General features: G+C 34.9%; 1 long non-coding RNA gene across 2 annotated transcripts; it reads left to right on the plus strand.

Moving 5' to 3' along the window:
• Positions 1–16,808: 16,808 nt before the first annotated feature.
• On the plus strand, positions 16,809–120,389 carry LOC116659330. 2 transcript variants are annotated; one of them, XR_004314651.1, is made up of 6 exons: positions 16,818–16,906; positions 17,192–17,378; positions 29,283–29,343; positions 104,394–104,463; positions 119,515–119,604; positions 120,239–120,389. It is a non-coding gene; the product is annotated as an uncharacterized LOC116659330 (long non-coding RNA). The 2 variants fall into 2 exon arrangements; XR_004314650.1 differs by lacking the exon at positions 17,192–17,378 and having other exon boundaries at positions 16,809–16,906.
• The last annotated feature ends 23,790 nt before the right edge of the window (positions 120,390–144,179 follow it).

A 144,179-nucleotide genomic window follows, 5' to 3' on the forward strand; every position in this document is an offset into this window, starting at 1 on the left:
TAACTTTATGTCGATCACCATTATCCTATTAATGTGGTTCCTTGTTATTGTGGTAATAAATGGCTCCAAATTAGTGTTAAAACAAATTTCTGTGTTAAAACAACACAAATTAATTTTCTTACATTGCTGGAGATTAGAAGTCTGAAATGGATTTCATTTGCCTAAAATCAAAGTGTTGGCAGGACTCTGTTTCTGCTGGAGGCTCTTGTGGTGAATTTTATTTCTTTGTGTTTTCCATCTTCTAAGGACTCCTTTCATGAGCTTGGCTCACAGCCCCCTCCTCCATCTTCAAAGCCTAGAACAAACTGCTGCATCCTTCTTATACTGCATGATCCTGGTACTCCTATTCCGTGATTAAATCTCCCTCTACCTGTCTCTTCTAAGGACTCTTAAAAGACTCTTATCCTGGATAATTCAGGATAATCTTCCATCTCACGATATTTAACAATATTTGCAAAGTCCCTTTGACCATGTAAGTTAACATATTCATAGGTTCCAGGAATTCAGACACTGACATTTTGGTGGGCAATTATTCAGGCTATCACATATGGTTACATAGTTGAGTTTTTGTTTATTTTTTTGTCATATGATAAACCAACCTTGCACTCTTGGGAAAACACCACTTGGTGGTGATGTAGTATGCTTCTTGCGTATTACTGAATTTGAAATGCTATAAAACCAAATTAAGCACATTTGCATCTATGTTCATGAAGGATATTAGTCTATAGATTCTTTTATTTTAATGACTCTGGCTTTATTATCGGGATAATGCTCTCCTTGTCAAACGAGGCAGGAAAGTACTCTATCCTCTTCTAATTTCTGGAATAATTTATGTAGAGTAGGTTTTATTTCTTTATATATGTATGTATATTTGAGAGCATTCAGCCCTATATAAAAAGTATAATACAACAATGACCAAGTATAATTGGAATGCAGAATTCATTAAATATTCAAAATTAAGTCTATCAATGAAATTCCCTTTATTAGACAGAAAAAAATCTTTATCTCCATAGAGGCACTAAAATGACTTGGAAAATTCATAATAAAACACCAAATCTTAATAATAATAAAAAAAACAACAAATTAGAAATGAAAAGAAGCATTTTCAACAGGTGAGGAGGTAAACATATTGTTATATAGCACACAATGGAATAAATCTACTGCTTCTCACAACACTGATTATCCTCAGAATCATTATATTGAGAGTAAATAGACTGACATACGAAGAATATATGCTGCATAATTCTATTTATGTGGAGTTATTGTGTAAGCAAGATCTGATAGAAATAATAACAGCTTTTGCCTCTGGATTATAGAGACTAACTTGAAGGCAGTCGGAGGAAACTCTCTGAGGGACGGGACACGTTCCATGCCTTGGTTTTATTTTTGGTAGCAGCTTTGTGGAAACATGTCAAAACATCAAATTTTACACTTACAGTCTTTTCCTTTCACTGTACATAATTTACCTGAATAAAAACTGTAAGTACATAAACAAGAGTTAACAAATAAAAAAAACACCAACTATCTGTGAGAAATGGTCTCCAGTTTATCAGCATGTTGGGAAGTAAATGTGATTAAATTTTGAACTTTTTTTTTTTTTAGCATGAGTTAATATTTCTTATGTGTACACATTTATTGCACAAGCATTTATATGTGAAATGCTTGAATGTAATTACAAAATGAAATACATCATTTTTCTATAGATCACTAATAGCTCTTTTTATTTAGAACTATTAAGGAAGGAGAAGAGATCTAGTAAGAACATCTTGTTCCCATTTTCCCAAACTTTACAGCTTTTCTATAAATAGGTTTCAGGCAGAAACACCTACTGCTTATCAAAGTTTGAGCCAAGAAAATCAGAAACGATACTTAAAAAAAAAATCCAACTGAAAGTTTGTGATAGAAAGCTTTTCTTTCATCATTTTTTCAATACTTTTAATTTACCCAATTCCTCTAACTCTTTACCAAAGGTCTCTGTATTTTGGGAAAAATCCCTAGTGTTCAGTTCCCTCACACTTTACTTTTTATTCTCTTGACTTTATACCTCAACTAAATCTTTAAAAAAAAAATTTAACTGTAGTGTCAATTAACCTTGCAGTATATTACAATGAACGTACTGTAGCCCTTAATTAAATTGTACTAAAAGTGTACTTTCTATACTTAGATGTTTCCCTGTTTCTATTCAACTATTTTTCTATAGTTGTTAATTTGTTGAAGTAGAACATAGTTGTGCTTATGATTCACCTTACCTAGGTGTTAGTTTTTTATTCATGAGATTTCATATGGGTTAATGACAAATGATTGTGCATGTTCTACCTAATAATGTAAAATGGAATAAATATTACAGAAGATGCAAGCTCATTATTGTCCACACAATTTTACCAATTAGGAACTTGAAAATAGCATAAGCATCTTTCTCTCCAGTCCCTGAATCCACTCATCCAGAAAGATTGCTTAATTCTATGTCTTAAATCTTTCTGATGTTTATCATATCATTTAAATACACTTCAAATCCAATTATCTATTTCTTTGTACTTACTTCCTTCTGATGAAACCCCCAGTTTTTATATCTCCTCTCATAGCCTTCCACTATACAATAAATATCACTATATCCTTAAAATCTTCAGTGATTGTTTCTTATTTCTCTTTTCTTAGCTTAATCACTTTCCTACTAAGTTGTTGAAATGATAATTAGGAACTTATAATCTTGTAGAGCTAGAACAGACTGCAACATGATTTATTGTTATAATAACAGCAAGTATGGAAATAGTTTGCTGGTAATTAACAGATGTTGGTAACATATATGAAGGTCTAACAAGTCAGGTTCTTGTAGGCAAAATTGTTTGTTACTGCAAAAGTGTCAGACTGATAACCTGTTAATTTAAGAAAGGAAATGAATTCCACGTGATTTGTGTGCCACGCGAAAAGTTTAAAAATACAATTTACATATGGCTGGCTTTGTCTGAAAAACTTCAAACACAGAACTTAAAACTATATGTGTATATAATTGATAGTGCTCAAGGTCTTTTATTTATAAATTAATAGACTACTGTGTCATATTGCTCTATACATCTATACAACTATACGTTTATAGAACTCTTATTTTTGTTACTTTATATTTAATAACAAATAATATTTTTAAATTGCAATCAAGTAATTGCCATTGCTCATTCTATAGATACAATGTTGTGTGGTCATTTATTAATTTGTTTCACAAATAGTAAAATACAAAATAGGCTTTTATAAACTATTTTTATGAATATAATGCAACTGTACAAAGCATCAGAAAAGAGTGACGGGGAGAGAAAGAGAAAAAACTCACCAAATGCGTGCTTTCAGAGAAGAAATAAAAACAGCGCACGTACCTATTCAAGCACACCCCCAGTCTCCAGTCTCCAATCCCTGGTCTTCTTGTTTGGTTCTTGCTCTGTGGGAGATAGTAGGAGTCAGTCAAAACAGCATCCGAAAAAGGAGTGGACTCCATCCGTCTCCAGCTGGGAGTTCTACCTTCTTCGCCTAAGCCAGCAGTTCTCAAGCCAAGCCACCCCTTGAAGTTGCCTAGTAAGTTCTAAAAAATATGAATGTCCATCCCAGGTCCCGAAGAATTCAATCACCAGTGTCACTGGTTATCTTACGTTGATAATTTAAAAACTTCCAAATTATTCTACTGAGCATCCGGGATAAGAACACTGGTCTCAGACATCCTTCCTTCTTCCTCTGTGACAACATCTAACGATGTGTCCCTCTTCACTAATGCTGATACGTCTCAAACTGGCTTACATCAAACACACCGATCTTTTTTCTTCAAAGGCCTATTCATTGGACTGGAAGTTAAATGATTCATAGCTCCATTACTACATCAGTATTATGTAGGCAGAGTTTGGTAACTGTGAGCAAACAAACATTCTTTTAGCCAAGACATGCTGGCCTGTAGGAAACTGTTCTCGATGTGTTGTATATGTTAAAACAATGCGTGCACACAGTTTAATAGTCCACACGGTACCGCTTTCTTTTCCCAGCCCTGAAGGGAAGGAAATCCTGTTAATACAGCCTGCCAAAACTCCTTTTGATTAGACTGATAATGACGCTAACTTTTCCTCATCTGATGAAATAATCACAAACAAATCACTAAGAAGTTTACACAAAATCACTTCTCATTTAGAACAGGAACATATTAATCATACTCAATCATGTAGTGTAATGTGTAGTAGTAAGCCATATTAATTTCTGGAATATTTTAGAATATTTCTTTTACGTGAAACAGCCTCAAATTGTTAACATTGTCTGTTAAAATAATGTATCTGATATCTTTATCAAGTACCAAATGCACTCATGTGGTTATCTTAACAATTGTTATAAAACTTGTTTCTCCTGATTATTTTTATAGCTACTTTCCTTAGAAGTTTTTCTTCATAATTCTAATTATTTTCTCTATGTTCTTTCAGCTGTTACAGAAAAATAATTGACAGCCTCCTCTATGCCAGACCCTGCAGTGATAACAGTATTTTTCTCTTGAGGAGAGCTGCCAGCTGCTAGAATCAGCTGTGTATGGTAAAATATTTTATAATTTGGTAAGTGTATTAAAAGAGAAACAGTGTGTTATGACAAGATGGGGGTGAGAGTTCTCAGGAAGACTCAGGATGTTGGAAAAGATGATTGCTGAGCTGACCCTGAGCCAACTTTTAAACAGTAAGTAGGCATTCAGGCATTCAGACTATAAAGTGTACTATTTTTTACAATCTGGGAAAGCAACTATTACTGAAAAAATCAATTAGAATTATGGCAAAAATAAAAGTCTAAAGGCTAAAAAGTTTCATATATGATTAATAAAATATTTTTTTAAAGCCTACACTAAAATGTTTTAGCTGAGTTTAGTATAACAAACTTTTCATGAGTATCATGCATGTATCAGGCATTGTAATTAAAAGTTGGGGATTCAAAACCGTGGGCTTGGGAGATCAAAAATCAAAAAAGATAGAAAGTAGCGTTTTTGAGTTCTTACTACATACCATACACTTCAAATATAACAACTCCTTTTAATGTTAAAAACAAATTTCTAATGTGAATTATTAAATCTATATTAGAAATGTGGAAGCAGAGTATACGTGAAGTTAAACAAATTGCCGGTTATCGCAGGGTATGTGTGAAGGCCTGATTTACACCAGAGTCTTTCTATTCCAAAGCAGATTTTGTTTGTCTGCTTGTTTCCCTCCTTAATTCTAAATTCACTAGAGGTGCTGAGAGCAGCGGACACACTTTCCCAGAGCTTACAACGGTCCGTGGAGAACACCTATTCTACATACTTTACACTTTTAAACCGTACTTATTAGAGAAAAGGATAGATGCCGTGTTGCCTGTAGAATTTCATCTTCACTTTTGTCCAGGCTGAAAGAAGACAGAGTAGGGTCTAATTGCAAGAACGACAGAGAAGAGGCAGTGAAAAATGTGATTAGTATAATTTCATCAAGAGATTGTAAGTGGTCAAATATTTTGACAATTATCATAGCAATTTCCAAAGTAGCCCAAAGTGCCCTTTTATGAAAACATGTTTGAACCACAACTTAGAGAGGATATTTAATTCATATCTGAGGAAATTGCATTAGGAGATAACTTCTAGGTGGAAATACGCTGAAATAAGCCTCAATCTGAAGTTGTCTTTCTCAAAGTCTGTTATTACAAAAAATTTGCACATATGCCAACTGAAAGAAAAAAAAAAGACTGTGGCTTTTTAGGATTCACTATCTTTGGTAAAATTGAAGAGTTCCTAAGGGCTAATGGATACCTCTGCAGAAGTGATCCTTCTAATGAAAAATATCTTCTCACATGGGTAGAAAAATAACGCAAGAAAATTTATTGAAATGCTAAATGTAGGCAACTCTGGTAGAATGACAGGTGATTTAATTTCTTCTTTAGATTCTTCTGTACTAATCAAAATCTTCTCTGTTCACTTTTTAAAAATACAATTCACAACCATAACAACAGCTGCACAGAAGTTTCAGGCTGCGCACGCCTCAGGACGGAACATGCCAGAGCAGACCACGTGGATAGTCTAGTAGGGACATTTCATTTTCACATGAACTTGATCATGTTTTCCTTTCTCTCTAGGAACCTGCTTTTCTCCATTAACCTAACTGCTCTTTGTCCATCAAAACACGCTTACGGAGAATTTGCGCTTTCCCAGAAAGGTTTCTCCCAAGTCCTGCACCACTAAACTTGTCCCTTCTTAAGTGCATCACGGTAGCTCTGATGTTGGAACTTCCCACTTTGTCTGGAATCCTCTGACATCCCTCACTTATCAGTGAGATAAGCCATCTCAACCATACTGCTCAACGTAGATATTCCTCTCCCTGACTCAGCACTTCTCTGTGAGTAGCTTCTGCCTCGTATCCTTACGTCATACTGCCTTTCTCTGATCAGAGCACTTACGATATTTTGATAAAAGTGATTTAAAAAAAAAAAAGCGTCTCCCCTACTAGATTTGAATTACATGATAAATTTTAAATAAGCAACTTAATGAATTACCAGAAAACTTGCATTGGTATCATAAAGATGGAAAGAGAACTGTGACTTGGAGGGAAATGGAAGATTGCTGTGCAGTTTCTGATGGGTGAAGACCATGAGTTTATAGTGTCTCCACTCTTTATGGTGAGTCAACATTTCCAACACCTGCAATACAGATTTCTGGGAAGGGAAACTGCACAAAGGAGTTAAAGTTAATTAATTTAAAGTGAATATATGAGTAATGGGAATGGACTATAAAGGGCATTGGGAAGAAACTGCATTGATAGTAACCATCAGAAAGCAAATCAAATAATTAAGGAACTGGAAAGCCTCATGGGCTCAATATAGATAAAGTAAAATATTTACCAGATCAATAACATAAATATTGACCAATTCAATCAATTAGTCTTCTAATGACTCCTTTGCTTCACTGACATTCTTTCAGACTCTGAATTAACCAACACTCTTCTCCATTTCCGTTCCTAGAATTTAGTAAACTTCTACTGTATAATTACATATTCATGTACTTTATACAATTATTTTTGAGTTCCGATCTCAATTGATATCACAAGATGCACAGTTACCTTCTATATGTTTCTAGTCTTTCCAAAGCTTTCTGGAAATAGTCGAAAGATTTTACCAGCCCAACTCTCATTTTATGGCCAGCAAATGGCAGTTTTACTCAGAGGAAAATATAAATCAGCAAACTGTCTCAAGAAAATTTTTTTTAGTATACTTACAAAGAAATGAACCTCCCTTACTTAGCTTCCTCCCACACTCTTTCAAAGACCTGGGGTTCTTCCTTCCATCCCAGGATAATCCACACGTGCTCAGAATCATACTTCTTCACTTCTCCCTTGAGGCTAACTACTATCGAGTAGGTTACTCTCTCTCCCACTTCCTAATCTTCTCATTTTCTTCTGTTTATTTCTTAATGAGCATTGAATCTCGTATCTTCAATCTGAACATTACAATTCTCAAAACAAACACCCTCTTTTGGCTTTATCGTTATTAAACAATGTTATATATTCAAATAACTTGTCTATTCACTAATGTGAGTCAGGGAACTTCATCATGGGAATAGGATTTAGTGCCAAATCCTTGCAACTTGATAAGTTGAAGATACTGAGACACAAAGTTATTCATTGTCTTCTCTGAGATTGCATGGCAAATCCAAAGCTCATTAGATTGCATTTAAATAATTATGTAATCACAGAAAAATTAATCATTTTAATTTACTCAAATGCCATTGTAAAATATTTTGGTTAGAGTTTAGTGGTCAAAAAAGTTTAATTTTTAAAAATGTACTTTGTTGAGGAACGTTGTTAGAGTGATGGCAACAAGTGATGCCCTCTGGAGTGATTAAAAAAGATAACTCTGCCCAGGGAGTTATTATAATTTTTAAGGACATTGATAAATAAAATGCCTTTCAATTATTGTACAGTGCTTCCCAACAGATTTCAAATTACATTCATGTCCTATTCCAGATGATAGAAATTAGAATTAATATGAAAGGGTATATGTGACACGTTGTAATGTTTTCTTCTAAAGATTGAAGTAACTTACTCTTTTATGTTCATCATCTGAATCAAATGCAATAGAGAGCATTCAGCCAAGATGTCCTTTTGTCAGTTTAATTTTCATTATCCTGAAGGCATGTCTTAATAAAGACAAAACACTCTTTCTGTCTTATTTCTGGTGATATCTTTCAATTTTCTAATTAGTTTTCTGATGTTACAGAAAATAGCAGAAAATTTATGTAAGACAAACATTTGGTACTATTGTTTAGAAGCAAATAATCTTTATTATATCATTTTAAGCCCATAAAGATGTATATTGCCTACAACTTTGACAGTTCTGAATTATTCTTAACATTATAACATATCAAATGCTTCTGACAGAAGAATAGTTATATTTGCATTTATACATATTTTATATATATATATATATATATACATGTATATTTCTCTATATTGCTTGTTTCAAGGAGATTTTTAAAAAATTTTGTCCATAATTATTTGATTGCTATCTTTTAGGTTTGTTTCTCCATACATTGTTTTGATGTTTTTAACTTCCTGTTTTTAAAGTGTGTAGAAATTTAAATAGTGTTAACCTCATTTATAGGTGGTTTAATATTTGTAAGGATTAAAGACATATCAAGTCACCTCTACACATCAAATCTGAGCTAATTTTTTGGTTTGTTTTTGCTTATTTATTTATTTACTATTATTATTATTTTTGAGTTATTTTTTGAGTTGAAAATATTTGGCACTTAATTGAAGTGGCAAGAATATACAAAATACGCCTGTGGGTTTTTTTTCTTTTTCATTGATATTAAGCTTAAAGAACTAAAGGGCTAATTTGAATATGTGGGTCTGTCTTTCTGAAGCTCTCAACAGGGCTTTTTGTCTGCTCCTCAGTTTGATTTCCTTTCATACTCATATGTTCAACAAGCATTGTGTGTTTATTATCACAAGAATGCCTGCCATTTTTCAAGCTCCTTCCCATGTGTTAACATTTCAAATTCTCATTGAAAAAGTGTGAGATTAATAAAGCAGATATTTGTAAGTAGGAAAACAAGGAAGCCAAACAAGGACACAGGATACTAGCACATATCAGACTCCTTATGATCAAGTAGTTTTTAATTTAAAATATTAAGAACAATAGCAGTTACATCTACCTTTTGTGATGCTCTCATAGTGTGCAAGGCACTTTAAAGACATGATCTGAAAGCATCCCCATCAGCAATGGAAGTTACTCTTGTTCTATGTTACTTTTTTGGCTTCAAGAGGCCAAGTTCCTTGTCAAAGATCACATATCCTATAGGTATCAGATTCAGGCAAATATTTCCCTATCACATAACAAACCAAAGCTATATTTTTCCCATGGTACCATGCTAAACCTCATTGAATCATTTTAATTGAATTATTAAATTGGCATTCTTTGGCCAATAAGGAAAAAAATGTATCAAGTTTAAATTAAATATCAGCTTATATCAGTTGAAGTTCGAATTCAAATAAAATTTTCTGATATCAACACATAGAGCCTTTCTACCTAAATGATACAGTGCAGGTGCTCTCCGGGAACAGATGGAGAGGATCACCTCCACTAGATATTTTTTACCAGGCAATGGGCAGCCATTAATGAACCTAAAATGTATGAGGCAAATGGAGGAAAAATGATAGTGATATACAATATATATAATATGTTTTGAAAAAAAATTAGCTTAACCTAACTTCCTGTTTCTGTAGCTCGTTACTAGTGCTGTACAATCTGCGGAACTGTGATCACACTTTGCGTATCACATAAGTCTCTCCAGGCGCCATGTGCGGAGTACTCTGAATCCCACATACCCAGAGTTACTGTTCCTGCCGTCTCTCTCTTCTTTCCCATAGCTTCCTGAAGCTTAGGTCTTCACGTGGACCAGGCTACACCATTTTCTAGTCTTGTTTGACATTTTGTCTTTGGGAGAGGAACTTGTCTTCTCAGAGTCCAAATACCTGGTATTGTCACATTTGATGTTGCGCTCAAAAATTCACTTGAGGACTTTAGGTATTGATAGAACATGTGAAGTTATGAGTGGGTCAGGTTTTCAAAAGCTCATGAAAGGCTAAAAGAAATGTTCTAGATCAATATTTAAGTTATAAAGAAAAAAAGGAGCAAATGTAAAAACCTAGGGGAAGAATACTATGATTGGCAGCTAGACCTCATAGATATTTACTACATTAAAATATAGTTTGGTGATTGGCAAGAATACTACTAACCTTGCTTGAGGCAGTGAGTTTAAATGAACACGGGTGTAAAACTGCCCTGAGTATCAGAAATTGCAAGCAGCTGTGTTTCCCTGGACCATAATTTTCAAGAGAATGCATAGGGTCACACCACTATCAGCAGCTGTATAACCCTGTGAGAACATACACATGTGCACACACACACGCATGAAAGTATGTTTGTGCTGTTCAAATACTGAAGGATAAACACAGATGTATAACGCTTCTCAGAAATTCTTCAAAGGATGTAACAGAGGCCAATGAGTTTAAATCAGAAAATCGTAAAAGCAAAATAGGAAAACTCGTTAGTAAGTATAACTGCGGAAAAAAATAATATTCACGGCTAATGTTGATTTTAAAATATGATAGGTAAACAATCAAAAAAGGTAAAATGAAGTATATTAAAATATTGAGAGATATTGTGGATTATTTCACTAGATGATTTCTAAATTTCCCAATTATTTATCTGCATATTTAGAAAGAAAGCAATATAACACCTGGAATCAATTATACATGTAACGATCAGTCTACTATCCTGAATTTTTAAAAGGTCTTTAGCATTTTTCTTCAATATTCCAGTGGATAAGATTTCTCAGAATTGCAAGACTTTGCGGTTTCAAAGTCCAGCTATAATTCCTTGCTTATTAGAGGGAAAAAACAATCTTTTGAAATGTTTTCAAACTTAGTCTATGAAAACTGTCAGGATAAAGAAATTACTATGGAGGCAAAGTATTAAAAAAGCAATTAGAAAGTGACATGTTATAAATACAAAAGCAAGCTTTTATGAGAGTGTCAAATTTAATATTCATATTATATGCCAGTTTTGAAAGATGTTGCCAAAATGTGATACCCAGTTCCTTTCTCCTTGATAAAGCTCAATCTCGTAAGTTACTCGAGATGATGGGCATAGATATTTTTATACTATTTGTACATACATTTTTTTTTACCTTTAATTCCTGTCCCTAAATTAGAGGCCATAGTGTTTATTCCATACATGTCCAAACGGTGGGCTTTCCCTCTATTACATTCCAGTACTACACATTGCATTGTAGAGTTTAGGGCAATCGAATCTTTAAAACATATTACATAAATTTCTAAAATTACGGTTTAGACGTTATATGCTTTAATTTCAGGGTCTGAAATAATGTAAAACTCACTTAAAGGTGATTTTAGTCTGCATTTTCTATGATACATTTTTATGCTAGAGAGAACACACATCTTTGATTTAAGTAAAGATAATCCAATACAAAGCTGTCTGAGCATGATACCGTGCTCAGACGACTTTTATTTTGGCCGATAAGGCTATTTAATATACATAGGCTGCTCGTGGTCACTAGGCATTAGTAAAAATTCATTATATTTTTACTTACAATTTCCAAACCACTTCCCAATCTTTTGCAAATCAACTGAGTTACCAGTACTTTTCTGGAGCCCAGTGATTTTGAGAGTTCCTTTTACATCTATCTATTACAAGACTGAGGTTTTCTGTAGACCCAAGGGGGCTTCTGGCTGCCCTGAAATCTGTGTGACTCTTTCAAGGTGTAGCAGTTATAATTTGCGATTAGACTCAAGAGCAAAATGATCCTAAAAGATTCAATGTTTATAAGCTTAATAATTTAATTCATTTACTTACATATGCAACCAGTGTTTGTTGTCTGACTATTTTTGTCAATTCCTGAGCTCTGGACTGACATAAGCACAGATGTATCAGTAGCCCTGCTCCCCAGACACAGTGGCCTAATATTATTTGTTTATTGGCAGTCTAAGTGTATATTTTTATAAGATCTATTTTGAAACTATGTATTTTATGTAAGAATTAGCAAATTAATTAGTTACATATATTTAAAAATTTACTTTATCTCTAATTAGATGAAATAAGTATTTTCTTAAAAGTGTTTTGTATTTTTCTTCTTAAAGTATAAACATGGCTTATAAGCGGCATTTGTGCTCAGCATCCTGAACTTCAAAGAAAATGCTGATCTGTAGCAAAACTTCTAGCTAACCTTTGTTTTTGCTCTAGGGTCACTTCGGTTCCAATGATTAAAACTGCTCAAGGATGCACTTCATATTAATCTTGGGAGGAGCATAGATTGACTGACCTCTGCTGAAATTAAATATAATTCAGAACACTGCACCATGCTTAAAAGCAGCTTCATTAAAAATGTTCGTCCTCAAATATTTTCATCTCATTACTTTTATATGTATTTCTTGTTTCTATGTAATACATTATGTCCTACAAAAAAAGCATTGATAAATGTATTTGAACTGAAAATGGTTCCGTAACAGTAACAAGAAAAACTAATAGCCTCAATCCATACAGTTCCTTGTCTACGATTTGAAACATGCCTTGACGATCATTTTTCTAATCTGCAAAATATCCCTGAAAACACTCATTATTCTGCTGATGAGGTTATTACACCAAGGTCACAGAGCAAGAAGGAGCATGGTTTTATTTTAATATATTCTCACACATACATTTCCTCCCAAGTTCTGCTTTCTTCAGTAAAGTCAGAATCTAGTAAAAACCTGTCTTGAGTATGTATCTGAAAAGAAATATATTCTATTGACCTTTGCTAGCAATTAACTACAGTGCAATGAAGCTAAAGCTAGGCTCCTGAATGTTCTAAAATAGCTAAGAAAGAATGGAAGGAAGGAAGGAAGGAAGGAAATAAACTGTGATCAGGTAGGAGAAATGTCTGCCAACTTAGACAAATAGCTGGTTTCCAGACCTTCTTGGAAGCATTAATATAAAGTGATTTCTCCTGCTCCTTCATTCATGTACTTTATTAAGCTCTGCAGAGAGAACATGATCCTAACACTGTAACACAACGGTGCTTTGAATGCTGCCGTCTCTAATGTCTGCCTCTGGAAGGCGTTGGAAAACTGGTACTGAAATCTTCTCATATTTTACTTTGACAAAAATAGAGATGACCTCGTGTTATTTTGTTTGTTGGTTTCTTTTCAGGGCCTTATTGAACATTTTTGCTTACACGTTTCTTGTGGGAAATTTTTTATAAGAAAGTCTGTGAGATACCTGAGTTCAGACCAAGACATGTTCTGTGAACTATTAACCAGCTATGTTTGATGAAAAATTTCACTGAATATCTGCTCCAGTGGAACTGTCAATGAGATTATGGCTCTTGATAGGATTGAAAGGACTTGTGAAGCCACGCACTGTTTGTTTTAGGAAAGACTCAGCATGATCTGGGACATCTTTATGCAGCTGTTGGATGCCTTTCTGCATCTCTGTTTCTTCATTTATGAATTAGGTATAAAAATATGAAACTTATTGTTTTAATTTATTATATGAATTACATAAACTTATGACTATCAAATACTAAAAATAAAATGATCTCTCAAGGAACATAATTTATTTTCTTCTCACTCATGCTGCATTTCCTTTTCAGACAGTGCTGCGTGTATCATATTTATCAAAGCAAAAGAGCGATACCTGATTAATTCGTTTATATTTAGAGAGAATGATTAGGAATTTTTGATGTTTCAACACCTGTGCAAGTAATTCCCTGCCAGGAAACCAAGAGATTTGGGGAACCCAGAAACCGTAAGTCCTTTAGACCATTTTGAAGACACTGAACATCAACTCAATAAAGTGATGTCTGACACTCAGCTAGCATTGCTGCTGATTCAGAGAACGTCTTACATGCTGTATAGTTTCATTATCAAAAAAGATAAGCTAAAACCTTATGCTTTTTAGTGCCTACATAGATTCCATTATTAATATGTATCTGTATTTCTACTAGCAAAATGAGCAATGAAAACAAGACCACATATCTTTTTAATGTGTATTCTATCAATTATGATGAGCAAAATTTCCCATAATTGGGAATAGTCCACAAATCAGATACATATGGTAGATAAACTGTTATTTCATGGTTGAGAAGCAGTGCTGTGAAACATATTGCACAAATTATTGATACTTATCTGACTCTCAGTCTCTAACTGTATTTCTGCACTGGGTATACATAAGTAATCCATAAAATAAGCTTTTATTGAGATTAATTGTTTTGCATTATCCCCATCTGAGTATGCGAGGGCCAGTTATGGAGTGGAACATTTTTTCCCCCAAAAGAAATGAAAAATATCCTCTTTACTACATTTGAAATCCAGTTATATTTTTACAGTGAAAAGGTACATCATAGATTGGTTACCTGAGATAGGAGTTAACATTCAGGAATGCCTTTGTGGTCGTGATCTATCGAAGGGAAGAGAGAACATCACTGTTGGGTGGAAGAAGAAGTGTTGGTGAGATGCAGCCACAATGGAGGACACCCCACCATTCGATGGAGATTTCTGAGGCTGGGATGGCAGTGTAGAGAGACTGCCCCTACTTGGGGTATGGGGGTGAGGTCTTCATACTTTTATCCTCATCAGTCATTGGATATGGGGAACTCTGGAAAAAAGGTGTGACATTGGGTAAGGCAGATTTGGTGTACACATAGCTAACAGCTGAGAGTTCTCTTTTGGGATAACTCCTAGCATCTAGGGGAGGAAAATATTTCTGAAAGAACATCCAGGTAGAACATAAAGGCATTCACAATAATTCACCCATTGTGTTACCTGGATTCATTTTTCCATATAAATTCTGAAAGCTCCTCCATGAGTTCAATGAACATTTCTTTCTGGGGGGAACTTACAAGAAGATTAGTAAAACAAACTACAGCATCCACCTCTGTTGCTGGTCTTGGGACCACAACTGATGCTTGTTGTCCCTCTCTCCTGCTGTCTACTCTCCCCTCCCCTGGCACTCAGCTAGCATCACTGCCGGTTTCAATTTTCTACATAATGCTGTAACCATATCCTCATTACTGAGATGTCTGAACTCCTGGTCCTCATGACTCTCTCAAGCCATTGTGCTGTACTTGTCCATTTATTATCAAAATTAGGTAAGATAATACAAAGAAGCACTCAAGTAGATGGGTCATTTAGCGAACGTTTTGCCACACATATTGCCCCATTGTTTAAGAAATCCCTTATCTCCCCCTAGAGACTGAGGTGATGACTTTTTCCAAGATGGCAGCTCCTCTTCTTGCCTGTTCTTCTTGTGGGACACGCAGTCTAAAATGCCCAGGAAGGCTCTTTAGCCAATACTTCAATAGGGAGTTTTCGTATCTTTCACAGTGTAATTCTTTCACTGGAAATGAGAATCTCTAAACTCATAGAGTCCAAAGGTGTAGGTTCAAGGCAAAAGCTCCCCAAGTGGATCCCTGGGAATGATGGTAGGCAAGACCACTGCTGCTATTTCATTTTGGTTGCCTAATCCGTGTATTTTTTTTATCTATTTGGGGATACAATACCTTACAAAGACACTGAGACAAGTCAGGGAATAAAGGAAATCCCATACCAGGAAAATGTATCTAATCCTGTCAGATAAATAAATCACTGTCCCTAATATGCCTACGTCTGGATGTTGTGACTTAACCTTAGTTGTCAGCTGAGTTGTAAGTATTAGTCATTGACTTAGATTTTGCAAGGAGAGGCCTCTGCATCCTCTTCAGATATGGGTGAATGTGAAGGAGTAGGCAATTTCTGCAGGCTCGGGCGGTCCAGTGAATGTCGACAACTTAGAATTCTTGAGCATCGCAATCCTGACGTACTCATTCAATAGATCAGAATGCTATTTTCCCCAACCAGGCTCTGGTTTGGAATAGGAGTCCTGCCTTAGGCAGAGGTTTAAATATTCTTCCATTTAAACCGTGGGAGTGGTTCCCTGGGCCTTAGCTTTCTCTGGCCTCTAAGGCAGGAAATATGTGCCCCCAAGAAGTCCTGGTTCTCACAATTAGTCTTTATTTTCAGTTAATCGAGTTTAGGTTTTAATAATCTTTTCCCGAGTTTAAGCAAACTATGCATTAGGCACCTAGTTCCATGTAATATATAGCTAATATTTCCCCCTTCTTTCTCAGATGTGTGACATACCACTCTGCCAATGCAGGTTAACTACCATCACAGTCCACCAACTACGAAAAGTTAAAAAACTGCATTGCTACCTATGGCCAGATGCTCTTCGTGCTCCTACCGTCAGTCACAGGTCGCAGGGTCTTTTCTGCCAGCTGCAAAATCCCACTCCAGACTCTGTGTATGAAAGCCCCTCCTGGAACTCGCTGCCTGCAGACGTGGTTCCCAGGAAAGCCAACTCTGAGACTGAGATAAGCGTGCGGGAGATTTATTAGCGAGTGCGTTGAAATTAACGCCTGCGGGAGGAAGGGGAAAGGGATCGGGCAGAAGTAGAGCTGCAACACAGACTCAACAGAGGCCTCACGAAGTTCCAAAGTTCGGGGGAGACTCTGCACAATTGTCCCAAAGTTGGGCGTAAGGCTGAACGTCTGTAACCCATGGGTCAGTGGATTTGGTGGATCATTGGGAAAAGGCATTACCCTCGTCTTCCCTGTCGGCAGGTTTGCATCCGCAGATTCAACAAACTGTCGGCTCCGCGGTCTGTTGAATCTGTGGATGTGGAGTCGGTGGATACGAAGGGCCGCCGTAAAGCGCTGTTTTACTTAAGGGGTTTGAGCGTCCGTAGGCGCTGGACGCCGGGCCGGGCCGGGGTTCCTGGGCCAATCCCCTGCGGGGCCGGAGGGACGACTATGCTTTGAGCAGGGCCCTGGGAGGAGGAGAAGGTAGGTCGTAAATCTTCATTTTGGTGAGGAGCCTGTGTGCTCTCATAGCATCCTCTGCAGGGGCCTCAGAAGCCACGAAAAGAACCTCCCGGGTGACGTGGTCCACAATTTTTCAATAATTCGGAAGTGTCTTGCAGTCTTACGAAATCTGGCTACACTCACATTTTCACTCGCAGTCTGGTATACTATGCACAGTGAAATTCAGAACTTTGAACGTTGGAACTTTGCCAACTGAAAAGTGAGTGTCTGACATCTGTGCCACTTCATTTGTGGCTTTTTTTGCAGAACCCTCTGGAGGATACAGTTGTTTTATAGCCTACTGATCAATATTGAGAGGATAAAGTTAATAAAGGAGCGAAAGCTGTGAGGGCCTAATTCCAGAATGGCGTTTCGGTGAAGTGCGTTGACTTCCTGCAGATTCACCCGGTGCGTGAGCGCGGGCGCGCATTTCCTGCAGTTGTTACCCCAACAGGTAAAGACCCCGGTTCTTGTCATACCCGGAAGACAAGGTCGCAGTTGGGAGGTGGTGCGTTGTGTAGCATAAGATTTCAAAGATTTATTTAAAAGGAAAGGAAAAGTACGTCCCCAAGAATGGGAGGTGGTCTGATCCAAGAGAGGAAAAAGCGGTGGTCTTTGTCTCCCCTTTGTCTTAGACCCTCGCTTAGAGGGGGTCTCTTGGTTAATTGAGGGCTCTTGTCCCCGGAGTGCTTAGTCATGTTTGGCCCCTTTGCGCATGTCCTTACCCATGGTGCACACAGAAAAAGCCATTGCGTGGGTCTAACTGCGATGTTTCTTGTTATATAGTGAAGATTGGTCATGTCTGGTTAAGTCCCTTTCGGGACCGGGCAGTCGTGGCTATAGGGTTTAACGGTGTTTTTTTTTGTTTGTTTGTTTATTTGTTTTTGTTTTTTTTGCTGGCACTCATTTAGAAGTAAAGTCCCTTTATGCTGGAGGTGGGCACAGCACCATCTTCCAGACCCTACTCCCTCTCCTCCACCCGTCTGCCCGGTGCCCCGCTTATCGAATTACTGAACATAATGACTTGTTTTTTGATAATATACCTTTGCTGCACTTATAATTTTTGCACAAATAAATGATACTGGCTGTAGTCATTTTTCTTTAATTGTATTCATCAAATTTGGGTATATAAGACAGCATCACAAGTGAGTTGTGGAGGGTTCATGGTTCTTGTACCTAGAATAGTTTTATATATCTTTAGATATTAGACAGAATTAGCCTGTGGAATCATCAGTTCTGTTAACTTTTTAAAAATGGCTCCAGTCTTTTCTAAGGAAATTGTTCTATTTAAATGAAATCTGTCTTCTGGTGTTATTTTTAAATTATAATTTTAAATCATGCATTTCCTTTAACATTCCAAATGTATTACATGTAGAATTATCATTTTCATCTTTTATCTGTCTATGACTGTGTGTCTTTTGCATTCTTGATTTTCTTCATTTTAATAAATGTTTTGCTTTAACAATCTCATGAGATTAGCTTCTGTGTATTCTCAAATAATCTGCTTTATATTTATCTATTCAGTGCTCTATTCTTTATGTATCTTTCATTTTATTAATTTCTGTCATTTCGTTTAATTTATTCCTGTATACTACATAAACTTATGCTGTTTTTTCCATGTTTTTTATATATAGTAAACACCTTCATATTAAATATGTCTTATGTAATAATGAACACAGAGAAAATGATAAAGGATTATTCTTTTTGCTTAGCACAAAGTCAGTATTTGTGTTCCATTTTGGGGAAAATCTTAAAACTTTCTCTAGTTACAAGTATAAAAGAAGCTTCATCCAGCCTCATTCCTTCACACTCACACAGAGAAACACAAACACATACACAAGTATCCATCCTGTTTTACAAAAGGTAGCTTTATCTTTGTGTTGCCTTATTTTTCTGTGCTATGACTAGTTACAGAACAAATATGTCAATATGTGCTGCTTTTACAGTATGTGAGGCTAGGAGAAACTTTTTCTAGTGACATTCGCCCAGTTCTCTGTCCTTAATTTGGTATTTGGGTTCCTGAGTCCTGTAAGAATGTTGCTCCAAGTGGCCGCATTGCTCGTTTGGCCATTCATTTCATTTCATGTTTTTTCTTGGCAAGTGCATCCTCTGGTTATTTTAATGAAATAAGATGGTTCCACAAAGTAGTTCTAGCTCTTGGCCATCAGAGAGGAATCCTTCTATGTGAATGTAGGGGTATTAAATTTTAAACAGCCATTTCTTTATTGTTTCTCTTGCATTTCTAAACTGTTTAAACGCCAGTATTTTTGTTTCATAGTATTTTGTATATATTTATGCCCATGTTTTTTCTCTTTTCATTTTCTGATATTAATGTTAGAAAAAATATAGTACTGCTATGTTTATTTGTGTTTTCCTGATAACTTTTTTGTACCCCTTCATCTCTCTCTCGTCTCTCAATTTTTACTCTTTAAAAGTATGTTTCTATACCCAATTTTGTTTAGCATATACAATGTCTTTGTTGTAATTGGACATTGTTGTTAACATTTGTAATGGACACTTGAATATACTTTCATGACCTAACTTTCGAATTATTTATTTTACTTTATGGTTTTCCCTTGATGTATTTATTTATTTTTATTTTCCTTATATGTTAGTTTAATCATGATGACATTTATTCCCCTATTTCTCTTGTTCATCTGTTAATTCTGTTACTGTTTTCCAGGTCTTTAGTTATAACTTTTATCTTTCCTGAGGCTCAAAATTAAACATATTTCTCTATAGTTATATGAATGAGTGATAAAAAATTCCCCCCATCTAGATAGACAGTTAAAAAAAATCCTCTTCATTTCTCTCTCCAATAAAATGGCACTTCTGGGAGAGCTTTATTTTCCTATTTTCTTTTCAACTCTCAAACTTCTCTCTCAGCCAGTACAGTCCTTAGATTTGGCTGGGAGAGGATAGTATATTTAATTCTGGATCTGTTTTAGATTCTGCATGTAAATGGTTCTTATTAAAAATATTTAAAGTGTAAGATACACGTCCAGAGAGTTTATGATTATATTTTTTGATTCAATTCTGTGTTATAGATTTAGAGTAGAAACGTAAGTATACTTGTGAATAATTTCAAGATTCATTTTTCATAGCGTTTTTCCTTCCTTTCTTTTCCTATGATGAAATTTTCAGTTCTGACTAGCAGGTGTTAGGTTAGGTTTTTCCTGATACTTCTCAGATAAGATATGTAGGTGATATATTCTCTGAATCCTTGAATCTTATAATAATCTTTCTTACAAACTATAAACTGTCAGTGGGATGTGAGCTTAGCTGAGCATCCTTGAGTTTCAGGACTAACCTCCTTGTAGATGATCTTCCCTGTGTTGCAGTCACATTGTTTTTCCTTGTGAATAAACCGTTCTTTCTCTTTTTAGGCTTAGAAGATTATGTATAAAGTTCTGATGTTTTTCTTTTTGAATTTTTAAAATTTATATATTACAATACCTGTATGTATCTCTCAAGGTTTTTTTAAAAAAAAAAATTCATCATGATTTCCTTCTTCACAATTTTGGTTCCGTATTTTTAGCTATTTCTTCTGTTTATCTAAGCCTCTGCTTAGTATCTTAACAGTGACTATTCTCTCAATTAATCTGAAGAGTTTTTTTTATATTAAATTTCATCATATTGTTTAGATACTTTGAATGCATCTCCCTGAGGGCTTTTATAATTTCTTTGATGTTGTCATTTTTCTCATCCACCACCTCTATTGTATAAGCATATGTTCTGTTCTTCCCTCTAGCTTCTTCCTCCCCTTAATTATGTGTTTATATGTATTTGACGTCACTGTGGTTCCCTTCCGACTTGTTGGTTCCTTTAAATGGTGGCAAACCAGTGCAGGATGGTTACCACTCTTAGGGGTAATGGTGAGGTCTGATTTTCCAACCCCTTTTCATTTATTCATCCATGATTCTGATGTAAAAAGGCTATGAACCATATTATATCACACATACACTGGAGGCTATATATGTCCATCTGAATGTTAAAATCACTGGAATGTGTGTGTGTGTGTGTGTGTGTGTGTGTGTGTGTGTGTGTCTATATGGAGAGAAAGAGAAAGTGAGAAGGGACTTGGATACATATTTTAGCCAAAACTTTTTGTGTTTTTTTCTTAGAATATTTTCTAATCATTATAACATTATAATTTAGAAACATTTATAAAGATAAAACATTATCTTCTCATCCATTGTCCTAGGTGCAACTTTATCCATTTTTATTTCTTACCTCCTAACCCAGAAGTAACTCCTTTGTATGCACCAAAACATAAAAATACAAAAAAAAAAAAAGAAAATAACAAAATGTCATAAAGCATACTTTTAAGTAACTTGCTTTATATAAGAAAATATAGGTATTTTGTTGGTGTTTCACTGTGAACAGGTCATTAAGTTTCACAATAATAACCTTGTTGTGAACAGTAGAGGAAATGGACATGTGAGAACCAAAATTTTTCTTCCCCAATCATAATAAGATTCTTTGCATCAGTGCATCTTGGGTCATGTAAGTGTTAAAAACTCATTTCTTGAAGTAGCCTGTTGTAATCGTTCATAATAAAAGGAGTGTCATTTTGGCACGCTGAGCTAAAGGGAAAACGCAGGACTTGAAAACTGGTACACCTGATAACTGGATTTTCCTCCCACTGCTATTACTGTGAGGTAAACAGGCTAGTTTAATGTCTTGAAGCTGTTGATGATGTTTTTTTCCGAGTACTTGAACACTAAATATCTGGTAATCCCCCAAGGAATATTTTTAAATGCAGTGACCTCTTAAAAGATCATCATAAAAATCATTCTTAATTAGGCTTAGGAAATCAACTTAAGTATCTATGTAAATCAAATTTGATGTAATGCTATGTCGAATGCATGGCCAGATAAGTCTCAGGAAATAATATCTGTGTGTTATGTTCCTCAGGAGCATCTAGAACCACTAAGAATTACAACTGATTTTTATAAAAAGGAGGATATTTATTTTAAGTGTCTCAGGATTTAAGTTGCACTCAAATAATTATGAGTGACAGCTGTATAATCTGACATCATTGCAGATGGCAAGGGCATTATTATTTTAAAACGATGGGCAATAAAGGAGAAAACCCTTTAGGAAGGGCCTAGAATTACAATATTGCATCATATAAACATGATACTTCAATACTGTAATCCTGTTACTCGGGAGCTTACTATGTTCCCCAGGAGCTCCCTCCATTACCAAGGTATTTCAGAGAACCAATGCCTCAGAGACCCTCAGCAGCTTTTGTTGACTTTAGGATGTTTGGTTTGACAATGAGGATGTTCAAAAATGTTCGGAGAGCAGTGCGGCTATTTCCCAGTCCCCTTCAAGTTCCACATGTGTGGGAAGTGTTACCGGGAAAGACACAGTAATCAGGAGTGTAGCTTTTCCTCCTGAATGGGACATGCTTGCTAGTTACCTGAATTATTTGTTGTCTTTTTGTGGGCTGTTACTACTTGATAACTTCAATCACTGTGATAATACTACATATTGATAAATATGTGTATGTGGACATGTGTGTACACCCCAGAGTCATCCTACGAAGTTGTTGTTATTGTCACTGTACTTTTTGGGAAGAAACTGATAGTGAGAGAGATTTACAAATTGCGATTTTACTGGTACACTTTAATTTCATTTGTTACTATCCCTCTGACCCACAAAAATCTCAGCAACAAAAAAGCTGAAGTCTCCTGTTACTTCCTTATTTTACATTCTACTTATTTCCTTGCTCTTTATCCCTTTTATTTAGAATTGCCTTTTTATCTAACTTGTCATTATCTTTAAACCTATTTTACAGAAGGGCCAGAAGGATGGCTTCTTCAGATGTATGGACAATGGCAAATTTTACTTTGTGTGGGTAGGTGTGGCAACATGTGGCTTTGCCTTTATATTCATCTGTGTGTCTATAAATCATTCTTCCTGTCGATATAGGCAAAATCCCTAATTTGAGAGTGTAAAATTGCTTTCTAAATAAGTTCAGGCTCCTCCAAAAGTGTTCAAATGCTCCCAAAATGAAACATGCCTCAACACTTAAGTTACAAATACTTCATCGATGCTTACATACTTCCATGGGTAAGTAGCTTACTAGGTTCCATGCTTAATACTTAAAATGCAGATGTAAAAAATAGAATACACAGGAATCCCTTCCTTCAAGGAGCCTATAGGTTAGTATTTGATCAAATATATATGAAATATGTAATTAGCATCGTAACATTTAAATTAATGATAAATTATAGAGGCCAAATGGATGAAAAATTAGCATAAACTATATGAAACAAGTAATACTTTCCAAAAGATGTGTTTTTGAGCTGGCTTTTGGATGATTAATGAAGTTTTCATAGGTGGAAATTATTCAAATAAGGATTTCATCATTTTATGAACTGGCAACAATAAGAAAAGATTTTAAATATGTGATTACATAGCTAGTAAAGATAATGTAGGTAGAAAGAATGGAGGATGCTCGTTTATGAAAAAACACTTAATTTGCCAGTGATAAAATTATCTTTAGCGACTTTAATAAACAATACCTGGCTTTTTTATGTGAAACTGTCACCCCTCTTTTGTCCTCACATTTGTATGAGTCTCTCAATGTGAAATCAAATAGCTTGATGTCAGTTACTAAACCTGATAGCCAGGGAATAGACATGGAGGTGAGAGAGAGACATTACCCGTTACGAAAATGATCAATTCAGCTGTGAACACGCAGTGCTACTTCACTTGCTAACTTATCTACATACCAAACCGTCCAAGGTACACAGAGTGGGCAAGTTCAAATTAGGTGTTACTGCCATCGTGAAACTAGTTTATGTTGAAGGAACATTTTGTCTCTGCTGTATCTCTGTGTGACCCACTGTGAGCTACCTGTTTATGAATCATGGGGAAGAGAAGCACTTTAGTGCTAGTTGGGGTGGCTTGGAGGCGCTTGCTGTGTACTCTCTTCTCACACTAACTTTATGCTCCTCCCTGGTGTGAGGCAGACACCACCAGTCAGGGAGGGTAGTTAAGCTGATAAATAAAGGATGGTGACAGAATTAACCATAGAACACTGAAACAAATGCATGTGTTTGAAATGCAAAAATTGGTTGGAGGGTAGCTCAGTGGTAGAGTTCATGCCTAGCATGCACGAGGTCCTGGGTTCAAGCCCCAGCACTTCCATCAAATAAATAGATGAATAAACGTATTTATCTCCTCCCCCAAAAAAGATTAATTAAAAATTGTTTTAAAAAATTAGTTGGATGTTTATGTTCCCTTTGAGAAATAACCCATTCACTTGGTTGGAAGTGCATGGCAAAAACAAAACAAAACAAAAAAGCCCACAGACTTGAATTGTCAGGTTCTGGGAGTCTAATGTTTGATCACATTCTACACCCATATCCTAACTTGGGTTAACCAGGGAGGTTTTCTGGAGACTGTCAAGACCACACAAAAGTATAATACAGGGGGAAAAATTCTCTGAAGATACACAAAATTAAGCAAGGATACTAGAAGTTTTAAATCTAGTTTTGTAATCAATTTGTGTAGAGTGTTAAAAGTGAGTATCACTCTACACTATAGAAGAAAAGGAAATACGATTTTTTTACCATGTTCTCCTTTCTCTCTTCTCATCTGAGGCCTTGCCTTGGAAAATCATGTGTCAACAGAAAGCAACGTGACCTTAAGATTTGGGGAAACACCTTTTACATGGGATGCATTTTTGGTTCTGCTGGGTTAGGAAAGGTGGAGGAAGTTAGGGATCGATTAGAACTAATCTGACCCAGAGGATGGCAGAGTGCTTCCTCTGGGTTCTAGGTCTAAGGGGAAAAGGGTATAGGGGGTACATTAGTCAAGGCTTTTCAATTGTAAGTGACTATAACACAACTCAAACGGCTTAAGCAAGAAGTTAACTCTTGGCTCACACTAGTGGTTGGTTCGAGGGGGCTGATCCTGACGTAACACCTGTTGGCATCAAGGAAATCAGTGATGTCTTCAGGTCTATGTCTTACTTCTCTAGCTCTCCGGTTCCTTCTTTTGTCCTTGTTTGTTTCATTCCCAAATAGGCTCTCTCCACATGGTATCAAAGTCAGACAATTAAAAATGTTTGAGATTTACAGCCTTCTTCTAGTTAGGGCTCTGACACATGGGGTAGGTGTGGCTGGTGTGGCTCATATGGTACCAACAGAGTCTTTATATCATCCACTTTCTACTCTGCTCTGACCAAGTGGTTGGAGCAACCTAACTTTTTACCCTGGGTCATATTTTGTCCCTGTGGAGAGTAGGGGAGGTTATTTGATCCTAAACACTCCCAGAGCTGAATAGAGAAGAAGAGGGTCAGATCCTAAAGCAAAACTTTACCAAAAGAATAAATGGTCACTACTTGTGACCTCTTTATTTTCTTCAAGAATATCCAACAGTGGTCCTTTGGACAGAGCTATAGAAAAGGGATTCAGAAGCAGGTTTGTCTGGGAGGAAAATTCTTAGGGGACCTTGAGACCATCAGTGTAAGATAGATGGATTAAAGCAAGAAAAGGAATTGGAAACAAAGTCATTATATAATTAAACATTTTGATGTGATAATGATCTTCAGGGACTTAGAAAGTTGTATATTTTGCTGCATTATTTTAATATGTGGGAAAATAAACACACTTTGACTTAATAGTGACTCGTGTAAGTAGTAAGTCCCTATTTTAAATTGTTTTAGATAAGAAAACAAATTTTGATTTTGTATTTATAGGAAGAAATGGATGCCTTTTAGAATTATTTGAGATTTTCCCACAGTATGCACAGTACAGCTTGGCTGGGTATAAATAGTTCAACATTGGGCATTCTATTTGCATAATCCAGGTCCAAGTGTATGAATGAGAGAAAGTAATAAAAAAAACTTGTATTGCAAAAGATCACTTTTTACGCAAATACAGAATGAACTATTTTTAAAAATTTAGAATAGAGATTATTAGTGATTTAAGTTCTAAAATACCACCATTGACTACAATAATTCTGATTTCTTCATGATCCTGACAAGTTATTTTCCTTGAGTTTCAGGGAGTCTGTTTTACACACCTTATTGTTTTGAAAATATTTGCATAATTTAACCTAAAGAGCATCCAAGTAGATCTTCAACCTGTTCTGTCATCCCTTAAATGATACTGAAAAAGCCTGAAAAAAAAAAAAAAGCCTGAAAAATTCTCCTAGTTAATGAAGGAAGTCAATATCTTCTCCTAAAGCTTTAATTTTAATTTCTGGGGTAAACGTGCTCAGTGTTTTTAAATCTCCCGCCTTCTTCTCCCTTTCTTCTTCTCTTTTTCCTTCTTGTCCTTCTTCTGCTTCTTCTTTTTTTCTCCTATCTGCCTCTTAAATAAGGTTTTCAGATCCTTCATCAGCCTGGACACATAAAGCAGATATTACATGAGCTGCCCAGAACTGAACTCGGTGCTCCTTGCTGGGTCTGATCATGAAAGATGTGATGTGACACTTGTTCTCTTGATTTCAGTTAGTATTTTACACAACATGTTTTATTAACGTTTAAAACCTTATCCATTTATTGTCTTAAGTGGAACTTGGAGTCATCTCCTTTCTTGAGGTCTTTATTATTTTTTTAAATATGAACAGTCATTAACTTAAATAAAAAGGAGATTGAAAAGAAATGATTATTATATTGTTCCCTTGGTTGCACCCAAATTCCAGTTTCAGCCTGCTCAGCGTGCACTTAGGGAGTGTGCAGTTGACAGCGATCATGGCAGGTTGTATGAATGGGTAAGAGGGCGTTTGTTTCCCTCTTGTTCTTAGGAGCCTAGACAGTGTCTTTGCTGCTAGTTACTCACAGTTGAGACGTCTTTGTCTGAGCCCGCGCCTCCTGGGTTTTCCCCTTTTGTTTGCCTTGGCGCTCCTTACTGTCATTGCACTCTGTGGAAAGTATAATGTCCCCAACAAGCATCCCAGTATGGATTTTGTTTTTCCTGAATTGTTATTTCTATTCTTAAACCTTTTGTATGACTTGTGGCTTGAGCTCTCTTCAGTGGACCTGCTGCTTCTTTTTTCTCTCTTGTACTTGGGGATTTAGAAGCAGAAGTTGCATTCTCTCTGCTATTCATTGTGGATCCCAAGTAATCATTCAGCTGCTGTTAATACTCTATCCTTCTGCCTTTGGAAGTGATTACACTTACCCACGTCCCCGCTCCCAAACATCAAGCAAATATACGGGGTTTCTAACTTTCTTGAGGGCTTCAGCATCTAGTTCACAGTGGTCCTTATAAAATAACTGTCGTTAATACTGATTCAAAATATGTTCACTCTTTTTCCTCTCTGTTTCTTGCTTTACCAACAACCAGTCATCTTATTCTACATCCTGGGTTTGTCATCCTTTAGGATGAATCTATCATACATTGTTAACAACTGGAAATTATTTACTTTTAATACTCCAAACCTAGAATCTAAAATTAGGCTTCTAATTTCCTTTCTTTTTCAACTTTTTAGAAACATCTTTATTACAAGTGTTCTTAAATACTTCTCCACACATATGCATTACACACTGGGTAAAACTGTCTTTTTGATTGAAATGTATTTGACACATAACATTGTGTAAATTTAAGGTGTTCAGCAGGTTAATCTGATATGTTTATGTACTATAATATGGTTGCATTGCAGCAATAATTAGCATCTGTGTTAGATACATTACATAACTATTTCTTTGCAGTGATTGGAATAATTAAGTTCTAGTCTCTTAGCAAGTTAGATGATTATAATATATTGTTGTCTATATTCACCAAGGTGTGCATTAGATCTCTAGGGCTTATGTACTCTTTGCAGGTTGGTCCCCTTAAACAATGGCTGTTTTCCTCCATGCCAACCCCCACCATCATTTTACTGTGTGATTTTATGAGTTTGGCTTTTTTAGATTCCACGTATAGTGATATCATACAGTACTTGTCTTTCTATGTCTGACTTATCTCATTTAGCATAGTGTGCTCAAGGTCCACCCATGTTGCAAATGGCAGGCTGTTCTTCCTCCTCATGGCTTAATAATATTCATCTATCTATCTATCTATCTATCTATCTAGTGTGTGTATCTATCTATCCACCACATCTTAAGTTTCTAATTTTTAATTCTGGCTATGAATGTCTGCTTTTTTCCATATCGTCTTTTATTTTTATAGCAACTATATTACGCTTTAATAGATCAAGTCACATAGCCTCACCCTACATTTAGCCCTCTGGCTTTTTTGCAATTCCACTTGATCATACGTTGTAACCTTAAGTTCCCTTTTGTTTACATGTAATCAGATTTGCAGACAAAACTAGAATTTAGAATTACCATTTGTTTTCTGTTTGGATCGAGGTTAGTTACAAAGGACTCAGTGCTGACATACGTATCATTCATCTCCAGTTCTCTCCCTACTAAAATTATGACCATTTTTACAAAACATTTCACTTTTTACAAGACCTATTTTCAGGGGATCTTAGCTTCTGTTTTACTAAAAACAATTCAGGTCTGCAAAACTCAGTTAACTGAAATTGCTTATTCCCAACATCAACATTTCTGTGTCTCTTTACCCATATTCTTCTCTTTTTTATCTCAAGGTGAAATATTTTTTCTTTCTTTTGAAGGCTAATTCTCAGGATGGATGTCATAATGGAAGGAACACTGTGGTTAAAGTCAGAAGCTCTACTTTCAAGCCTGCCATTTTTATTATTTTGAAGAAGTCACGTTACTTTCTGGGATATTAGATATTTAATCTAATAAATGTCATTAGTCTCATTTAATTTCCATGTTTAGTACTTTTACTTTATTGCTTGGTATAGAATTTAGGGAAAAAATGTGTTATACTCTAAATAACTTTTATTTGAAAGCCTTTTAAATGAAGAGAGTTTTTATAGCTATAGAAGTAATAAATTTAAGAATAACAGCTTTAAAGCATTTTTGTTTAATTGCATTTATCTCTATTATGTCTTAAGAATCTCTTCGATTTTGAGGACTATAAAAAGATCATTAAGTTATCTGGCTTAATTCAATATAGTAAACAATCCCATTAAGCCAATCTTTTAGTCACTGAAATATTAAATTGTGAAACTTATGCAATATACGTTAAGTGGACAATGAATATTCCCCAGATGCTGGGGAATCTATAACACTGTGCTCTTCTGTAGAATTATTTTGTATGCTATAAATATATTCAACCTGTACTTACTTGAAAATTATAAAATTGAGTATCCAGCATACAAATGTCTCTCTTGTTGACTATATGATATTACTGTGAAAATGAACTTTGTAATAATTATTTCTTAGTAAATATTTCTATTTGTTACTCATGTTGACAGCTCTGAATGACACCCTTACAATACCTTGATTCTTGTGTAATTTACTTTTTCTCAATAGGCAAGTAGACTCCATACCCAAATAAAGAAGATTGATCACAGCAAAGTGCAACACCATGACAGTAAGTACAATGGAATACAATGTTTTCTAGGAGCATTTAGACTGATTTACTAATTTTAATGCTGTTTAGGTGGTACCTTGTCATTTCATGAATAATTGTGATCGTTGAACTGTGAGCAGCAACAAAGCCTTGAAGCAACACCCGCTGCTCCTCCTGGTATGAAATCATTCTAAAGCTAGAAGCAAAATCTTGACTACCCAAACCGACCTTCAGCTCACAGATAACAAATATTTAAACTCCAGATCCCGGTTCTAGGAAAAGACCCTGTTGCTTTCTCTATTCACTCAGATTCCTCTCTGTGTGAACTGTTTCCACCCCTGTCTCCTCTAGAAGGCTTTTCACTTACTATTTCTGGGACTTCAAACTAAAATTTTCCCACAGCCTACATTTTTTTCCTCTTTCCGGTATATGTGAGCATTACTCTCATTATTGTAAAATATTGATTTTTGCATGTACTCCAAAGTGCTGTTAACATGTTCTCTCCTGCAAAATCAATATTTCACAATTTACTACCCAAAGAAACTGAAATCCCTTAGCATAGCTAAGTAGAGTTTTAAAAGACCCATCACAATTTGATGTAATCTTTGCAAAATGGTTTCTCACTCACTTTGTAATGAACACCTCCTTAAATTTCTGCTGCTTTTTTTCTCTCACACTTTTAAAAAATATGCGTGGGGGAAATACTTATGACAATTGCAATACAAGTTGGGGAAGGTCAAGGGACTTAGGTAAGATTTCTATATACTTAAACTGGTAAAATGTCAGCACCAATATGCTTTGTAAGTTGTGTGTATATAGTGTAAATGTAAAGCAAACTTTAAAGAAAAGCGTTACAAATAATGCATTCATTAACAGAAGAAATCAAGATTGAATTTTTTTAAAGTTCAAATAATTCATGTGAAGGCTAGAAAGGGAAGATAGAAAAAAAAAAGAAAAACAAAACAAAGAGTAAACAAAAAAGAAAACATCAGATGTAAGCTTAAGCATTTAATGGTTACATTAAATGCAAATGGACTAAATAAACCAATTGAGAAAGGTGTACATGCCAACAATGGAATAGTACTCAGCAATAAAAAAGGAGCAAATTATTGATATGCGCAGAAACTCGGATGGACCTCAAAGACACCATGCCGGGTGAAAAAAAAAAACAATTTCAAAAGATCACATATCATATGATTCAACTGATAAAACATTCTTACAATTATCCAGATGGAAAAGCGGTTAGTGTTTGCCAGGGTTTAAGCCTGGTGAGGGGGTGTGTGTGTGGTGTGACTATAAAGGGTTCGCACTGAGGTGATCTTTGCGGTGATGGAATGTTGTGTATCTTGATTGCAGTGGTGATTACACAACTCTATATATATAAATATGCACAAAGTACCATTGTCAAATACCTATTTTGATAGTTTATTATATTAGATAAGATGTAACCACCAGAGAATACTGGGTAAATTACATGAGACCCTTCTGTGCTAAATTCACAGTTTCCTGTGAATGTATAATTATTTCAGAATACAAAGTTTTATTTTAAAGTGCTGCTCGTGCCCTCACCAAGTGGCAATGACACTCACTTCCACGTGTCCTCTAGTGCCCATTTGTTCTCCTGTTCAGCAAGACTTACGGGAAGCGTGATTGGTCAAAGACTCTCTGAGGCCCTGGGGTTACCCTAGTTATTCCAAGAAGGGTGTCCAGGCTTGCATTTGCCGAGAGAAACCTAATTCTACCCAGTTATTCAAGAAACTCTCTAGCTGAGAATAAGAACAAGCAATTGGAGAGTCTGAATTCAGGGCTTTAATTTCCTTGACCTTAACTTACAAGGGCAATAGGTTTTGATTTAAGACATTAACTCTTTTAGGGGTGTATTCCTTTGAAATGGAACTTTCAAAGAGATTTAGTCTTTCAACTGAATTTCTCCCTCAGAATTCAGTAATGTTAGAGAATTTGTATTCAATTTGGGACTTGTCTGTGGTTCCTGGATCACTCAATGTTTGATCAGAGAGGCAACAACACTATGAACACTATAGAATAATTGATTTATTATAGTAATTAGAACTTACATCATTAAGGGAGGAAGAGGGAAAGTATGGTCTGGAATGGAGAGTTGGATTGTCAGAGAAAAGTCACCAGCCAACCCTTATTAACCCCCAAAGCATGTGGACAAGTAGGAGCTTCCAGAGAAATCTGGGAAGTGAGGCATCTCCACCTGCCTGAGTGGAATCCCAGAAGGGAAGCAGATGGTGGGGTCTAGAAAGGCTGCTGTCTCTGTGTCTGTTGTGGGCCTGGGGCTGTGGTCACCAGGAGGAAGGGTTAGATGTAAGGCAGGAGGAATGAGGACTGGCATGAACCTGACCACGCTGCAGCATCTTCCTCTAACTTTGGGGTAGACTGAGGGCAGAAGTCCACCCACTCGCTACACCTGCAGCTGGCTCTCCCTGCTTCTAATCACTAGGACCTCAAGAGAATACGGATGACGCTTTATTTCCACTATCCACATCTCATATATATTTTTCTTTTGGCCAATTCTGATTCGGAACCATTGAAGGGAAGGAATTCTGGGAAACCCAATTCTGTCTTAGCCAAGTTGATGAGAGTCCAAAATCACCAGTTACTGTTTGAGATCAGATTGTTTTTCCTGCTCACTTTTAATGTCTTTGCTGAACCACGGGTGCAACATATTTGAAAGAAAAGGTAGATACAATTTGAGAGGAAAAGGAAAATTGGAAGTAAAATCTTCAGACTTGAAGTGTTCATGGAAACAATTTAGTAAACAAGCTGTTTGGATGTGTTTTTCTGCCTTATGGAGACACAATCCATCTTGCCTGTCAGTTCTCCCTTAGTAGTACGCTGCAGAGTAGTAGTTTGTATGAATTTAAAGACCTCTTAAAGGTCCAAGAAAGGCTCCTCAAATACTACAGCATACAACAACAGTATTTCTGTTGTTTATAGGCCAGTATTTTACAGAGATAAGTTAACAGGACAAGAGCTTTGAGATAGTGGGAAAGAGGGAATTATTCTTGACACCGGCTGTTTCCAGATACACAGAGGATATCTGCTAGCGTACTCTCCCTGGCCTCCTCCAGTTCCTTCACACACTCATTTCTAGCAAAGAAGAAGTACTCGCGTGTTAGGTGTGTTTGGAGTAATGATTTGGACATGTGCTCAACCACTGAGTCATGATTTTCTTAGAAAGCAGTCATCCACAGGAGGCATGATTTCACTCTGATGACACCTGTTGTTTCACAGGGCCACCAGGACCTGGACCAGGATGTTCAGGAACCAAAAGACCTGTATCTTCTGATAATATCTTGTTAGCCTTTTGCTTGGGTCCTTATTTCTATCCATTATTTTCAAACTTGGGAAGGAAAAATTGATACAATTTATTAACCTTCTTAATCACAATTAAATTGTTGAAATTTCTGTTACTTAAAGGTAAAATCCATCCTAAATAATAGAGCATTTTTCCTTTGGGGGAAGCGCCATCTCAGTGGTTCCTGCTCATGGGAGAACAGGTGACTTACCTGATTGAAATATTGGAGCGATAGTCATCGTTCTTATATATATTAGTCAGGCTGTTTGCTAGGCTGCTCTAACAAGGACTTCCAAAATATACGACTTTCATGTGACAAATGATTTCACCCTGAGCATAGGAGGCAGAGCAGATGATCCAGGGCTGATACTCAGATCCTGTGGTTCCCAGACTTCTTCCTGTCCATCCTGGCCTTTTTGTTAATATCACAGGTGTCCCACTTCCGCCTTCCAGCCCGTGATTGGAGTGGGCAGAAGGGAGGGGGAGGAGAAGGGCTCACTCTTTTCAGTATAAGGACAAAATCCAGAGTTACTCATATCCTTTGCTCCTATGCCATTGTCCAAACCTAATCACTTTGCCAGAGAAGTCATTTTCTCAGTATGTATGCATGTATGTGTGTATGCATGTATTATTGTCATAGAAGAGGAGGAGGACTGATACTGTGCAACAATTTGCAATCTCTACCACAATGCCTGGACTGCATTTCTGGTGGCACCTGATTTGCTTCCAAAAGGGTCATTTTATTTCTCTCCTATGTTCTGTAAATGACTGGGAAGCTGGGCCAGAGCTCATGCCTTCCTTTCTGGTTTCTGGCCAAAGAACACACTCTTCTCATCCATCTCCTGCTTTTCTGCGTCTGGCAGAGAGTGTGGCGGGCCGCAGTGTCCTTCGTGCACATGTTTTAGTTCATCACCAGCTCTAATCAGCTCATTAGTTGGAATTAACATCAAATTTGGGAGCAGGTACATTTGTTGATTTCAATTCCAAGCTTTGGTCTTCAATCCAGTTATTAAAAAAAATATATCTGTGTTTTAGTACTTACCTTTTATATCTATTTTCTGAACTGGCCCGAGCAGCTGGGGAGGCGAGCAGGAATAATTCACTGCTACTCCAGCAACTCCAACATGTATTAATTTATTTGATCCTGAAAACAGCACAGTGAATTAGGTGAGGCAAGAAAATATGAGGAAATTAACATCAGGAGACTTCATTTTAAGGAGAGAGAGTTTTAGAACCTCCATCAAACCAAAAGGTATACACTCTGGGAAGTGCTGCTACCACTTTAATTGTGTAATTGCTCAAAATAATGCAGAGAAAGATAACTGGACATGTTTTTAAAGCATAATGACTTCTTTGGGAGGTTAAGTAAAAATTGTTCATGATAAGACAATAAAAGAACATGGCTTTGGAATAAGACGATTGGCTTTGACTCAGATCGTCCACTTAGTTATGTGGTCAACTGTATGTAAGTTACGTCAACTCTCAGATCTTCTATTTTCTATTCTGAATGGGTGTGATAACACTGTTTCATAAGATTAGTTGGGAGCATTAAGTGAAAGTTCATATAAAAACAACTACCCTAGTATTTAACATAACACTTAATGTAATTTGAGTTCATCCTAATAACAAAAACCCAAAGCAGACTTAAATGAATTCAGTAAGAATGTGTTTGCTTTGTTTTATAAAGACAGCCCTTGGTTTTAAATATTTTAATTATGGACATATATCATACCAGTATTTTTCCAGTTACCACCCAGTGGTAGAAAATCAGTAAATATTCAATATTCATTTGATGAAGGAATTGAATATCTTACATCAAAGGCTAAAAATCATAAGCTTAGTAACATAAATCATTTGAGGGCATTGTTGCATTAATTTGAGAGATATTCTGAATATATGTTTTGAAGTTGTTGTAAAAAAGACAAGATTTCCATAAATTTTCTCTTGAAGTCATTGTTGAAAACAGATGTTGGACATCTGATGAGTTTAGTGGTTCTTATACCCTGATACTCAAATTGAGAAAGATAATGTTACTGTATTGGTGAGTTTACTTTAAATAATTAGAGCTTGATGCTTTCTGAGATTCCTTCAAGGGTTAAAATAATCCCTATTTTCTTATAAGTTGCTGCAAAGATTTCTAAGGAAAGTTTTTTCCCCCTTCTCTTTTCTCAAGCAAGAGCAATCAAAAGCATTCAACACTGTACACAAAGTCATTCGCATTTGATGGTGAAAGAGATGATCCCATTAAGATGATTGTAACTTAGAAAGTATTTCATTTTACAGTCCAGGATAGACTTCCTGTTGTCTTGCTATCTTCAGTTCCATCCTTGTCTAGCGTCTAAGATTCTGTAGTTCCTCTATTTCTTCCTACATAAATCCAAATATCCAATATTATTCCTTGCGTGGTAGGATGTTAGAGCAAACATATTTCATGTTGTGCAAGAAAATGTTTCTTTTATGTATTGTAAATAAACTGATCTATAAGGAAATAGGAGAGGAATATATCCATAGAATCCAAATTTCTGATAGAAAAAAATAATTTTTTCAAAAAAAGAATGTTTGTTGAAGGATGTTTTAAGATGAAATTTGGATGAACGAACAGAAGAAAGATCTGCTACATAACCATCCGTGGCAGGGTGAAATGGGGCTGGGGACAGAGGGGACAGTTAAGAGTAGTGAGGCAGAAAAATATAGTTAAGTAACAAGCCTGGCAAAATAAGAAAATTTCTTTGGTAGAAAGGAACCTAACGTACAACTTCTCAGACTCAACCTTAGAGAAATAAAAAGAAAAGGAGGGTGCAGAAATCAAACTGGACTATATGGTAATGAAAGATGGTGGCACACTCAAACAGAAGTTATAATTATACCTTGTATAATTGTGTAATCTACACAATTGTTATCTCACACCGTACTGTGTAAGAGTACACACTACTTCACTGACAGTGTATTCAAGTGAATGATCAGTATCGTCCAATTTGGTGGGCATAGTTTAGTGAAAATATTGTGACACTAGAATCAATGAGAAATCAGAAATAAAATACAGTGAATGCATTTGATATATAAAATGTGATTGTATTTGGATCAAACAGAATGATATAAATGCACTCTGAATTAATGGGAAAGAGAGAGACCAGGAAAAAGGCACAACAGAAAAATGCCGAGACATCATCTCTAGGTGAAAGTAGTGCGTCCTTGTTAACACTTCAAACAGCAGCAGCTGGTCCTCAGGGAAAAATCCATCCTGTTCAGTCTTTGTTAAAAAGAGAAAGTGGCTGTGTGGAAACACCAGCGGCATATCTTCAACAGGAACAAATGATGTACATATTTCAAAAGAAGAACATACCGAACATGAGAAACAGTCAAATGCCCCTGTGGTTAGAAGCTTTTGGAAAGATTTCTTACAGGATTATTACTAGTATGTCTACAATAAATTTTATTAAAGTTATCCTCTCTTGGAGGGGTTATATAGCCACTGTTCTCACCAGCACCAGAAGTACCACTTTTCAATCAGAAAGGTGAATGCTTATTCCACCCTTGATAACCTGAGGCAGATTTTCACCTGTGCATCAACTCTGCTTTCGAGTACCCACTAAGTAACAGGCATTGTGTTAGACGAATTAAACTATAAGATGAAGAAACAGTGCCCTCATTCTGAGGCTATTGACAGTTAATGGTGACGCTAACATCTTTGAAATAAAGAGGTAAAAGACTGCATACTAACATAGTACATTCCATTCATATGAAATGTCCCCAAATGGCAAACTTTGGTGATAGATCATAGACTAGAAGTTGTCTGAGGCTAGGGGTGAGAATGGGAAACATTAATTGTTTATTTGCTGACTTTTGACAGATGTATTTATCTCTGTAACTCAAACTCCTGTAAAGTTATTGACTGTTACCTTCACTCCAGAACGTTTCCTTGTGTTTTTTCCGTACCCTATACGTTAGAGTTTCCCTGCCATAGACAGATGTGTTCTAGTTTTACATAAGTGTAATCATCCAGCACTCTTTTCTACAGCTTTTTAAGCTCAGTATAATGCTTTTGAGCTTCATTCAAGCTGTTGCAGGTCTCAGTAGTGTGTTTCCTTTCGTTGCTGAGCAATATTCCATTATCTGAATATACATTTTTGCTTTTCTATTATTCCGTTAATGGCCACCTGCCCAATTTTTCATTTTTCCATTTTTGATGATTATGAATTAACTGCTATACATATTCTTATACAATCTTTTTGTTAACATATTCTTTCATTCCCCTCAAGTAAACATCTAGGAGTAAAAATACAATTTCTACTCACAAAATAGGTATTTTTTTCTGTTTTATTTTTGTTTGATTTTCTTAAGTAGAAAGCTAATTCTATTTTTTTTTCAAAGTGGTTGTACCAATTTACATTCTAACCAATACTGTATGAGATTTTCGGTTGCATCACTTCCTGAACAACATTGGGTTGTCAGTCTCTTTAATTTTAGGGTTAGGGTTAGGGGTTAGGGTTAGGGGTCAGGGGTCAGGGGTTTATGTTATGGTAACAAGGGTCATATCAGCTCTTAGTTACAGGACAGTTTTGTCCAGGCCCACATTGTTTTTGTTTTTTTAATTTTTTAAAAAATCAGGACAATACTCTTGATAATTTAGTAGTCCGTTTCTATTCTGTTGGCTGCTGGTCTGTTCCATACTCCAGTAATCACTCCCGCAGTTTACTTGGTGAAATAGTTTTCATATTACCTATAATTGTTTTCTTTGTCACCCTTACACCTTTCTCTTGGTACTTAAGGGCATTACCGCTCATCTGATCTTTTCCCTGAGTCATTTTATTCAAATGAAATGATTGGCTTAGCGCCAGCCTCATTCTAAGATTACCTAATGCAGTGTAAACAGTAGTGACATTTAATTGGGATTCTGTTGCATCAAGTCTTTCTCAGTCATACTTAAAACTGTTTGAGTTGTGTGAAAGTTTTCTTCAACACACCAGTTTTCTGGGCTCTCTCTATTCCTTTTTATTTCTCCCAAAGCGACTATTAAATATATACTACTAAAGGCTTGTTATCTGGCTCCTTCCGTTAAAGTCATGTGTGCCACGAAATTCCAGCAAGTCTTTCTTCAAATGGCTTGTTACTGCATAACCTAGATCACTATCTGTCTAGACTCCAGTATCACTTTTGCCCCAAAACAACTGACTTGTTGCTCATGTGATTGTCCTGGATGGGCTGGGGAGCTCGGCTGTGTGGACCCACGTGGCAAGCTTGCCTGAGAGAGTTTATGACCAGCCCAGGAAGTCTCCTCGGTCACCCAGTAAGAATACAGAGCAACTAACTAGAAGATGAAAAAAGTTGAAAGCCATGGGCTTGGTGTTCTAAGGTTATCTTTCTAAGTGATCAATAAACAGTATTTTCTCCCAGGTACTTACATAGGACCTTGTATATTATAGGCACTCAGGTGTTGGGTTAAAGTTATTAACTCAATTATAGAAATCAAAATAATGATTTCCTTATTGATTTCATATAAATGACATCTAATCATGCACATTTAACTAGTAGAGGTATTTTACCAGAATACAATTATTTAATGACCAAGGAATATGAATAGTCATTTACTTTGAGCCAAAGTCAAATTAATCCAACTTTTGGAAGTAACGATCCTGAAAGGTGTAATTGTTCAATGGTAAAGACAGTTTCTCACAAACTCAAGCAGGTAGATTATATATCATTTTCAGCATATAAAGCCTCCCATCAATCACTTATGGTAGAAACGAGAGGGGGCTTTGAAATGTACCTCAAGCTTTAATTTAGTAAGTATGAAATCAGAGTAACCTCTGCTTTTTAGACTCACAAATGCTTAAGTGAAAAGGCTTGAAGCATAAGAAATTGACAAAACGTTAACGGTTTCAGCATTCACAGCTTGTCTTTTCTGAACTGAAAATCAGGCTCAGTCAGGTATGTATTAGGATCATTAGGAAGATGACTTCTATTTGCTGCTGGAAATATTACTTTTTATCTGCATGTGAATTGCTTTTGAATCTGTGAGAACCGTGCATTGATCATGTATCTTGTCATATGGTGGGGTATCTTAGTAGGAGTTTGGGTTACTTCATTTTAGTTCTATGAGTGTATATTTTTTATTGGCTCCAACCCCATTCTGATTTATTCATTTTTGCTCAAAGAAAAAATGCTTGACACCTTCTGGTCCAAAAAGTCATCAGTAAAAATAGTTGATCAAGAGATTGGGGCTGAAATTAATGCTAGTGTATTACATCTAATCTTTAGATGTTTGGAAAGATGTATATCTAAAAATGTGTGATAAATTTCACACAATAACAGTCTAGTCTTTGCATATGAAAGTCTAGTGAACTGTGTTTAGTTTTATTTGAGAATCTAAAGATCTGAAGAGAGTCACCAAATAAAAAAAGTGAACTATAAGTGGGTTTGTAAGTGGTTATGCCCTAGAAAGCACGGATGCTTAATAAGAAGTCGTTTCCATCAGTTTCTGTGGCTGAATAATCATTACATTCCTGTGTATGGGCTGACCCCCATTATATGTTATTCCAAGTTTTCCAATGACAAAACACAAGTAAAATTTCAATGAAATAGGAAAAGAAAGTCTATTTACAAGTTTTTTTTATAATATTTTTAGGACTCATTCATTCATAAATCAGAACCATTAGAAGTTGTTTCAGTTTCCTGTAAATCCAAGTAGGCAAAACAGTCTGTGGGCCAAAGGTGGCTTGCCATTCACTCTTAAAGATACAATTTTATTTGAACATAGCAGTGACCATGCAGTTTCATACCATCTAAGGCTGCTTTTTTCCCCTAAAACGTCAGAAAGAAGTAGTGATTTTATATTATATATCATATTTTTAATATTATATATAGTATTTTATGTTATTGATACTAAACACCGTGGGCAACATATTTGTTATAATTATTGTTGAATTGTCAGGAAATTGAAAAAGTAGAAAAGCAGATGAACAATAAAGCTGTTTCCTCTTTTCTTCATCATGCAAAATCTCAAGGTCTCTGCTCATAAATTTGCTTTTACGTCTTTTCCTGACTGTTTCTCTCAGATGAGTGTATCAGAGTGTTTCTATCAGTCTCCGCGTGTCGTTAGTGTTCGGGGCCTCTCCTAGTGACGTGGCTGGAGCTTTGTCTCTCCCCGCTGTCGGCTCTACCTTGCACGTACCATGAGCTGTCTTTGTCCGCTGCGGTGCTCCGCTGCTCCGTTACCTTCAGGCTCAGGTATCTCAAGACATATGGAAGGTGCAGGGGCCATTAGTTAATAAACCAGCAGATTATCAACCCTGACTGCTAGGAACAAACTTCTTTACTACTCAGTCTCCTGATGTCTCCCAGCCTTTCTGCAAAATTTATGGACATCTCCACTGAGTAATTTTTACCTGGCGTTTTCCACATAGGGAAATATGACTCAGAGTGGAGAAGGTCCAAGAAGAGTGGGCTCACACATACCTTCCAGGGCGGCCTCCCTGCTGCCTCTGTATTGTCTTTGCTCTGGAGAAGTGGATGGCTCGGAGTTGTAGATGAGAGTAGAGGGAAATAACCCACTATCTCCCCACTCTCTACTATGTTTTGTGAATGCATGTGAATGTATATGTGCATATATATTAATATCTATGTCTATACAAATCAGTCGAGGGAGAGATTTGTGTTAGATTTTTTTTTTCTTACCACCTAATAACAACACTAGCATCAGATGCCAACAAGTATACAAATTGTATAATTTAAAAGCATCTTTGCACATATCTGGGTAACAAAAAAGGTACATTTTGTTACAACAGACTTGGAGCCTCTTTATTTCACTTATTAAATATATTAGTTTAACTGATTTCCTCCAAAATATTCTATAGTAGAAACATTTCCACATCATTTACTTAATATGTTATATCTGATGGGACATATAAAGTGTATTTCTTTACTATGTAAGACATATATAATAATGATTTTAGCCGTGTATTACTTATCAAAAGTATCTGCAAAATGTTCTAGTAACCCCACAGAGCATATGGAAGAAAAATAAAAGCTACTGTAGTGAAAAAGTTTAAAATAAGTAAATTTAACTAAATCTCACAAGAGAGTTAAGTGTTCATGAGTTACACTATATAGACATACTGTGCTTTAACAGGATGAGGGAAAGCAGGGGGATGAGAAGTTGGGGACAGGGTTGCCAGAGGGAGAAGATGGGCAAAAATTTAGAGGGGCTTTATAGTTAATTTTAAAAAGGGTGTGGCATCGCCCATGTCTGGCTAGTTTGAGTTTTTTTTCTTCTTCGCATTATTAATTTGCCTCGGATTTGACTTTTGATTCTATTGACAACTGGAATATTTTCAGGCACTGTAGAATAAGAAGTCAGTTTGATACAGGATCTGAAATAAGTCCTTTCTCTAAAATAGCTGTGCTGCTTCTCCCCAGGACGAGTTCCATGTGAATTGGAACATCTAGATAATTTATCCAAGTGAAAAATTAGGGACTAAATGAGCCATGCAGTGTCGTTATGCTATTTAATGTGTAAGAAACTATGAAGGCAGAGCTGTGCGTGTGATTCTGGTAATGAAGCCACGCGGTTGCCATGGAACTCTTGCTCTGCTATTAATTTTTCGTTTCCTCACACAGGCTCGGTGTTTCTGAGCTTGGCAAGAACTATGCAGTCATATTTCCCATGCAAAATATTCCAGGAAAAAATATTAGCATTAATGTTAGAATTAAAGGATATAAATTACTTTCGTTGGAAGATTAAAATCATCACAGCAGCGATGCAGATTTCGCTGTCTTCTGAGGACCTAGTATTTGCAAAAAGACTTTAAATGAATTTTTTGTCACTGGCATTAATCTTACAAGTGCAAATTTAAAATAGCAATGAAAATAGAAGAGAAGAGTTGAGAAACCAAGCTATGAATATAGTGAGTTCACTCATTAAATTGTACTCATTCTGAAGAAGATCAGACTGTTGGCCCAAAGTGATGAGACCGGAGCTATTAAGAGAGAATTTTGTTATGAGTTATTTATTATATCGTTTAAATAAGAAAAACACAGAATCTTGTTTCCTTAGGTTTAAATCAGAATAGCATGTACCATAAAAGAATATTTTTATGCTAAATTGGGAAGTCCATGTCGAAAGCTAGAGCAGACCTTGACAAATTCACCTGATCAGTAAAAGTTACCTAGCCTTGCCTTGGCTATAATTATATCATCTTTTCAATAATTTGCAACTCAGTTTGAAGCACAGAAGTAAGAAAAATAACATTTTTGGCAACCAAAATAATGACCGTGGGCAAAGCTCAGTTATTGAACCAAGACTTATTTATTGAGTGCCTGCTTTATGCTTGACTACATGCCAGGAAGGAGTGACCAAAACATACATGGTTCTTATACTCCGCAAGTTCATCTGTTTACATTCCACATGGCTGCATCTTTTTACCCTTCCTTCAGACACGGTTACAAATAAGATTACTTTTGTGCTTTGTTGCTAGGTCCAGAACACTGCAATTCTAATTATTTGAATACTTCTAATCAGATATCAGAATCTTATGATGGGAATCAGGAAGAGGGAGGGTCAGATAGAGGAGGAAAAATCTCTCCACTGGGGGGCAAATACTTTAACCCACAGTCCTCTCATTTCCATCCGCCTCAAAATAAGTAAACAACAACGAAAAACTTCATCTTGCTTTTAGAGCAGTACCTCGGTTTTACTACCATGACACATTAATTGGAATCATCAGCCCAGTCTGGGTCAGTATATCTCCCATGATTTTTGTGCTTTCTTGAGACCAGCAGTTACATCTTAAGTACTTTGCCCCGCAATAGAAACTCCAGATTATTTTTTTAATGGATTTAACTGAAAAATTAAGGAACTTCTCTGGGTAATAATTTGGTTTAGATTACACAGAAGACCATAAATACATAGAGAGAAATGGAAGAAATAACAATGAAGTGAGCTACATGTGCAGAATGATGTTAAGGAGATCCCGAGTCCTGAGTCTTCTGTCTGAGCTTTGCCAAGAAGACACATGAGACAGAACACTGAGTGTTTAAATAGACGCAGTTAGCTGCACAATTGTAAGTCCCCTTCAAGAAATACAATACAGGGCACAGGAAATAATGTGACTTTAAAGAGATTTAAATATAATTACCCTCTAAGGAATGGCTACTGTCTCAGCAAATACCGGTTATACAGTGCAGTGTTATCAACCATACACCATGTTATACATTAGATTCTCAGGCCTTATTTGTCTTATAACTGAGAGTTTATACCCTTTTACCAACCTCTCTATTTTCCCTGTCCTTCCCACAATAATATATTGCCTCTGTAAAGTAGGCTTATAAAGAAAAGAAAGCGGGAAGTCCCTCTTCTGTTAGTTATTTTTATTATTTTGTCTTTTTCCATCTTCTACATGTATTACACATACTCTCATCTCTGAAGATGTAACTGTGGTATTCTTATCATGTGTATTATAAGTCAGATTTGCCTGAATTAGTATTCAAAAATGTTGTCATTCTAGGAATCAGAGAGCCTTTCCACTTCTTATATTATTCATATTAAAATTAAAATTGGAGCATTTTACACCTGAATTACTTTCCAGATATTTTTAAATTAATCTCCTTTTTTGTAAAACTGTCAAATCAGTATAAACATTCTGAAAATAAAAACCAATCAATTAATAACTTTGAGTGATACCATCATTATAAAAGCTATATTTACTTGTATTAAATTAAGGAGCCCAGACATCATATGCTTACATACTTAGAAGTATATAAAAGAAATTAAATCCATTTAATGGATTATCTACATTTTTTTTAACCACTTGCCTGTAAAGCTCCTTCTTGTCATTTATTATTTGATTGTTATAGGTGAGCTTTTAACCTTTACACTGAAATTATTTTGCAGAGACTGACAGAAAAAGAATAAATCCATTTTGATGACCCTTATAACTATGTAGCTTGCATCAGTCTTTGAACTCTTATTGATTCCATATTTAGAAAATTTATTTTATGTCTACCTGTTGTTCACATTAATTTGGGGAATCTGAAAAGCAAGCAAAAGAAAACTAATACTTAAATGATTTTATAAAGTTACAGAAACCTTTAGTCATAGTGATTTCAGCTATTCCATATTTATACAGAGAATAAATTTGTAATAGAAACATACTTGAAGGGAAAGAAGTAGACTAAATTATTACCATGGGCAAACATAACTAATTTAGTTTTCATTGAAAATTGAAACCAACACCCCCAATAATTCTATCAATAAATTAAGTAATAATAATAATAGTATTAATAATGGTCTTTATTAATCATTTATCATATACCAGACCCCTTTGAAGTACTTTATTTATATTATCTCAGTTATTCCTCGTAATAAACCTCTGGATTAGGTATTGTTACTTTACTTGTTTTAAGGGTAAGAATACTGAGATTGACAACTTCTTACCTTGACCAAAATTTCACAAAAGATAAATAATGGACCTAAGATTTGAACACAGTACATTGCTGTCTGATGAAATATCTTCCTGGGATCTTAATTTCTATATATCCCCAACTCATCATATTGAGATTTAGGGTCTGTGGAAAATATGTGAACAGCAATTCAGATTTAAAGTCGAAACTTCATAGAGAAGCCAGGACTAATGTCCAAAAGAATCAGCATGTTTTAATAAAAAAATACTATGTGTTTATAACCTGAGTTTAAAACCTAATGCCACCAGTTATATGCTGAAGATTGAACTTTCTAATCTATAAAGGTGTGAAATTACTTTACTTAAATTGATTACTTAATGCATATAGGTAATATATTCAAGAATCCAGTATTTATAAGTTAAGGTCTACTGGGAAGTGATTAATATAATGTATTTTCTATACAAATGTTCAACTCAAATGGACCTTAAGGCAAAGACATTCACAATAATGTGAGTAGCTTTTAGCTGGCTAAATAATGTGATAGAATAAATTTATTTCATCTTGTCAAATCTTAAATTAAGCTAGAGATTACTTAGCAGAGAAACATCTGGTGTTATCCCTGCATAATACAAAGAAGTGGAATTGATTGATCCTAGGCTGAGATCATTTCTTTCTTTAAGCAACAACTATGTACTGAACATCTATTGTGAGCATAGCTCTCTAATACACGCTTAATAGGATATCATCCTATCATGATTATAACATATTTTAATAAGTCATCTAGGATCTTACCTAAGGAGGAATTGTGTATTCACAAAAATCAGATAATATACCAAAATGTGTGATACTGAGAGACCAAATAATTCTATAGAAGTAGTGAGAATGGGGATGGCAGATGAGCTGAAAGGATCTACTGGGTGGGGTAGAGATTGAGAGAGAAATGGCACTGAAATAAGAGGTGGAATTTGATGAAGGAGAGAAAAGAAAAAGACAATGTAAACATCATTGTCTTAAAAATAGGTCCTTCATGACCCTACCCCCATGGATTTATTCTATTTCTCTTTCTGGAAACATAATCTGTGACTGAAAAGGGGGATGTATTTTGTAATTTAGATTTCGGATACCAGGTGGAAATACCTGAAGGCTTTGGAACCAAGCAGGACACTGTGGGGCCTTCCCAGTGGCAGACCCCTGGGTAACCCTTATTCATAGGAAAAAAGCCCAGGAGAGGAGTTACTGGGCCATATGGTGATTCTATTTTTAGGTTTTTGAGAAACCTCCATATTGTTTTCCATAGTGGCTGCACCAATTTACATTCCCACCAACAGTGTGCAAGGGTTCCCTTTTCTCCACATTCTTGCCAACATTTGTTATTTGTGTTCTTTATGATAAGGACCATTCTGACAGGTGTGAGAAGATGTCTCGTTGTGATTTTGATTTGCATTTCCCTGCTATTAGTGAGGTTGAACAACTTTTCATGTTCCTGTTGGCCATCTGCATTTCTTGTTTTGGAAAAATGTCTGTTCAGTTCTGCCCATATTTTAAATGGATTGGTTGGTTCGTTGTTTGCTTTTTAAATGAAGTACAATTGATTTAAAATGTTGTGTTAGTTTCTGGTGTACAGCATGGATGGACTCGGAGGGCATTCTGCTAAGTGAAATAAGTCAGACAGAGAAAGACAGATACTGTAAGATATCACTTACATGTGGAATCTAAAAAAATACAACAGACTAGTGAATATAACAGCAAAGAAACAGACTGGCAGATGTAGGGAAGGAACTAGTGGTTACCAGTGGGAAGAGGGAAGGTGGGGAGAAAGATGAAGGTGGAAGATTAAGAGGTACAAGATATCAGGTATAAAATATGCTACAAAGATGTATTGTACAACATGGGGAATATAGTCAATATTTTATAATTAACTATAAATGGAGTATAACCTTTAAAAATTGTGAATCACTATATTGTATACCTGTAACATATAATATTGTACATCAACTATACTTCAATTAAAAATATGATATTGTAAAATAAATACATAAATTATTTTTTTAAAAGTCTTTAGTCTCTTAAGCCTTCCCCGAGTTCCACAGAGCAGACTCAGTAATTTACTCATTCAAGAGTTGGGGAATGCAGAAACAAAGGAAACACAGTCAAGCAACAAATATATGTGTGTATATGCATGACTGGGACGTTGTGCTGAACATCAGAAATTGATGCATTGTAATTGACTGTACTTCAATTAAAAAAAAAAGTAATGATAGCTTGAGCTGTAGTTCAGCAATAAAACAGAGTCACAGGACACCTAGCTCCCTGTAAGGAGTCTAGATGACAATGTGATGCATATCTTTGAGTAGTTTTGCAGAAACCAGGACCCCACTGTATAGAAACTTCTGACCATGAGCATGAAGATCCAGAATGGTTGGAGCCAGAAGACTGATGCTTTAGATTCCCAAAACACCACCCACTTACCTCACCACCAAGCAATCAGATGAATGCCCTTAGGCTGATCACCCACCCTGTGACGCTAACCCCTAACGTTGCCTTTGAGAATCCTTCCCGGAAAGCCAGGAAGGCGTTTGGATCTTTTGAGCAGGAGCTGCCTGTTCTCCTTGCTGAGCGCCTTCAGTAAACTCTGTACTTTCTTTCCTTCACCACAACCTGGCGTCACTGGATTGTCTCTGCAGGGCTTCAGGCCAGTGGACCCAATATTGGTTAGGTAACAACTTGATTGATAACTTTAAACTTTATCATTTGAACTTTGTTGCACTGAGCTTCATGTGATTTCTCCAAGAATAATCAGTCAGAATTGTACAACTTCTTTTCGTTTTTTACTTGGTTGGTTTTGGTTACTACTCATTTGAACTGGCTGTTTCCTCCCATGTGGCAAATATGAGCACATGCATGCACGTGTGCACACACAGACACACTCACACAATGTACTTTCGTCTTTTTAATCAAGAGCAGTCCATAAAGCACAGCTGAAGGAAGAACTAGAACTGATGTCTTCACCTTGCTACTTTTATGTGAATATTTCAAACCCTGACTACTCCGTTTTATACAGCAACAGTCTTGTTGTTATTTAGTATTTAATTCTTGAGATTAACTTGAATCTTATACATACTATGATGCAGAAGTCAATATATAGTTGAAGAATATAATTGAAATAGCAAACAGTGTTTTCACTTGATGGTGGTAGTTAAAAGAAACAGTTTATTTTATGTTTTAATTTTCTTTGTATCAAGTGTGTGTTATTGAATAACTTTAGTCTCCTAGCAAATGCTACTCTGTCTTTGAATATAATTTAATGATGTATTTAAGGATTAATTCTCTGTTATCCCAAAGTATTAATCGCTCTAAATATATTAAAATTTGAGAATTGAATTCTTATTTTTGTCTCACAAACTCATTTCTATTGAAAACAGATTCCAGGGCTTTGGACTTTAATATCAGTGCCCTGCCCACCTTAATCATCAGGTAGTCTCTAGATTGACAAAATGCATCACATTCTCTTCTAGATTTTTTGATGGTTAATACTCACATTTCTAATTTTTCTTTTATATTTATGCTTACTAATGCTCCACTGGCAGATGTGACACATACCTCTGTAAAACAACCCTAACCAATGTATAAGAAGAGGGGATGATAATGCTTAAGAAAATTCTGTTGCTTGTATATTACTAGGAGCAAATAACTATGTTACATACTACTTTTAAGAAAATGCTAAATTTCTGACCCTTCCACTATAAAGAAGCAAAGGCCCCTAATTCACATGCAGTAATATCAACAATAACCCATAATTTGGGGCAACTGCATCTCTTTTGAAGAAAAGCTCTAAGTCAGCATTACTAAGTTCAGATTTAGAGGAAACAGAGTGATGAATGCGTACAAGTCCCAAGATTTGAACTCGTGCTTTTCCCCCTGAGGCCATTCCCTGTTCACATCTGTTTATTTTCTATGAATCAGTGTTTTTTTACTATGCATGTTTCTGTCTAGTGCTCAGGAACCATGATCTAACCTCCTCCTTCCAGACAAATACTGTGTTACATATTAGGGACTATGGACTCACTGGCTGCATCTTGCCTGCATATAGTTCTGTTGCAGGAGGTCATGGAGAAGACATGACCCTGGTTGACCTGTGGGCTGAACCTTGGGAACCTAAGGCTCCTTACCCCATCCTCTGTTCTTGGAATATATGCTCTGCCCATCATCCCACAGTGAGAGCTGTTTTCAAGGACACAGCCTTGAGAGAGTAGGTGTGGTTGAGACCATCTGGATGGTATACATGACTGAACCCAGTTAAGGACTCTACATAAACTTAAAATTCTGATGGGGAGGGGAACAGAAATCTACTCAACTTGTGGCCACCCAAGACAAGCCTTGTAAGTTCTCTTGCTTACTAAACCTGCCACCTACCAGTCTGGAGTGGTCGGCCTCATTCTTTGGTCTCTCCTTGCCCTTCATGTACAAGGACCAATTTCACATTTCAGTGGGGAGCTCCAGAGGTTTCAGACCAACAGATTCTTACTTACAAGTATCCTGCCCCAGTCTTGAACTTCAGTCCAGTCTTTTATTCCTGCTACCTGCCTTTTCTTTAGCTATTGTTACCTATAATGTCAAGGTGTCATAACACTGTTCTTCATGTTGGTCACTATTTTTATTTTTTTGAAATAAATGATTGATTGACAATTCCTTGTAAGATAGAATAATCTGGATTTAATTGGTCATAGTTATTTTAGTGAAGAAGAAATAAAATTATTTTATCACGTCTTCTATCCATATGTAGAAATATTTATAACCTTTTACCAGCTTTTGATTTATTTATGCATTTTTTTCCTTTTTAAAGATAAAGTGGTGATGATCCCAGGGGCTTGCACCATCTTAGTCAATTGAATTGCTATTGTCCTTTGACTTCTCTTGGGGGAAAAAAAACCTCTGATCTGTCACTTATGAAAAGTGCAACCAAATGTTAGGAATTGCACCGAGAGCAGGCCTGAATACATCTTCTCTGCTAAGATAAATCAAGAGAGGCCATGCTTGGAAAACTAATTTCTCCACTGAGCCAGAGAAGCCTGAGCCTTTTTACAGCAAATACCAGTTTATTTATTTTGACTGTTGGCTACCAGTATTGGTGGAGAAAAAAATACATCTATTTTATTTAACAATTCCAACTGCAGCCTCAGGTTTTTTGCAATTACATTTAAGTCAAAAATTGTTTAACTTGGAAAAATGAAATTACACAAGTAGAACCAATTATATATATTTATTATTGCATGGATTCTGCTATATGAAAACACAAATCTCTCTTGAAATTGAACTACAGTCTAAAATTCTGAGATGACATCAGTAATTTACAATAGGAAAGACCTAAAACTTGCATTTTTATTATACTTAAATTTAATTAATATTTCTTCCTGTTTGGTTGAGATATACACAGCACTGTGTACATTTAAGGCATACAGAATTACGATTTGACTTTCGTACATCATGAAATGATGACCATAACAAGTTTAGTGAACGTCCATCATTTCATGTAGATACAAAATAAAATAAAAAGAAGAAATATTTGTCCTTGTGATGAGAACTCTTAGGATTTCCTCCCTTAGCATCTTTCATACATAACGTACAGCAGTGTTAATTATATTGATCATGTTGTGCATTACATCGCTAGTCCTTAATTTATCTTATAATTGGCAAAGGGCAGTCAATGTACTTTTTGACCACCTCCATCCAAAAAAGAAATGGTAAGTTAGATTATATTTTTAGATATACTGTTGAACTCCCGGCTGCCAGGAAGTTTTGTTTTGTCCTCATTGTTTATGATGCTGTACATAATGTAGCACGTTTAGTGTTTAAGTATTAGAGTTTCAAGTAAATACTATTTCCTGTTTTACAGATTAAAAAAATAATGGGAGTGGTCTGTCTTGGTAGTATAGAACTGGGAGAAAAAATGTTTTTCTGTGTTTCTATCAGGAAACTAAATTTATATCTATGGAAAGCAGCAGTTTGTCGTTTATAACTGCATATTAAGCGTTAACAGCATAGTAGAGCTTTGAAGAGAAAACAAAAGCAAAAAAATTGCTTATTGGCAGTTTACAGTTTCATAATTTTTTAAAATCAAAAACCTTGGGAATTACTTTCCTCATTTTAAAATGTTGACATTGAAATTTTATCAAGCTTTATAAACTTTTTTTGTGAGAGAATTACATAATATGTAGATTTTACATTACTAGTGAGATTCTAAACTCTCAGATGTCTGTTGATTGAATTTGAAGTGATACAAACAACGGTGGAGGACTAATGAGAAGACAGTAGTATCTCATCTGCATAATTTATATCTTCCAACAAGATATTTTATAAGGCAGTATAGTCTGTTAGAGAAGTTGTATGTTTTGTCAAAACAGATCCACTGTTGAAATCTTGACCTTACCATTTATTACCTACGTGTCCTTGAATAATTTCTCTTTATTTTTTTATCTGTAAACTGAGATTACTTACCTGCAGACTTGAGATAATAACATCAATTTAGGAAATGTGGTATATTATTTAGCAATATCATATATATGAGTTTCTAGTGTATAGAAGCTTTAAAAAATCCACTAAGACACACTGTATTTCTGCATTAAATGAATGGTCTTTCTAGCCATGCCATTGATTTCTTATTTCTTTTTTCTTATTTATGTGTGTGCTTAATTACCTAGATTTGTTACTCAATCAAACTGTCAAAAAAAAAAATCTAGACTTGGATAAATAAAACTTTATCTAGAACGATTTGCAGTAAGGAGAACGCTCCAATGTCAGAAATCTGCATTTATCTCAAAATCAAACAGAGAAGACTTTTTTTTTTAATTGAGGTATGATTGACACATAACATTGTATTAAAGTTTTAAGTGTACACCATCATGATTTTATATTTATAAAATTATTATTATCTGTCAGTTGCCACCATACGTAGTTAGAAATTTTTTTCTCTTGATGATGACTTTTAAGGTCTACTGTCTGAGCATCGTTCAACATGCAGTACAGAATTATTCACTGTAGTCTTTCCTTTTATTGGGAAGAGTAAGAAGTCAGTAAGGGGAATTTGGGCATACGGTAGTAGAATTAGCAGACTGTAAATTCCATGAGATTTGACAGAAAATGTGTCTCGCTGTGGTCAGCCGAATGTCTGGGTAAAGCTGTCAAGGGGGCAAGTTGAGTACTTGCTGTAAAGCTAAGATTCAGGGGTCTGTGGGGAGGAAAGAAGCCTGACTAAAGTTGGATCACGACGAAACAGAGGGTTAGAAATGGTCAAGAGTGAACACTTGGTCAAAACTGAAATGAAAACCATGTGGAAGAAGTTCTGCCCACATTTCAAGTATTCTGTGTTTTCGGGAAATTTTTGTTTACACAGAATTTGAGTAGTGCTTCTACTGAGGACAGCAATACAATTTATTCTTAAATGTTACCTGTTTCCCTCTTATCTGAGATTTGTGCTGGAAGAAAGAAAAATAAAAAGGACACTGAATTTTTGTTTCCATTTAAATATGGTACTTTTGAAGAGACACTTTGAATGTAATGGTGTAATGGTGCTTTACTGAAAAAAAAAAAAAAAGTAGATTTCTCAAAAAATAAAGCAGGAGTTATAATGTCATCCCATGACTAAACCTTTTCTATTATACCCGTGGAGAAAAACCAGAATGCTTGCTTACTTAGAATAAAAGTCAAGAAATATATTATGACAGTGTCTAGCAAATAGTAAATACTATTTCATCTCTTATTATTATTGTTACTACTATTACTATTATTAAATATGTGTTTTAAAAAACAAACATTTTGTTATTAGCAATAAAATCTAGATACAGAGTTGATATCTTACATCCATTAAGCTATTTTTTTTTGTACAATTATTTATACAAATTCAGCAAAGGTGAAAGCACGTCAGGGAAAGTCTAGGAACACACTGCCGTTCGGCAATGGCACGTGTGAGTGCATAACTTCACACCTGGGAAACAGCTATGTTAGGAACTTTAAATGAGAACTCAGCTCACTTCAGAGGAGACAAAAAAAGGAAATGAAAGGCTATGTTGGATCATTTATTGTACTTCGTGACTCACTGTATAAATTAGATCTATGTAGACAAGAGCTCGTGCTGGAGCAAAACCCTCCTGAGTGCAGAGGCTGAAGTCTGAATCAAAATTTTGAGAAAAAGGTACATCCACTAAACTATTGAAAAAGCAGTTCTCAGTGGCATTCATACATAAATTTGACATTGTGACAAGTTACAAATTGAAGATTTGGGAGACTTTCTGAAATATATTTTTTCTCTCTGCCTAAAGGATGCAAAAATGTTAAATGTCAGGCCTGATGGCAGCTTTAGTTTTATAGGTGTGTTGAAATAACTTTCTAAGTCCATGATGGAGTCATTCCTCCTCAGGGTGCCATGTTAGCAAACCAGAACTTAGACAACTTTTGAATCCTTTAAAATGCTTTCCTTGCCCAGAAATGCTATATATTCAGATAGCCAATCCCCAAACTCAAGCCAGCTGGGGCTTTCTTATCCAAACAATGTTTACTGAGTGGCCCCAGCCAATCAAATACTTTGTCTCTTCGTTGTTTATTCTTTATCCTATAAAAAAAAGCTTCTTAATTTCTGTCCCATTTTGCAGTTGTCTTAAAGGAGGGTTCATGAAGTATTAAATAAAGTTTGTTTATAACATGTAAATTGTCTTCAATCTATTTTTAACAGGTAAACGACAAATAGTAATTGAACTATGGCTCAAACCAATTTCATTTGAATTATCAAGTAAATATCAAGGCAGTTTTCTCTCAATACTTTGAAGTACTGGATAATCCTAGATAGTATTTTGTTAATAACTAACTATGTGAAGTTTTCTGCTATGCTAATTTTGCCAATTGTTTAATTTTTGTAAAATACTTAATAATTTTTTCAAAAGAAGAAAAATAATTACTGAAACAGAGAGTGGCTTTATAAAGATTATAATCATTATTTAGAGAATTTCTAATTACCATTTCTACTTCCAGAACATGAGAAACTTAAAAGGCAAATTTTTTACATTCAATAATCCTTTGTCTTATTGTGTAAAAGCCTCCTGCAGTGATTTACATTTTAATGAAGTAGTAACAAAACACCTACAGCTATTCTAAATGATGTGCTGTCACATGCGCTGTTGAGAAATTAAAAGACAGAAGTATGAACACTATTATACAAGCATGAAAAGATATATGATATATAGTTTCAATAATCTACTTCATCTTCCTCTATATACCTCTTCAGATTCTTAAAGGGTATGGGTTTTTCCAGCGCATGGTGAAGCCTTGAGCATCCCCAAGGTGGTACGCACCCATGTGGAATCAGCTGCCCAGGATGAAAGAGAAACTGGAAGAACTGAGTCTGTTGTATCACACATCACAATTTTGATTTTATTGTATCACACATCATAATTTTGATTTTAAAAATTTAAAAGGGGAGGAAAAACATCTAAGACTATAATGTTCACTGATTATCTTCAAAAGATGCTCTTCATAAAATATGAAAGGTGTCTTTTCAAAAATTGTTTTCTACATGGAGTGGAAACACTCTGTCTTTTGACCGTCGTTTCTTGCATGCCAGTTTATTGTAAGGCCTCTTGGCCTAGTGAAATTGTATCCTGCTTCTGCTCAAACCTGATTTTTTTATTGAGTTGGAGTGATGGTGGGGTGGGAAGGCATACTTTATGGCCATATGGTATATTGTCTTATGATATCTCAAGCTGTAGCCTCTTCTGTATTGGAATCAACATGCATTATTAGAGTAGGTGATACCGTTGTTGTGTAAGTGGCAAAGCCTTCTACTTCCCACCAGACGTTTTTGATTCTTTGTTACTGTTACTAATCCACTCATGACACATTGCTTTACGTTATTTTGAGTTTGCTTATTTTTAAATGTTCTTGCATATTTTTAAATCCTAAATGTCAAGGCAAACATTTAGGATTAAAAAATAAAAGTCACATTTGAAGGGATTGAAATAATCAGTCTAATACTAAATGGTCACCAATAATTTTGATGTACTTACTAGTATGGTAAAATACTGTTTTATAATGTCCATGAAATACCTCAAATAATATATAATTATATTTGCCAGATAATTAAATAAATTGCATTTCCTAGGTTTTACTTCAGTATTGTTTTGCTAATTTGGTAAAACTGTATACTAAAATAGTGATACTTTCTTCTAAACAGATTAATATTAAGTGCAGCCTCTTGGTATAAATTATGCCTTGTATGCAGCATATCTCAAGACGAACTCAACTCTGTGTTTCATCATGCGAGTGCCATTGTAAGAGTGATAATAATCTGGTCAAGAAAAAAATTTTTTAAATTGATGACATACCTATTTGAAGTTCTGTTTAGGCTGCCCGACTGGCACCTTTTCTTTCTAAGGAATCCAGAAAAAAATAGTCTGAAGTTCACATTGAGAGATAGTCAAAGAGTCCTGAATAAGCACAATAAAATAAAATCTCCTTGTGCAAAATGCATATTTGGGGTGAAAATTGCAAATCATTTAAAATGTTATAACGTGTATTGTTTTTATATAAACTACTTGCCAAAGTAATATTTACAAGACATTGAAACTGACCATTTTAATATCTTCAAGAACTTGATTTTTATTCTTTGTAGTCACTAGCTAAAGAAAAACAAGACGGATAGAACCATGTTGTCATTTTCCACTATCCTTTTTGCCTCTGCATTCACCCAGACTAATAAACTCCAGTGTTCTTCAAGAAGTAAATAAGATTACAATACTGTACTTGGTCCCTGGAGTGCCCATGGTGTGAGAACATTTCTACTCATTTTAGAATATTAAAATAGAAGTCTATAATCCATTTGCTGCAAGCAACAGCATGACATTCTGAACCACCTTGAAGCTGAAAAACAAAACAAAACAGTTTGAATTCCATTTTATAGTACTTTATCTTAGTATAGAATAGAGCACCATGGATTATATTCTTAATGTTATTTTTCAGAGGAGGAAGCAAATTTATTGTGGCATAAAGTACACTGCTAAGACATGTTTTAAGAGTCTAACCTGCAAGATCAGCTTCAGTGAAGTGACTGCAGTTCAATTTTCTATAACCTTTCTCAGGTCAAAATATTCTAGGAAGAGAGAATATAAAACTGTTTCCACAGAGAGCAGCATGTTAGATGAGGAAGTAACTTAACCACATCCATCTCCTGCCCATAAACCTGGAAAAGTGAAACAAGGTTAACACTATATGTGCAATATATATGCACGATGATGTTTCATAATAAACTGGTAATCTAGTAAGTAAAATGTTTCTCTGAGTTCTCTGAGCTGCTCTAGCAAATTAATCAAACCCTAGGAGGAGGTCATGGTAACCTCTGATTTATAGCCAGTTGATTGATGCGGGTAACAGCCTGGACTTGTGATTGGTATTCTGAGTTGGAGAGGGTCGTTGGAATCTCCAGGCTGTAATCCTGCCGGTCAGAAGCACAGGTGACGTCTCAGGCTTGCTACTGACATCTGAAGTGGGGGTAATTCTTATTGGGACTGAACTTTAACCAGTGGGATCTGATGCTATTTCAAGGCAGATAGTTTCAGAACTGAGTTAAATCATTGGACACCCAGTTGATGTCCAGAGAATTGCTTGTTGGTGTGGGGAGCCACCCCCTGCATGGTGAAGTTGGGTCCATAATCCAAAGACTCCAATATCATGGAAGCTGGCAGAAGACCCAGGGCTCCTGGGTCAGACACAGACGAGGGTGTCTTACTCGTAACAACAGCAGTAGGCAGAGCATCATTTTGTTCTTTTGTCAGTTTTCCAAAACCCAGTTCCCACAGGCAGTGCCACAAGCTCTAGCAGATCCTTTCACATACATTGATTTTTTGTTACAGAGAAGGAATCCTGAACTTAAGAATCCCAAATCACTGATATTGGACTACAAGCAAACATGTCCAGTCTTTCCCCATAAAGAGACATTATCATTATTTTACTGGACAGTAAACACATCTGCCCTTTGCTGTAGCAGAAGAGATTCTCTCTGTCTTCCAAGGCTATTTGCTATACACACATCCTTGAAAATAAAGTTTAAAATGAAAGAGCAGTTGGTGCCTCTGTTCTCAGGATGCGAAGGATTGTGGGAGATCTATGGGGAACAGTCTTACAACACAGCAATGAGATGCTGCGTTAGCAGCCATGAGGAACAATTACCGATACCAGGATTAGCTGTTAGAGTAGTAACCACGTGAGCTCACATGCACGCACGCATGCTGGTATCCACACGCATGCTGGTATCCACACGCACGGAGGTCGTTTTTTCCCTTTTTTTATTATTCCCAAATAAAGTAATTAAATTTTATAATACGTAGAGGTCAAATACCCAGCCTAAATATATATAATTGCCTTAATTAACCTAGAAAATAACCACTAGAAATACCTTCCAGAATTAAAGAGAGTAAGTTTCCTGAAAATTAGAATTCTGAGTTATGGGTAAATAATTGCATTTCTAAAAAGTACTGCAATTTTAGTGCTGTGTAAACTTTTTAATTTAAAACATATGTGAATTATGCACTGTGGAAAACTAATTACCTATTGCCATCTGTATTTAGCCTAACAGTATTTTATATATTACATACTGTCTAAGAAAGAAAAACTACAGGTTTAATCTACAAGTGTAGGTATTTTGTGTTGATGAGTACATTGTCTCTCTTTTTTACAAGTTTGACTATTATCCAAAGGATCATTCTCTTAAAAATTCACAGGTGAATGCAGAGATCAGCGTTTTAATCACCTTTTGGTTTTAATGTTGAAAATTCATGTTACAAAATTTACAAAATTTACTCCATGGTATTAAGTATAAGATGATCTCTTTAGCACTTGATGTTTACTCTAGACCCTGTGTTAATTTATTAGAACCTAATTAATTTTATGTGCATCTCAATTTTTTTTTAACCATTACTGAATTTATATATCCAGGCACATTTGTGTTCTAATTCACTCTAATTTGCATGACTGTTTCTCTCTTCACTCTGAGCATTTTTCTTTCCTGGGAGATATTTTATAAAGATAGGATAGCATAAGTTTCTGAAAGAAGGGATGATGAGAATTTGTATAACATGTTGAACAACATTTGCTTAGAATAAACTCTCTCTTTGGAAGTGTCTCTCTCACAGATTTGTCAAGGACAATTGTTTCATGGGTATCAAAGCATCTCCTATTTGATAGCTTTTATTGTACAGACACCTGAAATGTGTAATCTGGATTTCTCCTATCTTTTTTGTTCTCTTCTGGTCAATACATGATAATATCCTTATTTAAAGCTATTTTAAGTTGTATTCATCATTTAGCAAGACTATTGTTATTCTTTTTTGTCTTTGTAGTCCTTTAAAGAATGATAAGATTGTAATACTTGGATGTTACCATGGTGATCCTCTTTTCAACTCTTCCAAGAAAATTTTCTTGAATTATTTATTTCCTTTTCCTTAGAAATTTCCTATTAGTTTATACCTATTTACATTGTCTATTATATTACATAGAAACTTTCATGTTACTTTGTAGCTGAGAAAAATTTCTTGCTCATTCTCTGAGGATGAAAAATGATGAATAACTGTGTTTCTCTGTTTGGCAGGGCGACCAGGAAACTCAGAATAGTTTCCTAGTTTACTAGGAAATGACCATTTTATTTTAGAAAATAATAATTTTATTTGTCAAATACTAATGTTGAATGATGTTGGCAAACATTATTTTTTTTCACTTAGAAGAAAATGACCTGCATTTCAAAAAATATATAGTTATGTTACTTTAATTGGTACTACTGAACAGATTACCACAAACTAAGCTACCTAACTGCACAAATTAATTATCTGACAATTTTTGTGTGTCTGGAGTACAGCATGGTATGGCTGGTCTATCTGCTTAGGACATGAGAAGGCTGAAATCAAGATGCTGGTAGGGCTGAGTTTTTGTCTGGAGGGTCTAAGGGGAAAACAAAACAAAACAAAACAAAACAAAACAAAACAAAACAACAAAACAAAAGGCTATTCTAAACCCATAGTTTTTTGGAAGTTTGGTTGCTTGTGTTTGTGTGTGCTTGTGTCAGTTCTTTGCTTGCTGTAAGCGGAAGACTGCTCTGGGTGCCTAAAGGCCACCTGCCTTTGTTGCCACATGGTCCCCTTCATTTTCTATTTACCTATGTTTGTCAGACCATTCTAGTGCTTTGCCTCTCTGACTTCTTCTGTGACCAACTGGAAAAAAATCCTCTACTATTAAAAAACCTATGCATTTAGGTCAGGCATACAGGAGTAATCTTCCCTTAAGATCAGGTTTGCCATTGAGGGGAAAAGCCTCGGTTCTCGTCTTGCCCAAAGAGAAGAATTTAGATGGGAGACAAAAGCATTGCATAATTAAAGAGTCTTATTCGTGAAGCAAAAGTACACTTTCGAGAACTGAAGGCAGCCCCATCCAAGAGAGGATAATGGCTCCGCCCCTCCTTTGTTTCTCCTGTGTTATCTCCTGGCTTTGGGGCTGTTCTTGTGATTGACAGCTCAAGCCCTTTGAGTGCTTAGGCATGCCTGTCTCATTTGCATATGTTCTTACTCAGGATGCACACAAAAACCCCCAGGGGAAGGGGGAGCTAAACTGCAATGCTAATTACATTGTAGTGTGCCTTGGGTCCTGTCAGAGTGGATCCTTCTCTTTATTGCCCAGTTGCAGCATCCAGTTCTAACTGGTTTCTAATCATTTAGAGAAAGTGAAACTCTGAAGCCCCTTATTCTGAGCACAGGTGTACCATTATATTGTGTGTTATTCCTTCCCCTTTCTACTCCCCTTGCCTGGTGCCCCTTCCTATCTAACTGCCTAACATGCCTATTAGAATAATCAGTACACAGGAATATGTTGGAACATTGAAAGATAAATGTTTCTGGGGTATTTTGAAATATTTTCATCAAGTTTGATTTTTTAAAATATTATATATAATTATCATCATACATATAAATTTGTCTTTTTATAAACTTACATATAAGTTTTCAATATTACAAAATATTTTTACCATCTTTTAAAATTGATTGAAGCACTGATCTTGACAATAAGGTTATTGTATTTTTCTTCTTCATTTTCTTGTAAAAATAAATTTTCTAATCCATTAAGTCTCTACTGTTACTCTGATAGATCAAATTACGTAGATAGGGATATTTGGTAAATTAATTGGTAATAGAGATGATTCACTGTTTTATTTGATCTTTAGTACTGCATAACCACATCAGTGAATTACATAACTCTAGATGTGGACACACCCCAATATTTGACTAAGATTTATTAGTCGTTGTTTGGGATCAATTGGTGCTAAATACAAAGGATATATATTTTCAAGAACATTTTAACAAAGATCTACTTAAATAATACTGATTAAATATTTTATTTTTCATAACATACAATGTAATTTAGAAAATTCAAAAATACCTTTGACTAGTTATGCAGAAAATATCCTGCAAATCAACCTAACCTACATAAAAAATAATTTTAAACATGTAGATATTCATGTTTCAGCATAGTTTAACAAAGCTATAGTCATGTGAAAAAGGAAGGAATATAATGACATTTTAATTTTAATTTAGCAGGGTAGTGTTTTTAGAACTGAATTTTTGGTCTGGGGAGAGCTCAGAATCAAATCAAATACATCTATAAAATTATTTTGAATATTTACAACCCTCTACAAATCAAAACAAAAGTCTGCATATGATTTAAAGTGGTGGATCTAATTTATAAACTTTATAAAATTTATCTTGGGCAACACACAGCTACATTGTCCTGCAGCAGAAATTTATCCAAAAATTGAAATAGATCTAAAAACTATTTTTCCTAAGGCAGAAAAAGTGAATTCTTTGAACTAAAACAAAAAGTGAAAAAACTCAGAAAATTCAGGTATGTAATCTTGAATCAGGAGAATTTGGCACCATGTCTTTGAGGAAACTTCTGTTTATATTATGTCACTAAATATACGTGCCATGGCATTTGTGAAACGTGGAGTTCGATTTACTTACTGAGCCGTTTCCTTGGTAATGTTTTTCTTCAAAGCCCTATTTTTGAAATTGTAAATCCCCTACTGATATTAGATATTGACCTATTGATTTTTTTGTGCCAAACTTGAGCTTAGAATTCATTTAAATAAAATCAGTGTTTTGTGTATATTTCTCTGGTTTCTTTCAGAAATCAGTAAGTATGTGTGAGAATGTAGTTTTAGTTCTGGAATTAATAACATCCAGGGAATCGTAACCATGACACAGAGGAGGTCATGTTGTCTCAATTTAATATTCTTTCCTGTCTTTGTTAAAAGGGACTGGGCATTATTCAGTTCAGATACTTGTGGACAATCTCAGAGGTGTTATCTTTGAAAGATAATAACTATAAATAGTCACAGTCAGAAGTTAGTCCTGAGAGGATTATTAGCAACTAGCGGGATCTCCCCAAGAAAGGAGAGTATTTGACAGTTTGCCAGTGTGCCCTGGGAAGACTTTCGAACTTCATAAGTGATCCATACAAATGAAACATGTAATTACAAAATGAGGGCAAGAGTAACTCTGTAAAAGAAATGAATCCTATTCTCTAACATAAAATGTTGAAAAATCAGTCCAAAAAGGGGGGTTATATTTACATTAATTAAAGTTTTATTTGCGTTTGATGCACTTTCCTATTATTAAGATTTCCTTAAAATTCTTTCTGATGTATAACTGTGATTTGTCTGGCATACACATATAATATAGTCCTACCTCTCTGAATAACAATTATTTATATCATTTTACATATGATATAAATTATAATTAAGTGCTAAGTTGCATAGATATATCTTGTACATTGACAGAAACAAATGTTCCTAAAAGTAAATGGCATTCTTAGGTTTATTTATTTTTAACCTCCCAAAATATTTTGTAGGACTTTTAAATAATAGTATCTGTGAAACTTTTGCAAATACAAATATTATTTACTATGGCTAGAAAAGCTTACTGTATTTCACAACATATACATACCCCTATACAAAAATGATAGTAGTTAATTATTATTTTTATTCTAACCCTTCTATTTTAGTATAAGGCGAGGTCTACATTCTGTGCTTAATTAATTACTAAACCTTTGAATCAGATAAAATTTATAAGCCCTAATTCTGTTTTATATTTAGAAAGCACTAGCTTTTTCTCAATATTGGGATTAGTTAGGTAAACTTTACATTTTTTTCAAGCACGTATTTGATATAATTGATATACATTATAAGATATTAATATTTTTTACCAGATCTTAAGTCAAAAAGTAAAAATCATTATATTGTTAAAAACTGTTTCAGTAAGCAGGATTAACTGACAGCTTGCCTTTATAGCAATTACAGCAGAAACAGCAAAATTTTTGCAGAAAATCCCATCTTGGACTTTCAACTATAGTTATTTCTGTGGTTATATAGGTTTGCTACCTTCCTCTTAACTGAAATAGGAACTCATTAGCGAGTAGTTTGCAGTGATTAATTAGAAACCTGTTGAAAACATCTTTTGAACGTAGCTAAATTAGACTTTTCATTTTTTCCCCGAGATAAAGCTTTATACTAATTGGCTTTTTTTTTTCCTATTCAGTGGCAGTTTGTGGTTTGGAAAGTTACTGTTCTTTTAATATCTTTCAAGTTCATAGATGAAAAGAAAATGCACAGTTTGATTTTATGTATTTTTCCTTTTATGTGGAATAGACCTGTTCACCCTAATGTATGAATTTAGCAGAATATCTGGGCACATAGAAAGTCCAGCAATCCACTGGAATGCCGTGGGGTCACTGACTGCTCCAGGATCTTTAGCGAGATAAGTGACAACACTAAGGGAATTGTGTGACCGGCGATCAAACAAACTAATAAATAAAATCTCCCTCAAATTTCTGTCTCTATCTGTATCTATCATATAGTTACCACTTGGAGGAATTTCAGTTGTTTGATTTCTCAACATTAGTCTTAAATAATTATACCTCAAATTAGAGCCATTTCCAAATATTTCCAAGCCCTTATTTTTTTCAATATTATGGCAGTGTGATAGTAGACTTATAAAGCTGAAATGGAGAACACATTCTAAAAGTTGATTACTGCATTTTGCTTTATGTGAAGCAAAAAGTTTTGCAAGCTTTTGTTAATATGTAGTAACATTTCAGCAATGAAAAAGATAATTATAGAAATCAGCTAGCCATAAAACCTCTAATATGCATTGAATTTTCTTTCTGGAAACAGTACCATGCAAATAAAAAGCTAACATACTTGATTTGGTTAGCACTGTAAAAACAAAAACAAAAACAAAAGACAAAAACCAAACACTGTCCAAATATTTTGAGAGAAGAAAATGAGTTTACTTTGTGGATCATGTATTGTAATTCAAATTAGCTTGCCCCAATGCCCCAAATCACTTTTCTTTTTGAAATATTAATTTTATATGGTCTTGAAAAAAATGGCACGATGAAACATGCATTCTGCTCCGTTAGAGCCAGAGACTCAGACTGTGCTCATCATCTACCTTTCCTTCCTCATCCCGCTCAGCTCCCTTAAAAATAATTAACTTAGAAAAGATGAAATTTGGGACAGATTTATGGATAGACTTGTATTATGTGAATCCAGTCTCATTCTTCAAAATAAATTGCTATCCTAGTAAGAATTCCCATGCAACATTTCAGGTTGGCAAATTGACTTTATAAAGGCAAGTCTCCTGACATTCAGTATGGTGAGCAAGTGATCTGGCTAAGTCACTAACCATTCTGTGGCTCAGGTTTTTCTCTGTAAATTCAGGACTTTCAATAAAATGATCTTATATCCTTGACAGCACTAAGTTTTATACTGCCTCCCTTTATGGAGGAGACCAGTTCAGTGGCTCTGGGAGATCTAAACTGTTTCTCAGTTTTCTCATTTGTAAGCCTCTCTTCCACCAACCTCAAAAAGCTTTGTGTGAAGATAATTATTGTTAGATAAATGTTCACATATATAAATGTAAGTGATAGTAGATTGTTACAAAATCATTTTCTGTAAATCTAGACACAATACTTTTATCTTAAATATGATTAAAATTTTTATAACATGAAGTGACAACTCTATTTTTCAGCTTTAATTGGTAAATGTACATCATGCTTAATACATTCTCCTCCAGTCTTCATTTGCCTCCAAAACAATGTATAGTGTCTAGAAAAATTTGGCTTCTTTTTCTATTTTTAAAAGAATTGTACTTTGTTGTGAAAATGTTATGAAATTTTTATTCTGCAAATATTTTATTTTGGATATTTGATATAGTATCTAAATAAAAGTATGAAATATAGTTTTAAAATTTGTTTGTATAACTTCAAAAGAAAAAAGACAAGAATTGTGAGATACTCACTTGGCCTCTCTCCAATCTCAGTTTCTTATAGCCCTCTCTCTGCTCATCACTCTTTGTATTTCCTCTTACCTGTCTAAATTCAAGAAACTGTTAGCTCTGATGGGAACAAAGATTTACTCTTCAAGTTTTCCGTCTCCAGAATCCCTTCAGCTCCCCTCTGTTATCTTTACACAAACTAAAATTAATGGTCAATCACGAAAAGTGCTAGATCTTATGCAGCTTCAATTCATTTGCCCTTCCCTTGCTTTATTGATCTCCGCTGCCAAAACTGCAGTTTGGGTTAAATTCAACTGTTGGTCTAATCCTGCCTGCAACCATGTAGATAGCATGCCTGGAAAAAAATATGCTAATGATTTCCGAATTTTTATCTCCAGCCAGAATTCTCCCCTGAGCTTCAGATTCATCCTTGCAAATTCCTATGCGACATCTCCAATTAGATATTCAGTAAACAGCTTGAACGGAATATCGTAATAGGTCCTCAACTGTCAAACCTTCACCTGAAGCATTCCTCATTTTATTGAAGTTAACTCTGCCTTTCCAGTTGTTCGTTCCACCAACCTCAGAGTCATCATGATCCCTTTTCAGCAATCAGTCCATCTTTTGAGAAATTCTGTTGATTAAAAATTGCCCCAAATCTATATTTTTCTCTCTCCTGTCCTCTTTATTCACTTTCATGTTCCAAACCCCCATCATCACTCACCTGGGTTATCTCTCATTTCCCTGCTTCCACACTGGCCCATCTCAATCAATTGTCAACAAAGAAATGAGTGATCATGACATTCCTCTGCTCAGTAGTCTCCACTTGGTTTCCACTTCACTCAGAATTATTACAGAGACCCAAAAGACTCTCTACAATCTGATATTGTCCACATCTGAGTATTTTCTAATACTTGGCTCCTTTTTGACTCTGGACAACGACCAAATAGAAGAGGAAACTTTTTCTTTCATTACATAAGAGTAATGGTAACTGCTAGATTTTTTCTTACATTTTTATAACAACATTCTGTAGTACAATATCATGCATGTCAGTATTATGAACTGGTTTATTTTTAATATTGCTGCGACATTAAATTCTATTCATGTATATGTTCAGTGCTCTAGTTCTACTAATGTCTTATTACTATTTTATTATTATCTTATTTGCTTCAAGCATAAACACTTTGAAAATAAAGTCAACATTTTATTATTGTTTTGGGCCAAAGCCCATCTTAAAAATTAGTTTAGCTAGGAAAAACCTTCCATTTTTGCCAGTGTGTTGGATCACACTTCATTAGGAATAGTTAGCATGTGCCACTGAAGGGAACTCTCCAAGAATAAGCTCTGAAATTTTGGAAACAGCTACTGGTTTAATTGAGGCTTATTAGCAAAGTGTTATAGGTGAGATTATATCCAAGGACTGTGTGCAGGAGTGTAGATTTAGGCCTGTAATGCTATTATTATTATTATTATTATTATTATTATTATTATTATTATTATTATTATTATTATTACTACTACTACTACTATTAATATTATTTGCACACTTTTTACATTTTATTTTTGTTTTTATTTTTTTCGTATGCAAATATATAAAAGATGTTTCTCTTTCTCTTTATCCATTCATCTGTTGATGGACATTTCCACGTCTTGGCTATTGTAAATAGTGCTGTTTTGAACACTGGAGTGCATACATCTTTTCAAATTAGAGTTTTCATCTTTTCTGGAGCTGGCATAATTATTAGTAGTACTTTTTTCAATCTCAAAAAGGTACCATTTGGAAAATGCATAGTTTTTCTAGCCATGGTCCAAAGGAAGATAGAGTCGGGGTGGAGGAGAATCAGTTCTTCAGCTCCTGTAGTTTATGGCAAGAGATCAGTAATGTGTATCCAAAACCGACCTTCATTCCCATGCTCTGAATCTCTCTTCTTCATGCTGTGATTTTTTCCTGTGGTGCGGTTTTAACATTATCATGCAACCTATATTCATACAAGGTTTGCCTCCGTACTGAGGGACATCTGTACTGGTCACAGAACCTGTCCTGCCCACCAGTGTGACAGACTCCAGTGTGACAGCTGTGGAACAGCCACAGAGTGATGTGAAGTGAATTCAAAGAGAGGACTGAACACTTGAGATACTAAAGTCTTGTCCAAAGAGTGTCCAGAAAGCAACAAATTGGTTTCCAAGGAAGAAACGTAGCACAGACACACATAAGGCTGTCTAAATGGTCAGAAGAGGGGAAGTCGGGTCTGTAATTGCTTTTGTTAGAGTCAAACAATGGTCCACAAGTTGGGGACAGAGAGATATTTCCAAATGGTCAGGAGAACAAATCTTGGAGGAGTGGTATTTCCTGTTATACATTTAGAGATTGGAAGTAATGCCCATCCAGTACATTAAAGCTATAAACAGGGTACAGGGAATACTCATTGAATTCAGACAACCAGATCAGAGGCTAATATCCAGAGATAAGAAGTAGGAAAACAAGGGCCCAGCAAAGAACAAGTATATACACTATGATATTATTGAGGACTAGAGAGAAAACCAGTGGTGAGGACCCTTAGTAGTTTGTAGGTTGAGTTTTACAAAAGATAGTCATTAAAAATAATTTCTCATTTTTGAGAGAAAAGTACAACCTACAAACTAAGGAATCTTTAATTTTATTTAATGAATGAGGTTGATCGTCCTGCACACTAAGTAGGTGACATATGGCACTGAGGGTAGTGCAAAACAAGCTGTGTCAGAGGACACGTGTACCTGGGAGGAAAAAGCGAAGAAAATAAAGTCAGTGTGCCTTACACGCTTGTCTGGATATTTAATATTGCCATCAATGAAACAACTGGCTTTTCAATAATATGAACAAAGCCAAGTGCTTAAAAAAATCTTAACTGTGTCTCCATGATTTTAAGTAACCAGTGTAAGTTGATTCATAAACCCAAGGAAGAAAAATGACTAACATCTAACATTTGTGTTAAAAAAAAGGAAGTTGTAAGCTAGCTAACCAAGCTTCACACTTTTCCATCAAGAGACTGGACTTTTGTCCCATTTAATTGAAATTAAAACAATTATTGGACCACGTTTTAAGAGAAAGTTAACTTGATCACAGTTTGCTTTTTTGAAAATGGGATCAAGACACTAAATATTTTCAACTAATGCAAAGTGTAAGAAAAGGAACAAAAAGAATCTTTCTCTAATTCCACTCCGTGCAAACACTTTTCTCCAGAAATCACCTGTAGACCCCATGAGAGTAATTCTTTCGTTTAGGAAATCTCCACCTTGTTAACAGTGTGAGAATGTAAATTTAAAACACTTTTGACTGGGAAAACTTTATCATAATAAAATGGTTTAATTTCCCTAAGCATGAAATATTCCTCCACAAGGAATGCATCTATTAATGACATGCTATGATTAATTATTTGGTTCTGAGAACTATTATACCATATTAGTCACTTTCACATTACCGTTCCCAAGAGCAGCAGATAAATAAGACAGTGATTGCACCTCTACATGTCCAGCCACCTCCTGCCAAGACTGTTTTGCTGAGCTGCGGCTTCTGTGCAGTTTCCCACAGTGTACTTCTCTGCCGGCTCAGTTCAAGCTTTGTTAGTTTAATGCTTAGAAATGACTCATGCTCTAGCAAGAAATCTTTTGCTCTCATTACTTTTCTGTGATATTATAGACAACCAGGTCCCTTGGGGGCATGACAGTTGATCCCAGCAGGGTTATTTACAGTGACATGGTGACACCGTTGCCAACGGGGGGTTGCCAAAGGGTAGGCTTCTTCAGTGTCAGTTTTAACCCAGCAGCGACTTCTGGAGCTGTAAGTAATTCTGTCTGTTTCATCTCAGTCAGGTAACTGTTGTCAAATTAGAGGTGTTCAGAACTCATAGCACAGTTTTGCTTTTTCATTATTACATCTGCAATTTGATTGGTGTGACATATTTTCTTGCATGAATGAGCATCAGTTAAGGGAGATGGACATTTATAGGAAAGTTATTCAAACTAGAGAGGCTTTCAAGTTTTTTACATGTCAACAATATGAATTCATGTTGCAATGATATTTAGGAAATCTTAGGAATGTAGTTTAAGTAGCAGTATTTTAAATGTAGTAAAATTATTTTCCTAAAACATTGAAACATAACTTTTATTGATCTCATATGCCCATTAAAATGTTAATTTGTGGAAATACAGTAACATTACTAAGAGTAAACATCTGTCAGCATTTCACCTCCATTATGTAATTCAAACTTCCTAGTAGCCTGTGAATAAAATATATACTGTTATATAAGGTAACTGATTCTCAGAGATGTAAGTAATTTTCCCAAATTCACATATTAATAAAATCTATTATCTGAGACAAAATTTAACATGCTTTTCTCTTTGCCATGTTGGTTTTTCATATTCAAAAGCTATTGAAGGATGCTGAATGAAGGCCAGTGGTCTTTGGCTGCACTTTAAGAACCAAAGTGACTGTTACTTTTATTTTCAGACTTCTCTTGAGAGCAGATGAAATGCTCCAGTTAATTTTCAGCATGACAGGTATTCAGATATACAAAGTGAATATCGTATCACCTCAACATTTCCTCTTTTCCATTTTCAGTAGTTATTGCTGAAGTTAGAGTCAGGCTGGAATTCTCAATTCCTGACAGTGTGCTTAATCCACTTCTGTTTCTCAATATTCTTCATATTCAGTTACCAAAATTTAAAAACATATATTACATATAATCTGATTATTTCTCCAAAATTCTTGACTTTTTAAGAAGTACCTCTATGATTGGGATATTAATTATTTAATGATTTTTCTTTCAGTCTGCCTTTTGATTCATCAGTTCAGCCAAATCACATAAATCTTCATTTTTTGATATTTTATATCTCATAAAGCATGTCTTTAACCTGCAAAAAATAGCAACAATACTTATTCATAAACTGTGGGCATATGAAATTCAGATCATAATTCTCTAAATAAGCTTAAAATTTAGGAGCTTTTTAACCAACATATTCAGATTTTAGTGACTAGGTACAAATGCAAAATATTTAAAATACTGATTAAATATAAAAATTTAAGATCAGTTTGTTTTTGTTTTTCAGCTTATTAGGTAATATTTGCTACTTGATAAACTCATGTTTGACTTACTAGTAAGAAATGAATTCTAGAGATCAACATACCTTCACCTTGTTGGAAAGATTCTTGGGGTCAGTAGCACACATGGGAACAGACACTACCAAAAATGTACTTACGTGACCATTCTCCACCTTACATGATTGATCTTGTGTGTAAATATCATATTTATAGTAATAAAGGAACATTCTCTAATGTTTTCTTTATTGCTTTACTAATCTTGTTTTGGGTTGGAAGATGACATTTAACAGGTTATATTTTAAAAATTAAAAGATAAAACATTTTTGGCTGGAGGAAAATGCAAACAGTGGCAGGGTTAGGATCTGTTTAATTCTTTGAATTTTCTGTTAAACAAGGGTTTGGCACTATGGGAAATTAAATTTAATTACGTTCCCAATTTAAATGAAAGAATGAATTAATATCAGTTTGGACCCATTTAGCTTATTTTCAATGATCATGCAGTTGACAGGTGCTAGATCCAGAGCACTTGAATTCTGTATTTTACTCTCTTTGAACTACTCCATGCTATATTAATGAACACAAGACACCTAAGACAGTATTTAAGTGTGGATGCTGGCCCTCATCATATTCGTGTGCAGAAAGGTAGCCAGATAGCATAGCTCTCAAATTGGAATGTACTTTCAGTTATTCCAGGTTTGAAGATGATTTACATTACAGAAATTCTGTATTTCTGTCTTCAAATGTACTTTCTGCCTAGTAGGGAAACAGAGGAAAACCATAGAGAATCTAGGGCACAAGGTTTTCACAAATTTAGGGCAAGCAGATTTGTAGAAATCACACTCTTTTGATAAGAAGATTTACCAGTCAAGACTTAATCCAACAGGTGGAACCATAGCTGATGTGCATGCATTTGTGTGTTTGTGTGTGATGTACATGTGTATGTGTGTTACATCTGTATAAATATGTAAGATTTGTTGCATGGATTTTTTTTTCCAACACAGTTATAGAACTGAATACACAGTTTTGGTCAAGCTGCTGTTTCAGTGCAGGGCATGCTATGGGTATGCATAAGGAAACATGGATACAAGCAAGGGAAGGCAAGGGAAAATGGCAGCCTGTAAGAGTGGAACCCACCAGAAGGGATGAAACCTGAATCAATCTGTCACTGCCTCCAAGCCCCCTACTTCCAGTGGGGGCATCCTCTAGCACAACGTGTCACCCTTCCTCATGAGGCTGGACCAGGAGTCGAGAAATGGAAGCAGGAGATTCTGGAGGAGATGGGGGAACTGTGGGCCCTGTGCTGCCTACAACAACCAAGTGAGCCAGCAAATAAAGGATGACATCATGTGTCATCAGCTTTGCACAGCTTCTCACACCCTGCACACACCTTCCAGTGCAAACAGAAGACAGCTGCTGCTCAGCTTGTGCCTTGAATTCCCATATAGCGGGATACCTGGGGGCCCGTGAAAGAAGAGAATTCTAGCAAGTGCAGTTTTCTAAACTGACACAATCCAAATCCACATCAAAAGAGATTTTTAAACATTGCATAAATCAAATGTTAGATGCTTTAATAAGCACCAAAACACAACAATTTCTTTTTCTTAACTGCAGTGGCCTTCATTTTCACTCAATTTATTTTTTATCATGAAATTAACTTATGCTCATCATCATCTCAAACTGCTTCTCCTCTGAAATCACAAACCACAATATTTTGACTCATTTTATTTTTTCCATCTAATATGATGCTCATATCTCCATTACATCTATCATCTGTCTTTTATTGAATATCTTTGGTTTTTGTTGAGTATCTTTTGAAATACTCTGTTTATGTTACCGCTGACTCTTCCCAGATTCAAAATATAGTAATGCAAGTTAGAGCAGGATGATAAATGCATGTGCATATGTGTGTAAATGTGTCTGTGTTAGGGGCAATGTGCCGTGTGTGTGTCTGAGACTGAGAGTGAGGAAGTTTCATAATGACTCCTGCAACTGTCAGCCAAAATATTGTATTCAAGAGAGCATGTAAATTACACTACAGTAAGCACACTTTTGGGTTGTTATTTGCCATGATTAAAAAAAAACCCAGAAAGTTATTTACTAAATTCTAATCAAAGTTTCAATAACTTTTATAACTTCTTGTTGGAGAAATAAAAATATTTTTCTTCAGTCTTCACATCCAACCTGACCACCTCCTAGAAGAAAGAAAAGTTCATCGAACCCATAAACTGAAAAAAAAAATGGGAAAGAAAAGAGAGAGAATATTGGAAGGGAAGAAATAAGAAATAACAGTTGGATATAGGGGATATTGAGATTAAAAAAAATCCTAGAGGATTTAATCCACTCAGAGAAATTAATTAAAGCTAATATTCTTCAAAAAATAGTTTGTGATCCTTTCTACTCTAGAGTAAGTCTTCTTCCAAAATTAAATATTACAATGTTCCTGAACCAAACTTGGGTCTGCTCGCTTACGTGCAGTAAAGCTAATCTATTGACAGCAGATTGTGGTGAAGTAAAGTGCCCATTTGCTGTAAGGTGATGTAGGGTGCTGGGCAAGGAGTCCAGGGCAGCTAATGCTCATAACATCCCATGGGTTTCAGCAAAGCACCTTTAAAGGAGGGGTGAATGAGAGGATTCTCAGGGAATGTGATCAGCTGGTGCACAAGTCGGTGGTGGTGGTGAGGTAACAGGGCGGTGTCGGGTGAGTTAACATTATCAGTCCTTAGGCACCAGTAGGTCTGGGGGCCAAGTGCTCAAGGTCATCAAGTAGTTAATTTCTTCAATTTAGTGAAGGTTTTAGCACCTGTAAAACATTTCAGGAAATGTGCATCAGATACGACTACGTAGGTCCTTCAGAGAGGAGCTAAAGCAGACGATTTGGGGGCAGTGTCTGTCCCAGGAAGGTTCCATAGGGTCCTCGTCTGTTATAATAACACTAAATGTCAATTAGTGATAAAGCTTCCACTGTAAATATCCTTAGAACACTATGACCTCAGAAAGACCATTAAGATTGCTTTTCATATGTAAGTTCCTGGAGGAAAAAGCAAAACAAAAGAAAAAACCAAAACACCAACTAATGGGAAAGTTAATTTATGTTTGAAACTAATCAGTGCTCCAAAAAACCCAAAAAACAAAAACAAAAAAACCCATGTGATTCTCTTAGATTTCTTTATAGTCTTCTATATTTATGACTTTTCTCAAAACTGTGTTTATTGTTCTGAAAATAAATGAAAGGTGTTGATATCTGGCACGTCTCTAACCATGCCTGCTGTCGGATCAGAGCAGTTATAATAAATGACTTGGAAATGTTTGTCAATTTTACTTAAACTTGCTAGTTTCAAAAACATGTCAAATTTTGAGACTGTCACTACTCTTTCACGAATTTGAAATAGAATTGTTCAAAATATTTTAAAAGTTAGACTTTTTTGTAAGTTATAGTGCAAAGCTTGCTATGTTTAAACAGAAATAATTTCTTCAGTTTCTTGTGACAAGGGAGCTTTTAGAAAAAAAAAAATTCCCAGAGGTTAAAATGGCTTTGCTAAGAATAAGACATGCAATTGAACATTTTCTTTCTGGATGAATTTACTCTCAGACTATCACTTTAAGAAAATGTGATAATAATTTGAACTTTTCATGATATTCTTTTTAACAAAGTGAAAAAATATAGACTGAAGGATTATTAAATTTGGTATATACAGACGTACATGTATAATTTACACAAACACTATCCATTATTGTTTTAATGCCCTCGTGGAGAAAAAGCTCTTACTGGCATGCGGCAGAACCAAATAGTTATTTAGCAAAGTCGATCAATATTTATTCCAATAACTTTGATAAAGATGTACAAGGAGATAATTAAACTTGGGGATAAATAACACTCAGCAATAGAGCTGATACTGTATTTGAAATAAGTAGTGTTTATAATATCCCAATGGGATGGGTTAAGAGAGTAGAGTGAATTATCACAGTGGTTACTGTAAATACTGCCGTTCGCATTGAAAAAGAGATACTAGATTAAGTATAGACTAGATACCAAGAAGGAAGGAGAAGCAAAGTAGATAGAAGGATGGGGCTAAGTAAGCACTAGTTCAAAATTACAGCAAAGGTTTAGTCTGGACATACATAGGAATGAGAATCAGAAAACGGTGATGTAGCCACAGACAGAACCAAGAAGTGGACGAGATTTGACAGGAAGTATCAAAAATGGGTAAAATGCAGTCCAACTCCTATGATGTGTCCAATTTCCACAATGTTAAATATTTAATCTGCATTTGTATGCTTCATGGATGATGGTACAAGTGTATCTCAATGTCTGGGGTAAATGTGAGAAATGCTTCCAGGTTAGACATAAAGATAGTGACGAACTGAATATGGCTGATTTCTGAGACTACAGCCAATGTTTTCTTTCTTAGCACTTTCTCACAGTCACAAATCACAAGTTTCTATTGTAATTTGCAGTTAGTGGTTTGAACAGACAGAAGCATGGCTGTGATTCTTCAGTGAAGGTTTGTGTATCTGTCAAGAGACAGAATGCTAACGCGAAAACTTGAGTTCAAGGACAAATGTATGGGGTCAATCTGTGCTCAGATATTTACTCAAAGACTATGGAAATAATATGAATAAAATATTACTCAGCAAATCCGGTAAGAATTAAGCAAAATTAAATGTTACTCTCTTACTTTCAAAGAAAAATGTCTTGTATATAAACATTTCTGTGACATTTAAGATAAAGCACATTCAACTTTAAATCAACGACATAAACAAGGAGAGCAAACTTCACAGCTGTGATCCCAGACCAACTACAGAAAAGGAAGACGTGTATTTAGTCTCTTTTGCCATTTGGAGTACTCCAGCAAAAACAGTTTAGAAGTATTTCTTCATAGCTTTCTATGAAACTTACCCTCTTGTTATAAAATATAATTGTTGAGGATAATAATCTTTGAAACTACCAGCAAAATAAAATTCAGACACATACCTGTAAAACATACTCTCCTGGTGTATTTGTTAAGCTATGTCAACTGAAAAGAAAGGTGCACAACGTGAGAGTTGTGAGCTAAGCTTTATTTGGGGGAGCATGAGGACTATAGTCCGGGAGACAGCATCTCAGATGGCTCTGAGGAACTGCTCCGAAGGGGCGGGGAGACTCAGCATTATATGTGATTTCAGTGAAGGGGGTCCATGCAGTCAAGCACACATGTAAGCAGAGGCTTCTTGCTGGTCACGAGGAGCAGATATCACCGTTAATGATGTTATTGCTTTTCTAAATATGAAGTGATGCAACAATTTGGCCTCTTAAAATCTTCTCCTGAAAATGTCTAATTATCTGAAGGCCTGTGCTGCCAATTCTCCAGAGCGTAGATCGCCTTGTTCCTGATCTCCACCCTGAACTCCTTACAGGGTGCGTTGAAGGTCAGCGGCTGCAGCCGCTTGTGATTTAATTATTGTAGAGGCAGATGGCAAGTGCCAATTTTTAGTTGGCAGCTACTTTTTAACTTTGAATGAGCCATTAAATGCAGTCTGTCATTTTCAGAGGCAGAGCTAAAATGTGTTCACTTGTCACTCGGCTGAGTCACGTGTCCCTGTGTGTGTACCTGTGCACATGTCTTTATAACATGATTGCAGTCATCTGTCGTGTCTTCAGTACATGTCCGTCTCCCAGGATCTCGCCACAAGCCTCATGTTGACAGGATCAATGCCACGTATTCAGGCTTAATAACTAATTTGAGAATGAATGAATAAAAATTCACAAGGAATGTAAAATCAAAGCATAGCTTTGTTCAAACTCTCCTTGTAACTAATCATTTTTTCCTGACAATAATCGTATTCCAATTATTTCTAGGACATAAAAGCCATGATGCCAGTTTAGGAGGTGATTTGAATGTGCTGGATTTCCCCCAAGTGATACAAATTTTGCAGTATTGGCAGGCTTCAAGAAAAGATTTTTCCCCTTACGTTTTACTTAGATAGGATAAATAAATTCTATCAATAAAGCATTTTATTAACTCTGCTTACAGTGTATACAGTAGTCATTTATTCTGTCAATAAATTGCTCATTTTTATTGGTCATGTCATTTTAAATAGAGCATAAGATGCAGCTGCATAACAACCTAAGGCAGAGTGGAAAGGCTTTCACTGACAATATTAAAAAAAAAAATTGGAGAAGGTGATAATGTGACTACTAAAATAAAAATTTGGTCAGCAGATGAAGAACATCACAATTAGTGAAAAAAAAATCACACTTTTACTGTTTAGATCAAATTCTGCCTGCATTAATGTGCATCTTATATAAGTATAAAATTGCTTATTTTTTGAGTAATAGCCTGAAACATACGGTATTTTGAAATAATCCATAGTTAATAAGTATCTATGTACGTGGTGATCTTTTGCTTATATGTTGCACCATCAAATAGAGAGTGTAACTCCACTGGGATGCAGTTCAGCTGCTACTTATTTATGTGAGTTTGGGGAGTGAATTAATTTCTCTAAGTCTCAGTTTTTACATTGTAAAAAATAGTACATATGATGAAATAAGTTAATCTTTTTTCCATCGATCTTATCACAGTTCTATTGTTTCACTCTTTTTAAAGACCTAATTTTTGGCCTTGCTGATTCTCTTATACCTTTGTTTTATATTTCATTAATTTCTCCTCTTAGAAAGTTTAATCTGTCCTCTACTTTTATATGGGTTCATTCTCTGAGTTTTTTTTTTTTTTTTGCAGGCATTTAAGTTTGACATTCAGTGATTTTAGTTTCTGTCTTAGTCCTTTCTTAAATGAGAATTTAATACTACAAATCTCCTTTTGTTTAAACATGGTTAGTGTATCATTCAGCTTTTTCATATGTTTTGGTCCCTTTATCCACAGTCCCAAGGAGGTATTGTTTTTTTAGTGAAGTACAGTCAATTACAATGTGTCAGTCTCTGGTGTATAGCACAATGTCCCAGTCAAGCGTATACATACATATATCCAAGGAGGTCTTTTGTTCTCATTATGATTTCTTCTTTGACCCATCAATTGTTGTATGTGTGTTTTCATTTTCTAATTATAAGGGTTGCAATTTTTCAATATTAACCTCTTTAATTGAATTAAGTTCAGAGTTTTTTTTAAACATTTTTTTAAATTGAGTAATAGTCATTTTATAATGTTGTGTAAAATTCCAGCATAGAGCACAATTTTTCAGTTATACATGAACATACATATGTTCATTGTCACATTTTTTTTCGCTGTGAGCTACCACAAGATCTTGTATATATTTCTCTGTGCTATACAGTATAATGTTGTTTATCTATTCTACATTTTGAAATCCCAGTCTGTCCCTTCCCACCCCCCAGAGAAAGTTTATATAATTAAATTATTTGAATATTTTGGAGTGTGCTCTATTAATAATTACAGCAGACTTTATATAGCACATATTATATGCCTAGAATGGTACCAAATGGCTTACATATATTAAGTCATTTAATCATACTCAGAACTATGAGAATATGGTCTCCACATCTGTGTCACATTTTATAGTACAAATTGCTAAAAGTGAAAAGAAACTGTGGAGACGAGTGGTTTTAAAGTAACCTATAACAATTCCAGGGCTGAATTGCGATAAGGTTCCTAAGCCTTCCCTGTTTATAAAAATTAAAACAACTCTGTGGAGTCTTCTTGTATAAAGATAGAACAGAAAATATGCAAAAGAGGTATTTCATGCTGAGAAAATACCCATCTTGGCCGTGCTAATTTTCTCCATCACTAAGTATGGGAGAACGTACCATAAATCAAAATCAGCATCTTCTCATGTGGAAGAGAGCGTGCTCCAGTGAATCTGATGTGGAACTGAAAACTTTGTTATAAAGAAAACAGATCAAGCATTAATAAACCTTAAGAAAAAATTAAATACACAAAGAACCAAATGTGATACTAATACTTATTTTAATACCCACTTACTGTATTAGATGCCTTCTCCTTCCACCTAGGAATCCTGGCTGCTGTCTCCTCTTGGCTGAACTGAACTTGAACCACAGGCGAGGGGAAGTGATGTTTCAGTCTCAGAGGGTCAGCTTCACAGGGTAGAGAGCAGGATGCAGGATGGAGAGTGCATCTCCATGGGAGATACAAGCACACGAATAAAGACCAGACTTTTGTTATTCAGTTTTCATAGAGGTTGTTTGTAGAGCATTAGTGTTTCACGCTAGTGAGTGAGCAGTGAGTATTTATCAAATGAGGGTATGGATAAATTAATCAAACATACTTCTTAGTCCAAAAAAACCCAAGAAACTGAAAAGGAAAGAAAACTAAATTCTAATTCCAGTAAGACAGTTTTAACTAGAAGTGTCACATGAGAAAGTTGAACAGAATTTCTTAATTTTTTAATTAAAGATTGTGTTTTCTTAATGCTCATTGACAAAATTATATCCGGTATACATGTTTCACAGTACACAGATTAATTAAACTCATACTAATCATCATTTAATTTGAAATAAACTATAAATATTCTATATTTACTATACTGTATATATAACAAAGCATTTATGTGTAATATTTTAATAAGATAACAAATCAAAATCACTGTTTTGAATCTAGTTACTAAAATAAATACATATATCTCTAAGAGAGTCTTACTAATTTAAGGTATACTCTTTAATTTATTCCTTGGAAAATTTTTTGCATTTATGATTATGGAATATTCTTTTTTATTTCTAAAGTTTGCTAATTTCAATTAGGAGATAATAATATTTATTGAGGCATTTTATATGGACAGAAATACTGTCCTAATTACTATATTTGGATATTTAATAAAACTAATTTTAACCCTATGAGAAATATTAGAATTACCCTTTTATAAAATAAATGAAAAAGAGTTTTATGTATTTCAAGTAGTTGTCCAACGTCGTGTACCTGGATGATGTGCAGTTAAAGACTGACTCGATGCCTCTGTAATTTACAATCAGTGATTTTAGTCTCAGTGTCATTGTACTGAAAACCAACAGGGAAGAAAAATTTGCTGCAACTCACCCACCTCCTTATGGTATTCAGTTGAATCATGATCATAATAATAGCAATAAAACTAAATGCAAGTGTAAGTATAAAATAGACGTCTCACTTGCTAAAAAGGTAAACTCCTTGAAGGCAGAAATATTTGTATTGTATTTAGTATCATCAGCCTTTGTTTAACAAATTTGCATCACTGATAAAATTGGTTTCTTACTGCAGAATCTACACCAGATTTCCCTTCAGAATAGAGTTGTTCTGAGTAAAATTAAAAAAATAATGCTCACAGAGAAGTGGTTTCTTTAAGTGTTTAGTAGATAGTGACCACAGAGACCAAAGAATATTGTATTATTTTGTCAATTTGTTATATGTTCTATTGCCTCCAGTGTAATTTAGTTTTAACTTAGTACCAAAATATTGTTCCAGGCCCTGACTACAGTGGTAATATGTATATCTTTAATGCCAATCAGTATCAATTAATTAAGGAACTTTCCTATGTTTTTCTCAATGATAATAAGCCAAGTGATACATTCATTTCCAGGTTGTACTAATTTTTATCAGAAACAAATGTTTACTATATACCCAGGATCTAGCCCCATTCTCCTCAGAGATTACTCATTAAAATTGGTTGTTTTTGAAATGATACAATATAAATTCCCCTTTCTCTCTTGAATGTATAGAGCTGTCATCTAAACAATTTATTTTTTAATATATAAAATGGCTTCCAAAAGTTTAGTGTATTTCATTATTGTGCTAAAAGCTGTATAGATGGTTTAGTATGTTTGCACTACTGTTTCCCTACGGAGTTCTTAAAAATAATTTTATGTAGATAATTTCTACTTGAATATGAAAGGGATCTCCTAAGTTGCAAGATCATAGATGTGTGACAGGTACTGAGAGTTGCTGACCTCCCTTTCTTCCTTCCTTTCTTCCTTCCTTCCTTCTTGTTTTTTTAAGACTTAGGCCAAATATTTCTTTACAGGATGCTGTCTTTTTAATAAAGTATGCTATTGTTAGCCGGTATTCATTTTTAATCGGTTAAATGTGCAAAAATGAAAAGTTAATTGTTGAGTATCTGTGCTAAAATGATACCAGAAGAGGACCACTATTTGAGGAGTGTCACCTACACTTTCCTATCTCAATCCCAGACGCTCTGTCTAAGCCATCATCAGCTGCTCATTTCCTTGTCCACCATATTTTTTTTTTTGTTAATGTCAGGTCTCACCAAGTCTACAGTTTATTTTAATCCTGTTTCCTTATATCCAGACTAGTACAGTGTCTGAAATTTCACTGCATCTAATCTATCCCTCTCCTATCCTTCCTGAACTTAATAGCCCATCTTGTTGTTTTTATTTTAAAGCCATATTTTCCTTATAGCTTTTTCCTGTCAACATCATCAGTGGGTCCTTAGTGCCAAATAAAAAGTTAAATACTTCAGTCTTGGATTCAAGGAGCTAGGAAATACCATCTTCCAAGGCTTAGCTTCCATTATTCTCCTGCACAGAGAACGTACTTCAGTGGAACTAGGCTACTTTAGACATAAAATGTTCACTGCATTTTTCACCACTATTGTTTTATTACACCATTACCCTTTAATGTAAAACTGCCTTTTTCCCTCACATTTTTCCCTCTCTAAATTCTACCCTACCCTTCAAGCTCTAGCTAGCTTACATCTTGCTTATTCCAAAAACTCATTTTTAAGCACTCCAGGCAAGAGTGTTATTGTTTCTACTCTGAATGCCCATGTAATGCAACATCTGTCTACACGTTTGAATGTATTATTCACTAGTTCATAGAACTGTGAAAAACACTTCATATGTTTTAATTTCCTAGATTGATTTTACAGACCTATTTGAATCACCCTGGCTCTTAAAAGGGTGGCTTCCTAACATTGAGTATGTAGTTGATGAATGAAAATGCTATTACCTAACAAAAAAGAGAAATAATAGGGAAATTATTCAAAAAAAAAAAGGAGTTAGTTCATAGTATTACTAATACTTAGTTTTTCTCTGAGAGCCTTTTTCCTTATTTCACGTCCTTCTTCAGTGATATTATGGTTTGACATTTATTGAGCATAGAAAATGTGCTTGGCACTGCGCACAGCTCAGTAGACAGGCATGGTTTCTGTTCAATGTGCTTGAAATATTTATCATAAAAATAGGGCCAGAAAGGATATGAATGACTCAGACCAAAGTGGTATCTTTATTATCAGCCCCTTCCTTTCCATTCTCTTTTTTTTTTTCCCCTCTAGTTTTTGTCCTCTTTTCTCATGTCTGGACACTTACCATGGCTTCCAGACTAGTTTCCCTGCCAGTACCTTTTCCCTCAGTGCTTGTCATCCCCAGATTTCATGTATACTAGATATTATTTGTATTTGGATTCCTCCTTACTTAAAAACATTAAATAATTTCTAACAGCTATTACACACGAGGTAGTTGTAGATACGTTCTAAATCCGTATGTCACTGTCAGTCTAAAGAAATCCCTGCCCATGTTTTTTCTAGTACTTTTGGAAATGTTATGCGTATTTGTGCCTAAACCCAGACCCAGTGTTGCCACCTTCATCTACTGTTACTCCCTTGTATATTTCACTATATTAAGAATTAAGAATTCTTAATTAAGAATTCCATCAGGTTTCCCATAAGTCCAACCTTCCTCTGTTTTCCCTCTTTCACTTAAGCCTAAAGAATTTCAAATATATTAAGGAAACAAACCAAACTAGCTAAACAAAAGACCCTAGAACACTTGCTCCCTCTGACTTCCCAGACTTGTTCTGCTTTGTGTCATAGCTGCATCAAAATTAAGAATCTTTGTTCCAAGTGACACAATCCAAAAATCAAATCATTTTAAACAAAAAGAAAAATGGAATATCTATCTTGTGCACCTTGAAACAAGATGTGGGTCCTCTTTTCGACTTGGCTTAATAGGAGATCTCAATGCTCATGCTCGAGTCTCTTCCAACAGGCAGCCTCCCACTTGAAGATAAATGGTTATAGGAGCTGAAGCTCTCATGTCCTCAATGGCCATAACTTGAGGAAGGCAATATGCTTCTCTATCTTTACAGTTCCAGCATAGACCAGTCCCATGTCTTGATCGGTTCATCAGCTGGTCATACTTTGATCGGTTACTTGTCCACTCTTGAATCAGCTGCCTGGCTATGGGTGTGGGTTATGCTTATTGAATTACCGGCTGGGCGACCGTCCCTAGAACTGGAGAGAGAAAAATATTGGTGAGAATGTGAGAGGTTAAGTTTCACAAAGAAAAAGCAAAGTGCTTTTGATTAAATGATGGATTATAATAGTTGTGGAGGCAAAGAACAAATACCTACTATGCTGGTTAAACATCTTGAATGAGTTGCTACAGTGCTCACTTTCCCCTTTTATTAACACCTGACAAAAATGCCCATGAGTTTTTAACTTCATCAATTTATTGAAACTTCTCCATCCAGATCCACTTTTGACTAGCACCCACTTTTTTTAACCATTCGTTTATTCAACAAATGTTGAGAGCACCCTAAGTTCCTGTCACTGGTAATATGCACTTGAGATAGATTCACAAAGACAATAAACAAAGGCCTTTGCTCTAAGGGGGTTTATATATGGGAGGAGAAGCCAACAATAAATATTAGGCATTCTAAATTAAGGGATGTATAAAGTATGGTGGATTGCCAAATTAGGTCCCACTGAGAGAAAGACACTTGATCAAGGGATTGAAGGAGGTGACGGAGTTTGCCAGGGGGTGATGTGGAGGTACAGGATCCCAGGCAGTAAAAAGAGGACAGTAATCAACCACCTAAGGGAATGGAATGCCTGCAGTTGATAACAAATAGCAGGTGGGCTGGTGTGGTGGGAGTGAAGTTGCCTCTGTAAATGACTAGAGCAAAGTAGCCTCCGTAGGTCAGAGTTCAGGTGTGGGTATAATCAGAATGGAAGGACATTATAAGGTTATGGGTTTTACTCTGAGTGAAACAGACAGGCATGTGAGGATTCTGGACAAAGGAATAGTGGAATCTGATTTATATTTTAAAAGGAATTGCATCCATGTGTTGCGAATGCTGTAGGGAGGCAAATGGGAGATTAGTTAAGAGGTTGATGATCCCAGGCTGAGATTACATTGGCTCTGAACAGAGTGGAGGCCATGAAGGTCATGTGAGAGGACATATTTTGAATAAATTTTGATGGAGGATTCAAGAGGATTTTCTAATGACTTGAATAAGATGTGTTAGAAAAAAAGAGGAGATATGAATGATTTTAACTTACTTGGCTTCAACAACTATAATCAAGGAAGATAAACTGAGAAGACAGTAGACAGAAGCATTGTGGGTGGATAATCAGGACTTTGGGTTTGATTTGTTAAATTTGAGCTGTCTGTTAACTGAATACCTCTTAAATTTTATATGTGTGCAGTCATCCTGTGATAGTGGTAAAATGCAGATGTCAATTCATTTGATCTGGTGTGGGGCTTCAGAAAATGTGACTCTAACATACTCTGAAGTAGTGTTGAGACAGCTCTTATGTCTAGCAGATATTGAGCAGCAATGTGTTGGATATCCAAATGAGAAGTTGAATAGGTGTTTAGTTTTCAGGTGAGAGGTTTAGCCTGTAGATAACACGTTATGGTAGCAGAATCTAAATTATATTTGGAGCTATAAGAAGGTGGCAGATCACCAAGGGAGAGATGTATATTGAGGACCTAAGGCTAATATCTTGTGCCTTGCAGGGTTAAGAGAACAGGAAGAAGAAACAGCAGTGGAGACTGAAAAGGTAATGAACAGTAAGGTATAAGTAAGGTGGATGTAATATAATAGGGTTTAAGTGATGAGTGTAGCAACAAAGAAGGAATGTCCAAATGTGTCAAATTAAGTATTAGTAGGGCAATTGAGGTGAAGACTGAGAACTACCTACAAGAGGTAACGTTGTGGAGGTTATAGGTGATCTTGCTAAGAATAGTTTTCATGCAGAGGTGAAGGCAAAAGCAAGATTGTTTTGTTTTAGACAGTGCAAGGAGAGGAATTGGCAGTATGTATAGATAAACCTTAGTATTTGCTGCATGTGGAGAAAAATATGTGGTAGTAGCAAGCAGGTTATTAAGATTAATGTGTGTGTGTGTTTGATTTTAGTTGGAAGAGAACTAATATGATCTGCATGGTAAAGCTAGTAGACAATAAATATTTAATAATATACCAGAGAGGAGAGAATTCTTGGAACAGTGTCCTCATTAGATGAGATACGGGTGAAGTCTGTTGCTCATGTAAATTAGTTCTGTGTGGGGACAAAAGGGACACTGACGGCCCATTGTGATGTCAGGAGAGAAAGCAGAGCAAACAGGCGCAGGTGCCGGCATGCGCACAGATGCGGGGGTGGGGTGGGGGGGGTGGGCGACCTCTTCTGACGTAGCTTTTCTGTTTATTAATAAACTTTATTTTAGAACAATTTTATGTCCACAGAATAACTGAAAGTGTGTATAGAGAGTTGGCAAACATCCAGACTCTGGACACAGTTTTCCCTGTTTTTAAGTCTCTTACATCAATATGACATAATTGTTAAAATGAATGAGCCAATGCTGATGCATTATTAGTAACTGAAGTTCTGCTTTACTTAAGTTTTCCTAGTTTTTAGGTTTTTTGTTTTTTTTTTCTGTCCCAGGATCTCATATAGGGAACCACATTACATTTGTCACATCTCTTGGCCATGACAGTTTCTCTGGCTTTTCTTGTTTTTTATAACCTTGAACATTTTGGAGAGGACTGGCCAGGTACACAGTAGGATGCCTCACTACTGGAATTTGCTGTTTTTCTCATGATTAGACATGGGTTGTGGGTTTTGGACTGGGAGGTCATGGGGTTAAAGTACCGTTTCATCCCGGCATGCCAAGGTATATGTGTAGTCAAAGGATTTATGCCTGTTGATGCTGATCTTGATCACCTGATTGAACTACTGTTTGTCAGATTTCTCCACTATCAAGTTGTTCTCCCCCCCCCCTTTTGTACTGTAATCTTTGGAAAGAAGTCACTGTGTCCAGTCCTCACTTACAAAGTGGGGAGTTATGTTCCCCTTCCTTAGGGTGGAGAGCTACATAAATTATTTTGGAATCTTCTGCATCAGAGAGTCGTATCTTCTCAACTTATTAATTTTTCAATTACTTAATTATAGCGGTGTGGAATTTGTTTTATACTTTGACTTACACTCTAGTACTACTTTACTTTGTTATTCATACTGTTCCAGCTTTGGCCATTCGGAGCTCCTTCGCATGACTCTTGGCTCCTCCGTCCTTTTAGCATATTCCTATCAGTGTGTTCTCTTTTTTGGAAGGTGCACTTCCTTACTCTCTGCACAAGAAGCTCCAGCCTCATCCTGCCTGTTTTCTGCCTCTGTCCTAGAGCCAACCATGTCTGTAAGGATTCCCGGCTCATTTTATTGGGGAACAGTATTAGCAACAGAGATCTTAGTGCTAGGTGTACTTGTTGTAAGTGAGGATTTTTCTTTAGGTCTTCACAGCTGACAGATCAAATAAATATGTGCATGTGTACCAACATATGGATATTAACATGTCTATAAATCTTTCTGTATGTATTCATCTTATCTATGTTAACCATGAATTCTTAGTGAAGGCTCCAAATCTGTTTTAGTTGCTAATGATTCAGTCTAACTTTATTTTGCTGATCTGTACATTCTCACCTAATGTGTGAGAAATCTGGTTACCACTGTATGCCAGCTAGTAGCTTAATTGTTCAATCTCAGTATACATGTAGAGCAGTGTCAACACTGTTAATCCATATCCCCTTGAGAAACAACGCCAGTAACTATTTCTGTTCTCTTTTGTCTTTAGGTATTTTCTGATTTCTCTGTCACTTTATTCAGTGACCCATCTGTTATTCAGTAGCATGTTGTTTAATATGCATGCTTTTGTGTTTTTTCATTTATTTTTCTTGTGATTGATTTCTAGCTTAATGCTACTGTGACTGGAAGAGATGCTTGATATAATTTCAATCTTTTAAATGTTTTTGAGATGTTTTGGGAACTAACATGCGACCTACCCTGGAGAATGTACCATGTGCACTTGAGAAGAATGTATATTCCGATGCTTTGGGGTGAAATGTTCTAGATATATCTATTAAGTCCATCTGAAAATTGTGTTGTTTAAGTCTGCTGCTTCCTTACTGATTTTCTGTATGGGTGATCTATCCACTGATGTAATTGGGGTGTTAAAATCCCCTCCTATTATTGTATTGCTTTGAATTTCTGCTTTGAACCTTGCAACTTCCAAAGGAAAGATTTGATGGTAAATTATGGTCAATTTCAGTGCTTAGCACAGTAGCCCACCCCGCACCCCATCACCTTGGTAGGCAGCTGTACATGTGTTCTGGAGTAAACTACACAGAGTTTGCTGGAGCCAGGATGAATAAAACTCACCCTGTCAAATATCAGGAATCTGTTCTCTTATCAGTTGTGACTTCTGATCACAGAAGTTTAGGCAGAGAAGCAACAGTCAATGCTTTTGCATTGTTTTCTAGTTTCATAACTCTACAAATATCTTTTTTTCATTATGTGTTTAAAGATGACCTAATACTTGCTGAAATATTCCTCCACTACTAACCTCTCTCATTTTATCTAGACAGTATCTTTCTTTTTCTCTTTTGTAAATGTCTTGATCATTTTGAATGTTATTTCTAGTTTATATTTAATGGTGCAGTCCTTTGTCCAATGTAAGTGATTAAATCTTTAATATTCATGTTGCCTACTGATCATTCTTCTGTCCCTTTGTACTTACAGAGAGTTAGAGGCTGCAGAGTTCCCTCTTACTTTTTGCTGTTCTTCCCTGAATAGCCAGTGACAGCAATAGAATTTACTAGGTCTCTGGTCAGTCATGCGTTCATTTGTCTTCCTTCTGTTTCCAGATAGTTCTGTTATTATGTGAGTCATTTAGCTGTTGGTGATCTATCCCTATCTGCATAAATTGTCTTAGGTTCATAGTTTTCTCATGGTAGGTATCATCTCCTGAGTATGTGTAAATACACCCATGTTTGTACAACATAATTGGTATATGTGTGCATATGTGTGTATAAATAGAAGTATTAAAAGATACACATCATATTATCAACACTCTTATCTGAGGAAGGTTTTAAAAGAGGTTTGGAGTGGAATACGAAGAAATTATTAACCGTTCCTGCACTTTCTGACTTGATACACCACCCAAATATAATTTATATGTCAAATATATATTAAAAATAAAATAATAGAGTGGAGCATGTCATAAAATATTTAAAATGGCTCTTTGGTACTCTGTTTCTCATGTTACAGTTTCTGTACTACTTGCATCAGAATAAACTGATGTGATGAGCTAAAATTCACATTTCTCTTCCCCATCTCCTAAGTGACTGGAATCAAAGTGTCTGTATTCTCAAGGTACTCTGGAGGTGATTCTAACGTAAATTCAAAAATAAGAACCATTTTCTCAAAGGGGAGAGGGCTTGCATTAGTTTCTCAGGCCGCTTTGATGGTGTTTTGGCATCCTTACCTTTCCTACTTTGATGTATGAAGTATAGATTTATACAAATATTTGTTGTTAATTATGTATCCATTTTTACCCCAGATCACCATGACAACCAAAGAAGGGACAGACAGTCGTATGGCAGGTACATTCCTTATGCAGTATATTCATGTTTAGTTCTCATTACTTCACTAAAATTCAGTTTGTCTTTCTCTTTCTGTTTTATTTTAGTTCCACAGGACAGGCAACAATGCATATTTTAGTAGAGGTTGGTTGATTGTGAAATAGTTCTCATAGATCAGAATTTGATTTCTGGTGTCGGCAGTTCAGTGAATCGTTTCTGATATCCTGCACAGGTGTTCATTAGGAAAGCATCATACTCTAGTGGAAAGAACAGCTATTCTCCCAAGATCATTCAAGTGCAAAATTGCATTAGGGACAATGATAAGGGATTAAGCAACCATAAGTGCCATCTTTATGTCTTATGTTATAAGCAATAGAAATGACCCTTATAGTCCCTGTGTCCCGAGCAATAACGTATAGTCTTTTCAGAACTGTCACAGGTTGCTCGCATTCCCAGAGAGTATCACGTAACTGGGCAGATTCACGCCGGGCTCTCAGGATTGTTCCACAGTTCTTCCCTCTTTCCTAGTCATCATCTTCTTCAAAGTTCTAAAATTACTGCTTCAAAACTCTTTTACATCTCAAGTCTCTAATCCAGTAGCTCTACCTTTGCTCTTAGTGTATGGCCTAATGTCCAGCTTCATATAGGAAACTAAAATCCATGAACAAGTAGCAACTTCAATTCCCCAAAAGTCTGTCCATTCTTTCTTAGATACTGACATTTTGTTTTAGACAAACAACAAGATTTACTGCTTCAGATACTACCCATTCTTTCTCTTCGCAGAACAGTTTCTTATAAGATTTTGTGTTTAAATATATCCTCTTCATTTTCTTATCTCCCACCGGTACACAATACATTGCACTCAGGGATAAAACTCTACCAGTCCAATGAAGGATTTCTCTTTAAAGTTCCAAATGACCTCCATGACATTACATTGAAAAGGAACATTCAGAACTTTATCTTGCTTGGCTCTCCTCAATGCTTCATATGTCTGACAATTCTCTTCTCCTTAAATTATGACCCTGTTTCTTCTGTGGCACTCAACACTCAGGTTTTCTCTTACCTTCTTATTCGCCTTCCCCTCTTTGTTTCTTAAATGCTATTATGATTCATATCTCTGCCCTCAGCTCCCTGCTTTCTTAATACACAAAACTCCTGTAAGAACTCTGTCTACTTCATCAGTGTAAGTAGCACTCAGCCTAAGTTACGTGTAGTAAAAGTAGTAGCAGCATGGAACCCTGTCACCAAGAAATGATAGAGATCTATAGTACCCGTATGTACTTTGAAATTGTTAATCATTGCCTGCGATCAGCTCATTGACTCTCATGATGTGTATCTCTTAGTGCAATGAGAAAGTGAAAGAGGGGGAAAAAAAACAAGGCCCAAAAGAATCCTGTGTGATTGAAGCCATCAAGAGAGCATCACTTAGGCTGTGAGATATGGGGTAGAATGATAACTATGCTGTTTGTATTTATATACATATGTACATACATGTAAATATCAGACACATCCTTTCTCTTAAAAAGAGCGCATTCTATTGAAGGACACACACGCACAGAAACACATTAAATTTTATATAGCACAATGTGAAATGTTCAATGAATGCAAGATTAACAGGAGAAAAAAAATCCTAACTTAGTCTGGGGAAATTGCAAAAGGCTCACCGTGTTCATATTCAATATTTAAATCATCAAATTGATCTCCTTTCTAAAGAATGTACCTTTTCGAATGAAGACAATAGATATAAAAATATTTAGGGAGTGTGTAAGTAGCCACCCTGCTAACTGAATAAACTGGGAGGTAGAAAAAAGTGAGGCTGACTTCTAGGTATTTTCATTGATGAACCGTTGGCCCTTGACATGGTTCTTCGTTACTTAATACCTTTAATTCTATAGACACTGTTGTCTAGTTATATTACTCTTATTATAATCATGGTTATTTCACAGACGTTATAATCATAGCATTGTTTTCAAATTCTAATATCTTAATTTGTTTCTATTTACTTTTTGTCCAACTCCCTTTTACACATTTGATAGGTTTGCTTTCTTATTTAAAGTGCCTAATGTTACTATGGTTCAATCCAAACAAATCATACTGATGGTTATGGGAGAGTTTTAACAAGTTGGTTTCTGCTGCCTGAACTTACCCAGAAAATTTGCAGAAGCCGTATGTCCTATCACCCCGGCTTTCCCAGGAATTGCTTTCTATATGTTAAGATTATTATCTGCTCATTACTTCTTACTTTACTCAGTATTTCAGCATCTTCTTGGCTTCAGTAGACCCCATTCTCAGACCTGGTTGCATGCTCACTCTCACTGTTGATAAAACTAAATTACTTGATTATTCCCATCAACTGTTTACTCTGCTGTTTCCCCAGATTGCAGAATATCACTACAGCTAAACAACATTATATGTGTAAAATGCATGGCTCCCTCAAATGTTATGTTTTTGAGATGCAGTATTACTATTACTTGAAAAGTTTTTCATTTTTTCTCTTAATTCCTTCCTCAGTGAGCGCCCTTGCAGTGAGCTCTCTAAACTATCTCTTGTGTCAGTCCTCAGTTTCCTGGCTTTAACTACTTTTGAGCACACAGTGCCTTCTCCCTCTTCCTAACGCATTAATAATTAACAGAATGAATCGATAGATCCAGCTATGTTTATACTTTTCATAATTTCATTATATACTCACATCCCTCCACTTCAAAGTTTTCATTTAATCTAGCAAAAATTAAGACACGCATGAAAAACATGGGAGAATATGCTTTAGGTCCAGAAACCAAAATTATTGAGAGTTGCAGGCAGGTCTTGAAAGTCGAAGCTGAAGGGACAGACACGGCAGGGATCCTGGGTCGTAAATGTGAGAAGGACCCACGGAGACCAAAAGTGGGAAGCACGCCTGCGTCTGGAGTCTCCCCTTTTTACTTCTGTGACTCCGTCTCCTCCTGCACTGCCCGTCACGTACAGTCACCTCTTCTTGCTCCCTGAACACCCCCCACGCAGGCCCACAGTTCCCCACACCCTCTTTCTCTGCTTCTACTGGGATGTGCTTCCATACGTCAGAATGACTAGCTTTCTTACTTCTTTTGGGTCTTTGCTCAAATATGTCCACATCAGATGGACAGACCTTTCCTGAACACTGCATGTTGAATTGGAACTCATACCACACCCCCTTCATTCTCTTTATGCATTTGTTCTACTTCACAGCACTTAGCACCCTCTGACATAAAATATATGTATATATTTCTTTTATTTCCTGTTGTCTGGCACTTAAATGGAAGATCCCTGAGAAGGAACCTTTTTCTTCATTGTTCAGTCTTGAACCCAGCTCCTGCAGTAATGCCCTGTGCGTGACACACATTCAGTAAATATGAATGAATAAGATAAGCCTGACACTCGTGGTAAAGGGGCAGCTCAGGAGTGAAAACAAGCACCAGGAACTCTAGAGGGAAGTCGTCTTCCAAGCAAAGGGTCACAATTCAGTTGTAGAAGGTAAGTGAGAGTCTCAACCCAGAAAATGATTCACCAGTGATGGGCTTTGACAATGGGAGATTTATTTATCTGCTTGGTTCGTTATGTAAACAGAGATGGTGGCATTACACGCGTACCCCTTAGCTGGAACTGTCTACTGGTGGGTTCACATACTCTCTGGGGCAAGGGCGAGGAAATGAGGGTGTCCACGCCAGCATCGACGTTAGAGCCCTGGCCTCAAACCCATCCTCAGTTATGATGCCGGAATTGTGGAGCACTGCTCTGCTGGTAACATCACCCTGCTCAGTTCCTGAAAAGAACTGAAATACCCCGCTAAGACATTTCACACTGTCTTCGTGATTTCAGAATGGAAGGGAGGGTGATACGACTTTCTCGTGACCTATTTCTGGTCTAGTTCTGCTTCTTGTCTTTCCACAAGGAACTCCCACACAAAGATATGAAAATTTTATAGATTTTTTTCCCCCAAACCACCCAAACAAAACAAATGCTGCTTCTGGTTCCTTTTGGCATGACAACAAACATCACTATCTAAAGGAAGTCTAACTGATTTCAGAAGTTCAGTTCAACTCAGCTGATTATTTGAGCCTTTTCAGTCGCCTACTACTTAACTCCAAGGTTTTAGATTTCTTGTCTGACAAGATTTAATGATGAAAGGAAGATTGATTCTACAATTAATTGCAAGGGACTGAAAAACAAATACATTTAACAAATACACAATATTTTGTGGTTTGCATAAGTTTGCTCAATTTATTGTGATTGTTTCTACTTTCATAGTGTCTCAGTTTCAGTGAAATGTAGGAATATTGTGCCTGATTTAAATCCATCAACAGGAACTTTCCTTCAGCGGCAGATACATTGCCAGAAAGAAACACATTAATGGGTGTTGAATTTAGAAAGATTTATATTAGAAAAGATTGTGAAAAAAGATTGTTAAGAAAATCTGTTCCATGTTACGGACTAAACATTAAATTCATAGCACGAAGTTCTGTGTGAAAAGATCTAACTAAAACCAGGAGGCAGATGGTGAAGTTAGGAGATAAACACAACATCGCGACGAAGGCATCATGACGGCTGGCGTGGAAGTGGCGCTGCCTTTGTCATTTAACCAGCCTTGCCGTTAAGCCGTAACTGCCGTTTTAAAGTTCTCTCGACGCTTTTCCCTGCAAACTCCTGCCATCATTTCCTGGAAAGAGATTTTCTGTAGTAAACATACAAGGGAGGTAGATGTATGACTTTCTGTGATGTTAATGCTGAAAATTTTAGGACTTTATAGTCAGTATAAGACTGGCTTCAAATTTTAGAGGAAGTGACAACTTAGTAAGATGATAAGTGAAGACAGCCAAAATGGATAATTTTGAGTGGCTCTTAACTGTCTCTTGACCAGTTCTGCACCCTAGAAGAAGTCAGAGGAGAAATATCAAATCTCTTGCTTTTTCCGGTGGGGACAAACCCTTCGGGCATCTCCCCCCTGTGCCCTGTTATACCCAGTTTTGTAGATGAGTCCGTGATCACCACAGGTTTTGTAGCAAGAGATGGAGAAAGAACACAGATGATCATGCTTCCAGACACTTGCCCCACGTTCAGTTTTTCTGTTTTGTTTTGAATTTGTAGCTGTGGAATTTGAACAATAGATTACGCACTTTCTCATCCATGTTTCTCCTCTCATTCCCCCGTAAACTGGGGAATGTTGCCCTGCTTTCTGAGTTTCTTTTCTTTACATTTTAAGCTTATGTGTTGAGAGCTGTCCTGCAGTGGTTTTTATTAGGGTGAGAAGACAAGGCATTTCATCAACATCTTAAAAGAAAATTATAATAATGATTTCACTTCATGGAAAACATATTTGAGCCATTTCGCCTAATAGCTAATGTTCTTAAACTCCAAATATACTGTCTATGTAACTTCCACTGCACTGCATAACTAGCTATTGAATGATACATGTGGTGTAACCACCTCTACTTTCCTAGAGGAATAATTTTAGAGGGGGAGCACCTGAAAAAGAAATTATCAAGGGCATGTGGACATAAAAGGAGATTCTATAAAATTTCCAGGCACAAGTTAAGTACACAATGAGAAGAATTATGCTGATTGTTCCCTAATACAACATGAATTTTTTTTCCATGAACAGTTTCTGTTTAATGAGAAAGGACGTTATTTATGGCAGGCATTAGGCTGTAGTTGAATATGTACTTTAAACATTCTCAGCAGCTTTATTTTGCATAGACTGTTTGTGCAACTCACAATTTCTTCATTTTTTCCCCCAATCTGTATATTCTAATATGTTCAAATACTTCAATTCAATTTTATATTGTGTTAATATTGCTTGTAAAGTTTAGTATTTTTAGAATTAAGATTCAAATACTGTTTCCAAAGAAAGAAGAAGAAACAAACCAAAATATGATTAATCATTTAAAGGTAATTTAAAATATTTATAACTTTTTTTTTAATGAACAAAATGTTAGTAGGTATTAGCATAAAATAATTTATAGGTCTTTTGGACTTAGTAGCTAGAGTTTTTTTTCCCCCTACTAAAGACAGCAGTCCTTCACTTACTATGCGTTTTGTTTATCTGGGATTCAAAAAAGGAAATTTCCTAATATGAGAAATCCATTTACATTTTTAAATATGCAAAGGCAAATGAGATAGTACTAAGTTATTTAAATAATGTTTAGATGACTGCATTTCTATTACAGCAGCCTTTCTATGCTTGCCACAGAGTGAGGGTAGCAGAATCTTAGACTATTTCTGTGAGTCAACCCTTAAATTTGATGAAGGAAACAAGACTTTTAAGTATGGAAAATTAAACTTTCTAATTACTGAGATTATGGTCCTGTATTTTCACAGGTCGTTCAATGTTTTAGAGAGTAATTAATTTTCCTTTTACTTAGGTAATACATCCTTATTCTTCACATATAGCACCTCAGATTTTCTTTAATTTGTACTTCTTGTTTAAGTACATTATTATCCCTAGGTATTTTTGCTTCTATATAAAATTTTCAAACAATTTAATTTATTAACACCAGCATGTATCATTGGTTTTCATATATTTTAAACATTGTATTTCTCAAATTTAATTATAAATGTATCTTTGTCATTGCTTCTGATGATGCTCATTAATCCAGGTGGCAATTATTTTTCTAGTTCATATACTTCTTTTTCAAATAGATGTTTTCTATGACTTATGAATATTATTATTGTTGGCACTGAAAGGTTAGTGATCTATACATCACTAGTCTGTGGCTTCATTAATTTTTTTTAAGAAATTAAGCTAATTACCCACCTATCTATGTTTTTATTCGTATATTATTTCTAGAGGAAATAAGTACTGCTAACATGGTATTAATAAGAGAGTAAAAATGTCTTTCCTTAAAAAACATTGACATTTCTGTGTAGTAAGGCGAGTCTGAATTTGATTCCAGATGCATTCGGACTTAACTACTTGTGTTGCAGTTAACTGTGTGGCACCTAGCAGGCTACTTAAGCTCCTTTTAATTATGTTCATTTTAAAAAATGAAGATAGCTGTGATCATCTGCAAGAACTGTGGAGGATTTAATTCAAATCAAAATCGTAAACATCCTGTCATCAGTAGATGTCTACTGCTACCATCCACCAGGATGGAAAACCATGAATGCCCTGAACTCTAAGGAAACCTCTCTGAGATGTATACAAAACTGCTGTTTTTTAACTGCTTTATAAACTTTTTATTTTGTGATAACTCAAGAAATAAAAAGCAGCATAAATTTGTTTTTCCTCCACATTGTAAGCCACCCAACTTGGAGACCATGCATTTTACAGTCAGCATACGCTGTATTATGCTGAATCAATGAAATAAAAAACATGTTCCTTCCTTGAGGCCTCTTCTTACTCAGTAGTACTGTCAGCTATGCCTCCTTTGGTAGATCATATACTTGACCTCAGTATCCTGAAATAATACCTTGACTTTCTGAATTAGTTTTTAAATTAGATTTATCATTACTATTCTGATGTTGTTGAACTAAAAAAATAAATTGTTGCAGCAAAGAATGTGTATTTGGTTATAAGGGAACTTGACAACTTTCTGCAACTTTAAATGAATGAAGTAAGCAATCCTTCTTTTTTTCTCTGTTTTGGTCCATTGTCAAACAGTATGATCCTCATGTTTCTGTTGATGTAACCATCTAAGAACCTCTAAAAGGCTTCACAATCATCATCCTGAAATTTACATATAGATGACCCGATGGTCATTTCTAGAGGTCTGAAACCATTAATTTATTCACTCTCTGAATTCCATTCCTTACACAGAACCTAATACTTAGTGGATACACAAAATTTACTTGCCAAATAAAATAAAGGTCAAATGTGTTATGTGTGCAATAAATACTAGAAAGAAATGTACCAACAATTTCATTTTTAATATTAGTTTACTGTAAAATATATGTTATCTTTAAAAATAACATAGTCTTCACTTTTTATATTTTTACACATATTTCTAAACATTTACAACATACGGTTTGTAAGGGTTAAATCTTAAAATCATTGCATTAAATTCAAACAATATATAGTCAACTATCACCTTGAAAAAAATTGAAATGGCCCATAAGATACTGTATTCATACATATAGTTTCATATGCATGGAAGACACTGTCTGGTGTTCCCTTAGCATTAGAACAGATTCTTGTTTGTTTCCTGGACAATCAATTAGAGGTTTTTTTTTTCCTTTAATGATATGTTTTACAACAAATGCATGTAGTTTGGCATCAGAATAATATTCAATAGTAAGCACATGGCACATGAGACTACCTTAAAGAAATGTAGAACAGTATCTCTCATCTGTACTAACTCAAAGGGCATAAGATTATTGATAAAATTAGAAGCAGGAAAACCTGCATTATGTAAATCTTCTTTCTCTCTTCTCTACTTTAAAAAAATTATACCACATGCGATCAAATTCTTTATAATTTAGATGTGAATGATACAGTACTCTCTTGCTTATGCAATGTTATATATGGTGTAAAATAAATAAATATTAGGTTTAAAAAATTCCACGGCATTAATGCTGGACTGAAACATGCCACAGCAGTGATTATCTCACAGCAATAAGACATGTATGGCATATTTCCTGGACTTCTAAATTTTCCATAAACAACACAGATTACCCTTGTAACATTAAGTTCCAAACTTATTCGTAATAAGAAATATGTTTTAAAATCCTCATTCTCTATCCATCATATTTTAAACTATTTGTTGTGATTTTTGCATGGAGTTTAAGGACCATTCCAAGTGTACTCAGATATTTATATTTTGTGCTAATTCTCCCTTCTCTTTTTTTTTTTTTTTTCAGTCTTGGCATCATATATGTAGCGCCATCTTGGAAATGATGAAATTTAAAACTGAATGTGAAATTTTTTTTTTTTAATTTGGATCATTAAAGGAGATAGGATAGGACATGAAGGAAAAGCAAGGAGAGCAAAGACTTGGAGGCAGGAGTAAGGACAGTATAAGTAGAATGGATGTGGGAAGAAGAAATCTCCCTGGATCAAAGCATTGCTGTAAGCAAGGAGTACCATTTTGTTAAACTGAAGACAAATTTCCTTTGCAGCTGTAAATATCAAATGTGTACATGGAGATAATGGGGAGTTTTTAACATTTCCAGAAAAGTTCATGATATGGTAGATGTTACTTTTGGAGGTTTATTCTGTCCATGAAGTTTAGGATGACTTATATTTTGATATTTTTGACCTTTAATCCTATTAAGCAAAGGTTGAAACTACTCAATATTGCCATGATGTATCTTACTAGTGAAATTCACTTCATGGTTTATGCCTTCAAAGTAAAAACAGGGTCTGAAATGAAAGCTGGTAAAATCACCACAAGATGTGTGATTAGTGTGATCAGCTATGTGTAGAAGTTTCCTGCCACTAGAGATAGTATGTAAATATGTTACTGATTCAAGGCAATTCAGAAATCTCATCATGAGACTAAGCTTAAATCACATTCAGAAGCCATAGAATTAGTGCAAGATAAAAGTTTATCTCGTCACTTGAAACATAAAATTTTATAGCAAAAAACCAACCTGCATAAAGACAAGAAAAATAGAGGCAAAAATGCATTTATTATATTTATTATTTACAGCATTGGCTAGGGAAAGATTTTATGTTTAGTGGTGAATGACTTAACAGTAGCCAAATAAACAATCAGAATAATTAAGATTGATGGATAATCTATTAGTATTTGACAAACAGTGTTCACTATGGTAATAATGTTTTCTTGGCTCTCAAATTACCTTCCTCTAAGTCTCTTTACTCTTTTAACTCTTATCAGTAGAAATGTTCTGTGAAAATTAATTGTCCCTGTTATCTTGTGTCGTTTAGTGGTTAGGCAAACATTTGCTGAAACTTATCACACATGAGACAATATACTCAATTTTACATGAGGACTACAAAGAGGAAAAGAAGCCACCTATACCTTATTTTATATTGAGAGAAAGATGCAAACAGATAGCAACAATATAAGTTAATAACTATAATATCAAAGCAGATATGACGTTAAGGAGTTATAGGTAAGCTTGTCTTGTCAGGAAGGATTATAAGAAAAGTAACCAACCCAGTCTGGTTCTTTAGTATCAAAAATGTTGAGCAGGATAGTAGGTTGAAAATGGCATTCCAGATGTGGAGATTATGAAGAATACCCCAAAGTACATCATGAATGTAATAAATTAAGGTAGCTCAGTAGCACTGAGCTCTAAAATGTAAGTTTGGGAGAGGTGATAAATGAGGGTGATTGTATTTGTATTTCTTCTAACTATAAAAATGAAGCTGGGTACCTACAGTGAAGGGAGTTTTCTCAGCATCTGCCTACCTTATTAAATTGATTTGTTTTCTTGTCTTAGCAGAATCTTATATTCTAGCACTTTTGTCAACCATTTATTCAGACTCTTTCTTTACAATCACTTTGACTGCGGTGTTTTCCACGCTTGTTTTGAGGAAAGTCGAGTAATTCTTCCATCTATCCTATACTTGCCTCACGTATCGTATCAGAATCACCTGAGGGAGACATTGTCAACATGTCCTAATTTTCTTCTCGTGGAAATTTTGATTCCATATGTCTGAATTTGTGCCAGTTTCTCTGTATTTATTACAAGAATTTGGCATGAATCTGATAGAAGAGGACAAAATGGAGTATAGTGTCACTGTCTTTTAATATATATCTAGGAGACATTTTATTACATAAGATAATTACAAAATAAATTGAGAAGTTGTTTATAAAACTATTGGAATATATTTTAATTCTTCCTGTATATGTAGTTCAACTGCATATTTGGTTTCCATACTAAGATAGGAATTGCGCAGAAACAGAAAAATAAATACACAGAAATATTGGAGAGAAAAGAAAACTGTCTACCATCTTGTAACAAGAGAACAAAAGAAAAAGGAAGTGGCATATTTTTATACATATATTTGGTTGTATCTAAAAAATCACAAATGATATTTCTAAGAAAAGCAATAATACAGGTTTTCAGAGAGTGCAGTGCCAGCGTTAATTTAATGGAAAAGAAAAGTGCACTTTATTTTTCTTGCATAATGTTAAACAGGCAAGAATAGGGCCATTTTTCAAGAAAGAAGACTTTTATTTTGCTGAATTATTTTATCCCATACCAGATCATGCTACCATGAAACTAATAGAAAATAAAAAGGCTAAAATGTACTTGGGTTGAAAACAGTCTTATGCTTTAGGTAATATCTTCAGGAAGTGCATGTATTTATAACCTCAAAATTTATATTTCATTTTTATGTTTTATCTGTTACATGAGTGCATACACAGTTACCAGCAAATGAGAGAGAACCTTAAAAATTCTCCGTTCACCATCAATTATCTTTATTGAGTTTTTCTTTTTATTGTCGTTGTTTTCTTTGACCATAGTTTTTGTGGTTACTCCAGTTGTAAAGTTCTAAAGCAAAATCTGTTGACTGATCATTTCAGAGTCCTTTATGTAACTGAGTCTCAACGAAATGGTAAGGGTGTGCGTGCGTGTGTCTGCGTGCGTGTGTGTGTGCGTGCATGTGTGTGACTTGTGTGACACAGCTCATAAGAAATCAGAGTTTAAGATATTACTTCTCGGTCATGCACTAGCTAGCTAATTCTAGGCAATTTCTGACAATTCAACAAGCTATAAAATAGAATGTATTTATTTAAAACTACTCATTTTATATGATCCTTTATATCTTATAAAATACTTTCAACTTATTGGCAAATTTCAATCACCATTGATTTGATTTTTTTTCTGAATGAATTTTGCCAACCCATTGTTAATAAGCTCTGCTTTTCATTTTTTTACCCCCTAGATACTCATTCCATTAGAAATGGTTTTGCTGTGTTAGTATAAAATTTAAAAATAACAGAAATGACACAAAATCAAACAATCTTTATTTTAATTATATATTTCAGTTATACAATAAGGATTACTTATAAGCATAGTTCCACGTGCACTTCAAGCTTTTTAATATAGATGTTTTTAAGAAATGTAACTATGAAACCAACAAAACTGTACTCAAAATGCTATTGAATATATTATTTTTATGTTCTATAATTTATTAAACAAGTAACTTTCTCTGTAAGGACCTGCTTCTGTCGTGGTCTGGTTATGTTATATAAGACGAGGCATGAAGTAGTCTTACTGCTGAGATATTTGTTATTTGACTCTATGGTGTCATCAGCTTGGAAACAAGTAACTGTTAATAACTAGGGAAAAGAAAGCACATATGAACTATTTAATTTAATTTAATTTATGTGGACTTTGACATTGTAGGTCAGTGAAATACAGTCCTGAGTATTAAAAATATTCCAATGTGTTAGTTCATAAACTGAGTTAAAATATAGTATGCAAATGAAAAGATATATACACCAAACGAAAAATGCCATGGACAGTCCCATAAACTTAATAGGATAAAAGGAAATATGAGGTAGAGGTCTAGCATGTTTCCTAACACATGAGAATCAATTAATCAACACTGATCATTATCAATACTAATATCCAAAGAAGCGATTTTCCTTTAGGTTTGAGGAATATCATGCACAGTATTAGTTGCTTGCTTCTGTGATATGCGATACAGGTTTGCCTGTTCCATTGTACTATTCATACAGAGTAACAACTGCACTTGAGGGCAGAACAGGGATGTGACTTGCAGAAATAGAATAGATGGGCTGGGCTGAGGGCCTCCGTGCATTGCGGGTGGTTGGCTGGAGGGTGTCCTCAACTTTTTGCCCGTGTGGGCTTCTCCAAAAATCAGACCATAACATGGCAGCTGACATCCAGCAAAGCGATCAAGCAAGAAAAGCCGGAAAGAGTGTGAGAAAGATGGAGGTCACCGTCTTTGGTAACCAGATCTCAAAAATGCTATCTTAGCACTTATGCTGTGTTTCACAAAAATTAGAAGGAAATCAGTAAGTCCAGCCCACAGTCCATTGCAAGAGATAACACAAGAGTGTAAATCCAGGGAGCAGAGATCTTTTGGAGGAATTTTATGAGCTGCCTTTCCCACCTGTGATAATGATCTAACAAGAGTGTACATGTATCTAAAGATCACGTTATACACTTAACGTGAAACCTACTCTACATCAACTCTACCTCAATAAAGATATGTAAAAATGTAGCATATAATTATGTACAGTTCAAATTTTTGTCTTTGTTGCATTATTTTAATGCATGAGGTTAAAATAAATTATTATCCGACTGCTTCAGAGGATTGTATGTATTGGCTCTCATTTTCTATCACTTGCAATTAAATAATACTGATTTCTTCTACATTTGTGTAGTAAAATATTCAAAACTGTTTTTCTGTTAGCAGCATCTCTTGGAAAAAAAAGAACAGATGGTATCCAACGCTACGTTTTACTGTCAATTTGGCAGATGTTATGAGTGGAATCAGCAATTTGTTTTTCATTTTGTTTGGCTATTTTTGATAGAAGAATGGGCAAGAAATTTAACACAAGTTTATGGTCCTTTAAACACAGGTCTCCATTTTAAAAGACTGTTTATAAGAAAGGTGAAAGATAGATATTAACATGTTCATTAATTACTTTAATTACACAAATTAGATTTTAGTTTGTGTATTCAGAGGGATCATTTAGAAAATGCTTCATATCTAAATATTAGATCTTCAGAATTTCCCTTTTAGTTATAAAAACCTATTTTTCACCATGGGGAATATGTAATACTACGTGAGTGATTGCAAAAAATAACTCATAGTTGGAGCTTATAGGAAAAACAGGACTCATGAGTGACCCAGATTATTATTCATTTCTTACATATCCTTCCTTATCCCTCTTCAGCATTTGTATCATATTGAAACACTGTTTTATAAAAGAACAGATTTGATGCTAAACCTGATCTATGTCAGATATTTGACTTCTTTTTTCTTCCTCCCCTTCTGGATATATGAGGTTTGTTTTTTTTTTTATAATGCTATTTAATTTTTTGGCTTTTATTTTAAATTTTAACTGAAGATTATTCTGATTTTCACTTTAGTTACAAAAATAACTTTTAATAAGCATATATGTTAATCACTAAGCTCAAAATTCAGTTAATTCCAAAAATACTCTAGAAATCCAAATTTCTAGGTTTTAAATGTGATCAAAACATTTATGCAAATTTCTATTTATTAATTCAGGTGACAGTCGTCTTGGTCCTGCCCCCTTGTGAGGAAGCCTGGCTCCCCTGAGTTTGTCTGTGCGTCTCTCCCCAGCTGAGGGCAGTCATCCTCCCGTTCCTCCTCCTCTTTCTGATGATGCTTGAATCTTGTGCTGCTCATAGTGGTTCTGGTTTAATCATGGCAATTAATCCAGTTGTTTCATCAAAAAACAGTATCAGAATACACAATTTTATTTACTCTGATTTTCTTTGTCTGCTTTTTTCAAGAAATTCCAGAGACTTAACATAGTTAAATTTCTGCACTGACTTTTTTCCAGAAGCAGACCTATATGTACTACCTATATAGCAAGGTCAAATTTACAGTTAGTTTGCACGTGATAATCCAATGTGAGCTTTAGGTGAAGGGATAGGTTAGTGATGGTAGAGTAGATGGCTCCTTGCCTCTGAGAGAGTGTTCATTAATGTATTAAAATTGCATAAAATATATTTTACTTAAGAAGCCATCTGTTAAAAAATTAAATAAAAAACTAAGGTTCATGTTCTTAAGAAGATCACCAATAAATGTTATCACTGTGTCTGAGGTGAAATACTATTTATAAATAGATGTTTGAAATAATAATGTATCTTAAGTTACTCAGTTACTTATTCAACAAATCATTCTCTGGAATCTGCTGGATTCTATTCTAGGCACTGGGTGCATGATTGATACAAAATATCGTCTCTTCTCTCAGAGTGGTAAATTTAAGAATTAATACAAAAGTATATATAATATATAGGCTGAGGTTCTTCTGCTGATAAAAATAATTCAAGAATTCCAGTGTGGTTATTTTATATGTAGTGGTTTGGAAAGAACTTGCCAGTAAGGTGACATTTGAGTTGAAGTGATGAAGTAAAACCATGGCTATTTGCAAGAAAAGAGTTTTTGACAGAGAAAATGGTGAATGTAAATGCCCTGAGAATAGAAGTTTCTTAATGAATTCAGTGCAGAGCCAGCAGGTCAGTGTGGCTGGAGGAGAATGAGCAGAGAATTTGGGGAAGCAGGCGATGGGAGAGATTGAAAAATTAAGTGATCAGAGTTCATGGTGGGGAGCTGGATTATGAAGGGCTTTGATGTTGTTCCAAAGTAGATTTTTAAACACAGATTTAACAATCTAAAATGGTTTTTATAGAAACACTGTGGCTACTTTATTGAAAAAAGATAATATGAAGGTAAAAGACAGAAGTAAGAAAATAATTGCAAAGGCTGTTAACAATAATCTAAAAAGAGAGGTTGATGGTTTAGAACAAGTATTTGCGGATGGATTTGATATGAAGCAAGCAAGAGAGTACAGTCATGGGTGACTTCAAGATTGCGTTAATGTTTACTAGCACGGGACTAAGTGGCAGAACTGTGTTCTTGTTGCTGAAAGATCGCCCCCGTCCCTGATGAGCCGAATAACCCAGGGACAAGCTCTTGGAGCTTAGAAGAAAAGAGGCAATTTTATTGCTTTGCTGGGCAAAGGGGACTCACAGCAGGCTGGTGCCTTCAAAACTGTGAACCCGCCTTGGGGATGGGGCGGGTGGTTATACAGCCATAGCTCAAACAATAGAGCTTTGATAACAGTCAACAGAATCATTTTCTCATCAGAAGACTTAGAATGGCGTCCTGATGCCTGCGGCGACTGATTCCATAGAGGCTAGTGGTTGTCACTCTTTCCATCTCTTTATCTTGTAAGGCACCCAAGTTGTGGTCTTCTTGATAATTCAGGCTATTTTGTAAGGTTAAAGTCCTGAGATCTTTTCCTTGGAGATCGACTCAGAGACCAAGCATGATATAGCTTTTGATTACTGGAATAAAGTAGAAGCAGTAAGATCAATAGCTTTAGTTTTAACAGTGGGCCTGGAACTGTCAGTAGCAACCTGTCAGTCAGGTCAGTTGACCGTTTTCAGGGCGAGCATGAGAATAAGCAATCTGTTAGCCCAAGGGTGGCCATTTTGTTAATCCTCCTTTGTTCTCAAGTTATATATGAGCAGAGTTGGAGGTGGAGATAGTAAATTCTGCTTTGTCGGTGATAAATTTATTAGGTTATTTTTCAGATATTAGACATGGAAGTAGAGATACAGAGGAGAAAACCTGCATTTTGAGTTGACTAATTACTTTTTCGAAGAGGGGTACTTTAACTTACAGTTAGGTAATTATCTTTTTTTTTCTTTTGTGTTAAAGCTAAGTCATTACTTCCAAAACAAAATCTAACACTTTAATAATAACTAATAACTAGGCTTTTGTCCCCGACCACCCAAACCCTATTTCTTATCACCCCGTTTTTTTTTTTTTTTCAGTTTTTTTTTATGGGGGGAGGTAATTAGGATTATTTTTTTATTTGCTTTTAGAGGAGCTACTGGGGATTGAACCCAGGACCTCTTGCATGCTAAGCACACGCTCTACCACATGAGCTACACCCTCCCCTGCAACCACTCTATCACTCTGTTCTTGTGATCATCATTCTTATGTTTTCTTCTTTTTATAATGTATTTTATTTGTATGTATTTCTGTTAAATGTGCTTGAATTGTATATGTTTTATCTTTTATTCATATTGAGAACATATTGTTAACATATTTGTATATAAGAGTATTTTTAAACTTTATGAAAAAAGTTTATGGTGTGTATGATCCTCTGAGAATTACTTTTTTCATTTAATGTTAAATTAAGATTTACACAGATTTTTCCGTGATACCATTCTTCATTTACTTTGACCGATATATAATATTACAGTTTGGGACTGTAACAGACTATTCACCCACTCTTTAGTCAATAAATGTTTGTATTATTATTTGCAAATGTGACCAACGGTCATTTCAGATATATTACTGATATTTTAGTATAAATCTCCTGTATTATTTCTTTTGGAAATACACCAAAATATAGAATTCCTGGGTCTTTGGTATCTGAATATTCAAATCTAGGAGGTATTGTCAGTTTTTCCAAATGTATTTTATCAGCTTACTTGCCCATCTGTTACGCATGAGAAATTATGTGGAACCATATCCTCTCCAGCAATCTCTAGTAACAGTCTTTATAAGAAAACTTTGTCAATTAGATGTGTGGTGGTTTTACAGGTAATTATTAGAAAATTATTGAAATTAATGAATAGACTTTGAAATTATTGAAAATAATGAATAGACTAAGCAGCTTAATACAAGCAAGGAGTGTGTGGGCACATGTTCAGTGTGTCCTGAGCCAGAAATAATCTGTGCCTCTGCTGTTCAGTAAGTGATTCCTTCAGAATCCAGAGACTGGGTATTCGTCTAAGCACCCACTCCGATAGGTTTTTCACCTGCTCAAGTCTCACAAAATTGTTTCTATTAAAATGCAGAGGACATCCACATTGTTAACGTTATCAACCTGAGGATAATTTCTCAGCCCTCACCTTAATTTAGGAATCAGCAGCAGCATTAGATATAGTTGACTCCTCCCTCCTTTTTTTGAACTTTCTTTGATAGAATCACAAAACTCGCCACTTCCCCTGTTTCTCCCACTGTCCCAGCATCTCTGCTAATTCCCCCTTGTCCTCCTGCTGGCTTCTCTCCTGGACTCCTTTCCCAGTGGCAGAGAACCTCTAGGCTCGGACTTGGACTTCCTCTCTTTCCTGTCTACACTGACTAAGATTTATGTCATTAACTTCCTGGTATTTAATGTCACCTGAGTACTGGTCATGACACCAACACTCTCCAGACCTGCTCTTCCCATCGTGTTTCATGGTGACTCCCGTTTTCTAGTTGTTTGGCTCATTATTCTTGGTGTTAACTGCTCTCTTTCTCTGTCCCTCGGTCTCACCACCCGGTAACTGTACTACTTCCGTCACAAGTGCAGAGCTGTACTGTGGAAATTTCCTGGGGAAATAACAAGCATTAGTATAAAAGTTTGTTTCAGGGATCTTCAAAGTTACCTAATAGCCGACTCGATCCTGGTTCAAGCTTTTCTCATTGCCCTTCTTTGAAATTAGTCTCCCTACAGCAACTACAGTAGGCAATTAAAAATCTAAGCCATCTCATGACACTGAAAAAGAAACAAATAAAAATAAACCACTTCAGTGGCTTTTCACTCAAGTAAAACCCAAAGTCCCTAGTTTGGCCTACAAGACCCTGTTGGATTTGAAACCCTTTTAATTCTTTGATCTTCACAATTCCTACTGTTTTTTCTTATTTTGTTTAATTCTTTTTTTTCCCACATTAGACTTGAACTTCATGAAAGTGAACAGCTTTCCCTGCTTTTATCTCCAGGAGTTGAAGTCATTTGACAGGTGGTAAGTGCTCAGTAAATATTTTCAAATAAGTGAATTACTTAAAATATTTTTTCTTTGAATGTATGTTAAAGGCTTTTAAAAGTTGTATCTTTTATTCAAGAGAAAAGATTAGTCTAGAGAATCCTTTTTGTTTTGATTTTGCTGTTTTTAATTAGATTAGCTCTGCTGCTGTAAATTTTAATGTGGGAAACTGTAAGTATTTCACAAATTTTAAAAAATGCATAGGACTGAAACATCTGCTCCTTTTATTCAAAAGGACAAAAGAAAGACAGACTTATCTTCTATTTCTTATTTTGGATATATGTGATGTGGAATCTAACTTTTTCTTCTTCAGTATCTAAACAAGTCTCCCTGAATGTTTTTTAACAGCAGTTCTTCATTTCCTCGTTATTTCTTGGTGAATTCACTTCAAAGATAAAAATTTTAAGTGTATTACCTCTTGCTTTTAGAATACCTTGTTCCACTAAATGGCTTGCAAGATAATTCAGCATTAGCAGTGGAATTTCTTCATAAACAGCCTTTGATTTGTTAAATTTGTAGACTTCCTTCTCTCAAACCATGATTTCATTCAAGTGTAATAAATCTTACTTGACTTTTCTGGGGTGTTTTTATCATATGTTATTGAATTTGATTTGTTGATCTTTGAATCAGGAGTTTGTGTGTGTGCTCTTGGTTACATTGGTCTGTAGGATCTTTTTTTTTTTTTTTTTTTTGGTTTTATTCTGTTCCTGTTTCTTCATTATTTTTGTTCTACTACAGTACATTTTGATATTGGAGTCTTCAAAAGAATTTGTAAACTTTGAATTAAAATTGATGTAATTTAAATACCTATTCCATGAAATTTGGAAGAAATTTTAATACCGTATGACTCAGAGTATATTTTTTTAAAGTAGTAATGTAAGGGTATATTCAATTTCTTCCATTTCTTTAATTAAGATAAAAATTAAATTTTTAATTTAAGAAATACACTGCTTTTCATTCAGATAATCTTTCATAACAGAAGGCAAATACTTGCTTTTTCACTTGAAATAAATATGGCTAAGTTGCAAGGAAATGTGGTTAGTGTTTGTTTGATGGCTTCTAATTAAAAAAATAACGTAAGAAAAATAACACGTGAAAGAGCAGTGGCCGTGGGCACTTAGTCCACAGCGGGGGGTGTGCCCTTTTCTGCCCGGAATAGCACAAACACATAGACCAAGATTATTCCACAGGAATATAAATCAAAAGATAGCGTGGAATTACATTTTAAAAACTGAACTTGCTTTTAATGTATTTATGTGAGAACAAAGGAAGAGCATGAGAAGTGTACTTGTCATGGGTACTTTTGGAGGATGTTCCATCAGCTACCAACAAGCACAAGAGAGCACGTGTGAGGAGTGAAAACTCATGTGGCTCGGAGTGGACAGGGCCTCCCAGTCTGAGGACAGCCTCAGTCTGCCTGCTACCTCATCAGGACATGGCCCTCGGCATGAAGGATATTATTATTAATGAGATTCCAAGTCTCAGTAAGAAAACAAACTGCTGGTGGCCTCCAAACAGAATGACTGGATTATCATGCAATATACTGTGTGCCTTTTATAACATGTGCAATTGTATTATCACTCTATAAGGTTTAAAACTTATTACATTTAAAACTAAAATAATTGCAGATTTTAAATAAAATCAGTATCTTAGAGAAATATTTCAATACACACCACCATATATATGTATGTGTATATAAATAAATATGAATAAAAGTGTGGATGTATGTGTGCATATATAAATATATATATATATGCACTGATATATGTATTTCTGTTGTCTAAATGCTTCCCTTAGGCAACCTAGCATTCTTCTCATATTTGTAATTGAATTTCTCTATATTAGTTTGGGCTTTCCATCTCTGGCATTAGGCTACACAAATAAATAATAAAAGAAAAATATCGTAACACTTTTACTTTAATAAAGGTCTTTTTTAAAGCCTTCCAGATAAAAATATCAAACTACTGAAAAAAATTTCACTTTCAAAATTAAGAATAAATGGTTAAGGTAATTTCCTCATTACCTTTGCACCCATTATATCAAATAAATTTCATTTCCTACAATATTTTTTTGAGAGCATAAACTTCCCAATATAGGAGTTTTATTGGCATGTAAATAGTGAAGGTTATTAATGTTAATGTCACATGAGACTATTAGCAGGCGAACAAAAGCAAGAACAGCCTTCAAGTCCTTCTAAACCTTATAAGATCACGTATATAATGACACGGAGGTGATAGAGACAGATATTAACATCATTTGGAAAACAGTTTTCATTAATAGTAATAAGAACAAACTATTCAGGTGTTGGTGGCCTTAGATATTATTTTCCACTGGGGTCCACATCATTGCAGGTGAGAAGAAAGGTGAGCGAGGGAGGCTGGAGAGAAAGCACCTATTACTATTCCTGAACAGTTTAGCCAGAGAAATATGAGGGACTAGAGGAGGATCACACAAGTCACTTTTCTTCGAGGAAGGAATCTCATAAATTTGGTTGTATACTTTCAGTATAATTATAAATTACTTGGTTTAAAGTCAGATGTGATTATTAAATATAGCTTAATATTTATTGTCTTTTACCAAGTTACATAAATTGTCTCTAGTTAAGTTTTCTCTGTTTTGTTTCAACTTGGTTTTTTTTCCTAATAGAATTTGTTTTTTGCAAACCCAAGAATTTCATTATAGAGATTTAAAGGCATTCCAGGTTAACCTGGTTTATCAAACATGCACATAAAATCAGAGGAAATATGTGCAATCAATGTCAGGCATCAAGGATACCAATCAGGGTCACATTGACATATTTTATGTCCAGTTTGTGAGCAAAGATGCCAGTAAATTCTGACAGGAAGCAGCAGTACTTTTGCTAAATTGCTGTAATAAATTGTTAAGCTCCTTTAAAAGCTGGGAGGTGTCGTGGGTGGGGGGATGTGTAATCCTGAACTTTATAACTCGTGAAAATTAGCTATAAATTTAGGAAATGAAAGGAACAGCAAGAACAAGGGGTGGCTTTTTTTTTTTTTTTTTTACAAACTACACTTGGAAAATATTTAATCTTCACTTATAAGTCCTTTAAAATAACATTTAATTCGTTAGCATACATTCTGATAAAAGACAGCAGTGGGGTTAAAATATTTTTCTGTAAGGTAATATATTTTAATATATATAGTTTAATTTTTTCTTTTTGTTTCAAGCCATTTGTTAATTGTGAAATAAGTGACCTATATAAATATAAATGTTCTCATAATTAAAACATGCAACGAATACCGTTGTAAAAGGTAGAATGTAACTTTAACTTTGACTCTGTCTCTATATAGAGAGACCCTTGTAAGAAAAGATAATATATCCATATGTATTTGAATTTTAGTTTGTAAAATAGGGTTGAATATGTCTCAGCACATACTTTACTAATTATTGTGTTATGCCATACTGAAGGGATGCATCTGGTTAATTTACTATGTGTGGGTCATTAATTTACCATATGTAATGAATTATGGAATGAAAGGATATGGTATTTATAGATAAGGAAATTAAGTACTAAGGGTATTAATTTACTTTCCTAATATCAAATTACCTATTCTCAGAGCAGGACATAGAATATATAGCCTAATGCCGATTTTTCAGCTCAGTATTTTATTCTCACATTCTAAATGACAATTTGAATAATTTAAATAATATTTTAAAATTCTATACTTTAACATAATCCTTTCATAATTTAAAAAAGTAGTGTGGTAAACATTTTTATATCATTTGAAAATATTTCTTTTTAAATCCCCTCTTTTACTTCACGTGAGTTGCAAACATAATACATAAATATGTTTTTCTGGTAAAAGCAAAAATATTATGGACAATTCTAAAGCTTATTTTTACCCTCTATTACCTGTGTTTTCCCCTCCACAAAAGTAGCTCTTTCCAATTACTATGGCTGAATATGATACAAGTCCAAAACTTAGAAAGGCTTAGAACAATGACAATAATTTGGTGGTTGTTCACAAACCTGAAATTTTGGCAGCGTTGAGAGAAGATGTTTAAAGACTAGGCGCTAGAATCATTTTGAGGCTAGATTAACATCTGGTCTTTGCCTTTGCGTGTGGGTTGAGCTTCCTCACAAAAAGGTTGGTCAAAGTCGACTGCTGTGAAAAACAGAAAGCCAGCACAGAAACGTTATCTCCTGTGTATAGCTTAGCCCTGGGAATCAGATAGTATAATTCGTACCACATTCCCATCAACACAGAAGTCACAAACTACTCCTAACAGTGGAGTGGCAACTCTGTGGAAGTTCATGCAAGACCATACATACTATGTGGTTGTGATTGGAAAAGTCTTCCTGGCTCAATTCATCCTCTGATCACAGCAATTTACATTCTCCCCACTAACAAAGTGCAACATCGCTCTCTCAAGACATCTCAAATTCTCATCCCATCTTGGCACCAGTCTCAGGTTTGAGGATCAAGATCTCATCATCTAGATCAGGTCCGAGTGTATATGAGGCTCCTTGACTGTAATTCCTTAAGGACAGATCCTTACCTGTACTCCCCCCACCCCAATCTGAAAAACCTGTGACCATGAAACATGTTAAATGCCTTTCACACATCCAGCACATAAGAGTGAGAAAAGGCTTAATGAAAACACCAGAGATTATTCCACTGAAAAAGAAAACTAACAAGAGGTACGCATAAGTCACTGGTTCATATCAATTTTGAAATCTAGGCAGGTATATATTGGCTTAATTAATTCTGTTGCCTGAGACTCACTGTGACTCTTGTCTCTTGGTTTTTGATTTCTTCGTCTGAGACATTCTTTCCTTTATATAAAATGTATCAGATGGTTTCAGTTAAGTAATTTTCTCTATTTGGGTCCTCTGTCTTCTGGATCACCTAGAAGAAACAATGTTGAAATTAGTTTAAAAAAGGAGGGGGTGGATTTTAAAACAGATACCATGATGAAAAGGTTCAGTGACACAAAGGAAGATATGCTTGCAATACAGAAAAAGTAAGAAATATCAGCAAGGAATACAGTTGAAAATATATCAAACCACAAGTTAATGAACAGGCTTAGCAGTGGACTGGAGCTGACATAAAAACTAACCAGGGAACCTGAACATAGGGCAAAAGTGATGGTCAAATATGAAAAATAGAAAATAAAAAATTAAAAATAAAGACCGGAGCTTGGGGCTGTATCAGAGGGCATAAAATATGTGTATCTGGAGTCACACTAGATAAAAGAATATAAAAAACAACATTTAAAAAAGTATATTTTATTTATAAAAATTAAGTATGCATGCACTACTATATGAGGGAATACTGGGCAATAGAATTATTTTTCCAAATTCGATTCAAAACATTAGTTGAATGGTGCTAGAAATAGTTGCCCCATCTCTACTGCTAGATTCCAAGGGCTGCGTGTTTCTCTGCAGAGTAGCTCGGGGAACAACTCTGTGGCTCAGTTTCCTCAAACCAACAAGAGGTCAACGTTTACAGGCACTTCTTTTGTTCTTCAGCTAACAATAGCTCTGCAGGAAGGGTAGATACTATCTTTCTGCATAATGCTGAGGAAATTAAAGTCAAGCTCAAGCACCCAGTGCCTACAGAGCTAGGGGAAGGATGGCGGTCTCCTTCCAGCTACGGAAGCCCCCCAGGGAGCTCCTGGGCCCTGATTCCAAATCTTTGCATTATCGCCTACAGCCCTCCTGACGGAGGGCCCAGAATCCACCTGGCGCTGAGAGTTGTTGTTACCTAGAATTATTTACTTTCCTTTCTGTAATAGTTCCTCCATGCTCCAGGTTTGGGCTAAGTTTATCCTACCACCTCAAACTTAGGATCGAGCAAAAGGCCTGGGGGGTGAGCACCAGCAAGTGATGCTTGGTGCTGGCTAGAGCGCATGTACAGAAGGGCCCGAATGCGCACAGGTCCTCCATTCTGCAGGCATCTTGCACGAAACATGCTGGCAGCTGGGTTGCAGATAACACGGGGTAGGACTGTGTATCAGCAGAGGGACCCCTCTACCCTGGGGCTCTTCCTTTATAGGGCAAGCATGGCAGTGACCTTGAAAGGAAGGCCAAAACTGTTGAGTTTGAGTGGCAGATAATCTCAGCTTGGGTACCAGGTCCCTACAGGAGTTGCTGGGAACGCTGGCTGTCTGGCACCTGAAGAATATGGGGAGCTTACTAAATAGTTGATCATAGATAGATAGATAGGCAGACTGACTGACTGGACTGGTACTAGAAGTAATTGCAGCCAAAAAAACACTCAAATCAGTATCCAAGAGTGGGTTATATGAACAACTTATGATAGAAGACAGTGAGTTTAAAAATTACACTGGATATTAACTTATAGTGAAAAAAATATGAAAACGAATATACTTCAATCAATAAATATATATATGTATATATATGCACACACAAAAATTACATTGGAGAATGTGTATCATAGTCTTTGGTACTTAGTAAAAAATAGTTACTTAAATTTGTCACTTGTGTTCATGATGGATGACATGACATATTTATTAAAAGACAGATTGTTAATCTAATTGGATGCCATAGAGAGCAATATGACTGTTGACTTTTGAACAAAGATTACACCGTAAGTAATTATGAAGAAATTTCAAGAGACATATTGCCAGAATTCACCCTATATTCATTGATTTCAAATTTGGCAGTACAGATTCTGTGCATGTATTTGTATTAAGAATAAAATGTTTGTAATATCTAAAACCATAAAACTCCTAGAAGACATAGGTGGTAAATTCCTTGACATAGGTATTGGTGATGATATTTTGAATCTGACTTCAAAATCAAAGGCAACAAAAGCAAAAATATACAAGTGGGACTGCATCAAACTAAAAAGCTTCTTCCCAGCAAAGGAAATCATCAACAAAATGAAAAGGCAACCTATTGATTGAGAAAAAATATTTGAAAATCATATATCTGAAAGGGGTTAAATCCAAAATACATGAAAAAACTCATACAACTCTAGAAAAAAGCAAACAACTCAGTTAAAAAATCAGCAGAGCATCTGAATAGACATTTTTCCAAGGACAACATACAGACAGCCAACAGGCACAGGAAAAGATGCTCTACGTCACTAATCACCAGAGAAATGCAAATCAAAACCACAATGAGATATCCCCTAACAGCTGTTAGAAAGACTATTATAAAAAAGATAAGAGACAGCAAATGTGGACAAGAATGTGGAGACAAGGAAACTTCTTGTGCACGGTTGGTGGAAATGTCAATTGGTGCAGGCAATATGGTAAACAGTAGGGGAGTTCTTCAAAAAATTAAAAATAGAGCTGCCATATGATGCAGCAATTCTGCTTTAGAGTAATTATCTGAAGAAAATGAAAAAACTAATTTGAGAAGATGCGTGCACCCCAGTGTTCATAGCATTTATTTGGTTATTTACAATAGCCAAGGTATGGATATAACCTAAGTGTCCATTGATGGATGAATGGATAAGGAAGATGCAGTACATATATGTATATGTACACAGTGGAATAATATTCAGCCATAAAAATGAGTGACATCTTCCATTTGTGACAACATAGAGGGACTTTGAGGGCATTATGCTAAATGAAATAAGTCAGACCAAGGAAGACATGTTGTATGATCTCACTTACATGTGGAATCTAAAAAACAAACAAACAGCAACAAGAACAAAACAAGCTCATAAATAGAAATAACAGTTTGATGGTTGCCTGAGGCAGGGCTGGAAGTGGGAGAGGGATGGGCAAAATGGGAGAAGGGAGTCAAAAGCTACAAAATTCCAGCTATGAAATAAATAAGTCATATGGATGTAATGTACAGCATGGTGATGATGATTAATATTATACTGCATATTTAAACATTGCTAAATTTTACTTTGATCAGATCTAGATCACCAAAAATCTAACCCATAGGTAATGTGATTTCAGCTTTAGATTTATATATATGAGTAATTTTTAATATATCATTAATTAAATAATACCATTTACATAATCTTTAAGTATCAAAATCTTAAATAATCTACCTTGATTAATTTCCTAACTGACAAGTAATACAGTGTCTCCCACAAATAGATATTATTCATGAATCTGGTGTATTAAACTTTATTTGAGAAAAATATGGTTTTGAAATAGAGAATTAATTTTCAAAATCATAAAATGGAACTAATTGTTTAGAAAATAAGGTGCTATTTACTTATTTATAAGTACTAGTTAATTCTTTATAAACTAATTAACTTTTGTGTACTTACCTTAAAGTAGTAGATTAAAAATTAAGTTTATTTAATGTAATATTTGACATGTCATTAACACATCCAGAGGAGTTTATGACTAAAATATTCATATGTTTTTAGCCATGTAATGAGCAAATTTCCAGATGAGAGTCTAAGCAAACTATAAATAGACTGTCATATTTTGTTCTATCCAAAAGAAAAAGGTATTTGTACTTGAAAGGGCAAAAGCCATGCTAGCTAACTGTATTGCTCCGGAGGTCTCTTTATTCCTAAATTGCTGTATTTTGTAGCATGTAACCCTGCAGCTCTAACCTTAGCTGGATGAACAATGGGAGGAAGTGGCACCTGAGCAGCTGATCTATGGCCGGGAGGTGGCTGGATCACTGTCTTGTATCAACTTGACTAGAAAAGGGCCATATAACAGAGAATGACTGTTTTTTTAAAAAAATCCTAAGGTAAGGGAGTTCAGGTCTCAGACAGGAAAGAAAGTAGATGATGCAGTAACGTAGAAGTGGAGAGAAGAAAGTTAGCTGAAACCATGACTCATCAGAGTCCATAAAATAAATAGAAATGTCAGGAGAACTTTCAAGGGTTGAGGGCTAAATCAGCTTCATTGTGGAATGCTAAGGGGGACTTGCGTCCTGCAGATTTGCTAAAGCTGCATTTTCCCCCCAATAACCTTCAAGCTCCTAAGAAACACCATAATATTTTACATCTGGCCAAGTAGTGATTCAAATTATGTGAACTGAGAAAATGTTCTGTTCTTTTACTTTCCTGTGTATTTTTAGAGCAACTCTAAAAATAAAAGTCATCTGTTGTGTGTCTGCAAACCCCCAAATTCTAAGTGACTTAGCCAGCCACTTCATTAATTGTCGTTAGAGAGTTCACAACGGTTTCCTTGCTTAGGACACTTGCCATGTTAAATTTGGACAAAGAGCAGGCAACAGAAATGACTGTGATGCCAGGCCACGCATCACAATTTCTGGGATCAGTTGGCTCTACTCCTTACCCTTATTGTCTAGGGGAGACTTGGGACCTGCAGCTTGCTGAAAAATGGACTACGTGTGTACCTCCAGTCAACCGGCAGAGATCCAGTTCCGACACCCAATCACTTTTCTGTCTGTAGTTGTTTTAGAATTAAAGCACAATGTACTCAAATTATTTTTTAATTCCTGTGTTGAGAGATATTTCTTTTAACTTGGAAACAAGCACTTAAAAAAGTCCTCAGAAAAAGAAGTTGTATTTATAATGTTTTTGTAACAGCAGCAGCAGCAGCAACCACACTCACCCAGCTCCTCCTCTGAGCTATTACGTTTCGCCAGCATCTCTGCACTCTGTGCCAAGGGCTTTATCAACATTGTCTTACTTAATCTACACAAACATCTTTGAAGTTAGGCATTATTACCGATATTTTACAGATGATGAATCCGAGGCTTGGAGCAGTTAAATAGTGTGTTCAGTGTAGTACAATTATTAAATGGCAGGGCTATCATTGAGCCCAAGCAGGTTTGACCTCCAAGCTCATGCTCTTAACCACCTCATTATCCTGACTTCATGCTTTGTAAAGCATGGTATGATATGATGTATGCGTTACTTCAGCTGGCTAATTCAAAATTATATGGGGTAGGTTTTTCTAGTGTTATCAGCATCTTACAGATAATAAAATCAAGATACAGAGATTACACTAAAAACATGATTATTTATTGAACCATATCAAAGAGTTTAAGAAAAACTTTTCAATTACTGTGTTTTGCCATTAGCTTTATGTGATTTTTTTTTTTTTTTTGGCGTAATGTTATCAACTAAGGTAGATTTTAGGGTGAGAAAAAAGAGACAACTCAAAGTTTAGAGATAGAATGGCAGAGCCACTGGATTGACATTCATTAATTGGGGAGCAATTGGGAAGCTTCTGTGAATTGTTTGATCTATCTAAATACCAATGATATTAGCCTAGGTGTTTGTTTCCCAGAACTTACATGTGGCCATGTGTGACTATTTACATTAACATTTAAATTAATCACAATAAAATAAAAGATAAAATTCAGTTTTTCAGTCACACCAGTCATATTTCAAGTCCTCAAAAACCGCATGTGGGTAGTGGTTAGCATATTTCATAGAGAATATTTCATAAAGGACATTTTCAGCATCAGAAGAATTTGTATTGTGAAACGTTGGTATAGACACCAAAGCATACATAGAAATACCAAATTGGGTTAAGATGTTATCAAAAGCTAATCTCAGACTTGCTGTTAGATACATATGTTATCAATGTCCTGCTGATACTAGAATTGAGGACAAAATGTATACTCCTGACTTAGGGGAAATAAACAGTTGAAACAGTGATTACAAACATATAAATCTAAACTCTTGTATTTGGTGATTTGGGCCTTAGTTTTGACTGAAATTTGAAGAGTCTCTTTTTTCCAATTTGTTTATTGAAGATTTTTAAATGCTAAAATTACATAATTATGTAAAAATCTCTGCAGGTAATAAAATATACTAGCAATCATTTATGAGTATTTATTTTGTTCCAAAGACGTAGTATCAAATGATGTCTATACAGTATATCATTTAAGCTTTACAATAAAGTAGTTTTTTCCTCAAATGTTAAAAAATAAATAATAAACAATCTCAAGGCTCAGAAAAATGCCCAGCATCCCAGTTAATAACTGATAGGTCTAGAATCCGGAAATTAGACTCATATCCCAAATATACTAAATATACTCTAAGCTACAAAAGTACATTTAATGTGAAAATAAACTAAAATACAAAAGAAGGACCAAGAGAATGTTGCTCTGAGAAGAACAACAGTTGGTTAGCAATATAATCAAATTAATATCAATATTAATAATTATGAAGAATTAATGATTAATGATTAACACCTGGAAAGATGAATGCCTGATAAATAAATTAAAAATTTAGCCCTTTTGGAATTTTAATAACTAACTAACTCATGTAGAGAAAAACTGACATAACCCAACACATCACAAATGAAAATGGAGATATAAAAGCTGTTTCAAAAGAAATTAGATAAATCACAATGTTATATTGTCTTTAATTCTAAATATATTGGAAAACTTGGATAGATAATTTTTCAAAAAAAGATTAACAAATATATTTGTTATATATACTGTAGACTGTATACTCCTGTATACTGTAGGAGCCACATTAAAATTGTCAGGAAGTCTGCACACTTCTGCAGAAAAAATAGTTAACCTAGATGAAGTCAAAGTGAATTGCTTTTCACTTCAAAAATAATTTAAAAGCTATTTTAACTTTTCTAGGAAAATTTCCAATATCTTTAATCAAGTCAGCAAAAAGCAAATACCAAAATCTGTCAGAGAAAGCATAAGAAAGCAAAATACTTCCTGTAAAAACAAAATGCTTCAAAATTCAGTTTAGCCTCAGTATATCAATAAAATATTCTAATAAAATATTTACAAATATAATCTAATAAAAATAAATAACAAGAAAGAACACTAAGAATGAGCCAATGAAGTATATTCCAGGAATGCAAATGCTTAAATATTGAGAAATACAGTAATATAACTTGCATGTGAAATATGATAGGTGCATTATTAGATCACTGGATTGTAACTAAAGGTTAGAATAAATTTATTTCAGTACTCTAGATGAAAAAATCAAAACCCTTAATGAAAAAGAATCTGAACTCTTACTGCAGAGCATCCTTTCACATGATATGTATATATAAATACATGTTTATATTTATATCAATAGCTATACTTATGTTTTCTCCATTTGTATCAATATATAATATATGTGTATGCATGTGTATGGGGGTGGGGTGTGTATGTGTGTGTCTGTGTGTGAGAAACCAGTAGCCATCATTCTCAATACTGAAAGATACACTATAATTTCATTAAATATAGAAGAAAGAATGATGTGGCAGACTACATTGTGTCAAAATATTTGCTCACCCTTTTTTTTATGCCCCTCCCTATCCACTTGGCCAAATAACTTGCTTTGGTTAATGATATGTGAATGGAAATAATTGTGCCATTTCCAGGTAGAATACAGTTTTTAGGATTATCCAGTGGCTGTTATTCTAATGTACCCTCTGCCCTGAGATCAATTTTAGTCAGCTTTCAGCCTAGGACACAGCAGCCATAGAGAGGATTCTCAGCTCAACTGAGATGGACATGAATAGAAGGAAGCATGTAGGCTACTGATGTTTTGTCATTTGTAACTTACTCTTAATTGATTGATGTGAATGTGTAATATCACTATTTGACATTGTTCTAGAAGTTGTGGACACAGCAATTAGATAAGAAAAGAAATGAGAGTAGTGAGGTACAAATGTAAAAATGAGAGGAAATGTTTTCATTATTAACAAAAAAAAGTACTAAAACTAACAAAAAACAGTAAAAATGAAAATATTTTAGAAGCAATTCGGGAATTGAGAACTGTGGCTACATGGAAATGCAGGGAATTTATGAAAAACCATGAGAAATTGTCTCTCTTCTTTTACCAGGAGCCACTTAATCACATTTTTCAGGGAAGAGAGAGTAAAGCTCTGAGAGTTTACATCTACAAGGAGTAGTAAAAACTCTGTAATCATAGAAATGAGATTTTTTTTTTCTCATGGGAATAAAATGTTGACAATTTCTTCCCTTCCATAAAAATCCCACATGATGTATGGGCATGTTTTCCAGGATTATGCATTTGCTTCACATATGCCAGAACAGCTGCAGTTAAAGTCTTGATCAGTCCACTATTTTGCTTATCCATATTTACTGTTGGTAATAAAAGATACAGATCAACTTGAGTATTGAAATGTCAAATTAAGTGATATAAGACTGAGTCACAACACTGTCAATCATCTCTGGTCCAGATGGGATAAATCAGCCACTTGTGACAGGTGACATCTTCATGCCACTCCCTACCAAAAGTAGGGAGCAAGGAACTGATTGGAGACATGGTGGAAAATAAAAAAGGAAGAAAGAAAAAAAAAAAGATGTATCATTCTCAAGGTTTTGAAGTCACATAAGCCAAGTCCCAAATTTAATATGTAAATAACAGGAAAGTTTCTTACAATGTTTGTGGAAAAAATTATACAGGGAAAACACAGTTCAGTATACTGTTATTTTTCAAATGCCTAAAAATGCTTCTATTTTAAAAAAAAGATCAAACTAATAATTAAGATTTGGTAAAGAAAAAGAAGTGTTGACTCATGTTGGTAAGCATGTAAAATATTATCATGGCAAGATATCAGATTGTAATGAAACTGTTGTAATTAAAGTGTTAGGCTAAATCAGGGATAGGCAGAGTTCTAATAAACAGATTTAAATCCTACTCTAAAACACAAATACATATGGAAATTTAGTAAATAAAGTTCAATAAAGTAAAATAAAATTTTCTAAGTTGTAGAAAAATATTTGGCATATAAGCCTAATTAACCACAAACATATGCACATTTCAAAATTAATAAAAATTCCTGGGAGAGTAGAAAAGAAACCATAACAAATAGGCATTCACAGGGAACGGAGGGTCTACAGAGGGTTTGAAGCTTGTCTTTTTTATCTGCTCAGAATATTTTACTTCTTAAAGATTAATGATAGCAAGTAAAAGTAATAACCACCCAATAAGATTAAAAATTACTATTTTAGGAACTCAAACTGTAGAAATTTTGTTGCTATTGCTCTCACCTCTTTAGGTTTTTGAGCATCTTTTTCAAAGAAGATTAGATTTTTAAACATCATATCTATTCTAAATGTATTTGTGATTAATTTGACCTATTTAATGGTTGAGTGGTAAAAGTATTCTGAAGAAAAGACAAACTTCTAAAATATATTTAAATAAACACATTCTAAAATAAATTTTATTTAAATGTATATTTCAATTATAAGACATCAGTTGATGTCAAATAAAAGCAGATATATGATATTCAGTGAAATTGATTCCTTAATTTCTATTCTTTAATTTTAAATTTACTCTGTATCTTTATATTTATCTTTAATATATATTTTTATCTTTATATATATATCTTTCTATATATTCATATATATATATATCTTTAATACATATTCTTTAAAAGTTATTTTACTTCTATTATTTCCTTAGAAAAACAAATTTTTCTTTATGGTGATGTAACAACAGCAAAATAATTATGTCATATAAATGCAAAAATAAATATTGTTAGCACAGAACTTCATGAGAGGCTTCTGCTACCAAAATCATCTACCATGAGAGTAGTTAATACATGTGATAAATACATATTTGACTGCAAAAAAAAAAGCAAATTAAATCAGTATGAAATATAATTCTAATTTTAAAGTATGTATATAAATATATGTAGCCCAATTGCCGCATAATCCTTAATGTAAAATATGCTTGATTTATGGAACTTTCCAAGATTTCACCATGATTTACTCAAATTTCTAGAAAAGGTGAATGTACTCATTGACGATCCAACTATAAGACAGTATTTTGTCCTTGTTGAGTACTGATTTAAGAAAAATGTTAGGCCCCCAACATTATATTAGGAGGAAGCATGCTAATAAAAATATCTTAGGTGCAAACGTCTGTACCCTTTCATCGGAAAGGAAATGTAACTTAGAAGGCAGAGCCCAGATCCTAGGGAGTGGAGCCAAAGATTATGGAGGATTATTCTAAGGCCTTTGAAGTTTAATTAAGAAGAATCCATTATTTGCTTAACTATAATTCAGAACTATTCATGTGCCAGTTACCCCTCTTTACCTTCCCTTTCGTAGCATCCCTTGTAACCAAATACATGTAACTGTTATCCCTTGCCTGTCCTGCTATTGTATGTTGGGCTTATTTGGAAAAATAACTTGTCTCTTAGGTTCACAGTTCCACAAACGTATAGGATTTGTGCCCCCAGGAGCTGCGCTAAGTGGTTTATACTCATCTGTACCTGATTTAGAACATTTAGGTAAGATTTTGAACATTAAGCTTAAGTGATTTTGGTAATTTTTAAAATTTGAGCTGAGGAGAGAAGATTTAGATGATAAACTTTGAACTGATAGTGAGACTCTTGGAATGTGCTAGAAAGAGTAAATGTATTTGGAGTAAATGTATTTGGAGAAAGAGTAAATGTATTTGGAATGAACATGTATTTGGATTGGGGAGGAATGTAAATCTTTGTAGACCAGAGGGCAGACTGTGGTAGGTAGAGTTTTAAGATTGCTTCCAGGACCCCCTCCCCTGGTATACATGCCCTGTACAGTCCTCTCCACTCTTGTGTGTAAATTGCAACTACGATGAGATATCACTCCCACGATTGTGTAATGTTATATAGTAGAAGAGACTTTTCAGATATAATTAAGGCCCCTATATAGTTGACTTTAAGTTAATCAAAAATTTATCCTGGAAAGTCATGGCCTAATCAAGTGAGTCTTAAATAGATCAGAAAGTCTTGAGAAAGATTCTTCAGCTGACTTTGAATTAGCGAACTGCCATATTGTGGGAGGTCTACAGGGGATGGGATGGTGTGGCCCCCGGGAGTTGAGAACAGCTCTTTATTGACAGTCAGCTAAAAAATTGAGTCCACATTTCTGTAACCACAGGGGCTGAATTCTGTCTCGCTCATTGAGCTTGGAGAAGACTCCCAGCCTCAAATGAAACAACAGCCCTGGATGACACTAAATTCAGCTTTGTAAGACCCTGAATACCAGCAAAATGTGCCAGACTCCTAACAGTATTATAATAAATGTATGTTGTTTTAAGCCAGTAAGTCTATGGTGATCTGTTACACAGCAATAGAAAACTAACACACTCTTACACAGTATTTCTTTTTAGCTGATTGCCTTGTAGATTTTCTCTTTATACTTGTTTTTCCAAATTTTGACTGTGGTGATCCTAGATATGTTTCATTTTTATTTACCCTTCTTGATTCCTGAGATTATTCTTTGTTTTGTTTACTTCATTTACTTTTGGAGAATGTTTAGTCGTTATCCCTCCAAACATTTTTTTTTAACTCCATTTACTCTTCTCCTCCTGAGATTCAAATTACGTGTACATAGGCACCGTTTAATTTTCCGTAAGTATTTCTCCACCAACCAGTGGATGCTGTATTCTGTTTTTCAGTTTTATCTTTTTTACCCTTTATGTTTCATTTTAGATAATTTCTATTGTCCAGGCTTCAAATTTCTTTCTTTTTTTCTTCTTCAGTTGTCAAATCTACCAATAATTCTACTGAAGATCTCCATGTCTGTTTTCATGGGTTTTTTTTATCTTAGCATTTCCATTTTATTCTTTTTAATTAGTGTCCATCTCTACTGAGATTCCTTTTGGATTCATGCCTATTGTCCACTGTTTCTACTATAATCACTTAACATTGTAATCAATGATCTACAAGTTTCTGTATTAGTTCTTACTGATGCTGGAATAAAGTTTGTCAGTCTAACATGCTCGTTGATGATGGGTTCTCTTCCCTGAAGCAATCATAGGTACTCCCAGTTTCTGATAAGAGTGGACCACATCATCTGGCTGACCACCAGCCACTGGTACTATCTGCATTCCTCTTTCAGATGTATCTTTTTATCCCCATGAATTTGCCATCTAGTCAGATCTTGGTACCAGTGTCATCCACTGTCCATGAACTACTTTCAGGCCTGCAGACATGTGTAGCTTCCAACTTCTGCATTTCTCAGAAGTTGGGGACCTGAGGGCAAGCAGTCTTTGGCCTCCTTAACATGGTGGCTCTACCATGCAATCATCTGAATCTCTCTTTTCCCCTGCCCTGGCTTTAAAGGTAATTCTGCTTTTTAAGTAGAAGACCAACAAAATGCCCCTCCAGAAATGGCCTTATAGTCACTGACTTCCTCCAAATTGGTTTCTTCTCTCCCAAATGCCTCCTTAAACAGCTTAGGCAAGGATTGCGTTGTCGAGGGGTGGTTCTCTGAATTGAGTCCTCAGAGTAAACTCTAGACAAAGGATGCTAACCACAATTTTCACTGTATTTCTAAATTTAGAATATGACGCATTCAGCCTTTTTCCCCCTCAAATTTGAGACTTAGCTTTAATTTATGGACATTTGGTAAAGCTTCAACCATTTCTTATTCCTGTTATATAGACTGTAAGTAAATATTTTAAAATTTATTTTCAGAAAATGCATTGTGATTTAGAAGTGAACACAGCACAGGAAGTAAAATTCCCTTTGTATGGTGTTTCCTAAATATATTGGAAACCAGACCTTAGTATTAGAATATTCAGTGATGTAAAGCATTTCTGAGTATTCCCTTTGTTTTGTAGGATGAAATTCCTTTTCATAACCATGCTCCTTAGGCAATGCGTTTTAGTGAGAATGTGACTGTTCTAATACTTGTTTCATGGTAAGAATTCATAACTATAGCTATAACTACCTCTTAGCATATGGCCATTCAGAAGCTTTTGCTTAAATATAAATTACAGTCAAAAGCATTACACTACATAATTATCTGGTCACATATATTTGAGAACACATAATTTTCAGTAGATGAATGCATACTCTCAGTATCCATGTAGCGTAATTTTTTCTAATGTGCTTAGAAGAGCTATTTGTTGTATGCATTTTGGTTTAAAAAACCTAAAACACTACTAATTTTCACTTGCTTTCTTTCCAAATTGCCTTAGCTAACTTATTTTTGGAATATTCTTGACAGCAGAAGCTTTAAAATGGCTTTCAAGGCAAGTGGTAAATAAAGAGCTTTTCAGTATTCTGGTTAAAATGTGATATTAAGATAACCACAGCAATAAGAAACAAGAGTTGCAGGGTATTAACTGAGATGGCTAAGGATGCTGTTGCTTAAAAAATTGAGATATCTTTATATTTCTTAACCAGTGGTAATATTTTTGTATCTCTCTCTCTCTCTTATATATATATCTATAGATATATATATAGATATATATATATTTGAGCTTGTTTGTTGGATGGGAGTTTTTCAATATTAAAAAATACTTAATAATACAAAATAAAAGTCATCATTACCAACTACTAAGTTAGCTACAAATCTTTCGGTGGGTCAGATCTATAGACTTATTAGAGAATAAGCATTCTATCCAAATATTATAGTTTCAAAAATAATTTTATTATTTTAAAAGTCTTACAAAATTTTACATCTTCCTAAGTTTAAGATTGTTGAATAATATGAAGAATATGTAGCGCTAAAATTAGAGTAAAATATAAGATTAAATTTGAAAGAGATGTTTCATTTCATTTCAGTTTAACTTTTAAACTAATTTGTCAAGTAACTAATGCAAACTCCATATCTAGAAAGTGGCATAAAGGTCTAGGAAAAGGTTTTTAAGTTTTAACAATTTGATAAACAAGGCATTCATTTGAAGGAGCAAGCAAACAGACCTAATGTATCATTAGTGTAAGCCCACACACATGCAAATCACATGAAAATATGCATGTATATAGTTGGATGGTAGGGTTTCAGAACAGCCAAAATTTCCTCCTTTTCCTATGTGCATACTGCTGTTCTGTGTACCTTTGTAGCTCTTTGAACCAAAATATGGAGTCTGTTTATTCAAACTTGAACCAGAAGTTTTAGCTAAATGACTCTTGACAAATTTGTGAAGGCAATTCAACTGAGAATAGTCTCTTTAATGATTGTCTTGGAAGTCGTGGCTATCCATTAGCAAAGAAAAAGGAAAATGAAGAAGAAAAAACACCTAAAACATAAAACCAAACCATAACACTGTAACCCAGCAATAACACTGTAACCCTTAGCTTGTACCACATGCAAGCATTTACTCAATATTGGATCATAGACCTTAAATGTGAAACCTAATTTCATAAATATTCTAGAATAAATCATAGGAGAAAATCCCTATATGCTTGAATTAAGCTAACATTTCTTAGGAATGACACAAAATGACAGTTGATACAAGCAAAACATAATAAATTGGAGTTTAAAACGTCTCCCCTGCAAAAGACACTTTAAGAAAATTAAAAGTTTGTTAGCAGACAAGACACAATATTTACAAAATATATCTGATAAGATTTGTATCTAAAATGTGAAAAAAAAATTTAGACACTTCATCAAAGAGTCCTAGATAGTAAATAAACACATGAAAAAATGCTCATCATGAGTAATTAAAAACACAGTGAGAAACTGCTACACGTACCTATTAGAAGGAATACAAAACAAGCAAACAGACTGCAAAAACCTGACAATGCTATGTGCTGCCAAGGATGCAGAACATCTGGACCTTTCAAACAATGCTAATTAGACTTCAAAATGATATGGAGACTTTGGAAAACAGTTTGGCACTTTGTTGAAAAGTTAGGAAACACTTAGCCTAAGACTTAGTAGCAATTAGACTCCTAGGCGTCTAGGATAGACTAATGCCCAAGAGAAAGGACAAGTCAGGTTCATACAAAAACAGAACGCAAATTACTTATGGAGGCTTTATTCGTAAGTACACACACACACACACACAAACCTGGACACAACCCTTAATTCCTTCAACTGGTGAATTAGTAAAAAATCTCTGGCATATTCATTAATGGGACCACTGCTTAGTAGTAATAATAATAAAAAAAAAAACCTGTCATGCACAGCAACACAGATGAATCATAAATGCATCATGCTGAATGAAAGATGCCAGTCACAAATGGCTACATGTTCTATGCTTCCATTTAGATGATATCTCTGGAAAAAAACTATAGTAACAGTAATACAGTAGTGTTTGTCAAGACCTAGGATTGGGAGAGGCATTGATAAAAAATCTGAGAGGACATTCTAGGTAATGTAATAGTACTCTTTTTTGATTATTTGGTAGTTAGATGACCGGAGTCATTCATCAAAAATAATAGACTGTAAACTAAAAAGGATAAATTTACTGAATGTAAGTTACACTTCAGGAAAAATGAGAAAAAGAAGAAATGCAATTCAGAATAATAACAAAATTATTATTACGAAGAAAAAACATAATTTGCTATGAAATTTCAATGGAAGCAGACAATGTAAATGACAAAAGTGGCGAAATGCAATATAACAAACCAGGATCTTCAGAAATTTGAGAATGGACACACACCCTCCTATATGTAACATTATATTTAATGTTGAAAATGTTTTTAAATGGAATGTTTTTCTCTACAGTCAAGAACAGAGTAAGAATGTACCCTCTCACCACTTCAACTCAACGTATTATTGGAGGTCTTTGCCAGTGGAATAGGTAAAGAGAAAACATAAGAAGAAACATGCATAATGACAGAAAAGAAGAAAGTAAAATTATCTTTATTCATGGGTGTCATTATAATTTACCTCAAAATCCTAAGGATTCTACAGTTCTTCCCATTGATATGTTAATTTAATGAAATGTATGTATTGATTTTAAAATCCAAATGAAAATGCAGAGCACTTACATTGATCAAAGTAATTTTGAAAAATAAGAACAAGCAGGAGAACTTACATCATCTAAATTTTAGAACTAAGGTAGATCTCTAGTAATCAAGAGAGACTGCTATTTGCATAAAGGTAGATACACAGATAATAGAATGAGTTAGAAACTCCAGAGACAGTGAGAGATACATGATCAGTTTATTTTCCAAAAGATCTCAAGTTAATTCAGTGGGTAAAGCATTACTTTTCAACCAATGTAGCTAGGACACTTATGGGGAAAAAAATCTCAATTAAAAAAATGTTCCTCAGCCCACACTTCGCATCATACATAAAAATTAACTTGACCTAGACAATAGATCCGAAGTGTAAAAACCAATACAGTATTATAAAAAACTTACTTAAAAATTCTTTGTGTACTTTGAGTCTGAATTCTTTATCGATGTGTGTTTTGCAAATACTAGCTTTCATTCTGTAGCTTGGAGTTTTCATTCTCTTAACACTGTCTTTTAAGAATTGGAAGTTTTTCATTTTAGTGACTTCCAAATTACCTGTGATTTCTTTCATGGATCTTGTTCTAATGTTCTATCTAGAAACTCATCTCTCTAGGGGTAAGTCCTTCTTGAATCTTAACCATGAGAACCTGGTAAGGTTCCTGGAGGCAAACCTCAAGACAGCATGGCAACTCCCCAAACTAGAGCTTAAGAATTTCTGACTCGCAGGCTAGTTCACACCACCTCCAGCAATTTGTCAGTTACCATCTGTGCTCCTACCACTCTAGCTTCAGCAGCTTCTGTTCTGGAAAAACAGGGCTTTCCTGTGACGTCTCTCCAGATTCTATGGTGGTGGTTTTCTTTGCCTCAGTCATCTAATGGGTACAAGAAAAGCCATTTTCTTTCTTTCTTTCTTTTTTGAGATTATTGCTGTTCTAAGAACCTGAGTGATACTTTCCATGTTTTTTATGTGTCTGAAATCGAAAGTCTGTAGAATTTTTGATGTAAGTTATATCTCAGTAAATTTTATTTAAAAGAAAAGAAAAAAGATATTTTAAAATACATTATTATTCATCTGTGTAATATATACCATTGCAGAAATATCTTACATGGAAAGCTAATACGTATTAAATCATTTATGAATAGGAATTCTAACATGTCACCTTATCTCCCTAATATTCTTGGTCAATTTAGAAAAATGCATCATAAAATGCATGCATGCCATATGTAATTTATTCCTTTTGTCAGGGGATTCCTTTTTGATTGATCATCTTAAAAATTACCTTAAAATACCAGCTGTTGCATAAATATTTAATAAATGAACAAACACACACACCAAGTATAAATTTATTATGAACACAGTTAATCAAATTTTCAGAATTCATCTGTCAGTGGTGTCAACATTGGTAAATAGAACAAAACTAAAAAAAAAAAAAGGTTTTTTTTGTGTTGATAGCCCTGAAGCTTGATAGCAAATCTGGCTGGGTTATTAATGTGCAAAGGCAAACGTTTTTCCCTTTTCTGTGAATACTTTAAGCAGTTATGAATTTTTTGCTTTTGCAATCACTAAGTATTCAACAATTTGTGTGTGTGTGTTAGGGAAAATACTTTTAAGTCATTCACTGCATATATTTTATGATATTTGTTGTGCAAAGGGCTCACAGGCATGTACCAGTAGGATGATACAGCTAAGATGAAAGGAGGCTTTTTGGAGGAAAAGTTTTAGGGGGAGAAATAACACAGCTACTGTTTCCTTCACTCTCATATTTAAACAGCATGGACTGTAGATAGCTGTCAGTAGGTATGATGGTCAAGATTCTAGCTGGGTTGGAATTTTCTGGGCCTGCATAGCACTGAGGATACTTCAAGAGAAAGTGAAACACTTTCTCAATCTGTGCAAGAATTTTTTTAGTTGATCTCCAGGCCCAGGAACTGTAGCCATTTTTAAAATCTCAAGTTCTTTCCAAACCTGGAACTAATTGAATTTCTCACTTTGTATAATTTGCCTTCATCTACAGGATTTACTAATAGCATAATGGAGATCAGCTTTAGAAAATGGTTGAGTGATTATAATCAATAACTTTACATACAACATGTAATGAAACAAATAACTGGCTTTAAAAGAATATTTGAGTGCTTGGGGTCAGTTTTTCTCCAAGAATGTTTGGGGAACTGCAGAGGGAAGTATGAAGTATTTCACAGGAAGAGTTTGACATGAGTGAAATGGCTCTGTCCCTTGAGGTCTGCCGTCTGCAGAATGAGAATGAGAAAATGCACCGGGGAATGGTGTTCACGCTGATGGTCTTGCTGATTCCACAGATCCCAGAACCTTCAGTTTTAAGGAGGAGAACATTGGTCAGTGCTGGAATTGCCACGTTTGGTAATAATAAGGATAACTGCTGTCTAGCCTCAACCATAAGTGGAAATCCTAAAAGGAAACTACCTCTGCCTGCGTATATTTACACATAAAAAAGCTAAACATAGAAAGCTTTACAAGTGAACAATTAATCTTTTAGAAACAAGTGAAAATTTCAGTTAGTGTAGTTAGGGAAATGGTCTATCTTCTGATTCTCTGAATTAATGTTCTAGGACCCACTGATTATCCCTTAAAAGTCTCAAATCATCTCTCTGAAACATCCGCCTCTTGATTTAGAGCCCTGACTAATTTCGGGAAATCATTAGTCTTTTTTCTTATAAAATTGCTCAAAGTTCACATTAAGAAATAAATCTTTTTCAATAGATTCTACAAAAGGCTTTGCTTCATTCCATTAATTTTGGCAAAACATTGGTTGCTTGGTTTATACGTCAATGAGAATTTCTCCGTTTTGTGGCAGCTTCGTCTTGTTCAGACCTAGAAACTCCCGAGCCACCTACCTACCTGTGTTCTCCATTCCTAATGCTTTGTCTCTGCATCTGGCTTTGACGGCAAGAGTCACTTCCTGATCAGAGTCCAAGTTCAAAATTCATTACTTCTGTTCAGTGCCAAAAATACGGAGTGACACTATTAAATATCACACAGGCGCTAGAAGCCCAGAGAACAGTTATCAAGTGTTTTACTATCTGATAGCTAACAGACTTTATGATGTACCTAAAGTACTAAAAGTAATTGAAGGGAAATGAAAAAAATACATATATTTTATTTAGAACTCATAAGAGACTATATGGTGCACTATGTAAATTCTTACATGTTAGCTCATTTAACTTTGGCATTCCTATTAAAGAGTTATTGTTAAGACTGCTTCACCAAAGAAGAAACCAAGGGCCAAAATGGATAATCCAGCCTTCTGAATAATGCTTTGCTTGTATGTAGTATATTTGGCATGTGAAACGAGTATAGCTCCACACTTTAAGCCACATTCCTAGTAGATGCCATCACTACCTTTTAAATCAAGTATGATAGAGAGTTTTATATAATTTATTTATTTTTAATTTACTCGTGTGTAGTGTACACATTAATTGTGCATTTACCAAGTGCTCAGTGGTAGTAGGTTGCAGTATGTTTCTAGAACATAAAAGCACTCACTGGGCTAGTACTTTGAGAATAGACAGACCAAGACAAGGATAGAAGCAAGAATATCCGTTAGAAGATGGTAATAATCCAGGGAGGAGATGATGAGGCTAGGTCCAGTGTGGTAACATTGCACTTCCGTGGTGGTGAGATGTGATCAAGTCCATGGAGATAGCTAGCTAGCTAGATGCCTTAGGCCTGAGATACTGGAAAGATGGAATTCATCTACTGAGTTTAGGGAAGACTGGGAAAGTAGACATGGGTAGGTGGAGATCAGGGTGTTGGATTTCTATATCCATCGTTTGGGATCCTCATTAGACATCGAGGTGAGGATATCCACCAACCAGTTGGGTTACGAGGTGAGTTCAGAGGAGGTCCACGATAGAGGTACATATTTGGAAATCATCAGGCTTACAAAATAGAGACTAGCTGAGATTTCATGGGCAGTAAGAGTAGACAGAGAAGAAACCTGAGGCCTTAGCCCCAAGGTAGTGATATTTAGAGTTTGAAAAGATGAGGAGAAAGTAACGAAAGAGGCTGCTAGAGCTGATAACTCAAATTTTTTTAAATTGGCATTGTTATGCCTTCTCAGTTATGAATTCCTTTTTTTCAACTTCTGTTACTCTTAGAATTTCCAAGTACTTTCTGTTAACATAAATGTTTTCTTAGATGTCAGACAGGATTCTGTGTATCACCTTTTGGTGTATTCCATGGTAAGATGAAGATAAATATAAAATAAAATCTCTTACTATAGTAGTCTTGTGATACTATAATAGTGCATTTGGATTATGACATCAGAAACAATGCATGTGAAATCCAAAACACAGTTAATTAATTTAAAAGTCTTAATTTAGACATCTTTGGTGATTACTATTTTTAACCAGTTGTCCACTCACACTAACTAAATTAGAGCTTTTTACTTCATTGCCTATTGTTAATAGTTACAATATATTAAAATGATGACATATCACTATTTCTTTTATCTGACAAACTACCTTTTAACCATAAAATCTTAAATGGAAAATGTTAAAAAAAAAAATAAGGCATCAGTACAACTACTTTAATTTTAAAATTTTTTCAAGGAAAATAGTTTTCATCTGCTGAATGTAAGCAAGTCTGATTTGAAAATAAAAACTTACTTAAATTATCAAAGATAGAAAATTTACTGTATGTTCTTTTACTAGTAATACATATGAAGAACTTTCTTTTAACCTTTTTCTAATAAAAAATTGTTACAGTTTTTGTGACAACACATGGAGAACTGGAATTATTTTTTAAATATTTTTATTGAAGTAGAGTTGATATCCAATGTGTTAGTTTCAGGTGACAGCCAAGAGATTCATATATATATTTATATGATTTATATAAAAATATATATTTAATTTATATATATGTAATTTTTTCCCATTATAGGTTTTTCAGATTCTTTTCCATTATAGGTTATTACAAGATAGAATAAGTTCCCTGTGCTATCACTGATTTTGAATTAAAAACTTGTCAAGACCCTGAGAAAGCATTATTAAATAATGATGGCCTGAGCCATTCTACATTCAGACTGTGTGTCATGTTGTGCCATGACCACAGAGAGATAGGATGAACTAAGAGTCCCCTAACTCACTCCTTCATCTTCTCCATTTCACACAACTAGGATAAAGTACCGCAGATTAACGAGTGTCCCGTATGAAATGTATAAAGGATGTCCATCAGGAAGACTGTCTTAACGTATCTCAACGGCCCTAAAACAGAGTGGTTTTTGTAGGAAAGTCACATTATTTATGGAAAAAACTCATCAAGTTCTGTTGATTTTACTATCTGTAGTGTGACTGGAGATTATTTACTTCAAGTATTCACTTGAAGAGAAATGTTCCCGACAGCACTTTGTATGTACCACAAATACCATGTATATTGTCATACGTTACATTATGTTTCATCATGTTATGCCATGTTGTATCGTGTTGTATATGCTACATGGTATTATATTATACTGATATTATAATCAGATGCTCAAGATTAATGCTATCATTACTTTAATTATGGGTATCTTTGAAGCAATGACTCCCTGTCATTTATATTTATTTACTTATAGTCTTGCATGGTGCCAATTATGTCATAGGCAAGAGCTCAATTTGTTGTTAAGTGAGCAAATGTATGAGTAAAAACTAGGTCTTATTGTACAGTTGATTTGACATCAATTCAGCTATTATATGTATAGAGTGCTGATAAGTTCATCTTAACCATCTAAACACAAAGGATGTGACTCTCATTTGAAAAACATCATGTCAGTGCTAGAAATGGAACTGCCAAGTTCTATTCTGGTAACTGTTAGAGGAAATCTCAAGTTTCTGTAGGGCAGAGCCTGAAACAGAGTATGAATTATTTATTTTAGATACATTACTTTCAATAACATGCCATGTGATACCTCTTCTGCGTTAAACAGCTGCATATTTCTGTCCCAAGTACTAAATATTGATCATGGACCTTCTCAGAAGGCCCACTTTCTTCCTCCTTTCCTAGATCTTTGACACCTCAATGTCACAATGTCTACAAGCAAACCTGAAAATACAGCTAGCTCTCCTTTCGTATGAGTTTTCTATCATTGGAACACTTGGCCATGCAGAAAGTCATTGACAAAAATGAACTACATGCTCCTATTTTTATAGCTGTAGCTGATTGAGTTTACAGTATTAAAAAAAAAAAAAACTTCAGTTTATGTTCAGTTAATTTGTCTATTAGACAAAGTTCATGTCAAAGTAGAAATCTGGGTTTGTTACCCTACAAAGTAAAGTAAAAGCAATTAGGTCACATCATAAACAGAGTATCCCTGTATTCAGAAAGGTGATTTAGAAAATCTAATATGAATAGTCTCATGACTGTGTTACTCTTACTATCATTACTTTTTCTCTAATAGAGCTTTAGAAATGTACTATGTAGGGGTACCTACTTATCCTTACCCAGTCTTGTGGGGGGAAAAATGCCGTGTAGCATTTAGAAACTAAGTTTTTTGTAAAATAGCAACTTCAAGAGATTTCACATTCCTTTGGAAGCCATTAAAAGGAATATCTGAATTTCTTATGCAAAATTAAATTTATGTGGAGCAATATTAGAAATAACAAAAACAGCAGCATAAGACTTAAGACTTAAGGATATAAACATTCATAAAACTTTAAAATATCTTCTCAATTTTTACAATTTTTTGTAAAGAAAATTATATGTAGATTTTTTTATAAACCTCATTTATAAAACTATACTAGCTTTACAAGATAATGCTATTCTTATGAAAGTCATTCTAAATTGAAGTGTTACATTGTGTGATAGTGATGGTAAACACTATTTACATGGACTTATACCCTGATTAACCCTAACTGGTAATATTTAAGCACACTTCTTGTTAGCTGACATACTACGATTATGTACTTTCACTAAAACAAACATGCCTGATAGTCCAATATTTTTTTTGCCTTGCAGAATCCTTTTTCTGAGCCATAATATTACATATGCATGATATGTTAATGGTCTCTTTTCATGGAAATTGATGAAGTGTATATTCAAAAAGGATAAGTGTCTTAAAATCAAGCAGTTCAGAATTACTGTGTTTAGCAAGAGAAATGAGCAATGATCCTTATTTTATTTTCAAGATCAATATGAAAAGCTTTGAAATTTGCATTTAGTTTTTATAAATATACTTAACAGCATGTACAAGGGGAATTATTATTGTAAGGATGCATTTTGAAGGATGACTTTTCAAAAAATGATGATATAGAATGGCAGGTAGCTACCACAACGGCCTGACACCATAATGTTATTTTTACCAGCAGTGTAAATCAAAAATTCAGTCAACATTTGCTTACTTTTTGACATCTTGCCAACAGCAGGTTAGGCTGAATTTTTTTTTTTTTTTTTTTTTTTTTGCACTGAAAAACTGAAGCGGAATATGTTGTGTCACTGTGCTCAGGGAAGGCACAGTCTCTGGGATGACTCCTGTAGGCTGAGAAAAGAAGGGGAAAGGCTCATTCGAATGAGCTTTATGGATTGAAATTTTGATTGATTGGTTGATTTTAAATGAGGGTGACTGATTTATTCATGCCTTTTAGATGACCTTTAGACACAAAATAGTTTCAAAAAGTCATTTCTCCTCCTGCATCAAGCAGATGATGCAGGCACCAGGGGTTTCTGTATGTTGGGATGCGCTGGGTGGCAGGCTGGCAGAGAAGAGGGCACGCTTGGCAGCCAGGTGGGCCTCCAGCTGCACTCCTGACTGTGTCTCACTCCCTTTAGAAGAACAAGTCTTTAGGGAAGAAAGAAGGATTTTGACGTGGAACCCGAATGTCGCATCAAATGTTTCCAAATTTACTGGGGAAGAGGCATATACCGGCAACTCATGTCTAAGATATTTGAGAATTGAAGCATAAGAACATGATTTGAAATTTTTCCATTTGGAATAAAACTAAACTTGGTATGCTTTTGGTGAGTTGTATTTGTTTCATTTTAGCAACACGTGTTCTGGAAATGAACTTCAGTCATACTTATTCCTCTTTCAAACTCTGAAAAATAGCACGGTCCCTCCCACCGTGATTCTGCGTGAAGTCCTGTGGTGACAGACGTCTAGCATGTCGGACTCAAGGACTCTGTGCCTGTCTTAATTCAGCCCCTCAACCGAAGAAAACTTCATGCATTCTTTCCCCCTCCCTCTGGGTGTCTAGGGACCTGTGTGTCTGTGTTTGCATGAGTGAGTAGAAATTTAGCAGAGTATTTCCCTGCGTCCCAATTGCATTTATGAAATCATCTCCAAGGCTGAGACTGTCAGTGAACAGGATGGCCATTCTTGAGCTGATTAGAAAATGATTTTACTTGATATCCATTTTACTTGAAAATATGTTTATCTGTAGTAGATGAAGAAATGAGGAAATGCTCAAAGCATTACGTTTTGCTCAAATCATCACATTCAGTTGATATAAATCCTAAATATCAATTTAGTAAATGCCAAATCATTGCATTCAGTTCTGCCTTCTGTCTCTTGATTTTCTTCTTTTTAATAAATGAATAAATGTGAATAGATAATCATATGGACACAGTGTGATATTGTTTAAAAGTATTTCAGTTGGTTTCTTTGGAAAAATGCTTAAGGAGGAAAAGAAACATATTTTCCCTGTTTGATACTGAATCTCCAATTCCCGTCATTGTGTCTGGCTCATAAAAGGGTTTTTCTGCTTTGTTTTAATTTTTTTTTCATTTTAAAGTGCATTGTTAGTGAATGAGAGGAAAAGAAGGTAGAGGAATTTTTGTGTTACATTATAGATAACACCAAATAGAAATTTTGGAACAGAACTTCGTAAATGCTGCAGATTTTATTGAGTCTTTATAAAAGAAAAAAATGGAGATCAGTCTTTATTAAATAGAGGAATCCGTTATGAGAACACAGATTGAAGTCTGGAGTGTCTTCTGATGCAAAACTGTTTACATTTAAGAAACAATTTAAATTAGATAGATGAGGAATATAAAATTTGTAATGCAGTAAAAGTAAATGAGTGTAAGAAAATGCAATTTGCATAGATAAAGAATTAAGAAACTAAATTTGTCAATGGACCATAGATATCAACAATAGATGAATTCTTGTACTTTCGTAGGGCTCATGGCTTCTACTTATTAGCTCTAAAGGACCATAAAAGAAGGAATAACTCATTTGGCAGGTCAATATTAGGATTTTATTGATCTCGTGATGTCATTTCGTGGATCTCCAAAACTGTTCTTATATGTTCTGTACATGAATCTTGGAAGAATATGCATTTACTGTCAACATTAGTTATTTTAAAGGTAAAATTATATTTTATGCATAGTTTTCTTCTTTTCCCTTAGCCTGCTATATTAATTTCCTAAGGCTGCCATTACAAATGATAACAAACTCAGTGCCTTAAGAAAATAGGAATTTATTCTCTCACAGTTCAAGAGACCAGAGTCCCAAGTCAAGATGCCAGCATGACTGGTTCCCTCTGGAGTCTCTTGAGGAAAAACCTCCTACTTGCCTGCCTCTTTATGAGCTTCTGGTGGTTTACAGCCATCTTTGGCATTCCTTGGCTTCAGGCAGCATAACCCCAAACTCTGCCTCTTACATAGTAAAATACACCTCAGAGATTTAAGACTTTGGCTCAAAACATCATTGTGAATACAGCATTCCTTTTGTAGGGGAGTATATGTTACTTTAAAAAGAGGTGATAAACTGATACGTTTATAAATTTTTATTAATTCAATTTAATTAATTCAATTCAAAAATTAGTTCAAAAATAAGAAACTTAAGTTTTTATTGTCATTTTGTTGTTTAGTATAACTTCATGTTTATAGTCAGAAAAGTTTATAGATAATGCAATCCTATAAGTGCTTCATTTCACCTTTATATAAAATACATATTAAATCTAAATGATGCTTCCTTATTTTGGTATTGTAGAGTTTGTCAGGATTACATGTAGTAATACATATAGGTGAATCTTGCTTATAAAATCCTAATTTATGGATGATGACTGTTATTGTATATGCTTTTTGATAATAAGCATTTAGAATTTGAGAATATAACTGCATCTCATACCACCTTAATGTAATTCAGTTTTTCAGTCTTTTCTTGTTTCATACTCTAGTTTCAAATCCTAGAATATTTACTGATATCTTATTTTGTGATGACAAGGATGCAGACAATTATATTGCATTTCCAGGCAAATGTCTGTACCAGAACACAAGATAAATATAGAAATTAAGTAAAAACTATATCTTACTCTACCAAATTGAAAACTTTGTTTACACTTGGAAAGCAAAATGAAGATTTGATGTACTAGTGTAGGAAATAATTTCCTTCATTTCTGAAAGGGGTTTGCTTACAGCATATATTCACTCATTCTGTCAGATAGTTGGTTAACAAACATCTTTTAGCTGCTCCCCGTGCGTCAAGCATCCAAATCAGTATATTTACTGCATATTGCCCAAGCTTTTCACATCTGTTATGCAGAGCGATCCAGATAATTTCATGCACTTCATAATTTCATGCACTTCATCTTTTGAATTTGATGTTGAATACTGTCATTCAACTTATCAAGTATAATTGTCAACACCGCTCTTAAATAAATACTGTCAACTGGATATTTACTAGGCTGACTCACCAGGCAACTGTCTCTAGATATATTATCCATCTTTAATACATATTATACTAACTTTGTACCCGAGTTTAACAGCTGTTAAGTAATTTCTTAATATTATGTTTCACATGGTGATTTTAATTTGAAATCAAAAGCTCTTGTATGTTAGAGGTTTGGAGTTTGTTTTGCTTTGTCTTGTTTTTACTGTTCAGTGGATAAAGATTCTAGAAGGACAAAAGTACTTTACTACCCTGATGAAAAGGTAAATCAAACTCTAATTTCTAGCTCCCAATCAGAAAGCTATGGCTATTTGACATATCATCAGGCATGGGTAATTTTTGGAAAATTCAACAGAAAGTTGCATTTCAAGACATTCTTGATCACTGATAATCTATATGTGCAATTTAACAATGTGTATGCCCTATATAAGCACAGTGGTGTTGTTTGGATTGGCTCTTTAAAACAAAGTATATACCCTTTTGCCGTCTGCAGGCAAAAAACTATAGAATATCTATGATGATAGCTTAAAAAAACAGGGCTTTATTATGAAAGGAAAATGAAGGAGGGAGTATCTGAAATATACCTATGGAAACAAACTGAAATTGGCTTTTCAAAAACATGCTATGTTGTTATGGAAGCCATGTCACAGAAAAATGCTTAGAGGAAATCTGAATCAGCATGAAATGAGATATTTTGAGGGTTATCGAACAACATTCATTTTCATGGAAGTAGGACAAGGTTGTTCAGCACAGGTGTCTGTGTAATTGTGATGCATTAGCAAAATTAGCTGTGTTCAGTGGTCCTTCCACTAGGTTTGCCACCTGTATGTGAAATTGTCTGCTGTTAGTACAAACAGATCTAATGTGAAACATGTACTGTAGAATTAAGTTCAAAACCTATCTGTGGCTATATTGCCTTCTTTTGTTAAGTAAAATATTTTTTTCTACATTGTCTATATTTTTTTTTCTTATTTCTGAGAAAAAACAAACTTAGGAAAATGAGCACAATGTGCTAAACTCCGAACTTCCCGGGAGGTCCGGCAGTATTCATGTAGTTGTTTTTTTACATGTAATGTATCTTTTTCCTATGTCTGCTTTCAAGATTTTCTTTTTAACTTTGTTTTTTCCGCATAACTCTGATGTGACTTGGTGTAATCCTATTTGGTTTTTTCCAGCTTAGTGTTGATTGAACTTTTTAGATTTTTCTGGTTGAGGTATTTAAATTTTTTTTTTAATTTAGGAATGTTCCAATCATCATTTCTTCAACTTTTTGTGTTGCCCAATTTGCACTTTTTAGCCTGTTCCTGGTACTATAATTACATGTGCATTAAGTCACTTGATATTGTCTTACATGTCAAAATTTCTGCTTATTATTATTATTTTAAATCCACTGTCACTCTTACACACCTGGTGTGCTAATTCCAATAGATGGGTTAACTCATGGTGGGTTATTATGGATTGTTTTTCCTTATTCTTTTGGTTATGAGTCAACTTTTCCTTCTTAATATGTTCATGTAGCAAATTACTTTAAAAAATATCAGATATCTTAGATACAAATTATTACATATAAAATAAATAATTGGGCCCTACTGTATAGCACAGGGAACTATATTCAATATCTTGTAACTTATAATGAAAATATGAAAAAGAATATAGACATACATAACTGAATCACTATTCTGTGCACCAGAAACTAACAGGACATTGTAAATCAATTATACTTCGATTAAAAAATATCATATATCTTGATAGCCATCATAGGTAATGTGTAAGAATTATTTAAATTTCTACAAAAATCTTGGAAGAATCATGTTTCCTTAGTTATGTTACAAGAACACACAGAAAATGATTAATGACATTTATCTGTTTTTTTCCTCTCTCTATGAAGATCTTCACAAAATATGGAAGCATTTTAATTGCATTTTTATAATGTTGTATATAAGCTCTGCTGGCCAGAATTCTTAGGATGTATAAAGATAAAGAAACCTTTTGTCCCTAAAAAAGAGGAGGAGTGGGGACATTATTATTCAATGATACTCTCATAATGATCTATCCAGGGGTTAGGAGGATTAACCCCTATCCCCACACTCACCTCCACCCAGCCCTGCCACTCACACATACAGCTCCCGTCCACACTTGTGCTGCTGCAAATATATATCATCTATGTATACATGTATACACATTCATATGTACTTCCATTATACACATACTCAATATATAAAAATATACATAAATATACTTTGAAAATTCCAGGTGCAAACTGTGCACACAAAGAAAGCAAAAAGAAAACTTATTTGGTCAAGGACGTTATCCTATAATTTCTTATAAATTGCCACAAAAGGACACATGTTAAATGTCAAGTATGAGTAGCAGAAATAAGTAAGAAAAAAACCCTATAGTATATTGTGAGAACAATTCTGAGTTTATAATTTTAGATATAGCAAGTATATTGAAGTTAAGCTTGATATTAGCATTACTGAATGTGAGACATTCAAATAAGTATTCTACATGAAATAGTTATTGATTGTGGCATTACTGTAGTTTAAATACAACTTAAAACACTGTAATGCATCACATTACCATTAGGAAGGAATAAGGCAACATTGACTTCAATTATCACAAGTTAATATACTAATTGGATTACTCAAAGCAAAATTTATATTGAGATTTTTAAAAATGTGTGGTATCTTAATATGATATTATATGTTAAAATAGATTAATCTTTCTTTTCTGTCTGATTTTCATAATGATAAAAATAAATATCAGATTGTTCTTGGTATACGTTCTAGACAATATAAGAATTCAGCTTACACTTGTATTCCTACCATAGTTCTGTTACGTGGCATTACATATATTTTGTTAAGTAAAAAGAGAATCATAATATATCCAAAATTTATAAAGTCAGTTCATTCCTTACAATTAAGGCAGAAACTTAGTTGAACAACTGAGTTTTTCTCAGGACTGAAATGCCAAGAGATACTTGCTTTACTCAAGTTAGAAAGAAAATATTATACTTAACTGCTTTAGTTTAAGGTATCAACATGGCATAATTTTAAAATGTAAATTTTCAATAATCATAATATCTGTAATTATTAGTCACAACTGAGACATTGAATCATAAATGGCTATTTCATTTTCTTGTCATTTTTGAAAACTTCATAATGCTTTGAAGTTGCCTGTGCAGTGTCATTTTAAGCAAATAGCTTTAATTATGAGCAATACTTTAAAATTCTTAAAAAAAAAAAACAAACCCAGTATATTAGCTCACTGAACCATGAAAATGTACCAGGAAAATTATTAGCTAGAATTTAAGCAATAAAAGGGGGAAAAAAAGGCTCTCTTCAACATATGTCATGGCAGTGAAGTGGCTGTTTATGGTATAAGTGAAATTTGAAGAAGGAATTCTAGAAAATTAACATTCATAAGATTAAGTATAATCATATCAATTTTCTCTCAATGCTTTTTCCTTTGGGGAAAATAGATGCTGTAACAAAATCTTTAAAATATATGAACTGTGTTAGAATAAGGCTTGGTTTTGTATTTTTTTATTTTAAAGGCAGATGCTTTTCTCGAGGAAGGAATAGATTATTGATTTATTAAGACACACTAAGCAATAACTGTCAAATATGCCATCTGAAATTAATTTAATTAAATACTTGACTCATTAATTTTATAACTTGTCATTTTGAGTAGACATGAAACCCATCCAATATTCTTAATTGAAGAGTCATATCAAGCCACTCCAAGGATAATTTGGACTGAACAAGTCTGCCCTGTATGACCTAGAATTAAATATAATCCAGTAAGGCAGAAATTTCTTATTTTTAAGGATACTTTATCTTGCACAATAATCTAAATCAATACTGTGAATAATTTTTCTAAAAGTGATATTTTAGTTTCTGTATGTATATAAGGTAGAGAAAGTGAGCGCTGAGCTATTCTTAGACATTAAATTTATCCTTAGAATTGATTGCTGCAAAGTAATTAGTATTCCTAGGACCCATATTGATAATTAAGATTGTCAAATTTAATATTTCTGATGTGATTCTTTAAAAACTGTATGCGAAATACTTCTCTTATTCTAGACATCTTCTTTTCTAATAACTCTTGGTATTCTTGAAGCTACTGATCATTATCATAGGATGTCTACTGAGAGAAATGAAAGCTCATTGATATTGTAATATTCAAACCACAGAACTTTCAATTAGAAACTCCCATCATTAATAATGGTTATGTATATTGAATATTTTTTTATTTCAGTTTTGTTCACTAATTCATACATTAGCAAATATTTATTGAATACCTGTTGGATATTGATAATTATAAGTGCCAAAATTAATGTGTCCACTGTATAAAACACATATGAAGTAATTCTCTTATTCCAGGCTTCTTCTCCCCAAAATATTTTTACATATGTGGCAATTAATGCTGTCTGTCAATGCCATTTACAGCCCGACAGCCTGATAGTTCCAGTGTAGTTGTATTTCTTACGTGGAGGTTGTGTCTAAAAGTGTTCAGAAGATCCATGTCCAAGATATTCCAGAGAATGTCCGACTGTCCAAAAGATTCAGGCAGAAACAGTTTGACCTTTTCTGATTGAGCATTGAGCATAGCACCACCTTTGCCCATACTCAGTTGGTTGAAGTGGTCACAAGCTAACCCAGATAAATTTAAAAAAAAAAAGAGGAACTAGATACCACGTTTACTGGGGAGAGAGAAGTTCCCAGTGTAGAAAGAAGATCATACAGGATGGGGAATATGGTTGAAGCCATCTTTGGGAAATGCAGTCAGCCACCTGAATACAACAAATTTGAAACCAGTATATAAGAAGAGTTGTTTGTGAAAGTCTGTGGCATACTTCTTATCAATTGACTAGACAGAATGGGAGAGATGGGGCATAGACAAGAGCATATCAGGTGACACAGTTGTTTGTTAAAACAGGAAATGCTAGAATTCAAATGATCAGCATCAGTTCATAAATTAACTCTCCTGGTTGTTCATGGTGATGGGAGGGCTTTATATGAACTTGACAAGTTTGCAAAGAATGACTCCAATTTGACTATTGTTTCAAGTTTTTAAGACTTAAGTAACTGGGGAATTTTGATGGACATGAAATAATTTAAAAGTCTTCAGATCACATTAGAAAAGCATAAAAGGGGGAAAAGTTAGCATGCAGAGATATTTCAATTATACTTTAAAAAAAAAAGACATTAATAATGTGTCCATTACCACAGTCAGCAATTGTCTTTGAAACCAGAGATTATGGGGACAGACAGTATTGGTGAAATTCCAGTTTTAACCAAACAGACTGAGAAAATGCATACATCGTCAACAAAAAAAGAAAGAAAATTGACCTTGGAGAATAATGACTTTACAGCAAGAAAAAATTATATTAATTATTAGATCAATGTTCATCTAATGCAGATATGAGAACTATTAACTTTTTTTTTCAAAAAGCACAATTTTAATTTTAACCTATTGATTGCATTTATTATTAATGCTTGATTATATAGTCAATCTAAATAAAAGCTAGATTAAAGAGATCTAAACTGAAATCTTTATCCCTAACAAAACAAAATATTATAGATAATATAAATACTTGAATGTGGGGCATATAAAGTAAAGACAACATATATAAATGGAGGAAGAAGATACACAAGCAAGACAAAGTGATACTTGCTCTGAGTCTCTTGCAGACTCACAGCCATTAAATATTGGACCTCCTAAAACTGGATAAAGCACCGAATGCTTTTCCAAAAGGAACATGGTTTGTTACCTATCTTCCGTGAGGTTTCCTACAAAATAGGCTCTGAGAAGATTTCCTTACAAGAATTAACTGTTTCCAAACAACACCAGGAACGGATTGCAAGAAAAAAGATTGAGCAGAGAACGAACCATTTTGGTTTGCTTGCGACCGTCCTGGTTTTAGCACTGAGAGGCTCTCATTCCAATAATACTCTATGTCTAAGCCAAATTTGGACAGGATCAGCCAATTCTGTGTGGAACTCGAGAACTGGCATGGCCCTCAGCTGTGGCAAGGAGACCCTGATTTACAGTGACTGGCCATTGGATGCACACTGTGTCTCTAGAAGAGGTATGACTTTGGTTGAGGAAATCCCTTCTGAGGAGAGCAATTTTCTAATATCTCAAAGAGTTCAAGCTCAACTTGATTACCACTGATATCACAAATATCACTCCCTTCAACCTGATTTTCTCCTTAACCTGGAGAATAGCACTCTGCAACCGCTTCCTCCCGTTGTCTCACCCTCCCCATCCTAAAACCTTCACAAAAGCCCATGCATTTTGTTTCCTAAATATCGTTCAAATACATGTCATTATCCTTTCCTTTCCTTTCTTATCTTTTCCTTTCTCTCCTTCTCTTAACATACACTGGGATACAAGGAAGCTGTGCCTTTTTGAAATCACTGCTAAGTTTGTGCACTATAATATTATAATGATTTTTAAGATTTTCTTTGGAGTTTCATAATACATGAGACTGTAAAAGAGTAGTAGATAATAATTCTTGGGGTTGATCTGCATGTATATATTATCCACCATGTTCATTTTATTATTTCCATTTGATTCCAATGAAATCTTCTCCTTTCTGGTGAGCCTGAGTCAGTGGAAACAGAAACAAACACTAAATCCTGACCGGGACATAAAGGTTAAAATTCATACCTACCAAAGGGAAAGAGAGAAGAAAAGAAATCCTTTGTGAGGGAGGAATATAGGACACCTGGCTAGAAGCCAGCTCAACACTGCAAATGGCCCTGTTTTTGGCAAGGAGAACCATTGGCCAACAGAGATCAGCCTTTTGACCTTCTGACCATCTGGATGTGAACAATATATCATTCCTTTCATGATTTTGCTTTCCTCTGTTCTTGTGACTAAACAGCCCATTTGCACAGTTACTCTGTAGTCGAAAAGACCTCACTCAGCACTGTTGAGCCCTTAGAATTGAAAATGAGAGAACTGACAATGTGGGGGTATCACTAAGGAAAAACCTTTAATCATGATAATGGATTTAAAACTACTTTAAAATTGCTCACTTAGCTAGGATAGCAGTAAACATCACATTTGTTGCAACGAGGTTAAGCCAGTGATAATAAAATTGTAATACTTAGCAAAACATCTTCCATTTTGAAATCAGAGAGAGAGAGAATACTAACACATTAGAAATGCAGCCAGTTAAATGGAAATAAATGTTAGGAAGTAAAACAGAATAAAACAAAAAATTCTGCCTATTTTGAAAATTAGAAAAAGAATAAATGGTTTCATCTACTTTAGTTTTTTAATTATAAGTTTTCCAAGTGATAATCTTGGTTAGCAATTTGTCAGGTGGATCAATTGATAATTATTCAAGTAAGTTTGTACTTTCCTGCTTACATATGACTTTGAAAACATATAATTAAGTCCTTGAGCTTCTTTATTTACATTTCCCTTTCTCCCTGTAATAAAATGATACTTCTGCGCAAAAAGCACTAAGGCAGTTACCTAGAGAAAAGCCAAAGAGCTTGACTCCCTCTGAGTGCTATCCATTTTCTTCTTGGGTGAGTTTCCACCATCTGGATTTCCATAGATCTTAAAATACTTGAAAAATATGTGGGTGCTCATATGGCAGTCTTCACATAATAAGCATTTGTTTTCCTTTTATTTGTTTTCTTTTTATTTCCTTGCCTCATGCAGTGTCATTGGTCTACAAAGCCCCATGGGTATGCTATTTCCAGAAAAGTAGAAAGCCTGAACAGATCAAAAAAATAAAAGATAGATTCAGTCAGTAATCAAAAACTTCCTGACAGAGAGAAACCCAGGAACAGAAGCCATCATAGGTGAATTTTACCAAATATTCAAAGAAGAATTAATACCCGAACTCCTAGAATGCAGCAAAAACAGTAAGAAGAGGGACATTTAAATGGTAAAATACCTGTGTGTAAAAAGAAAAATCATCTCAAACGACCTACCTGATTTTTTACCTAAAGGAACCAGAAGAAGAAAAACCAAGGTCAAAGTTAGCAGAAGGAAAAGGAATAATTAAGAATAGAGCAAAAATAAATCAAATAGAGAGTAAAAATAATACAAATAATCAACAATACTAAGAGTTATTTTTTTAAATGATAAATGATCCAGTAATTCTAGTGACCAAGTTGATCCAGATGAATTAAAGATGGTGATGCTTATTTTTTCTCAAGTTGCCTCGAAGGTTAATTAAATTATTCCGTGAGTATTAGTAATTGTGGGCAGAGTACCATGCCCCCATAGCATTTAGATTTCCTATATTGTTACAAATTGCATGGGAGGGGAGACCTATGAAATTAATAACAAATTTGTCCTTGCCTTATAGAATGTTTTATTTCAATAGGCCGATGTAACAGATGTGTGAAACATTCTCAATTCAATTGTACAGGAACATAATATATTTAAATTTTTCCTAATTAATGATAACTATGTTTTTTAATTTTACCCCAGCCCCATTTTTGATTGTTACAGAGTTACTAATCAAGTTATCAGTTAATAGTATCTTGGCCTATCTTGATAATTCTACTCAAACCCAGTGATTTG

Source organism: Camelus ferus, chromosome 23 (assembly GCF_009834535.1).
Source record: "Camelus ferus isolate YT-003-E chromosome 23, BCGSAC_Cfer_1.0, whole genome shotgun sequence".
Lineage (NCBI taxonomy): Eukaryota > Metazoa > Chordata > Mammalia > Artiodactyla > Camelidae > Camelus > Camelus ferus.